Source organism: Ostrinia furnacalis, unplaced genomic scaffold, assembly GCF_004193835.3.
Source record: "Ostrinia furnacalis isolate ACB-3 unplaced genomic scaffold, ASM419383v2 OfSCF2709, whole genome shotgun sequence".
NCBI classification, from domain to species: Eukaryota; Metazoa; Arthropoda; class Insecta; order Lepidoptera; family Crambidae; genus Ostrinia; species Ostrinia furnacalis.
In genome coordinates, this window is record NW_021132948.1 from 163787 (window position 1) to 297600 (window position 133814).

General features: G+C 42.2%; 4 protein-coding genes across 8 annotated transcripts; 1 reads left to right on the forward strand and 3 right to left on the reverse strand.

Moving 5' to 3' along the window:
* Window positions 1-6870: 6870 nt before the first annotated feature.
* Window positions 6871-25370, reverse strand: PTP-ER (Protein tyrosine phosphatase-ERK/Enhancer of Ras1). 2 transcript variants are annotated; one of them, XM_028309372.1, is made up of 4 exons: window positions 25151-25370; window positions 14858-14987; window positions 9299-13186; window positions 6871-9090 (listed from the first exon to the last, which is right to left on the reverse strand). In XM_028309372.1, the coding sequence occupies exons 2-4, from the start codon at window positions 14969-14971 to the stop codon at window positions 8221-8223; spliced, it is 4872 nt and encodes a 1623-aa protein (XP_028165173.1). In that variant the 5' UTR covers window positions 14972-14987; window positions 25151-25370; the 3' UTR covers window positions 6871-8220. The 2 variants fall into 2 exon arrangements, with proteins under 2 accessions (XP_028165173.1, XP_028165172.1); XM_028309371.1 differs by lacking the exon at window positions 25151-25370 and having other exon boundaries at window positions 14858-15016.
* A 905-nt stretch (window positions 25371-26275) lies between these two features.
* Window positions 26276-56645, reverse strand: LOC114356281 (SID1 transmembrane family member 1-like). 4 transcript variants are annotated; one of them, XM_028309369.1, is made up of 20 exons: window positions 55478-56645; window positions 53645-53714; window positions 51841-51943; window positions 51028-51129; window positions 50191-50303; window positions 46056-46162; window positions 45444-45531; window positions 44669-44752; window positions 43710-43825; window positions 42768-42895; window positions 41441-41533; window positions 40178-40298; window positions 39493-39568; window positions 37997-38161; window positions 34487-34604; window positions 31578-31700; window positions 31068-31184; window positions 30143-30275; window positions 29038-29242; window positions 26276-28562 (listed from the first exon to the last, which is right to left on the reverse strand). In XM_028309369.1, exons 1-20 carry the CDS (start codon window positions 55585-55587, stop codon window positions 28386-28388), a joined length of 2349 nt encoding a protein of 782 aa, XP_028165170.1. In that variant the 5' UTR covers window positions 55588-56645; the 3' UTR covers window positions 26276-28385. The 4 variants fall into 4 exon arrangements, with proteins under 4 accessions (XP_028165170.1, XP_028165168.1, XP_028165169.1 ...); XM_028309367.1 differs by having other exon boundaries at window positions 41432-41533; XM_028309368.1 differs by having other exon boundaries at window positions 41441-41536.
* On the reverse strand, window positions 35558-37572 carry LOC114356283 (uncharacterized). Its single transcript, XM_028309370.1, has 2 exons — window positions 37099-37572; window positions 35558-36557 (listed from the first exon to the last, which is right to left on the reverse strand). Exons 1-2 carry the CDS (start codon window positions 37555-37557, stop codon window positions 36540-36542), a joined length of 477 nt encoding a protein of 158 aa, XP_028165171.1. The 5' UTR covers window positions 37558-37572; the 3' UTR covers window positions 35558-36539.
* Window positions 56646-58266: 1621 nt separating the features above from the next.
* Sos (Son of sevenless) lies at window positions 58267-117695 on the forward strand. The gene is made up of 33 exons (XM_028309365.1): window positions 58267-58614; window positions 60340-60459; window positions 61331-61465; window positions 64330-64506; window positions 65862-66092; window positions 68086-68215; window positions 69137-69240; window positions 69683-69850; window positions 70517-70581; window positions 71201-71331; window positions 71908-72008; window positions 73576-73690; window positions 76891-77032; window positions 78683-78818; window positions 79593-79773; window positions 83579-83690; window positions 84662-84818; window positions 85925-86119; window positions 90241-90336; window positions 90652-90834; window positions 94604-94766; window positions 96440-96561; window positions 97952-98071; window positions 104837-104939; window positions 106048-106128; window positions 107094-107205; window positions 107956-108015; window positions 109486-109585; window positions 110838-110946; window positions 112696-112759; window positions 115695-115766; window positions 116391-116467; window positions 117556-117695. The coding sequence occupies exons 1-33, from the start codon at window positions 58519-58521 to the stop codon at window positions 117693-117695; spliced, it is 4098 nt and encodes a 1365-aa protein (XP_028165166.1). The 5' UTR covers window positions 58267-58518.
* Window positions 117696-133814: the final 16119 nt, after the last annotated feature.

Genomic DNA, 133814 nt, shown 5'->3' on the forward strand with positions numbered 1-133814 from the left:
AAAAAGTCTGTAATCCAAAAATCCAAACTAATTCAGCATTTTTCTCTTTTTGTTTTGTACGATTTACTATGAAAATATTTTAAATTAATAATAAAAGCAGTCAGAGCTACAACCATCATTAATGTAAAATAATAACATCCAAGTCGTGTTACCTGTCTCATTTTAAGTGTTAGTACTCACACTGTTTCCCAGTGTGTTATTAAACTCACACTTTTTAAACAAAGATTTGGCGTCTATATGTAACTTGTCTGCAGGAAAAATCATCGGTTTTATGGCCCATCGGAAACGCCGAGGGTAATAGAGTCCCTAACTCCCTAATAGGTCCCAGGTTATAATTATTTTCGTCGGCTATATGGGTAAAAAGTAAATGTTCAGGACAGCACATAAGGCTATACATTTTTTGTGGAAAAATAACCCTTATTACGACTGAAAAAGAAGCCTCAATGTGTAGCCAACGTGCCTTTAATTTTACGGTCGTTTTTTTCGTAAACGGGAAAGTGTTATTGTTTTAGAAATCCGTGATATAACATGTTAATTATGTAGTATAACAGTCCTGTTTCTGTTAAATTATTATTACGCTTTTGCTTAATTTTTAATTTGCAAGTTTTTTTTTAACTGTAACTTAAGTGTAAGCCTCTTTTAACGTTTCTTTTCTCTCTTCGCTTTCTCTTCTTTATTTTAAGTCACGTAATTACTTCGCTACATGAAGAAACTTATCGTAATTAAGCACCAATTTCGTGAAAATGTAAGTTCCATTTTTATCCATTTTTCGGCTGAACAAAGGAAAAATGACGCAACAAGTAGAGTCCAGAACAATGATAGTACAGTGTACGCGCTATTTAACTTGAATGCAATTTTTATTGCTCCCTTTCTTACCTTCTAGAAGACAATAGCACGTGTACAGCCATCCGGTCGTCTAATTGCATATATTCGTCTCTTTCACACACCATAAATTGGAAAAGGATAAAAAATTCCCGATGGATATTGTAGCTTTTGTGTCTGCTGAAATATTATTTACTAACTTCGGATATCATAAAAAACCAAACTATAAAATAATACAGCTGCAATTTTAAAATATGAAAGCGCATTACAAAAATCGCCGGTAAGTTATGGAGGAAGCATTTTGTATAGTATGAAAAATTATTCCGCGAGCTAGGGTTGCTAAATATTCAGCGAGACTAAATTCGTTCAGTGTAGTCATATTTAATTACCTTCAAGTAAGTACATGATTTTATTTGCTGGGCGACTGATATCTTGAAATGTCCGCTCACTTTTCTTTTTATAATTCTTAGTGTCAACTACATTTCATTGTCAGTAGTTTTTGTGTCCTTTTTGAAGACGATAAGGTGACATTCAAGCCATTCTTTTGAAATGCGGCAATTCTGCGGTAATTTTTTGCTTTTCTCATCTATTCTCTACATATCAACTGTGTGGTTGTGTTCCCCAGTCGAAGCACATGATGTCGTGCTCTGCGTTCCCAAAAAACTGCACGCATGAAGATTTAACAAATGCTACTGACAACGCCACTCTTGTAGCAGAATTTTGGGGTGACACCGTGTAGGTTTGTTGTCAACACGAGAAGAAGAACTGTGTTCTTAGCTTGTGATGTTCATAAAACTTTTCAAATAAATAAATCGATGTGCGATGTAGAAGTCATTGGGGGAGGCCAATGTTCAGCAGTGGGCGTCCTGTGGCTTAAATGATGATGATGATGAAATAAATAAATGAAATAAGTTGCATGAGTTAATCTTTCAGTCCTAGCAGCCCTACACGAGAGCCTATTATGGCCGGCACAGAGTAGTAAAAACACAAAAGCGGCAAATAAGTTTAAAGCGACGTTTCCATTACGCGTCCGGTGTCTAAATTAAAAAATGTTTTCGGAATTCTTACGTTTCCAAAGTAGTAAGAGATTTTCAGGCTGCATGCGTTTTTTGGTCGAAAGTCGAAACTCGGAGGCTTTGTACACTGGTGTTCCTTTGTATTGATATACAGGGAGTTTTTGACATCGAAAGATGTCACTAAATAGAGCCAGGCTAGGTTCGTTCATATTAGATAACATTCTATTGAACCGAGTCACAACCAAATTAATCTGTATTTTGTACTGTACACACGGCCACACTGTTAACTATCCATTTCCGTTTTTGCTCTCGCTCTAATCAAATGGTGATTCTTTGCGATAGAACGAGATGACATGACTGGCAATGGGCAGTTAACACTGTTGCCGATAGTACCTACCTATTCCTTGTCATGATAACTTATTAATACACATAAATCGCTCAAATTACATTATGAAAAAACTACAAAAGAAAAAAAAACGAAAATACAAAATCTCTGGTTAAAAAATATCCAAAGAAATGACACTACGATTTTTTGCCAACTATTCATAGTTTATTACCTAATTAGATTCAATTGTTTTAACACAAAGTGTAAATAACATCATTTTACGATTCGTTTCTGCTAATAAAATTAACATAATAAAATACTTAACCCCGAATTACACTGTGCCTAACACTATGACAAAGTGGTCGAGTCGACCTAGAGATGTGCCGCTGAGAAAGTTCTCGTTCCCGGCAATATTCCCACTGAGAATATTCTCGAGAACCGAGAACGCTCCCGGGAATATTCTCAGTGTTCTCGACAGAATGCATTTAGTTTTAATTTTAATTTTGTTGTTTATTGTGATATTATCTGTAATGTTTCGATGTTTTATTAACTGGGCGTTAAGACTAGTCGTTATAAACAAGGCATGAAACGTGTGAGTGAGATATTGCTGTCTTGCTCACTCTTTTCGTGGCGAACGCGTACCGCGGCTTTAGGACTCGGCTACGGTATTTGAACATCAGTGTGCCTCTGAGTTTTAAGGCCCTTGCTACCCTGGCGGATTGCAAGCGGATTCAAAGCGGATTCAAAGTGGATTTAAAGCGGAGTGGCGACGCGACGGAGAAGCCGCGTGACAATATCGTAAAGCTTCCCAAAAGCTGCCCAGCCGAGCTGGATTCGATGATTGACTTTTTTTTTCGAAGTTGGACCTACCTAACTGGACTGTTTGTCCCAGGTATACATTATTGTCAACAACCTCGAGTGTAGAACCTCCAACTTAAAGAGGAGTGGGTGCAACACGGTCTTTAGACATGATTTTTAAATCTTGTCCATGTTCATTTTGAGACCCACTTGTTGAGAGACTAGAGATGTGCCGCTGAGAAAGTTCTCGTTCCCGGCAATATTCCCACTGAGAATATTCTCGAGAACCGAGAACGCTCCCGGGAATATTCTCAGTGTTCTCGACAGAATGCATTTAGTTTTAATTTTAATTTTGTTGTTTATTGTGATATTATCTGTAATGTTTCGATGTTTTATTAACTGGGCGTTAAGACTAGTCGTTATAAACAAGGCATGAAACGTGTGAGTGAGATATTGCTGTCTTGCTCACTCTTTTCGTGGCGAACGCGTACCGCGGCTTTAGGACTCGGCTACGGTATTTGAACATCAGTGTGCCTCTGAGTTTTAAGGCCCTTGCTACCCTGGCGGATTGCAAGCGGATTCAAAGCGGATTCAAAGTGGATTTAAAGCGGAGTGGCGACGCGACGGAGAAGCCGCGTGACAATATCGTAAAGCTTCCCAAAAGCTGCCCAGCCGAGCTGGATTCGATGATTGACTTTTTTTTTCGAAGTTGGACCTACCTAACTGGACTGTTTGTCCCAGGTATACATTATTGTCAACAACCTCGAGTGTAGAACCTCCAACTTAAAGAGGAGTGGGTGCAACACGGTCTTTAGACATGATTTTTAAATCTTGTCCATGTTCATTTTGAGACCCACTTGTTGAGAGACTCTGTTGTGGCCATCGAGCATTGTGCCTAGATCTTCCACAATCTCAGCCATGACTACGATATCGTCTGATGTCTGGGTGATGTACTCGCCGTTGATATTTAAGCTGAATCCTCTCCAGCCCAGAAGCTTGAAAACATCTTCCAGGGCGGTGGTGATGACGTCTCCCTGTCTCACCCCTCGCTGCAACTGGATAGGTTTCGAGTCTTGATCTTAAAACGGACTGTCACTGTGGCGTGTTTGCACAAGCCTTTCAACTCTTTAAGTATCAATAGTCAATATGGCACAATTGAAGAGACTGAAGCACCGCCCATGTTTCAAACGAATCGAAGGCTTTCTCATAGTTCACAAACGCAAAGTGGCTGATTGTACTCCTTGATCTTCCGTATAATCTGCCGTTGCGTATATTATTATAAGAATATTTTCGGAAACTGGCTTGTTCGGGGGGCTGAAAGTTGTCGAGCCTGCTAGCGTGACAATTCGTAATGACTATCGAAAACAGCTTGTAGACATGGCTCAGAAGCGAAATGGGTCTATAATTCTTCAACAAGGTTTTGTCACCTTTTTTGAAGAGGAGTATTACCGTTCTTCTAAGTATCGGATCAATCTAGCTAGCACTTATTTTCTATAAAAATGTGTCAAATGATCCGTCAGACAGGCTATCCACAACTTATCCAGAAGTGGCGAAACAGGCCCTTACTAAGCGATTGTGAAATATCCCCTAATGTCAAATAAGAATAGTTTAAAAAACTAATAACACGCTTTTAATTACTAACAGCACTAAAAAGCCAAAAATCATCAGGATCCTGGACATCATCTAGCATTAAAGTGCTCGAAAAGACAAATCCAAAGAACCCAAACTCGATGAGTCTCCGCCGTTTCGTTTAGGAGTTCCTATGGCTACCTCCATCATTAGGACCCTGAACATTATCTAGCACTTAAAGATCTCGAAAAGACATCCAATGAACCCAAACTCGATGTGATTCCGCCGTTTAGTTTAGGAGTTCTTTTGGCCACCTTCCAGTCCCATAGATTCTAAGATTCCATTACATAGTTAGTTACATACACGACGACCTAATAAGAGCGTGTTAAAAACGAAAAAATGGACAGTTACATTATTTAATTACGTGTAAAAAGAAATTTCTATCATCTTACATATCATTAAAACGACATTTCACGACGAAAAAAAATAAAATATTATAAAGGTGCAGTTGCCAAGAATATTGCCGAGAAAATTCCCGAGAATATTCTCGGGAACACTGAGAATATAGCCTTTCACTGCAAATAGAGTGTATTGTTTAATATACACTTATCTGTTGACTTAATTTAATACTATTTTACTTAAGAAAGTTTGTTTATTTCCATTTGATAAACATGTTTCTCAACCTTTCTCACTTAGGAGAACGCTCCCGGGAACGCTCCCGAGAATATTCTCAGCTGAGAGAGCGTTCTCGGGAACGGCACATCAATAAGTCGACCGACGCAAATAAACGCGTTGACGAATGCATGACATTTGTTTGGCCCTCGTTTGTTAACCCCTCGCGCGCGGAATTGCCCGCATTACCGCGCGCGATCGGCGCTGTCAAATTGGTCATTTTGGCCCGGCCCGTTTCGTATTTTGCGAATTTAAAAAGTTTATTCAATTCCAGTTGGTTTTTTATGACACTGAAATTCATTGGTACTGAAATGTAAGAACAATTCATTGCTGTTCAAAATCACGTTTTGTTTTATATGTTGTGTTTTCATGTGTGTAGTTCGTCAAAATCTCTTTAAGGCAAGGACCTGAGTACAAGTGGGTACAAGTACTTTACCGTTATTAATTAATTAATTAATGAACTTTCTGAATTCATTGAAATTATCTCGTTTTCCACTTTTTTATTTCAGACTAAATGAGTACCAACTACATACTTACCAAGTATATTAAAATATTATAACTGCACACACATTCACTTTGATCCAACCGTTTCAACAATGCTCGACTTTCTTCTTTAACACTAGCATCGCGCGTGATTTCAAGCCATAAAGCATTTGTTTGCAGTTTGCATATTATAAAAGAATATTCTAGAAACGGCACGCAGCAACCGCAAGCGCACGGCAGCTGCGCAATTTGCGCACGTAATCTCCGAGACAAATTGACGCTGCCTTTGAGGTGCAATACACCACGCGATGGTCTTATGCAGGGTTAGCTATTTTTATGCAATTTTGTGCTTTGTGAAAATGGCGGAGACGCTAATAGGATGGGAAAGCAGGTGTTCGGATATGCATTGATCATTTGGTTTGTTGTGGTTTTGATATGTGTTTACTACAGTGGCAGTATCTAGGATCCAAGAAGCAATATTTATAATAATAGGCTAGTTGCCTAAAAAAATTTTTTTAGTCCGTAATGTTTAATATCAAAAAATATTGGACACATATATTTTTATTTATCAATCTTACAAATAATTACATAGTTATGGTGCGTTGAAGTTGCGCACGACGTCACAACGTGCGGCATTTTTAAGCAAGCGTTGACGTCACGGGCCTCTTCTTATGAACTTTGGGGCGCTTTATCTCTTTAAATTTTCATTAGTTTGAAAAAGTGAAAAATACGTGTAGAGTATTTTTTGATAATTTAACTGACGGACTAATTAAAACTCTTGCTTTTTGACCCAGGCAACATCCCCATTATCCTGCTTTCGCCTCCGAGATTTATTTTACCATGTAGTACCCCTGTACGACAAGCCAATCCGCACACAATATTCAGCGCAGTAGTAGTAAAAAACAAAAGAGCGGGCAACCCCACCCCTACCACGCTGTGGGCTCGGTGTCCGAGCGGTCTCATTCCTTTGTGCGCACGCGCNCCGCAGTGGATAATGAGCACATGTTACCCGACTGCGCCAGAAGGAGGGTTATGTTTTCTAACTTTACTGAGTTTCGAATTCAGCGCATTAGTTGGCATCTCTCTATATGTCTATGACACAACCTGTTTCCTAATGTAAAAAAGACGTGTTGCGAACTTTTTGGCAACCTTGGGTGTCTCGAAGTATTTGATGCTGACTATTCAACAACTACAAGGTCTTTTCAAGACTGATACACATTGGTGTATTGGCTCCAAGAACTACCAAACCTTTGCAAACATAACCAATCTATGAATGCGGTAAATTGTTGAATATTATGACTATTTACTGTTTTTTTTTTTTGTATTCATGGAATTTTATTGTGTCACCGTAAAATTTTGAATTCCGTTAATTGATAACATAACAGACTTTTATGATTAACAATGAATTAAAGTCCCGCTTCAACACTCACTGTGGCCGCCGGTTGCTCAGTCGCGACAGGAATATAAACACGCGCGAGCGATAAGGATAGGTAGCTTGGGGTCATTGGACGAAATTCTACGTGCTCGGCGACCGAACTTTATTTGAAACATGCACACACTTTTAACGTCAACTGAATACAGTCAGCAACCAAACAAGTACCGAATTAAGTCGTAACAATATAAGTACAAAACATTTCATTAACAGTGCACATAAATAGTCTTTTCAAACGTCCCTATGAAACTATGTGGTTTGACAATGAATGAGTTCGTATTTGCATCTCGCTCACACAAAGCGAGATGGCGGCAAGTGCGACAAAGACAGATGTATTGGTTGGTGGTTCTATGGTACACTAACAGATTCAAAATTTTCACGTGGTTTAAGAAGGCGACTGAGTTTCTTCCACCACTTCTCAATACCAGCCCATATTTTGTCCCGAAGTGGTGGTAGGGCAAGCTATATTTGGGACGAGTATAAGTGCCCTGAAAATGGCCTACACTAATAAAGAATCTGATATATCTTTCTCCCTTCTTACAGTAATGTGCGAGCGATGTTTCGCCTTTTTAGAATCATTCATTCAAACCACATAGTTGTTTATTAAATCTAACAGCAAACATTGATTGCTGACCGTTAATCAAATACTGTTGCTGACATTTTAGTATAATTTTCATTTGCTGACATTTTGGTATCATTTTTATTTGCTGACATTTTGGTATAATTTTCATTTGCTGACATTTTAGTATATTTTCATTTAGCAAAAGATTGGTATTTTCAGGTAGAAAACTATGTTTAGTTTAATTTTGGTAGCATCATTATTTAAAAGAGTAAAATTTTAAAATCATTGGCATCACTAACACTGGAGGAATTTTCACTGACAACACATAGAAAGCACTTTTATTGCCATCCCAATAAAACAAGTTGCAGAGGCAAGGCTATCTATGAAGTTTTTGTCTTTGGAATTTATATTATAGAGACAATCTTTGTCTGAATATAAGTACATTTTTATCCCACACTGGATTTTTAATGAACTTCTGAGCAGTTTACCAAACAGCGATGTCATACAAAATGTCAGCACAGCAAGCCTACGTCTAACTTAGCTATAAGTCGGGCAAGCACGCCTGTTCGAACAGGCACAGCACTTTGTGTATCAACTCATACTGTTCCGAGTTCTGAACCATCCCGCCTCGATTCAAACGCATGTTGCACACTATACCGAGAACGTCAACCTTTTGTTCGTTCGTTAACTGTTTAATACCATTCAGGATCGCGATGAGGCATCCCGTACGGCCTATGCCAGCTGAGCAATGGATTATGGCAGGGGGAGATTGCTGTTCGACAGAAAAATCCAACGGAGTGTCCACACTCACTTTCACTTCACATGGTAAGGTTTGAGCTTCTAGCGGAGGAAATACAAACTTAGAGCTCGGCTTCGGACTATCGTTACACTTGCACAATTCGTCACTCTGATCGTCGTCCTGATCGAAATCGTACGTATTGTCTTTCAAAACGTCGAGACTTAAATTCAACAGCGCGTTCACGTCTTTCGGACACTTATGATCCGCCCAATTGTGGAACCAATAATGGTACACCGTCACACTTTCACTGTCACTTTTCGTTTTCACTTGGTACCGAACGTCTAACTTTCTAATAGTATACCCGGGTTTTTTTATCATCCCACAGTTTTTGATTAAGAAATTGTTTTTCAATGTGCACTCTTCGAAGTACGCGTTTTCGGAATATTCTGGTCCTTCGAACACGATTTCTTCGTTGAGCTCGAGAGGGAAGTATTTTTCGCACTTCTGTCGGTTGTTCTCGATGAAGTTGGTGAGCATGACTATTTTCTGGACGGAGGCGGCGGCGGAGGCGTGGTCGCAGCAGTTCTGGTGCACCATGAGCCAGAAGTCGTATATGGTATTCTGGAGCGGCCCCTGCGTGGCTATGTAGCTGTTTTTGGAGTACTCGTGGCCCTGGAATGTTAAAATAACCGTCGGTTAATAATATAATTACTTCAAAAGAGTTAGTTTATATCATCGAAATATACTTTGTAGGAAGCATAATATTATTAGTTATTTTTTCAAAGACATTATTTACAAATCTAGACCTCACAAGTTCTCAACACAAGTCAAAAACCATAATGCTAATTGTCAAAATAATGTAATTAATATTCCAACTAACCTTAATGAAATTGGCGTTGATATATCCCTCACAGGAACCCGCGTCGCCTCTCAAGATAAACCGCGAATGTTCGTTGGGCAGGATCGTCTTATATCTGTTCTTTGGATGAGACCCTGACACTATCGGCTTCTCCTGGAAATTCGTCGGCATATCCCAGAACTCCTGGTGCAAATTCCGCAGTAACATCTTTTGGTATTCCGAGCAAGGTTGCACCGGAAGGTCGGGTATCACCATTTGGGGGTTATCCTTGGCCATATCCTCAACCTTGTTGGTACAGCAATGCTGCCCTTCAGTGGAACTGTGGCATTTGACTTTGGAATACCCGTTTTGGAAGACGTCATTCAAATCTCTCAATTGCTGCCGAGAGAGGACACTTGACGCGTTTTGAATGTGCTGCATATTGGCTAAATACAGTCTGAAGTCTTCAGACGTGCTTTGTGGACTTAAAGGCTTAGTAGTTATGTTTCTAGTGAATCCAGCTTGACAATTCGGATCCTCCTGTCTTCCAAAAGCGTATATAATCTCATTCTCCTGATCTCCACAGACATACGTCAAGTTTTGAGGGTAGTCCGGTTCTGTATAAGACGTAGACCATAAGTTGTCGTGCGAACCGAATCCAACACATTTTTCTGAAGAGCGTAACCGCGTTCTGTTTTTGTATGACTTGGGAATTAAGTTTTCTGTGCTCAAAGATTTTCGGTGCTTATCTCTATGAGGCAGTTCTTTTAACGAACTGTCGATTAAAGTTTCATCAATTTCGAGGTCTCTTGGCTCTTGTTGTTCTTGCGGTTGGATGTTGAGCGTCAAAGATGTATTAGAGCTGCGTCTTTCTAAAATACCTTTCCGAGGTTCTGTTGGAGGGTTGTCTATACTGTAGTTGCTGTTATATCGACTCAAATTACAAGTGGATCCGTTGAGGTTATAGTTCGAAATGCTGAGTCCTTTATTTACTGATAGCTGAGGATTCGAATTGTTGATATTTAATGTTAGGGAGGTGTTTGAGCTTCGGCGTTCTAGAAGGCCTTTCTTTTGGCCGGATTTGGAGTCCTTATTCAGAGAAGTGTTACTAGAATGGCGGCTGAGCGTGTTTGAAGAGTGAATGTTCAATGTCAGGCTGTTATTCGACCCGCGACGCTGTAAAAGGCAGTTTTTAGAACCCTCACCAGACACATTTGTGTTTGAAGAACAAATCACTCTAGCGGCAGGCGCCAAATGTTCAGCATTTGCCAAAGACGCGTTCGAATCTCGTCTTTCCAAAGACAATTTCTTTTGGCGGTTGTCAGAATTGAGACTGAAGTTTGATATACTGGTTCGGACTGTAGCCAAATTGTGGCACGAAGCACCCGCACTGCTTAAAGAACAGTTAGACGATTGCAGACTGTGTGCGCTCAGCATAAGGCTCTGATTGGAATTCCGCCTGTGCAGCTTCTTTCCAAACTTCTCATCTTCCGCACTGGGTTCAAAATCATCTGAGGGCACACCCTCTGGTAACGTCTTCAAGTTTGTACTGGACACGCTCAAATTCTGTTTGTAATTCAACAAATTCGACCCTAACGTTTGTCCGGAATCCATATGGTATCGATTATCTGAGCCTGATATATTGATTTCTGGTCTTTCCATGTCCGAAACGTTTTCTTCAAACGAGCCCATAGTACGGGAACCCAATCGGGACGGACCAGGTTGATATAGCATTAATGTAGCGTGGTTCTCTCTTAGATATATCCCGCTGTCCTGACCCTTCATATAAAGACGCCTCTGCTCAGCTGAAGACTGGATGGAGTTATACCCCATCTTGCCACCAGAGAAGTCAGGCTTTACATTCTTCTGCGCTAAAATTCTTTTAAGTTGCCTTTTAGGCGTGTTAGGAACTGATACAGAATTCTGAGGAACATCCAATGTTTTCTTCTGAGGTAACGATAGGTTCACCGTCTCCGAGGAATCTAAAGACGTCGCTTTTACTTTCAACGTCGGAGTCTTAACTTTCTTCTCTTCCGCGTCTGTGTAAAGTTTCTCAAACTCCAACAACTCTTTCTCCAATTCACTGTCGCGTTTCGTCAAATCTATTGTTAGGTTTCGCAAGTTCTTCCCTTTGCGTTTCGTTTGCGTTTCAGCAGGAGTCGTTGCACCTTCTTCGGACGTTACGGTGATTTCAAATTCTTTAGGCGAGAATCTAGGCATGTCTATAAACGACTGCGTGTCTGAACTCTGTCTGAGACACTTCTTTTGTTTAAGATCAGGAGATTTAGGTTCTTCTTCTTCGGATGTTTTGTCTTTCGCTTCCTCCTCGAATTTGAACACTGGCCGATCTCTGGGAGGCGATCTAGGATACTCCTCGCCTCCTCTCCTCTCCATGCTCTCACACGATGTACTAATATCCTGATTTTTATACGCCTCGTTCATCTGATCTTTCATTTGCTTAGCTATAGGTAGACCTAGATTCTGTTCTATTATTTTAGCATTGTCAGAGTCGAGAGAAATAGATTTTAACCTCTGTCGTCTCATTTGCGCTGAATTCGAATGCGTTGGCGTCAACTCGTTTTTATCGACTTCGAGCTTTGTCTCCACTTGCAGAGTAGCTATTTTGGCACAGCAGTCGACCACATCTTTGTCGATCAGTTCTTTGTCTTCCATAGCTTTGTTGTCGTCGCATTTCGTAATATTTAGTTCGATATTCTTATAGTTCGTGTCGCAACTGTTATGTCTCCTGTATTTCTTGACTTCTTTGTCAGCTGGGGGTGTGAATCTTTCCCTTTCAATGGAATTCCTCCCTCCGTACTTCTTCGGTCTAGGGGAAGCTCTCGCTATGTCTTCGGAAAGTGCGATTTGTTCGAATGTGAAATAATTCTCCTTATTGCAAATATGTACTTTGGGACTGGGTTTGGCGCTTAGTAATATTCCGGGTGAACTGGGCTTCTCGAAGCCATTTCTGTTCAAATTACTACCTAAGGTTCTTGGCGATTGAGGAACTTCTGCATCTCTAGGCGTTTCGGGGAAGAATTTTGGAGATCTAACAGTGTCGTAGTAGACCGATTTAGGGGAAGGCTCAGCGAAGAACATTGGAGAAACTGTTTCGGGGGGAGTGAAGAATCGCGGGGAGCTGATACTGTCAGCGAATATCTTTGGCGAGAAGTCGAATTTGGGAGCCGAAGATTTCTCTTTAGCTGAGCTGCACTCTAGTATTCTCGGGCTATTCTGCATTTCCAATCTTTCCTGCTGACCTTCTAATAGAGGGTTTTCGTTCACACTGCACATGTTTAACCTGGTGCTGACCGATCGGAACCTCCTAAGGTTTCCTGGAGACTCCTGGCCTCTATCTCCTGGATCTTTGGGCGACGCCATATCGCCCGTCTCTTTCTTGGCTTCGTCCTCCAGTTTCTTAACTGCTTCCGGCTCGAAGCCGAACACCTCGTTATCAGACTTGGCGCTACTCGGGAAAGGGGATTTGTCGTCTTTCTCCAACGACGGGGATCGGGTCGCGCTGTACTTCTTCGCGCGGGATTCCTGCGTCAATTCCGCGCCCAATTCCGAGTTGACAATTTGGGCTAACGGTCTCGGGATTGTAGAGGAATACTTGCAGTCTAATGACCTTTTATGAAGCCACTGTTCTGGCAGCGGTAGTTTGGGGATTCCCTTGAATTCGGAAGAGGTCGAGGGTTGGTTTTGGGGAGGATTAGAGTTTGAAGAGGAAGTGGTAGGAGCAGCGTTGTCTCCTTGAGCGATTGTGGTTTGCGTGGAGTTGTTTACTATTATGATCTGGGGCGGGGTAGTGGGGCGGTCGTTAGGGGGCGCTCCGGTGAGGGCGAGGCGGACGAGGGGGGCGGCGCGCGGGCGCGGGACGCGGGCGAGGCGCGGCGCGCGCGCCAGCGGCTCCCAGCGGACTACGTGCACCTGGAATGGGAGAACAAAGCTGGTTCGTAATTATGTACAAACAACTGGTGAATTTGTCCAGCAGTGGACGTCATTTGGCTGAAACGAACGAACCAACGAATGGTGAATTTAACCCATATATGACCAGAGACACGAAAACGACCAAATGGTACAAGTTCTCTTGCGATGCCCATAAGAGAAACTGTAAATATGCCAAATTACATACAAATCTGGGATTTAAATAGTTTTGGGCATATAATGGGCTATAGTCGTCATAATGCACAAAAATGTATACTGTCGTCTATACGTATAGAGTTACAGAAATCCAATTATCAGAATGTGAACTTTTACTATGCGACCGGTCCGGTTGGATAGTGCATCTGGAATAAGACAGGTAAATATTGATCATGATTATGTACACACAATAGTGAATCAAACTAAACTGCAATCGGTTCCAGTTTGATCATAGAGGCCAAGTCTGAGCCGAATGTTCCTAATGTGTTGTTGTCGGCAAGTGCATTTTTACGAGGCATACCTGAGCGTGCTTGATGGTCCTTGACAGCATCGTGTACTTGAGTGTGCGATCAGTGTCTGTCAATGTCTGTAAATGGTCCTTCAAGCCGTATCGACTAGAGATACTGTCTTTGGCAACATGGCAACCTTACCTGAGCGTACTTGATGAATTGCCCGGCTAAATATGATCCTACAAGCCGGATCAGCGTAAGGGCTTCCGCTTAAACTCGCACGGACGATCGCACGCGGTTGTGTATCGAAAGTTAGTACAATGAACATTTCCATGTGCGCGAGTTTTAGGCCTAAATGATCCTTCGAGCCTTAACAACAGGACTGTGACTGAGATAAGTCCTTAACAGCTATCGTACTTGAGCGTGCTTGGGGGCTCGCATCAACAGCAGCGGCGGCGCCTGGTGTGTCGCTAGTACCTGAGCGTGCATAGAGGATCACGCGGCTAAATATGATTCTTCAAGCCGGATCAGTGTAAATGGTTCTTCTAACACCGGATTAGTGTTAATGGTCCTTCGAGCCGGATTAATCTAAGAGATTGTGTCTTTAGCAAACGTACCTATGCGTGCTTGGAGGGTCACGTAGCATCAATCCGAGGGTCCAGGTCCAAGCCTGAAGCAAGCATCTATCTTTACGAGACATTCCGGAGCGTGCTTGTCGCACGTCTAAATACGTCGCACGTCGAGCCCCAGATCAGTGTTAATGGTCCTAAGAGCCGGATCAATCCTAGAAACTAGATCCAACTAGAATCCAACAGTGCATAATGGGTTACCTAAGCGTGCTTGGGGCAGGGTGCACGGCAGGCGGCGCCTGGTGTGTCACTAGTACCTGAGCGTGCTTGGGGGGATGGTCCTTCGAGCCGGATTAATCTTAGAGACTATATCTTTAGCAACTGTACCTGAGCGTGCTTGGAGGGTCGCGCGCGGCAGGCGGCGCGCACGGCCGCGGCAAGCAGCAGCGGCGCCTGGTGTGTCACTAGTACCTGAGCGTGCTTGGGGGGATGGTCCTTCGAGCCGGATTAATCTTAGAGACTATATCTTTAGCAACTGTACCTGAGCGTGCTTGGAGGGACGCACGCCTAAACATGATCCTACGAGCCGCGTAAATGTTCAGGAGTAATGGTCCTTCGAGCCGGATTAATCTAAGACGCTGTGTGCCTGACAAACGTACCTGAGCGTGCTTGGGCGCCCTCTCGCGGCAGGCGGCGCGCACGGCCGCGGCAAGCAGCAGCAGCGCCGCGGCCGCCAGCGCGCCGCACCACCAGCCCGCCTCCGCGCCCCACATGCCCCGCGCCTCACATCTGTCGAGGGCCATACTGGGTCAGGTTTGCGTACACTTAGCTAGTCTGAAGGGAAGCAAAATTGCATAATGAACACGCGATCGTGCGTGAGGTACTAGACAGGATTGTTTTAAACTTTCATGGTCACCATGTACATGGTAGCAATCCCGTCAGTAATAATAATTATGAGGTACTAGATGTCGTAAAGGTTCATACATTCTGTCAACATGCAGTCGCGCGTTTTGAAAATACGTCATCTGGACCAGCTCTGTCTACAGTCGATTGTAAATCATCAATATGCTACAAAAATGACTAATTTTTTGGTCTTACGCGCCTCACATCTGTCGAGGGCCATACTGGGTCAGGGTCATTTGTTGTTCTATATTCGCGATAAGTTCGCTAATAGCTAAGCTGGGGGAAGCAAAAGATGCAAATCATCAATATGCTACAAAATGACGAATTTTCTCAATTGATCTCCGCGTCCCACATCACACGTCGGCGCCTGGAGACGCATGATATGGAGGACAGACCCCAATTAAAATGGGAATGGGACAGGGAGAGAAGATCTCCGCGTCCCACATCTGTCGAGGCCCATACTGTTGTCACGTTTGCGTACACTTAGCTAGTCTGAAGGGAAGCAAAATTGCATAATGAAGATGTTTGTCCAAGGGGAATCAAAAGATACTGGCCATGTAATTTCCTTGGAGCTTGTCCAGATGACACGTTTTTACTCGGGTGTTTCGAATCGCGCGATAGTGAGGTACTATAGTCCGGTCGCCGAGCACGTAGAATTTCGTCCAATGACCCCAAGCTACCCATCCTTATCATTTGCGCGTTAGGCTTTAGAGGTTTTTACATTCTGCCACTATTATGCAATCCCGCGTTTTGAAAACTCGAGTGAAAATTCGTCGTCTGGACCAGCTCTGTCTATAGTTGCTTGCAAATCATCAATCTGCTAAAAAAATACTAATTTTCTTATATCTGCGCCCCACATACACCGCGATTCACATCTATCGAGAGCCATACTGGGTCAGGGTCATTCGTTGTTCTATGTTCGCGAAATCTTTGCTAAGGGGAAGTAAAAGACACTATTTACTAATTTCCTTTGTCTACAATAGCTTGAACATCAATTGACGTAATCCGCTATAAAACGAAGAATTTTCTCAATTGATCTCCGTGCCCCAACATCTTTCGAGAGACATACTGTCACGTTTGCGTACACTTTGTTAAAGGTGCCATGTAATTTTCTTCACTTTAATATTTATCAATATGCTACTAAATGACAAATTTTCTCAATAGATCGCGCGCCTGGTACGTGTAAATCAGCCTTTAAGGGGCAGCAAAAACATCTATAGGTAAATAGGTCAGGTACGATTTCGACTGAAGTCGAACTGAAGAAAAAGAATGCAACAATCATCCATATTCGATCACGTAATCACGTACAGTAGAACGCCGATTATCCGAACGCCGATTAACTGAATCGCCAATTATCCGAATCGGTCCTAAGAGTAATATAAAAAATTAAAACCAAGTAATTTTTGATAATTTTATTGGAATTCGGATATATTTCAACTGAGCGTTATTGTAGCAGTTTTACAATAACGCCAAGTAGAAATATATCTGTTTGTTAAACTAATTAGAGTTTGTTCCATGTGTGACAGTTCGTTTTTCTCTATTACCTGTCTATGTCCGATTATCCGAATTTTCGATTATCCGAATCGACCCCGGTCCCAATTGATTCGGATAATCGGCGTTCTACTGTATACGCAATTTAAATTATTTAAAAATTAACACGCTCACAATAATACAATCACGTTCATTGCACTAGTTTGTGCTATTTCCAACGTCTTAGGCACAGATTACTAAATACATAGCCACTGTCTTAAGTCGTATGAATAATTTTTATTATATCGTGAATCCAGATAAGAATAAAATAATAACACGCGGATACATCTACAAAAGTGTCAACCCTTCACTATCACAATACACGAATGGATGAAACAAAAGGAGCTTTTTTCTAAATAATTTTCCATCTCTCATTGGCGCCTACTCAGTCATATCCCACGTGTTTTCATCCCCACGCTCTGCTCGGTCACGCAAAGGGCTTGAAGCCCCTGCTTATGAATCACCTTATTATGACTAGTTAAGAACCGCGGATTCGCCCACATAGGGTTCGCTCTGTCACAGTCACAGAAAGTCTTATGCCCGTTTTCACCATCAATCCCTAATTTTTTAGTGACCCCTATGGAACATAACAGGAATTTTGTTTTCAAAGGGATCACTTAAAAATTAAAATTTTAGGGATTGATGGTGAAAACGAGCTGTCTGCCTGTCTGTCTTGCTTTCACGCCTAAACCACTGAACCGATTTTTATAAAATTTGCCATAGAGATAGTTTGAGTCTCGGGATAGGACATAGGATAGTTTTTACCCCGGTTTTTGAAACAGGCACGCACGCGACAAAGTTTTCCCGTGACAGACAAAATTCCACACGGGCGAAGCCGCGGGCGGAAAAGCAAATAAACTACTTTTAGAGATATTTCTTCTTTCATGAGGGTTCCTTTAAAAATATGTGATTTGATTAGTGGTCTGTGCCAATTTCTTAATTCTAGTTTCTACAGAAGACTTCTTTTAAGATGTTAAGCCATAACTGTATTAATCATATCTTTTGTCCATCAAGCATGTCATCAATGACTCCATTGCAACTTTCAGCTTTCGTGATTCACTTTCAAGGTTTTTCAAAGTTGGTCCAATGATATTTATTTATTTTTTTAGTTTCTTTGTTGTTCACTACGAAATTATGACGAAGCAAGACAATGTCGACATACTAGATGTGACAGCTCATCCAAAAATAACTGGGGGAATAAAAGAGGGGCTTAAGTATGAGCAACCCCATACCTATTAAGGTTAGGTATATGAAAATTCTCATAACGCAATGCAAAAGGTATTTAGCTATGAAATAGTAAAGTTACCGTGCGATGAGGAAGTCATTGGGGGAGGCCTATGTTCAGCAGTGGACGTCCTGTGGCTGAAATGATGATGATGATAAATAAAGTAACATACATTTAGGGCTTTAAATTCTATGATGAATGATAAATTAATTAATAATTTCAAAAACCCTTACACAAAAAGCTTAAGTGAAATCTTGGGTGGCATTTTCTCCCACACAGTTTTGACCTAAAATTTTACTGTAACGGTTCTTACTCTTTGTTTAATCAATTATTAATTTAATTAATTACTTGCGACAGCAATACACATGGAGTCATGGAGTCACAACTGCTTATACAAATACCTATGTGGGAGGGAGCTAGAAAACACTTTATACTAAACGCATCATCATGACAGTGACGATGCACGCGCGATGACGGTGCCGTATGATACGTCACCGTGACGTCACGATGACGTCACGGAGTCAACGGCCTTTGCGAGCTCAAGGGTCTTATCTCAGCCTCAAGCGATATTCAAGCGATTGCGTTCGCTCGATAAATCGAAAGTTTCGACAGCTTGTGATATTTTTCATAAATTAGGCAACAAGTGCTTATCTAGATGTAGATAATCAAACACAATGTATGAAATAAAGGTGAATAAAATAGAAAAAGCAGAGGTATTAACAAATTTTTTCTTTTTTTTTCTTCTCATTGTATAGATCGTGATTCGTGTCATCCCCGAAGACGCGCCCCACCATTCTTCCGCTAACGTTTGAGTGTTATCGGTACACGCTAAATTATCCATGAGTGCACAATGCACACGCACACTACAATAAAATGACGCTCGGATTGATCGGATCTCCCCGCACCCCGCGTTTCCCTCAACTAAAAATTGCTGGGGCGCGTCTTCGGATGGCCCGATCTATTGTAAATAAAATTTAACAGGCCGAAAATAATGGTTTGCAGCTTCCATCGCGAATTCGCAAGTAAAACTGTAGGGTGATGTCATATAATTTTATGGAGGTTAGGGTGAGAAAGAGAAAAGTAAATTAATTTTACGAATGTTAAATTCAATGTCAGTGTTGACAAACTAGCAAATGCCTCTGAGCATTTTTTATCCCTAAAAAAATCTATTTTAACCCTACTCTTAGGTTAATTTCTAAACCTTGGACCTACGTAGTCCGAAATAAAAAAATAAAAATAATTTGATTGGATATAACGCGGCTGACGTCATGACCCGATCGGCCGGTGCACTCGTGACCCAGTATTGGAGCCTCGGAGCCTGGCTCTCTAAGTAGGTCACGGGGTATCATACACCGCCCTACCTGTTGCGCCTTGGGCGGTGTACAAAAATATTTTTATGTATTTTCATGGTAAATAAATATACAACTGCACGCAGGAAGATTTAATGAAAACGCCTTTACGAAGTCGAATCAGAAATTAAGAGATCCGTAAACGAATTAAAGTCGCTGACATAGCCCGACGGATTAGCAAGCTGAAGTGGCAGTGCACATAGTACGCAGAACTGACGGCCGATGGGGCAGCAAGGTTCTGGAGTGGAGGCCACGTACCGGAAAGCGCAGCGTAGGGCGTCCATCCACAAGGTGGACTGACGACCTCATATTGGTAGCGGGAAGGCGCTGGATGCAGGCCGCCACCAACTGGCCATTGTGGAAATCATTGGTTCAGCATTGGACGTCCTATGGCTGAAATGATGATGATGCCTGAAAACGCCACTCTTGTGGCGGAGTTTTGGGCTGAGACTGTATAGGTTTGTTGTCGACACGATAAGAAGATTAAACAAAAAAATCCTGAATGCTTGGACGTATTTTGGAGGCGTACGAATATAAATTAATTAATTTTATGACTTTCTAATTTCGAGTGTTTTAAAAATAAACCCCCTACTTTTTTCGATGGGCTAATTGAGTAATTTTAAATGTCTCTTGACAGGTAATTAAGTCTGACACCGAATGATGGTCTGAAGAATTGACCAGTTGATGCCACCAATCAATTGACACACTTTTTATTAGCTGTCCAAACGCGGAACTTATGACGTCACTGTTCGTCATCTCAATTTAACTGTTTATTGATTTTAAACTCAATTCACTACTCATTGGTTTTAAAGTAGGTACCTTATTTGATATAATAATTAAGTGTAGGTATATTTTAACACGTTGTTGACAAGGGACTTGTGGACGATAAACCCGACACCACCCTGGGACTGCTGGTCGCCCTCCCGGAAATAGAGCAGGTTTCCGGATTTAAGAATTAAGGTGTCCTCCCCCTCTCTTCGGACTTCACATAATCCTACGATATCCCACCGTAACCTGCTCAACTCTTCCTCGAGTTCCATTAGCTTCACGTCCGTACGCAGTGTGCGAGCGTTATAGGTTGCCAGGGCCAGAGGTCGTCGGTGTTGGTAGCCTGGCATCCCCCGGGGATTCTTCGCACCCCTTGCCCCACCGTTACCGTGACCGCTACCGTGGTCCGGGATAGTGGGGCCGCCGGGGACTAGGGGCCGTTTTTTTGTTTTAGCCACCATTTGGAGGGTTTTGCCCTAATCGCCTCGCTTGGCAGGCGGGTTGGCGATCGCAGTTTTTTTGCTTGGTTTCACACGCAGACGCTGCTGCCCGTCCGGTGCTACAGGAGTTTGTCGCCTCTTACGACACGCCTCCTGTTGGCGGTGGGGAAAAGTATTCTTTTACGGCCGTCCCCACACAGCACCAGTCCAGATCGAGAGTGTTTCGGCGAGGGTAGTGTACCTGATACTCAGAATCACCAAACGGTATTCGCTGAAGGTCATACAGGTATACGCACCGACCACGGAACACCCCGACGACGAAGTGGAGACCATGTATGAGGATATTTCCAGAGCCATACATGGCTCCCGGTCCCATTTTACCGTTGTGATGGGGGACTTCAACGCGAAGCTAGGTAAACGAAGCGATAATGAGCCGAAAGTGGGGCAATTTGGGTACGGAGAGAGGAACGCACGTGGCCAACTGCTGGCTGGCTTTATGGAGAGGGAGGGCCTCTTTATGATGAACTCCTTCTTCAGAAAGCCAAAACAGCGAAAGTGGACATGGCTGCATCCCAATGGCGCTACAAAAAATGAGATAGACTTCATCTTGTCGACGAAGAAGCATATATTCAATGATGTCTCTGTGATCAATTCGGTCAAAACAGGAAGCGATCACCGAATGGTAAGAGGCACATTGAATATCAGACCCAAGCTCGAGAGATGTCGACTGATGAAGTCTACGCTCCGCCCAGCGCCCATCCAACTCCAAAACCCCGAAAGCTTTCAGCTCGAGTTGCAAAATCGTTTCGAATGCCTAGGAGACTGCGAAAATGTGGACAAATACAATGACAGGTTCGTGGAAATTGTCCAAACGACTGGGTCTAAGTTCTTTAAAACCCGTCGTTCAAAAGGAACCAAAAAGATCTCTGACCTCACCAATCAACTCATGGAAGAGAGACGGAACTTGGTTCTGCAGTCCTCTGAAGATGCTGCTCAGTATCGGCNCCAAAGTAACCGACATAGCTCGCAGAATTGCTAAAATCAAGTGGCAGTGGGCGGGGCACAGAGCTCGTAGAGACGATGGCCGTTGGGGCAGGAAAGTGCTCGAGTGGCGACCACGGGCTGGAAAACGTAGCGTGGGCAGGCCTCCTACTAGGTGGACCGACGATCTGGTAAAGGTCGCGGGAAGAGCCTGGATGCGGGCAGCGCAGGACCGTTCATTGTGGAAAACCTTGGGGGAGGCCTTTGTCCAGCAGTGGACGTCATTTGGCTGAAACGAACGATATTTTAACGTTCCATATTCAATAGGTTATCATCATCATCATTTCAGCCATAGAACGTCCACTGCTGAACATAGGCCTCCCCCAATGATTTCCATGTTGATCGATTGGTAGCGGCCTGCGTCCAGCGCCTTCCTGATACCTTTATGACGTCGTCGGTCCACCTTGTGGGTGGACGTCCAATAGGTGATCTTGTACAATACTTAGTACCTAATGAATGAACCGTTCACTTTAAAGTTCGCTCTTGGCCGATTTTACTGACCTTGCATTCTGAAGAAGAATCAGTACTAGATTAGCCTTTAGGCTAATTTAGCAATTAAATTAAGCAATTGCCCCCAAAAAAATTGCTAAACAAAAACTATTTAGTATTTACGCGCCAATTTAGGACCCATAAGTCTCATTTTAATCTATACTAATAAATATAAATAGTAACTCTGTCTGTCTGTGTCGCTTTCACGTCTAAACCACTGAACCGCTTTTGATGAAATTTGGCATAGAGATAGTTTGAGTCCCAGGAAAGGACAGGACAGTTTTTAACCCGGTTTTTGAAACAGGGACGCGCGCGATATAGTTTTTCTGTCACAGATAAAATTCCACGCGGGCGAAGCCGCGGGCGGAAAGCTAGTTTGTAATAAATACGTTAATTATTTTGGGCAGGTGTCGATTACTTAGGGCTTCAGGTAATCTTAATCCGGTACTGCGTCCAATCATAGGCTACAGACAGATGTCAGATACATGAAAATAATTGATGTGCAAAAGATAAAGGAAAAATATCCAAGGCGACTTTTTATTTCGCAAATAAATAATATTATTGTGGATTAGCGGCCTTAACTAAACGAAAAGTATTTGTAAACTAACCTTCTATTAATAGCGGCAATCGCCTGAACATTTCAAACTTAATCTCGACTATTTTAAAGTCTATAATCGAGTGGCAATGAGTCAGCCATCGGATTTGATATGCCGGTGCCAAAAATTTTGCATGAATGAAGTTGATGCCTTTAGTGTTGGTTAGTTCGATCTATTGAGAAAAAAGCGGTAAAAATAGATAGAAAAATACTGAAGTCTGCGTAAACAACAGTGGCAATGGCCAATACAAATTAATTTAAGCACTACAAGTCATGTGAGTGAATCCTCTACGTGGGAAATGATGTTTTAGGCCCAGAACAGACGGCGCAACGCGACTGCAACGAAACTGTTGACCAACCAGTTTGAAACTGGTTTGAAATGGTCGCGTCATGTGTGGTCTCTCAACGGAATCTATGGCAGAAACTTAGATGCAACTCAACAGTAACTAGAAGTTGCAGTTTCGTTGCAATTGTGTTTCACCGTGTGTTCTGGGCCTTAGTAAACACTAGTTTCTTCCCACGGCATCTATTTCGATCATCATCATCATTTCAGCCACAGGACGTCCACTGCTGAACGTAGGCCTTCCCCAATGATTTCCACAATGGCCGGTTGGTGGCGGCCTGTATCCAGTGCCTTCTTGCTACCTTTATGAGGTCGTCAGTCCACCTTGTGGGTGGACGTCCTACGTTGCTCTCTGAACATAGGCCTCCTCCAATGATTTCCACAATGGCCAGTTGGTGGCGGCTTGCATCCAGCGCCTTCCTGCAACCTTTATGAGGTCGTCAGTCCACCTTGTGGGTGGACGTCCTACGTTGCTCTCTGAACATAGGCCTCCACCAATGATTTCCACAATGGCCAGTTGGTGGCGGCCTGCATCCAGCGCCTTCCTGCTACCTTTATGAACTAGTCCGTTGCACTTTCCGGTACGTTAAATATTTATATTTTGTTCAATCAAGAATTTTGTTCACATCTTTATGCTTTTTAGATCAGGAACATGTAAAACCGCTCTTTAAAAATTAAACTTCAAAAACATCTTGAAGGGATGTCAGTTTGTAGGTGTGTGGATCTCATTATTTTACGTACACTCGGTAAGAACTGGGGACGATGAGCTGTCATGGGGGACTGACATGACTCATAAGGAAGGGTTTCCCTTAACATGCAGGTGAATCATCATTAATAGAATACGTAGGTTACTAGAATATAGTAAACAAAACAAAAAAATAATAATTATCACACTAATTAATATTGACACAGGGTCACACAAACCAATCACAGAGCTCTATTCAACATTTGCTGCTTCACTTAAGCAAGCATCGTTTGTGAATAGGGTGTTATTCACAAATATTTTAATTTAATATTCAGTCAGTGCACTAAGAAAGAAAGTGGAGACACTTTTTATCATACTTTTTATTTATTTTTCCATATCTTTTTCTCATGGAGTTTTACTGACACATCTAGGTATTTACACACCTCAGTCATTGTTATTTACACCCTCACACTTCCTGTTTATCAACATTCTTTGTTTATTAACAATAGTCAATAATAGAAATAAATAATTTGAAATATTCTAATATATTATTTTTCAAAGATATTCACAATAACAGTTGACCTTGAATGCGAGATTAAAACCCATTGTGTATTAGAGTCATAGCTTTACAAAAGTAAGTAGATACAAATATTGTCTTAATATTTCGTTTTGTAATACGGTTTAGAACCTAGAGGACATATAGTAAGGTTTCAGTAGATAGGATAAAAATAAACAATGTTTTCTTTACATGAAGATTATGTTAAGACATCAACAAATTACACAAGATTGAATTAAATGAATGATAACTGAGTCATTAAAAGATTCCGAGCAATTCAAATGTAGTTGATTTGTCAATAATGGTACCTAAAGGTCAATTTTATAGCTTTTTTCAGATTAACTTGATGAAAAACTTATCTTAGGACAATGTTACAGTAAAGCAGAAATATTATTTTTAGTGAAAACTCGATATCATAATAATTGGTTTGTTTATAAATCGAGTTACCAATGTTTTGAATTACACTGATCGAGATGACAACCCAGAGCCAACTTCTACTCACGTTTACTTGTACTACAGAAATCATTCATTGAGAAATTAGTAAATAAATACTATAATGGACTTTAGATCAAGTAGTGATGTCATGATTATAATTTAGCACATCACACAAATGTTATCCATTTCCTACACCTTTGTTGTTCAATTATATACTCAGCAACGGCCGATTTTAACGAGGTAATCGCAAATTCGGGCAGAAATGAAGACATCAGGTATTCTATTTATGGAAGGTGACATACTAGCATCACTAGCGAGGTGAATTTCGACGTTATATCACGATATCGAGCTTTATATGGCCAAGAATACGTTTGGGATGACTAAATAATGCACATATCCTTCGACCGCAGGAAAACAACAAGGTTTGTACAAGGTTTTGCCTCAAAAACAGAGCTATCTCCTGCAAGGCCGAGTGTTTATTTTATCGAAATCTGCTAGCAATTGCTGCGTCAGCGTGATTAGTAGAAGATTCGATGAGTTTGCAAGGGTTTTTAGCGTGAGAGAACCTCGTAAAATCCATGGGAAATACGTACCGTGCATTTATCCACTGTTATGAAAATCGGGATCGCTCTTGCGGTCACCATCAAACTTGTGTCGTAGAATGATCAACGCCACTTTAGCACAACCACTAATACACGTCACTGGCACTAAAAAATCACTTGTCGTTAAATTTTCTACGAATTATCGCACGTTTTCTGAGTAAGCTGTCGTCTCTAAAGTTTTGACGTTATGTGAGTCGGCCATATTTCTTTTGAGACAACAAAAGCAGGGAGTGTTGCCACCACAAAATTTTTACTCCCCATTATTTCTAGAGTGATAATAAAATATTTTTCGTAAACCTGAACAGTTTTAAAATATTTTTAAAAATATCTATATCTTTTAAAAACCAAAAATGAATTTTTTTCAGTATCACTATGTATTTTATTAATGTAAATTTTACAACAAAAAATCTAAAGCAGAATATCGATGCTATCACATTAATATTAGATAACTAATCTATTTTCATTACTATCGAACTGTTATCACGATAAGGAGGTACTGAATGGTTGAAAACTCCTACAAACGTTGCAAGACGGTTGCATCGCCCTGGGGAGGTGTGCCCGTGCAGTGTATAGTTTAATCCATTGAGAGGTGTACCGCACATGCGCAGTCCCTGCCTTCAACTAGGCCACTGGGGCATCGACTGCCCCGATGCTAGGTCACAATGCACACAGCTATAATGGGTCGGTTATCTAGGACGTTGTTTTGGTCTACAATAAAGTGGGTGGAGCTCAGGTAGATCAACAGTAGACGCATAGCCGTAGGTCAATATTGGTTCGCGAAGCTTCTGCGTTGTTTGCGTACTTGAAAATAATTTCCTGCATTCGACTAATGACTATCCATTTCACAATAGTGACTGAGTTTCTTGCACTGTTTCTTCTCAGCACTGCTGGCCCATTTATTGTCCCGAAGCAGTGATAGGGTTAATACCTACTGAGACGTGTAAAGAGTGCTTTTAAAAAGCCACTTTGCAAAAATAAATAAGATTTTTTTCACAACTCAAACCCAAGTGGAATATTTCTCTCTCTGATTCACTTTATAAGGTCTGAACTACTGAAGTATTCACTGATAGGGTGTAGAATGAAACACATTTTACTATAAATGATTTTATTGTACTATGTTTTTGGTAAAAATGATACACTCTTATCTTACATTACGTCTAGGTCTAATACAGGAATCTAACTTAATACACGACTGTCTTTAAGTCTAAAAGTTAATGTAGCATTATAATTATTCAATTACATTTGTCTTACAAAATAGTTACACAACAAGCTTAAATAAACTTTTTAACATATTAAAATAATAACTTTTAAATAAAATACTCTGCAACTTAAATACTAAATAATCGCGATTTTGATTACCAATACTAACTAGCCAACTTGGTTTTGACCGTTCGATCGTTCATCGTATTCAGCTAGTCACGCAATATGGGTATTTCCCTGGCCTTGTAAACACGGTGAATGAAAAGTGGAAAAGTTTCAAGGCATAGACAATTTTGACAGAAAATCATACTGATATTTTGTCCTTACAACTTTGTAAGATATATTTACTATGACCTGGGATCGTCCGTACTATAACTACGTACGGAAGTACGTAACGTAAGAAATAGCTGTAATTGTTATTGTTTAGTGGGAAAAGTCGTTGTCATAAAAGTGAAGATAATATTAGCAAGAGTAAGAGAATATAAAAAATTGTAGGGGATGAGGAGTGAGGCTACGGAACCCTAATTTCGCGAGTCGGACTTACATATGAATTGAGTTGCAGCGGCAACTGAATAATTCGTACCGTGTCACGCACACGTTTTATCATCAAGCATGCCATTGACCAAATGACCAATTTGAAGTTGGGTTAATATTGGTAATCTTTAAGGACTCTGCCCACTACCCACACATCGTTACGTTTAACACACGTTGTTGTGGACATAGTCCTTTCAATTCAACGTACAAACATTGGTCGATGCATTTGAAATAAACTTTTAAATTCAAATAAACTTCTGAGCAAACCTATAAAATAAATAATCTTACCACTGAAGACCAAAACTACGTTTTCAAGGCACCAATGCTTACATTTCAAAAATACGCTTAACGGAAAACATGAAAGGTGTCAATAGATTAACCAAATTAATACTTTAATTTTACAACTTTTGCTTTAACTCGCACTAAACCCAGTCATAACCTGCGTTGGGTTTGACGGGTAAACATTTTGGCACCAAAACTTTACGCAAGCACCAAGACATGTCAATCTTCTTTTATAGCGTACCTTTTTCTAAAATCCAATCAAAACACAAGGCACGGCTTACACAGTTACGTCCTATTTTTATTGTTGAGAAACCGGTTTTTGTAAAACCAGTTTTTGAGAAACCGGTTTCACAAAGTAAGGTTTCACAGAATCAGATGGTGCCAATCTGAGCCATTGATAAGTCAAATCTATTAATTAATGAACGAAAGAATCAAACATTTGTAACTGAAAAAAAAAACAAATACACGAAGACGATACAGTTTGTTTAAAATTCTACACATTTATTATCACATTAGTTGATATTGTTTGTTATCATTAAAAGCGAACTAAAAATAAACAGCCATTATGTAGGAATTACTTAAAATAACTCTGTTACAATGAGTACCTATCTACAATATTAAACACATTACAATACAAATACGTTAAATCTAGTGAGAAGTCTACACACACAATACAAAATTCATACAAGATTAATGTTGCCAGCACAAAAAAACTAGCTTAGTTGATAGTATAAAATAGAGGAATATAATCTTAGGTTTAAAAAATAGTTTGATTAAGTTTTTCATACTTTGAACGTCCATAGCGCTTTGTCAGAAATGGGCGTTAGTCAATACATACATCTACAAAAAAAAAATGTGCAAGTTAAAAAAATATTTCCCAATAATTGATAGTCAGACACCATACATTTTGTCAAATAGTTTTAAGTTTCAACCCCTTTTAACATCTTCTTTTTTTTGCAGACCTAAATGAGCCTTTAAACGATGCTCAAGTTACATCCACTGAGCAAAATATTGTATTCTAATACTTTTGCAGACTCAAAAGCAATATTGAGCATGAGATCTCAGATTATGAGGTTGTTTAAAACACCGATACTTTGTCTTGCATCTGCTGAAAGGGATCTTATTTTGTGTTAAAAAATTTTTGCAGACTCAAAACAAACTCAAAAGCAATATTGAGTATGAGATCTCCGATTTTGAGGTTGCTTAGAAGTTAAAACACTGGAATCTCGGTCCTCGGGGTGTCCCGCAAGGCGTCGTCGACCGTCAACAGCATGTTAAAGTATAAGAACATAGCCGCGGCGGATGCGAAGTGCCACACGTCGTGGGAATCGTAGAACTGTAACGCGGAGCACACTGCGTTGTGGCGACGAGACATGGCTGGTGTTTGCTGTAGGGAGAAACGAATCGGTAGAGGAACATGGTCTGACCACAATTTAAAAAATATGGAAGGCTATAAATACGGGCAGCTTGCAAGCTTTATTTTCCTTTAAGCCTAGCATAAATATTATTCTATTTAAATTCATACATAATAATAACTGCTCATGAGTCATGTAGTCGTTAAGTTCATTTTTATTATTAGTTGTAGCTTGAAGCAGTTGAAACTAAATTTTTCAGACTGCCTGTGTATAGTAGCTAAAAAAACACAGATAAGAAAAACAAAAATTTAACTGTTAGGTCTAAGTCCTAGGTCCATTCATAATCACCATTCGTAAACTGAACATAAAATTCACGAAAGATCAGCGTTCCCTAATTCAGCCACTACCGTTTTATCTTACTTCTTTCTTGCTCCTTCGAGTAAGCTCTATAAAATTCTAACTATTAAAAAAAAACTAATTAAATTTATCAAAGTCCCAGACACTTACCGACCACTTAGTCCTCGAATCCAAGAAGAACACGACCGCCAGAGCCCAGCAAGCGAAAGTAGCTACCAGGTACGCCCACGTGTGGGCATACAGCTTCTCGCGGTGGACCAGCTTCATGCACACGTAGAATATCGTGTAAAGGAACGTGTTGCCCATTAAGATGGCTAGTACGTGACGCGCGAAGTCTTTGTTGTGCTCGTAGAGACTGGGAAAGATTTATAAGAATGTTGACGCATGTAAAGTCATGTGTTGCACAGTAAAGACAGTTTTAAAAAAACCTAAAATAATGTTTTATGAACTTCATTACTTAATATTTAACAATCAAAATGGATATTGACACAAATTCATGAAAGTTATGCTTTACATCAGTGTTAGCATACAGGGTGTTAGGTAAATGGGTATATGAGCCGACACTAGCCCATGCTAACATGGGCAATGGTATGGTGAAGTTAGAAATTTGATATCAACATTTTATTCTTTTTAATTTTCATACAAAATAAATTTTATAAAATCCGATTTGTATGAAAATTAAAATATTACGGATTTTAAAATATTATATGACCATGTTAACATGGGCTAGTGTCGGCTCATATACCCATTTACCTAACACCCTGTATAAATGGGGGTCCGCAGCCTTATCTATGGATCATTTAACAACCAAAAGTTTCATGCTGCTTTTTTAAGGGGGTCCTTAAAATAGTGCATTTTCTAAGGGGTAACTATCATTTACACAGTAAAGACAGGTGTAAAAATAATGTTTTAAGAATTTAATTATTCGTTCTAAATGAAATTATTTTTAATTGCGTTATTTAATACACTTATTTATTATCACATGAGTGCAAGAGCGATGACGTCACTGACCGATAATTAAGTAAAAGTATCTGTCATAATCAAGTAACTGTGTCAATTTTGACAGAACACGAGCGTGAAAACTGTGAGGTAGATCATAGTCACGTGACACTTTAGAGCGTTTACTTTTGAAATCTAATTTTAAGTATGGCTCAAACATGTAGTAGAAACCACTGTATAAAAGCTGCGCACGTGACGTTGGCTGCTACAACTCTCCTCGGTCTCCCCTACTACCATAAGAACGGTGTAAACTCACCCATAAACAGCCAGAGCCCAGTTGGCGACATTGGCCAGTGCCAGCAAGACAGCCCGCGCGGTGTAGTTCGGCTTCAGAGCGTATCTACCGTGCTCGCGCAGCAGTCCCCAGCCGCGCGGGAATACGCGTAATTCTAGAGGAATAAGGTCGAAAATCCTTTATTTTTATCGACGGAAAACGCGTGAAGCTCTAGAGGAAAAAAGTCGAAAAAGCTTCGTTTGTGCTGCGGGGAAACAACCCTAATTCTAGAGTAATAAGATCGAAAATGTTGTATGCAAAAATCACAATTCTAAAAAAAAAACTGCCTTAAGGAGCTTTTTTACAAGTCTCATATTTTTTTAAATAATTTAAATCAATTAAAATTATTTTTAATTTATTTAAACTGCATAACTGGTTAAAAAATACTGTGTTGCCATTTTGAAAAAATCTCCCTTGATTTAGGGTGATAATATGTTATGTTTTAGCGCCACAATATTTCCGCCTACTGGCTCGAATTCACAAACTAAACCAAAGTTAGCAACTTTGGTCAGAAATAGGCAGTAATGGGCAACTACTGGTTATTTAAACAAATAAAACATACAAAAAAATAACCTTCACTGGTTGGGTTTTCATTGGTGGTCAAGTTGTAGATCCTGGCTATACAGTTTGCAGACCCGTGTACAAAAAATAAATAAAATTGAATAACCTTACTATAGTCTGGTCTGTAAGCACGTAGAATTTTGTCCAATGACCCCAAGCTACCCATCCTTATCGCTCGCGCGTAATTATGTTGCTGTCGCGACTGTGCGACGGGCGCCCGCAGTGAGTGTGCGAGCGCGACAGTAACATAATTACGCGCGAGCGATAAGGATGGGTAGCTTGGGGTCATTGGACAAAATTGTGCTCACAGACCGGGCTTTAGAAGTCGGGATACAACTTAACTTACCGAGTTTAAACTGCCCCACGTAGTATATTTTGAGCGTGAGCACGAGGCAAGTGGTCAAATGTAGAATGGTGAAGAAAGTCCAGAAATACACGCTGGGGTACATGATGCCGAAGAGTCCTGCAGACAACAGTATCGGTTAAACATTTACCTGGTAGTGGTACGGATTCATGCCAAAATATTTTGAATTTTAGTGTCCAAAACATAAGGATCAAAAATATTTTTCACTATACAAGTTAAAGGGTAAATACATTGTGGACTGTTTGAAAGAAACGCTAATATCGGAACTATAATTCACAATGATAAAGTGGGCAAAGCCTATAAAAATACAAAGGAATCCGTAGTGAATTGCCAAACTCAAGTGAGCACATAGCTCGTTGATTTGATTACAGTTCAACTTTCCCCCGGGACAAACTTGACCCTGTCTGTTTTTATTGGCTGTCAAGCTGTAGATCCTGGCTACACGGAGTTGCAGCGGTGGGAACGAGAGGTGGGAATATAATGAACACTCACCGAGCGCCATGACAAGTGCGAGCAGCATAAAGGTTGCATGAGCGCGCGCGTTGACGTCAGGATGCCGCGACTGGTAGATCTTCACCATGCAGAGCACCGCTATCACGTACATGAACGAAGAGTCTGCGGGAACACAATATGCACCATTAATAAAGCCTTTTTTATTTTTAGTAAAAAAAAAAACATATCAACAGCCCCCTCCCGGCTGACCAGCTTCATCATTTCAGCCACAGGACGTCCACTGCTGAACATAGGCCTCCCCCAATGACTTCCACATCGCACGGTTGGTAGCGGCCTGCATCCAGCGCCTTCCCGCTTCCTTTATCAGGTCGTCGGTCCACCTTGTGGGTGGACGTCCCACGCTTCGTTTTCCGGTACGCGGCCTCCACTCCAAAACCTTGCTGCCCCATCGGCCGTCAGTTCTGCGTACTATGTGCCCTGCCCATTGCCACTTCAGCTTGCTAATCCGTCGGGCTATGTCAGCGACTTTAGTTCGTTTACGGATCTGGGCTAGAAGGGGAAGGGGCGGTCTGGCTCAGGTAGGACAATCTAGCGGAGGGGGAGCAGTTCGCTCAAGGGAGGGGCTTTATGGCCCTGGGGGGAGGAAGGGGAAATTTAGAGCAGTCTCAGATTTGGGAGGGGCAGTCTGTCAGGAAAGAATGGACTGGTCTGGGGAGGGGCTGACTATCTTAGAGGCAGGGGTTTAGTCCGGCTCAGTTGAGGGAGGAGAATCAGTCTAGCTCAGGAGGGGGAAGTCTGGCTAAGAGGGGGAGCAGTCTGGCTCTTAGAGCTAGGAAAGCAGTCTTGGCTCAAAGGAGGAGCAGTCTATCGCTGGAGGAGCAGTCCAGACGAGGGGGTGTAGTCTAGCGCAGGGAGAGCATTCTAGGCAGGAGTCGGCGAGCAGTCTGGCTTAGGTTTGAGGAACAGTCTGGCTCAGAAGACAGAGCAATCTGGCTTAAGGGTCAGGGAGCAGTTTGGCTCAGGCGTCGGGGAGCAGTCTGGCTCATGGGAAGCTGGCTCAAAGGTCTGCCCTAAGGCAGTCTGCCCTAATATAGAGGGGCATGTCCTATACTCACCGAACTGGAAATTCATCTTGTTAGGGCAGAGGTGGTAGCAAGCAGACAGCAGTCCTTCCATCGCCAGCGCTAAAGCCATCGAGTACAGCAGGCCGGGATGCTGCGGGATGCCCAGGGCTCTCCCTGGACTACTGTCCGGCCCAGATCGTGTCCCAGGGAGTAGACCAGCCCAGGAGGAGAACAAACTGGCTCAGAGGAGGGGCATTCTGACCCAGGGGAAGCAGTCTGGTTTAAAGGAGCTTTATGGCCTAGGGGAAGTAGTCTGGTTTAGAGGAGGAGCATTTTAGCCTAGGGGGAGCAGTCAGGCAGTCTAGCTCAGAAGGGGGAGAGGCAGTCTGTAGCAAGGGGCGAGCTAGTCAGGCCTGGGAGGAAGCAGTCTAACTACTTACAGGGGTAAGTCCGGCTCAGATGGGGGGCATTCTGGCTCGGGGATTGGGGAGCAGTCTGGCTCAAAATAGGGGCAGTCTATCGCAGGGGGAGCAGTCTAGCGCAAGAAGAGCATTATAGCCGTGGGTCGGGGAGTAGATTGGCTTAGGGGCCGAGGAGCAGTCTGGCTCAGGGGTCGGGGAGCAGTCTGGCTTAACGGTCGGGGAACAGTTTGGCTCAGGGGTCGGCGAGCAGTCTGCCTCATGAGGAGCACTCTGGCCCTGTGGCAGTCTGTTCTAAGATAGGGGCGTGTCCTATACTCACCGAATTGGAAGTTCATCTTGTTGGGGCAGAGGTGGTAGCAAGCAGACAGCAGTCCTTCCATCGCCAGCGCTAGAGCCATCGAGTACAGCAGGCCGGGGTGCTGTGGTGATATCCCAGGGAATAGTCCGGCCCAAGAGGGAAGCAGTCTGGCTTAGAGCTAGGAAAACAGTCTTGGCTCAAAGGAGGGGCAGTCTATCGCAGGGGGAGCAGTCTAGTGCAGGGAGAGCATTCTAGCCATGGTTCGGGGAGTAGTCTGGCTCAGGGGCCGAGGAGCAGTCTGGCTCAGGAGGGCGCAGTCTGACTCAGGGAGGAGCAGACTGGTCTGGGAAGGGGCTGACTATCTCAAAGGCAGGGGTTCAGTAGGGGGAGAAGAAGTTGTCTAGTTCAGGAGGGGGAAGTTTGACTAATCTCATCAGGGGGCAATCTGGCCCAAAGGGGGAGCAGTCTATCTTAGAAGGGGGCGTGTCCTATACTCACCGAACTGGAAGTTCATCTTATTAGGGCAGAGGTGGTAGCAAGCAGACAGTAGTCCCTCCATCGCCAGCGCTAGAGCCATCGAGTACAGCAGGCCGGGGTGCTGCGGGATGCCCAGGGCTCTCCCTGGACTACTGTCCGGCCCAGGTCGTGTCTCAGGGAGTAGACCAACCCAGGAGGAGAGCAAACTGGCTCAGAGGAGGGGCATTCTGACCCAGGGGAAGCAGTCTGGTTTAAAGGAGCTTTATGGCCTAGGGGAAGCAGTCTGGCTTTGACGAGGAGCATTGTAGCCTAGGGGGAGCAGTCAGGCAGTCTAGCTCAGAAGGGAGAGAGGCAGTCTGTAGCAAGGGGCGAGCTAGTCAGGCCTGGGAGGAAGCAGTCTAACTACTTACAGGGGTAAGTCCGGCTCAGATGGGGGGCATTCTGGCTCGGGGATTGGGGAGCAGTCTGGCTCAAAAGAGGGGCAGTCTATCGCAGGGGGAGCAGTCTAGCGCAAGGAGAGCATTCTAGCCGTGGGTCGGGGAGTAGATTGGCTCAAGGGCCGAGGAGCAGTTAGGCTCAGGGGTCGGGGAGCAGTTTGGCTCAGGGGTTGGCGAGCAGTCTGCCTCATGAGGAGCACTCTGACTCTGTGGCAGTCTCCTTTAAGATAGGGGTGTGTCCTATACTCACCAAACTGGAAGTTCATCTTGTTGGGGCAGAGGTGGTAGCAAGCAGACAGCAGTCCCTCCATCGCCAGCGCTAGAGCCATCGAGTACAGCAGGCCGGGGTGCTGCGGGATGCCCAGGTGCTGGGAAATAATACATTTAATGATATTTCACTGTGATAATGTTTTTGATACCTTTGAATATGACACTTCAGTACTTGTAACACTGTTCTGTCGCTTTTAATGTGGTACTGACAACGTCGAACCACTTGTTATACCAGTCCTGACACTTTTAATATGGTTTCTGACATCCTTGAACTACTTGTAACACAATTCTGACAGCACTAAAATGCTTTTGACACCATTTACTACTTGTATGTTGTAACAGTTCTGACACTTCCAATATGGTTTCTAAATTCTGACACTTCTAAGATGCTTTCGACACCATTTACTACTTGTATGTTGTATTTAACAGTTCTGACACTTCCAATATGGTTTCTGACGTATTGCATGGCACTTTTACTACATGTAATACACTTATGATACTTCAAATATGGTTTCTGACGCCTTTGATTATGATACTTTTACTACTTATAACAGAGTTTTGACTAAAGCCCGGTCGCCAAGCAGGGGTCATTGACTGACTGAATGACGAAATTCTACGTGCTCGGCGACCGGACTTTACCTTTGACACTTTCCGGATACTCTTTGACAACTTATAACATACAATTTTCGCCACTTATAACATAGTTCTGGCACTTCTTAAATATTTTTGACATGCCAACTTATGACATGTTTGAAGATGTTTTTTGTCATCTTAACCCTTTAAACTCACCTGTGGCAGCCCGCGCCGCCTGTGCACCTGCGCCATGAATACCAGCCCGAGCACAACATAACCCACGTTGGAGTACACGTGGTTGAAGTCCGACAGCGAGCCCACGGGGTGCGCACAGAAAGTTGTAGTATAGGCACACTGACTGACTGACACTTGTGATGCTCTTCGACACACTTTCGCCTTTCTATGACATTTCTGACACTTCTAAGATGTTTCTGACTCTTTTCTATATGACACTTATCTTTTTAGTGACAGTTATGACACTTATCTTTTTAGTGACAGTTATGACACTTATCTTTTTAGTGACAGTTATGACACTTATCTTTTTAGTGACAGTTATGACACTTATCTTTTTAGTGACAGTTATGACACTTATCTTTTTAGTGACAGTTATGACACTTATCTTTTTAGTGACAGTTATGACACTTATCTTTTTAGTGACAGTTATGACACTTATCTTTTTAGTGACAGTTATGACACTTATCTTTTTAGTGACAGTTATGACACTTATCTTTTTAGTGACAGTTATGACACTTATCTTTTTAGTGACAGTTATGACACTTATCTTTTTAGTGACAGTTATGACACTTATCTTTTTAGTGACAGTTATGACACTTATCTTTTTAGTGACAGTTATGACACTTATCTTTTTAGTGACAGTTATGACACTTATCTTTTTAGTGACAGTTATGACACTTATCTTTTTAGTGACAGTTATGACACTTATCTTTTTAGTGACAGTTATGACACTTATCTTTTTAGTGACAGTTATGACACTTATCTTTTTAGTGACAGTTATGACACTTATCTTTTTAGTGACAGTTATGACACTTATCTTTTTAGTGACAGTTATGACACTTATCTTTTTAGTGACAGTTATGACACTTATCTTTTTAGTGACAGTTATGACACTTATCATTTTAGTGACAGTTACGACACTTATCTTTTTAGTGACAGTTATGACACTTATCTTTTTAGTGACAGTTATGACACTTATCTTTTAGTGACAGTTATGACACTTATCTTTTTAGTGACAGTTATGATACTTATAGTGCTGTTTGAGACCTTTTAAGATGACACTAGTCATTTTTAGACAGTTTTGACACTCCTATGCTACTTTTTGTCACCGTAGTACCTCTTATACCAACTTTTGTCATCTTTTAACCCTTCTAAATAAGTTTTGTTTTTAACCTTCCATACCGACTTTTGACGTGTCATAATAAAATGTTAGTTTTTGTCCCCTCTTAACCCATGTATCTCACCTGTGGCAGCCCGCGCCGCCTGTGCACCTGCGCCATGAATACCAGCCCGAGCACAACATAACCCACGTTGGAGTACACGTGGTTGAAGTCGGACAGCGATCCCGATATTTCTAAGATGTTTCTGACTCCTTTCAATATGACGCTTATCTTTTTAGTGACAGTTATGACACTTATCTTTTTAGTGACAGTTATGACACTAATTTTTTTAGTGACAGTTACGACACTTATCTTTTAGTGACAGTTACGACACTTATCTTTTTAGTGACAGTTATGATACTTATAGTGCTGTTTGAGACCTTTTAAGATGACACTAGTCATTTTTAGACAGTTTTGACACTTCTAGGTTGCTTTTCCTCACCTTAGTACCTTTTATACCAACTTTTGTCACCTTTTAACCCTTCTAAATAAGTTTTTTTTAACATTCCATACCGACTTTTGACGTGTCATAAAATGTTTGTTTGTTCTTAACCCATGTAACTCACCAGCCGCCCTTAGTACCTTTTGCACCAACTTTTGTCCCCTCTTAACCCATGTACCTCACCTGTGGCAGCCCGCGCCGCCTGTGCACCTGCGCCATGAATACCAGCCCGAGCACAACATAACCCACGTTGGAGGACACGTGGTTGAAGTCCGACAGCGAGCCCACGGGGTGCGCACAGCAACTTGTAGTAGAGGCACACTGACTGACACTTAAGTAAGATACTATGTCAGTTGCGATGTTCTGACACTTGCGATGCTGTGATACTTGGGGTGCTGTGACACTTGCGATGCTGTGACACTTGCGACACTGTGACATTTGCGACGTTGTGACACTTGCGACGCTGTGACACTTGCGATGCTGTGACACTTGCGATGCTCTGACACTTGCGATGCTGTGACACTTGCGATGCTCTGACACTTGCGACGCTGTGACACTTGCGATGCTGTGACACTTGCGATGCTGTGACACTTGCGACGCTGTGACACTTGCGACGCTGTGACACTTGCGATGCTGTGACATTTTCGATGCTCTGACACTTGCGATGCTGTGACACTTACGATGCTGTGACANCTGTGACACTTGCGATGCTGTGACAGTTGCGATGCTGTGACACTTACGATGCTGTGACACTTGCGACGCTGTCACACTTGCGACGCTGTCACACTTGCGACGCTGTGACACTTGCGATGTTGTGACACTTGCGATGCTGTGACACTTACGATGCTCTGACACTTGCGATGCTGTGACACTTGCGATGCTGTGACACTTGCGATGCTCTGACACTTGCGATGCTATGACACTTGCGATGCTGTGACACTTGCAATGCTATGACACATACGATGGTCCGACGATGCTCTTCAACACCTTTTAATATTAGACTCGTCTTTTTTGTGACATTTCTGACATTTTTGTCGTTTTTTGTACCAACTTTTGTCCCTTGTTAACCCATGTATCTCACCTGTGGCAGCCCGCGCCGCCTGTGCACCTGCGCCATGAATATCAGCCCGAGCACAACATAACCCACGTTGGAGTAGACGTGGTTGAAGTCCGACAGCGAGCCCACGGGGTGCGCGCACAGAAAGTTGTAGTAGCACAGGTCTTGGTCGCCCGTTTGGAATACCATCTGTGGAGAAATGGAAGGTGAGGGGTTAAATAACACAATCAAAAAACTGGGATTCCAAAAAAACTTAATTTCGCTGAGTCTCAAACTATAGCTATCACCACCATCATTTCAGCCACAGGACGTCCACTGCTGAACATAGGCCTCCCCCAATGTTTTCCAGTTGAAAAACATTTTTTTTTTAAATATAGAAAACTAGCTTTCCGCCCGCGGCTTCGCTCGCGTGGAATTTTGTCTGTCACAGAAAAACTTTATCGCGCGCGTCCAAAAACCGGGATAAAAACTATTCTATGTCATTTCCCGGGACTCAATCTATCTCTATGCCAAATTTCATTAAATACGGTTCAGCGGTTTAGACGTGAAAGCAAGACAGACAGACAAAGTTACTTTTGCATTTATAATATTAGTATATATTAGTATAGATTGTCTGCTTGAACTCTACTCTTGAAGTGTAGTGTGACACATCCAACTAAAGAACGATTCCGACTCACTCATACTGATCAGAGAGCTTAGTGCGAGTTTACATCAAACGTCGTCACTAGTGAGCACTTAAAAAAAATTATAAAAATTTTAGTTCTTGAAAGTTTCCGCTAGGGGCGCTGTACAATATGTCATACATTTAATGTCACTTTCTTACGCAGTCACTCGTGACGACGTTTGATTTAAACTCATACTAAGCTCACAGGGCTGTTTTTCAGGTGTTTTGAGGAGGAGTGACAACCCGAAAAAGTGCATAATTATTTATGTTTTTTTTTTTTCAAAAAACAAGATGGCGGCCCTTTTGAGGAATAAACTAAGTTCAAGATGGCGCGGCGAGCTCTTGACAGTCAGTTAGTGTTGACAAGTTATATGCCTTGTGTGTTATCCAATCAATACCCTTACAATAATTGTATCCCATCAAAAACAATACTTGTCAAAAAAACCAAGTCTCGCAACTCAGTTGTTCTACGGTAAAAAGTTGTGAGATCCATGTAATACCAAGTCCAGGCCAGGAAATCTTTAACGTTTTACATAAATATATTGACTTGGCCATCGCACTAAATAATTTAATTTACACGTGTTTTCATGCGATGGCCAGGTCAATATATTTATGTAAAACGTTAAAGATTTCCTGGCCTGGACTTGGTATTACATGGATCTCACAACTTTTTACCGTAGAACAACTGAGTTGCGAGACTTGGTTTAGCTAATGAAAATTCAGCCTTCTAGTTTTATCCACAACGAAGTTACAGGCGGTCGAAAATGGCCTGAATTGCTTCGAGAAAAGGATGGTACGGCCGTGCCGCTTTTTTGCTCGACTTGGTGGGGGCACTGCCGTGCCCCCAGATACTCACATGTTGGTACGTGAAGAGCAGTTGCACAACCGGCAATGCATATACCACAGCCACCGTCAGAGAGCTCCAGAAATACCTGTGGATAAATGGAAACAAACATTTTTTCGTTCGAATAGCAATTGGCGCCTTATGACAAAGGGCACCAACTTACAAAGGGCGCCAAGGCGTCAAGTAGTAAAGTGAGGCAATTGCTATTAACGAAAAGGCCGCCAAAGCCATATGATAAACGGCGCTAAATTGTAAAGTGCACAGATTGACAAAGGGCGCCAAATGGCGCAAAGTGGGAAAGGGCGCCAAATGACGCAAAGTGGCTAAGGCGCCAAATCACAAACGACGTCAAATAGCTCGAAATGGTAAAGGGTGCCAATTAGCAAAGGGCACAAAATGGGACAAGTTGCAAAATTAGTTTTGTGTTAAGACAAATAAATATCTATCTACCTGTTAAACCTAGCAGAGTTAACGTGTCAATTAGTGAGGGCGCCAGTTGATAAAAGGTGGCAATTGGAATCGTATCAAAAGGCGCCAAGTGGCAAGGGGCGCCAACTGGTTAAAGGCGCCAAGAGGCAATGGGCGCCAAGTGGCATCATGGCAAAGGGCGCCAAGTGGCAACATGGCAAAGGTCGCCAAGTGGCAACATGGCAATGGGCGCCAAGTGACAAAGGGCGCCAATCTTAATAAGTCTTACCTGTTGGACCGAGCGGAGTGAGCGCTCGGCGTAGAGCGTGAAAGCCCGGCGAGTGTTAGCGGTTGTCTCAACGCCGCCCATACTGGGAGTTCCGGGATCGAGTCCGTGATGGAGTCTGAAACTATAGCGCCAACATAGTGTAAGGGCGTGTTAACAAGCCAGTCCAGTTTGGCGCCGGCTTAGCGCCGGAAATGTGCCGCCGACGAGCCTATTTCCACCTGATCCGGCGACGAATCGGTTCGACGCCGAACCGGACAGAAACCGGATCGTCAGCAGACGTTACACTGCGCCATTTAGTTAAAATTTATAAGCAAAACTTGTATTAACCTACGGACTCCAAACAACTGAAATGCTTGTTGCTTTAATACATATTATTCATGCAAAACACTATTAGGTACATGCATATTTGAATTCTGTGGGAATCGAACTATGACCAGTATGAGTCATGCAGTTTCACAATTTGTCAACTTTCGTCACTGAAAAAAGCACGTGTCAAACTTTGTATTTCTGTAACATTGTCGCCCGTATTCACAAAGATTACTATGAGGTCTTACAGTGCGCGTGGACGCACAGGGTGACACACGAACCAATCACAGAGCTCTATTCAACGCTGTGCGTTCGATTTGCTGCTTCACTTAGCAAACATCGTATGTGAATACGAACGTGTCTCGATTCGCGGGTACTAGAAGTGCTATGGGAGGTTTAACATGGTCCTTCGAGCCGGATTCAAAGCTTTGCATCTACAGTGACGTGCCGCTATACTACATCACACGTTAGTATCGGACGGGTGCGTACGATAGATACCGTCGTCCATCATCGTCTTGTACCGGCGGCGATCACGAGACGCGGATGGACTAGGGTCGTCAATAGTCTGATCCGTGAGCACGTAGAATTTTGTCCAATGACCCCTACTTACCCATCCTTATAGCTCGCGCGTAATTATGTCGCTGTCGCGCTCGCACACTCACTGCGGGCGCGCGTCGCACAGTCGCGACAGCAATATAATGACGCGCGAGCGATAAGGATGGGTAGCTAGGGGCCATTGGACAAAATTCTACGTGCTCACGGACCGGGCTTTAGCACTACCACGATTGAGTCGCTTTTCGGAAGCTCCACACAGCAACAGCAATCGTTTAAACACTTTATGGGAAGGTTTACATGGTCCTTCGAGCCGGATTTGAAGCGACCTAGTGACGTGTATTTGTTGGTACATTATTAAGCTACATCACACGTTAGTATAGGGCGGGTGCGTACGATAGATACCGTCGTCCTGGTCATCGTCTTGTATCGGCGCCGGCGCGGCCACGGGCGGGTCACGAGACGTCGACGGTCCGGGGTCGTTTAGTACTACCACTTCTTCTGGAAAAAAATAAAGTTAATTGAATTACGATTAATTGAACAGAAAAGTTTTTTATGTTCACTCCGAATGTTAAATGGTAGAAAATGCTAGACGGCCTTAAATTCGTCACGTGTCAAATTTGGCACTAAATTAACAAAAGACTCCAACAGAAATGCACTAAAAATAGAAAATATTTTCGTTACACTCGTACATATTTTTTTATTAAAAAACGTGCGTAATGTATCGTAAATCCGATACGTGATACGCGCGAAAATAATGCGTTACATTGAAATTATTGATACTGTAGTTAAATTTAGAGAAAACAGAATGTTACATTGATATCAATGTTGCAATTTTTAATTTATTTTTGAAAAACATATAGTTACAATATAATTTAACTTAGGTGCAGTAAGACAACACATAAACCAATTAAGTTTCATTAAATTTCACACATAAAGTTAGGCAAACCATTATTTTGTTGTGAAAAATATAAATTTACATAAAAAAAGTAAACAGTGACAAAATTAATTTAATCTAAGAAAAACTAAATGTGCCATTAAAATTTTACAATCTGTTGTGAATTTGGTAATTGGAATATATGATGATTACGATTTTTTCTTTTGGAGCTGGTTTGCATTGTATGTACCTTTTTATTTCTGCCTGAATAAATAATTTTGGCACGCTGTTTTTTGTACCATTTTAAATGCCAAATAAACAATTCCTATTATTTATTTATTTTAATTACACAGGTTTTATACCTTATCACGTAACTAGCTTTACGCCCGCGGCTTCGCTCGCGTGGAATTTTGTCTGTCACAGAAAATCTTTATCGCGCGCGTTCCTGTTTCAAAAACCGAGATAAAAACTATCCTATGTCCTTTATTTATTTATTTTAACTTTAATGCCAAAATAAATTTGTACATAAGGCGAACTTAATGCACTAAAGCATTCTCGACCAGTTTACCTTATCCTTTATCCTTTCCCGGGACTCAAACTATCTCTATGCCAGATTTTATCAAAATCGGTTCAGTGGTTTAGGCGTGAAAGCGAGACAGACAGAGTTACTTTCGCATTAAAATTCATAAAAATATCATAAAATTCATTTATTTTTGCAAATAGGCTTTTAAAAAGCACTTTTACACGTCCCAATATTAACCCTACCACTGCTTCAGGACAATAAATGGGCCAGTGCTGAGAAGAAGCAGCGCATTTATAATATTAGTATAGATTCCTATTATATTCTTTACTGACCAGTAGCGCGGCAGTTGCACGTCAACGGCAGCAGCGCCACTAGCGCCGCCACCAGTAGCGTCAGAGCGAACGTGGCGGCGGCGCCGATCACGTACTCCTTGTACGATATGGTCGCTATCACGCGGAATCTGCAACGAGGGATAAAAATTAAAATATTTTTCACTTAACACCGCGCCTTTTTGACACAAAAATATGCGTGTATAGTTTTAAGTCCCTTTGTTCTATTTTTTATTTTTTCTTTTTGTGTCAAATAAAGTTTTTCTTATCTTATCTTATCTTACTTAGACACATTCGTATTTTAATTGTTTATTTTTGCTGCTTATATTAATACACTCTCCTCTCTTTATCTGGGGTGGCAACAACTGACAGAAATCACGACATACCAACTTAAGTAACCATAGCAACTATCATTGTAATGAGTTCTATCATTTTTACGCTCACCAGTTGGCACCACTGTAGAGAAGGTCAATGTAACTTGCTAGAAAACAGTGACACTAATAGTCCGGTCACCGACCACGTAGAATTTCGTCCAGTGACCCCAAGCTACCCATCCTTATCGCTCGGGTTTAATTATATTGCTGTCGCGACTGTGCGACGGGCGCCCGCAGTAAGTGTGAACGCGACAGCAATATAATTACGCGCGAGCGATAAGGATGGGTAGCTTGGGGTCATTGGACGAAATTCTACGTGCTCGGCGACCGGGCTTTACTAGGCTGAAGAGGTAGAAGGACTATCGCATTTGCACTCACCAGGATGGCGCCACTGTAGGGTAAGGTATATTAGTACCAACTGTTAACTCATTCACTCATTGCAAACACCTCATTCGTTAGCTTTAACCAAAAGGCCTCTCACAGATTTCCAAAAAGACCAGTCCTGCACTGCCTGCATCCAGGCGCTTCCCGCGTTCTTCACCAGATCGTCGGTCCACCGAGCGATATTTACCTAAAGTTCTTGGTCCTGTTCTCGAGATAGTTCTGAGCGACGGCGTCTCCCGTGCACGCCTCGTCGTTTTCGCGCACTATGAACACGATGTAGAAGCCTTGCGGGAACATCGATTGCTGGAACAAGGTGAGACAAAATAGGGTATTTGCCACCACCAATCAATGAGGGCTATCGTTTTTTTACTTAACAGTTGGCACCCCTGGCGATTGACAGGACCTTACTCTACAGTGGCGCCATCTTGATGAGTGCAAATGCGATAGTCCTCCTACCACTTTAGCGCTCACCAGTTGGTGCCACTGTCTTCGCTACTAGCAAGTGACAGGACCTTACTCTACAGTGGCGCCATCTTGATGAGTGCAAATGCGATAGTCCTCCTACCACTTTAGCGCTCACCAGTTGGTGCCACTGTCTTCGCTACTAGCAAGTGACAGGAGCTTATTCTACAATGGTGCTAACTGGTGAGCGCTAAAACGATAGCCCTCATTGGCGTACCCGAATTAGTTTAATTCGACCCGGTCGAAACGTCAGGAAAATACAGGAAATATTTCAATATTACCTATCCGCGTATCGCGTTAAAACCAGTTAAAATTAATTCAATTATGCAACGCGAAAGTTTGAAATTAATAAATGGCGTACTTTTTAAAACAGACTGTTAAAACGATACTCTCCCAAAGATTTTGTATGGCAATACTAGCCAGTGATGTCACTATTTTGTCAACTCAATTAAACTACTTTTTTCAATTACAATGCAACCAAAAATTATAATGTACAGGTAATTTAAAATTAATTAAGTTCCAAAGATAGTTATAGTTCTTGCAACTCACGAAGGCGACTGAGCTTTACTTGTGTGTGTACGTGTACATGCACATAACGATAGTGTAATGTCTATCAACACTTGAACAACGAACAGTAGCGAGGGTTTGGGTTTTTAATTTTTATGGTTGTGAAGGTGAACTCACGGTAAGTGTGATCCCTCCTTTAGTGGTCATTGTGAGGTGGTACCCTTGGTATAGCACGTCTCGCTCGTTGTCAAACACCGGGCACTAAAAGGAATCGAAAACATTTTATTTATAAATAACTTGAAAAAATCGAACTGCCTAAGGCGGGAATCGAATCCACGTCCTTCCGCTTGATGAACCCGTGATGAGACACTGGATGAACCCGTCGAAATTTTCAAGTGTAACACGCTGTTACGGCCAGCGTTTGTTTCGACAATGTCATGGGTTTGATTCCAGCCTTACAGTTCGATTTTTTCAAGTTATTTATAATTTTCAATTTACTTTGAGATGCAACTCTTAACGCTAAAAATTACATAACAACATAAAATGCAGCTTGATATGCCTTAGGACTGTAGGACGTCCACCCACAAGATGCACCGACGATCTTAATCATAAAAGACGCTGAATGCAGGCCGCTGTCAACCGGTTATTACGAAAATCATGTGGCCTATGTTCAGCAGTGGACGTCCTGTGGCTGAAATGATGATATGATGGTGATTCGACTTTAAACTAAGAGTAGGTGCACACCGTTGATTTTTAGTTGGCCGATAGTTGTGAACGATTTTAATTTGTATGAAGAATCGGCCCAATCGAATCGGCGTAGTGTGCGCACTCCCATACATGCCCATACTGATCAACTGCCCGACTAAACTATCGGCCGACGAAAAATCAATGGTATGTGCCTACCCTTTATGTTCAAAATACGGTAGCATTATAAAGGGTACAAAAGACATACCGAGTTGTTCTGTATAGAGATTGTCGCGCAGATCTCGTCATCCGACTCTATGATAAGTATCACGCTCTTCGGAATTGTGTAGTTGAACCTGTTGAAAACAACGCGTTACATTAACAATCTTGGGAAACGAAACGTTACATTGAAATCTATGTTGATGTTTATGAATTTAGAGAAACAAAATGTAACCATAACGTTAATCAATATTGTATCTAGTAGTGTAATACCAGAATGTTACATTAAAATCGATTTTTGAACTTGTTGATACCAAGAAAACCAAATGGTACATTAAAATAGATTTAATTTTTTTTTATTCCAGGGTAACCCAAATGTTATATTGAAATACTAGCTTTTGCCCGCGGCTTCACCCGCGTGAAATTTAGTTTGTCACAGAACGTCATAAATTATAGGCTATTATGTTATTCTGGGTTATAAACAATAATACTGTAGTTTCATAAAAATACGTTCAGTAGTTTTTGCATGAAGAAAGAGTTACAAACATCCAGATATCCAAACTTTCGCATTTAAAATATTAGTAAGATGTGTTGATGTTTGTTGAACCTATAGAAAACAAAATGTTACATTCGAGGAATTTGAAAACTAAACTATACCTACCTCGGCAGCATCTCCTTCCTGCCCCCAACCGAGACATTCTGTGGCGACGAGTCAAATGAGAAGTAGTAGTATTTGGGTGTGCTTGGTTTGACTAGCAACTCCACGTCCTGTAGAGCAATATTAGACCTTGTGTGTATTAGCCATAAAACTCATTTTACATACTAGCTCTTGTCTGTTACAATACAATTTAAATCTAACACTAGTTTGGGACAACAATGTGTATCAGAGCTGAAAAGTAGCGTAAGAAACAAAATCAATATTTATACGGTTTACAAAAGTATTTCATGCGAGTTAGCCATTTATAAAATTCATAGTCAAAGTCAAAGTCAAAGTCAAAATTTCTTTATTTGTTTAGACTAATAAATAGTTCTTACAAATCGTCATTTTGCTCTTAAGGAGCCTCTACATGTCTCATAATCTTTTTACCCTACCAGCGCTTCGAGACTAACATTTGGCAAGTGCTGAGAAGAAGCGCCGCAACAAACTCAGTCACCACTGTCTGCCGGTTAATATAAATAAATATAAATAGTAGTAGTAGGTACATTCGATTCAGGAGCAGTTCACTGAATTTACCATGCATTCTTGTATGGTGTATCTTATAAGAATGGGTATACAAGATTGCGTAGTATATTAAACAAGGTAGTGACGTGCTAATATCTAGACTTACATATTAAGATACTAGTAGAAATGACTCGCATACATAAATTTGAATAACTTGGATTGACCAGTCCCCGAAAGCAGCGCCTGTTCACAGACATGACGAGTGAACCAGCCATCGCTTCACTCGACCATATTAGAGGGAATGTAACGACATAATTAAGAATTATCAATTTTGTCTACCTATTGAAATTTAAATCGTTTGCATCCTTTTAAACGAAGACTCTACTCATGATACATAGTACATTAGTCAAATATGAGACAAAACCAATGAGTTAAAATTACATTTTAATAGTACCTACATACAATCGTCTTACACTCTTTAGAAGAGCACACTGATACAAAAAATAATAAAAAATTAGGTCAGTGGGTCAAATATGGGGGCAGCTGCACGTCACTGAAAGAAGATTCTGTTTACTCGGCATCTGGACTGGAGAACATGAACCCTTGTTTACAGATGCAGATGTAAATGGAGTTATAACTGGACAAATTTTACATGAAATGTTTAACAGAAATCAGTTAAAAGACACATACATGGAATACCAATAAGGTTGCGGAGGGAAAGCTACCTATTATAAACTAGCGGCCGCCCGCGACTTCGTTCGCGTGGACCTCGTTTTACCCCCGTTAGATATCATGTTGATAGATGGCGTTTCACGGCTTTCCCCGAATGAATATTTAATGGCGCTTTTTAGACACGTCTTATTTATTTATTGAAATTTATTTGTCACATATCGTCATAAGTTAGCCTATATGTTAATCTGGGTTATAAACAATAATACTCTAAAGTTTCAACAAAATCCGTTCAGTAGTTTTTGCGTGCAAGAGTAACAAACATCCAGACATCCAGACATCAAGAACATCCAAACATACAAACTTTCGCCTTTATAATATTAGTAGGATAGGATATTTCACAATCTAAACTATTATTTACTGTAAGTAAATGCTAAATAGTAAATATTAGTTTGGATTGTGAAATATTTCAAATAAAAAAAAGAACAAAACAAAATAGGGTTTCAAATTACCTATCTTAATCTAATTTATAAAGAGGTAAAGTTTGTGTGTTTGTGTATTTGTTAAATTGTAAGGAGTAATCTCCGGATCTGCAGAACCGATTTTAAAAATCTTTCACCAATAGAAAGCCACATTATATCTGAGTGTAAAAGGTAGATATTAAAACCGAAAAATTACACGCGGGCGAAGCGGCGGGCGAAAAGCTAGTTTATTTATAATTATGTAAGAGCATAATTATTAAAGTCGAAGTCTAACATTCTTTATTTGTGTGTACCTATATTAACGAGAGATTACAAGGCGTCAAATATTTCAAAAAAAAAATTAAAAACTATTATAAAGCTAAATTTTGCTCTCATGGAGCCTTTACCTACTCTGACAAATTAAGACTTAGAGAAGAATTTCATAATAAAACTATTTAACTGTCCTGCATTGAAAAGCTTGATCGGGTACAACACCTCAAGTTATTTCAGAACTTGATTTCATTAAAAGACTCCGAATGTCAAATCGCTTAGGTATCTAAAGTCAAATTCTGAAATGTCAAGTGGCATAAAGTTGGGACTAATGAATAACCCATTAAGATAGTAGCGCCCTCCTGTCAATGACATACCTGGAACGATAGAGTATGGGACAACTAATAAAAATGCTTTGTCCTAAATGACTGACGGATATCGTAGAGACCTAAATGATGGAAGGTGTGTTCTTTGTATGACGTAGGCATCTCATAAGAAAATATTTTCCGTAATGGGGTCATGAAATGAAGGGGGTGAAAAAAGGGGGCAAAGTTTGTATGGGACAAAGTGATTCCTTGGTTCAATCTACTTGAAATTTAGTTTAACAATTCCTTAATATAATTCATGAAAGACGTGTGGAACGGGTAGAAAGTAATTTTGGCAGTCATTTTCTTCGAAGTTGATATCAATACTACTTAGTGCCTTTGATTTAATTACTTTTTATTTTTACAAGTGTTTGAAAACTCCATGTCAGATTGTGTTCAATGTCAAGTGAAATCTCAAATTGAAATGTCTCAATCTCAACGAGGAGACTGTATTTATTCCTAGAATTCCCCTAACACCGTCAAATTTCCCTTTCGAATTCAAGACAGTGCAGTTTCCCATCAGTCTGCTTCGTAATGACTATAAACAAAGCTCAAAGTCAAACTCTAGGGACCTCTGCTTGAACTCCCATGAGTGCACAGAGGTATGCAGGTAACCGCGTGTGATGCTCATAGTAATTTTCGATACAGAACCCCGTACATACGTCATACATATTATAGATAGAAAACACCCAGACCAATACAAACAAATATGTTTCTGCAATTTTACTATGATATTTTTATTTATTAATAAACAAAGAGACTGAACAAAATTCATGCGTTTACTGATTAATGTTATTAACCACATGCAAAGCTTCGTGAATTGCAACAACTATAATTTATTATCCAAGCTCTAAATAATCGCTCCTAAGAATAACTTATCATAAAATGTTTTTCCAATCGCTCAAGCTCCCAAGGGCCTATGGATAGGTCGGGTGACGTAATCTTGAAATTCTTTAAGCCGGCGCAGAACTTCTAGAAGATTGGGCGACGCCACGGCCACTTTGAACCGTGCTTAGTTCTGCAGTTATATTTTATATTTATTCGATTTTAGAATATATTCCCAAAAAGTCTGAAAGGTGTTTTAATTTGTATCACTTGGATATGATTTGTATTAGAAAGTGTTGTGAGTGTGACGCTTGAAGGGAAGGAAGTCAACCTAACCTAACCAACTGCGTATTTTTCTATACTGTGTAGCTGGAAATTGTGGCGGGAGCTCTTTGGCGCGCTGTCTTCGGCGAAGAATTGCGCGCGCAGATTTTGACAGCGCGAAATACCTACTTTAGCAGAAATACCAAGCCTTAAGAAAATCTCGAGTTGTATAATAGGCTTTTTTAAGCATGTGATCTTTAACTATACCTTTAAATTTATTATACGGTAGCTCTTTATATTTATCAGGGACTTTGTTATAAAAATGGATACCTTGTCCCATAAAAGTGGCAGACACTTTATTAAGTCTAAAAGCGGGTATAGCCAATTTTTTTTATTTCTAGTGTTAATTTGGTGAATATCACTTTTCTTTTTGAATTCATTAATATTTTGTTGAATAAATAGAATACATAATTTTCTTTTAGATAAACATTTACTTTTGTCTACAAAATAATGAAAAGTTAATATTAATCCAAAGCTTAATATTAGCCCGCAGAATCGCTAAAATCAAGTGGCAGTCACATAGCTCGTAGAGCTGATGGCCACTGGGGCAGAAAAGTTCTCGAGTGGCGACTACGAGCCGGAAGACGTAGCATGGGCAGGCCTCCCACTAGGTGGACCGACGATCTGGTGAAGGTTCTTTGTGGAAAACCTTGGGGGAGGCCTTTGTCCAGCAGTGGGCGTCTTTCAGCTGAAACGAATTAATCCAAAGAATCACCTTACCTTCCCAACCTCGACGTAGAAATCTCTCACTCGCCGAACCTTGATGGTAGCGGATACATTTTGAGGACTCGAAGTGGTTATCTGGAGGAACGGCCGGTTTACTGATGTTATATCTGAAATCGTAGTTTAATGTTTAAAGCCATTAAATTTTATTTTTACTTGGCAGGCCGGCACCGACTCCGAGAATATAAATCATCATCAGCATTTCATTTCAGTCACAGGACGTCCACCGCTGAACATAGGCCGCCCCCAATCATTTCCACGTCGCCCGGTTGGTAGCGGCCTGCATCCAGGATGTCAAGGTGGACCGACGACCTCATAAAGGTGAGAATATCAATCTTGGTATTATATTTCGTATTAATTAATTCTTGTTAATTAAATAAATTAATAAAGCATTTGGGAGTTGGTTTTAATATCTTCGTTAAAATTAATTTTCGAAGTAAAGAGAAACAGTCTGATACCAAAAAATTTTTTGAAAACGAAACGGATTACCGTCTGTTAGCAACGAAAGGATTAACGCTGATTTCGCTATCAAATTACACCTGAGAAACGCGGGGAGTCGTACGGCATAACAAAAATATATTCCTATGAGGCATTCGAACGTTGGCCGCGAGATAGAACGCCATGAGCCGAGAGCCTCCTAAAGTATCAGTGTGTTGTGTACCTATGATTGATGGCTTGATTTGACAAATTATGGTATTGGGGAATAAGTTGGTTTCAGTCTATTTGTATTTAATACCCAATTTGTGAGTGAGTATGTGTATGAATTTAACATAGTATTGGTAAAATTTTCGAATGTGGTGAACTATTTGCTGGACCTAGTATAAGCGAACTTACTGGGCCCCGCGTCGTGCGGGCACAGAGTGCGTGAGACGTCGTTGAATTGCAGCCGAGCCGTCTTCGTGGCAACTACCAAAGGCAGTTCCCATGATGATACTCCTGAAAACAATAATGACGTCACCACAGGGAACATATACAGGGTGGAAACGATAAGTGATCTCACTCGATTATTTCTAAACTATTTAAGACTAGCGGCCGCCCGCGACTTCGTACGCGTGGATCCTGTTTTACCCCCTTTTCCCGAATTTTCTTTGCTATAAACCTCACGGAGCCCGAGACCTTTCCAACGAATGCAAAACCGTGGAAATCGGTTCGTGCGTTCTGGAGTTATAGCGTCAGGGAGGAAACCCCGACTTATTTTTATTTAGTAGATATCAAACAACTGGTTAGGGGGCGTCCATTAATTACGTGAGACAATTTGGGCTATTTTTCAACCCCCGCTTCCCCCTTGGTGAGATTTCATGATATTTTTCTCAACCCCCTCCCTCTAATCTCACGTGAGATTTTTCAAAATGCGTAATTACAATGGAAATAAGTTAAACTTGTAAAATTTCTATTTTAATTTTACAGTTTCTTGCTAAAAAAATATTACGTGATATTTGTCGAGACCCCCCCCTCTCCCCCACGTGAGATTTAGAGAGGGGTTTCTTGACCCCCCCCCCCCTAAACGTCTCACGTAATTAATGGACGCCCCCTTACTGGTCCTAAAAGTGCTTCACGAGCTCTTTCAAACGGTATCAGTAATAGGTTACAGAATTAATTGGATCTATCAGAAAATTCAATGTTTTCAGCCTTTCTTAGTTTTTGTACCTTTCTGCTGCGTGGCGGTGATAAAGAGCGGGTACTCGCCGCTGATGGTATCATTGCTGGAGACGTGCACGCGCGTCGGATATCCATGCCACGTGTCGGAGTCCTGCCAACAATGGCACGTTATCAAGATATAGATATAGATAGCCTTAGGCAGTTCGATTTTTTCAAGTTTCTTTCCCGAAAACTATAATCCGAGCCTTTTTAAGGCGAGAGTGAATAGGCACTTACAGGGCAGATATGTACCATCCTAGACTGCATCCCACTTAACATCAGGTGCGATTGTGGTCAAATACCTGCCTTGTTTTGTATAAAAAAAAAGTTATTTATAATTTTCAAGATATAGATCGTTTCATTCACGAAGACTCGCCCCACCACTCTTTGGTCGAGGGAAGTGCGGGGTGCAGGGAGTTAGACAAAGACTAAGGGCAAAGGCCTCCCCCAAAGATTTCCACAACGCCGGTCCTGCGCTGCCCGCATTCAGGTTCTTCCAGCGACGTTCACCAGATCGTCGGTCCACCTAGTGAGGGGCCTGCCCATGCCGCAAGTCGTTTGCTATTGTGTAAATAGCTGTGGCAAGCCAAACTCCGCAAGATATACACATCGGTGACAGCTTGCGGAAGTCAACTTCTGCAAGTGTTATAGCTAAATTGCCTTCGGGACTGTTGCCACCGCTGCAACTCCTGTGTAGCCAGGATCTACAGTTTGACCGCCAATAACCCAACCAGTGAAGGTCAAGTTTGTCCCGGGGGAAAGTTAAACTTTTTTTATTTTTTTATGTGACAGGAGGCAAACGAGCAGACGAATCACCTGATGGTAAGTGATTACCGTCGCCCATAGACACCTGCAAACCCAGGGGCGTTACAGGTGCGTTGCCGGCCTTTAAGGTGAAAACACGCTCTCTTCTTGAAGGCTTGCAGGTCGTATCCGTCCGGAAACTGTCATTGAGCCCGCAACGAAATGAATCAGAAGAACATAGGAGTTCCAAGTGAAGGTTCGACTTCCTTGCAGTGCATAGCGGACGACAAGTGACAAACAAAGGATTAGTAATCTTTCGTTGCGGGACACGTGCACGCGTGTCGTCCTGCCAACACTATTGATAATATCAGTAGGCCTAAGATGCGCGCCGTGATAACTTTTATCGACGTCAAAATGTATGATGGGCAAAATCGATAAAATGGTGTGATAACCGCTTATCGCGGCGCGCATCTTAGGCCTACAGGCTGGCTGTTATCAGAGAGAGTTGAACTACTGATTGTGATACTATGATTGTTAAGAATCGGAAAGCGGAATGGTAGCTAAGCGGAGAAGCGGAATGGTAGCTAAGCGGAAAAGCGGATCGGTAGCGGAGCGGAGAATCGTAATAGTAGCGGAGAGAAGCGGAACGGGGAGGAGAAACGAGCGTGGGACAACGAATCGGCAACCTATTAGACTAAAACTTTTTTTGAAGATTTGAACTTCCTTCTCATGGGGAAAGTAAAAAATTGTTGCATTTGAGCCTTAGAATCAATCCTTTTTTTATTGATCCATACATACTCGTACAAGCAAAATATACACCCTGTATATGAACTTTTTGGAAGTTTAATAGGAACTACCATTTTTACTTGTTTTACATTGACACTACTCACATAGGCAATGTATGTGAATAAGTAGTGTCGTATTGGGAAGTAATTCTTAACCTGTACTGTCTACCAATTTGTTAAATTACTTCTGAAATTTGGCTTTTTGTTATTCTACTAATGTCAACAATTACTACATTATACCGTTAAGCCAATTTGTAGAATAGTTCATTAGAAACATTACTCACCTCATAGAAGTCTAAGAACTGTTCGGTTGTGTCGTTCACGACAATGTGGATCGTCGAGTTATACTTATATCTGAAAAAGATACAAACATTAATTTTAGAGGTAGAACGATTAATAAATTATCCAGCAATGATGTTTTATAAGCCTACATGCATAAATAAATAAGTTTTATGAGTTTATGGGTAAGTATGAGAGTTCATTGATAATAATGTATATTATGATTAATAATTTATGTATTAGGGCCTTACTTAAATTATAATTTTAACCCAATCCAATCCATCATATTTTTCTTTGATTATCAATTTGTAAGTACGAAGTACTAAGTTAAGATAGACATAAATTGATAGATAACACTGCACAACAGCATTTCTGATGATTGGGTTATGTTACATGATATTAGTCCAATTTTTAATGACGATTTCAAATCTGTGATTGAAATATCTGTATCAGCTCTGGTTAAAAAAATATGACACTTGGGTCTTTTTGTAAAAAAACACTCTTTTTTAGAGATGATCCTATTTTATGAAGTTGTTAAGTTGAAAAAACTTTCTTTTATTTGACTTCCTTGCTGATGGTGAAGGCAGACAGCTCTTCTGAATGATTCAACAGCAGTCAGCCATCATGTGTGCATTCCAGTGGCCCTGATAGCGTCCCTCTATCGTACGAAGGCCCTGGTGGATTTGCTCGCCATGTTCTTCACTTAGATCCTTAAGAGTTGTGATAAAATTGTTCAGGTGATTGCGAAGAGAGTGTAATTCGATGTTTATATTACATCCAACAAAAAAAACATGTTTGTAAGTGACTCATACGTTGTTCGATGTGTAAGAATAGCAAGATTTTTTCGGATTTTCCAAAAAAAAAATTAAAATGCCAAAATAACTCATTCCATGTCTTTTCAGAAGACTTGAAGATCCTAAATCTCTAAAACGATCGTTTAAACCATCTTGGCTACATGGTTTTGAAAATTTCGGGTCACATTCAAAGTCTCTACCACACTGACAGTTTTCGCCTCAAAATCCTCATGTGAAGTATCAACATGAGGTTCAGGTGACTTCTTAGGCTTGAAAATACGTGTACATGCCAAACGTATGCAAGGAATTACTATTTAGTTCAAAATTTTTTGGTTAATACCATTTTTGTTCAAAAATAAAAATAACAGTCGTCGCGATGGTTCAAGGGTTCCTTTCAGATCATAGCGGTTTCGTCCCTAAATCTACACATATTCTTATTTGTTTATAAACGTAAAAACTCAACGCATCTTTTCCACGCCTTTTGCGGAATTCAAGGCTTATCTTTCATTTCCACTGGGTCCCCAAACTAATTTTTTTAAGCCAATTTTACGAACTTTGTCACATTTAAACGGATTATTAAAACATATCCTCTCCGCAAATGAAACAAAATTGATTTAGATAATTCACACAAACACTTCTTAATGCTACCATATTAAATTATACAAAGAAAACATAGTATTTTTTGAACTGTCGGCGAATTAAGACTGAAATTTAGCAATTTTTGAGTGAAAGCTATAACACGTAAACAAGAGCTGCTACGAAAAAATGGACGGCAGATTCAGAATCAGCGACGTCAAATTAGTAAACATCATGTAATGAAAGTCAATCATCAGCCAAAAGTTGCAATTTTGTTGTGCAGTGTAATGAGTGAGTCATGCATGTTTTACATGCTGGGGATTCCCCTTTCTCTCCTATTTTGAATTAAAATAACTTGATATAATTACTTGCTAAGTGTTGATATAGTTGCTTAAATTAATTAAGCTACCTTTAGGACGTAAGAACATGATATTGAGAAGATAACAAGCGATAAAAACAACAACTTACGTATTATAAACAAATATCCTCTTCGTCTCATTATTAGCAGATACAATGCCCGTGTCTGAGCATTGCGCTAGACTTGATAGCGCCGCCAAGAAAATTAAGACACAGTACATTATTTCCTAAGATAAATTTAATTTTATTTAAATTTTAAAATGCACAAAATTGCAAGCAAAGCTGCATTTTTAAATGACATTTGCTGTCAATGCTGTCATTGTCAAATAGGAAATGTTAAAAAAACTTCAAATGAGCGCCATCTGTTATTTAAAACCATAATCGTAATTAGATCAACATATTATTATTAATTGTTTTTAATTTATTTCTCAAAATATTGAGTGAATTTAGTTTTAATTACTTTTAGATTTTTAATTAACATTCGTACAATATCAACTTTATGAAAACTTAATAATTTTTAAACGAACTTTTGAGAATGAAGTAAAACGATTTCGTTTTTAATGTTTCTGCATAATCTATAACACTATTTTTGAGTTATTTTCATAGTCTGCACGCATAAAATAACTTATCTCGTGGGATAGAAAATTTTCTAACGTGAAATAACATTAAATAAAAAATTACACAATAAAAAAATTCAATGAACGCGATGAAAGACAGTTCGCGGGACAGGTTAACCAGGAACGCACCCGTAATAATAAATAGATTGAAAATGGCGTCGTTAAATTTGGGAATTTTCTATTCAGAAATAATTTAAAAAATATTTTGGATGATGGCATTAAACGAATAGGGCGAAATCGATTGGCAGTGACATTCAAAACACCTGGTGCAGCAAACTCATTTTTGTGTAATCCAATTATATTACATGATTATGTTTTATCTATCCCAACATACAATATCACCAAAATGGGCATTGTCAAAGGCATTCCCTGCGAATGGTCGCATGAAGAGATTGTAGGAAATTTAAGAGTTCCTGAAGGCTTTGGTCCAATCATTCGGTCTCGCCGGCTTAGCCGCAAAGTTACATCACTTGAAGGCCCTAAATGGTTGCCTACTCAGACGGTAGTCCTTACATTCGATGGTCAAGCTCTTCCTCCCCGAATTTATTCCTTTTTTTCCTCACTGCCTGTTGACCAGTACATATTCCCAACAATTCAGTGTTTTAACTGTTGTCGTTTTGGACATACCAGGGTTCAATGCAGAAGCAAACCCAGGTGCTTTAAATGCATCAAAGATAGGAAGTTGATTATTTTTTTCAAAAATCTGCAATTAATAGGGAATCTGTAAAAAAAAAGAAATCTGAGAAAAGTCGACCCAAAAAAAAGATAAAAATTTTTAAAGCCTACTGGGTCATACAATTTGGAAAAATCACAAAATTGACGATAACTTCTAAACTATGAAAAATCGTAGAACATACATGGGGGTGAAATCGATAGGTCTAGTCCTCACCTATCACCTGCCTTCGGCTTGACACCTTACAAGAAACACCCTGTATAAAAAATAAAAACTTCAAAAATCTGACATTTGACGGCTCAAGTCAAACTGAGAGTGTTCCATTTCAACATTTTTTTACATCGCTCACAAAACGCTCACAGATTAAAGAAATATCACAGATAACGCTAAATTTACCACCGTTGATGTCAAAAATAGCAAATCTCCATACATGTAAAGGAACACGCCCAAATTGACAAAGAAACACAGACAAAAAATCTTGGTGAAATCTTGGTGACAAAACTCCCCAGCGGTCATCTACTACCAAAAATTTCTGGGAACTTTTGTCACCACCGGTATGGAACGTGACAGGAAATTAGAACTTTTCATTTTTAATAAATATTTGGACTCTATTTTAAATTTTCTCTTGTGAGAATGAATCTTAAATGGATGTTTGGTATGTTTTAATAATTAGAAAGAATGAAAGAAAGAAAGAAAAAAATATATTTGGCAACAAATTGAATCATCACTATGTTCATGTTTCATACATTCATTGATATGAATTTTTCTATTTTTTACACATAAAAGTAAATTCAGAACAATTTTTTGTTGTTATTCTTAATTCTAGGTCATAAAGCAATAAAAATAAGCTATGCATAACCCGTGCGCAAAAATGCTGTAGACAGTTGTAATGTACATAAAAAGCAATAACAACACTGTTCGAAAGCTACATTCATCTGCTATCATAAAAACGGCACTCCATTCATAACCTTTCTAAGAAGCGGTCATAAACATTAGTTTTTACGACTAGGGTCCCACGCGCGGCGGGTGACGTCATGGGGTCGGTATTCAAGGACGTTTTTTTGTTTATGCGTCAGGTGTGCTAGCGGCTACAAATTTACGTAATTTTTAACTTAACAAAAATGTAATTTCATCACTTTAGTACAGGCAAGTCTATCAACGAATGAGATTGTAAAAGCGGCGGCAAAAATACTTTGATTAATCTTTGTTAACTAAAGATCCGTCCTAGCATACTTAATAATAATAATGCTTTATTCAAGCTTCCAAAATACTCAAATTTAAATGAATTGTAGATGCGCAATCGTTATTAATAAAACAATAAGAATATCAATACATTTTGATAGTTATTCCGTGTAATAAAGTTACGTTCATTTAAAATAATCACGAACAAGACGATGAATCGTTTTATGTTGAAGAATGAAAGTAATTGGTATGAAAGAAGNTTCGAGCGGTTATTTATACGACCTCAACCGCACCTAATATCCCAAGCCCAAGCCCAAGTCCCATCCCACTTGGTCCCTCTTCTTAACTCGTCCCACACTCACATGAAAATGGCACAAATCAAGTCGGCCTCGACGAGTATTGCCAAGAACAAAAAAGAAGAAGAAGAATGGCGTCGTTTTGCCGATCAAAAGAATCAAAGATTTTACATTTCAATTAATTTATTCTTACATTTCCAAACTATCGTGTTTCTATTTCAATAATTATCTTTTTATCTAATTATTTTGTGATTTTGTTTAGTGTAGTGTCGTAGAAAGTTGCCAAAGTCGCTGAACTGGCGATATGGCCTGTAATGTTGTATTGGTTTGATATCGGGACTCGTTGAGAGTTTACATGATTTCCTTGTGGGGGTATCGTTTAGGATGTTGCCGACAGTGGAGGAGAGCCGCGGGTACGATTTCCAGGACCCGGAGAATGCCGAAAAATGGAAAGGTCTCTTCGTCAACGCACTTCGAAAGGTTTGTATACAAAACTTTTTCTCTCAATTTTGTCTTATTGGTATCCGAAATCTTGGAACTTTTGAACCAAACCTGTCCTAAAAGTGTTCAGAATCATTCTCAATTCGATTTAGTTAGTAAATTGAGTGGTTTTCATTAAAAAAATAAAACCCAGATGCCAGTCACTGAAATTGAAGGTTGTTTTAACTCTAGTACAACTTTTTTCACTATTACTCAACCTAGGTAGGTAAAACATGATTTTAAAAAGGTTTATGAAGCTTTGTTTACAAAACCCCTGTTAACAATTGCTTGACCTTACTTCATAAAACTGTAGAACAGTGTTTTATTACTACTTAATAAATGCTGTCACTATCTCTTAATGTTGATCTGATTCAAATTAATAAAAGACAGCCAATTTAGGAAGGGTCAGTCAATAATAGCTATCTTGTTTCTGTGATAATTCAAAGCTTGTCACCCTTTTCATTTTGATGACCACATTAATCAATGCGTTAGTCATTTATTGCTTCTAGTTCTAGAACTACAGAATTTTAGGGCTGTGGCACGATTGGTTGTATGCCGAGATTCCATACAATGCAAATCAGTGTCTCGAACTGATCAGTGCTCACATAAATGATAGGGGTGGACTATTTTGAATTTGCGGAAAGACTTAATTAGAATAAATATAATTTAGGTACTGACCTGTTGTGATGGTCAACAAAACAACATGTGTATTGGTTTTTTAGTTGCCTACTAAGTATTTTGGATTAATTTTAAAGAATGTTGAGTCTTAGGCTGAGTAGCACCACCTAACTTAGTAAATTGTAAGTGACTCATTACTGCAATACATAAATCTGAATTGGGCAAACTTCTTCAATTCATTAGTTACTTTTTTAGCTGAGAGAGCATACTGCTCCATTGATGAATTGCTCTATAAACAATTTTATAAGTAGGTGATTAGTAATATGATCTAATAACATAGAATTATAAACTTTATTTAGGTAACTTATGCCCATTTTCACCGTCAATCCCTAATTTTTAAGTGACCCCTATGGTAGGTAACTCTTAGCAGGCATTTTGTATGAATAGGGGTCACTTAAAAATTAAGGATTGACGGAGAAAATGGACATTAGTCTCTCTTCAAACATACTTTTTGTCAGCTGATAGTTGGTTCAGTTGTTAACCAGTACATGAATATGTATGGAAGTACTCACATTAAACAGATTTAGGGCTGATTTTTCAATCGTCAGATATCTTTTATACCTAGACTGAAGACTTTATTTTACACGGTAACTGAAGAATAAACCTGTCATTTTGTTATTATGTTGTAATTTGTCATCTTTACTAATACTAGCTGTAGGTAAAAACTAAAAAGACATTATGTTGCCTGCTGAAAATCACTGTCTTACTCTACTCGGTTTATCTAAATGCCAGTGGCAGTACAATTGATATGACACTGTCCATATTTAGGCAGTTAAAAGAGCCCATGCACAACGCGTTTTTTTCGTCTGTGAACTGGATGCGACTTCGTGTGAATCGCTACAAACGCTTGTTGACTGCAGCACGGCGCGCTTAAAAATTATTGTGTGCGACCTGGCCGCCTAATGTGCTGGAGCCCTAAGTGAATAAAGAAATTTCGTGGACAGCGGTGCGGCAACGGGGCTGGTCTGCGAAATTTGAGGTCTTAGGTCATTTTATCCAGTCGCCTTCATGATGATGATGATCAATGTCTTCTCTTCCACCTTCCAGGTCCTGGAGCAGGTGCACCCGACACTAAGCGCCGAGCACAGCGCGCTGGAGTATGTGGAGTCTCTCTGCCTGCGGCTACTGGCGATGCTGTGCAGTGTGCCCACGCCGCTGACTGTGCAGGTGCGTGCCTCCTCCGACGCACAGCGCGGCGCATAGCTCTGCAGTATGTGGAGTTCTCTGCCTGCGGCTACTGGCGATGCTATGCGTGCCAGCTGGTCCCGGTCAGTTGCTGACGCTGGCGAAACTACGACGAATATATCCGGCTCGAAGGACTAAAATTTTAGTGAACGAAGGTTTTTTTTAAATCAGTGATTTCGTATGCAGATCTTTTTGAAATGTCCAATCAATGCACGCATTGCTCAAACACGTCCGGCTCGAAGGACCAGAATGTTTATTGAAAGAATATTTACTTGCTTTTGTAAGTGTGTGTTTTCGTCGCGCGACAAGATGTTGTATATGAAAACTACATGTATTGTGATTGACAGATCAAGAATTTAGCGACAAATACATCCGGCTCGAAGGACTTCTGGTCTAGTGAACGAAAGACTGCATACTTGCTTTTACGATTAAACGATACGAATTCGTAGCGTGATAATATTCTAAAACGTGACTGGAAAATTGTGATACAAGTTTTTAATAAAGCTTGTTATCCATCGCGCGAGGAGCGCAGTAATAATAATTATCTATTGATGAAATATCATTGCCTATTCCCGCAACCATCTATACTATACTTACACTAATATTATAAATGTAAAAGTAACTCTGTCTGTCTGTCTCTTTTTCACGTCTAAACCACTGAACCGATTTTGATGAAACTTGGCATAGAGATAGTTTGAGTCCCGGGAAAGGACATAGGATAGTTTTTATCCCGGTTTTTGAAACGAACGCGCGTGTTAAAGTATTTCTGTGACGAACAAAATTCCACGCGGGCGGAAAGCTAGTCTGTCCATCCGGACAAGAACGTTTAACTAACATTCACACCTTATTACAGGACGTTGAGGAACGCGTAGCCCGCTCGTTCCCGACTCCCTTAGACAAGTGGGCGCTTGCCGACGCGAGGGACGCGGCGCAGAAGCGGCGCCGCGCCAGCCTGCCCGCGGACAAGCTGCACCAGATGCTGCAGAAGGTAAGCCCGGACACCCGGACAGCGCCGGACATGTATCCGGACGCTGCGCAATTGCTGCTGAAGATAAGTTGCTTGATACCCGGACACCACCGGACAACTCCGTCCACCAGGATTAATCAGGACACCTGGGCATATCCGGACAATTGACTCGGACGCGCGCCAGCCTACCCGCGGATAAGCTGCACCAGATGCTGCAGAAAGTAAGCATGTGAAACAAATAAGTTGCTCACCGCCGGACACCCGGACAAATCCGGACATGTGGCCCGGACGCGGCGCAAATGCTGCTGAAGATAAGTCGCCTGATACCTGGACACTTGGGCATATCCGGACACGTGACTCGGACGCGGCGGCTTACCCGCGGATAAGCTACACCAGATTCTGCAGAAAGTAAGCCGGAAATATTAAGTTGCTCATCCGGACAAATACAAACAGCGCCGCAAATGTGGCCCGGACGCTGCACAAATGCTGCTGAAGATAAGTTGCCTGACACCCAGACACCGCCGGACAACCGGATAAGTCCGGACACCAGGCATATCCGGACACGTGACTCGGACGCGGCGCAGAGCCAGCTTGCCCGCCTATAAGTTCACCAAATGAAACAGGTAAATTTTCGGACTCCCGGACACCAGGACATCGCCGGACACAGTGCCGCACTAGCCTGCCTGTCAACCAGTTGCATCAAATATTACAGAAGATACTCACACCCGGTTTTATTCGGACAGCGCCGGACATATTGTGATCTGGATGCGGTGCCGTTTGACATCGTACCCTCAACATTTGACAAATTGAGTCACTAATGCCCATTTTCACCATCAATCCCAATTTTTAAATGATTTTATTTTCATAGGGGTCACTCAAAAATTACGAAAGACTAAAGCCTGGTCGCCGAGCACGTAGAATTTCGTTCAATGACCCCAAGCTACGCATCCTTATCGCTCGCGCGTAATTATATTGCTGTCGCGCTCTCACTCACTGCGGCCACCCGTCGCACAGTTGCGACAGCAATATTATTACGCGTGAGCGATAAGGATGGGTAGCTTGGGGTCATCGGACGAAATTTTAAAATAAAAATGTATAACAATTGAATTATTGAAAATTTTAAAGACTTGTAATATTGTCTCCTTCCATCTCACTTCTGAGCCATGTCTACAAGCTGTTTTCAAGAGTCATTACGAATCGTCTCGCTCGCAGGCTCGACGACTTCCAGCCTCCCGAACAAGCCGGTTTCCGAAAAGGCTTTAGTACCATAGACCACATACATACGCTAAGGCAGATTATACAGAAGACCGAGGAGTATAATCAACCACTTTGCCTGGCGTTTGTGGATTATGAGAAAGCCTTCGATTCGGTCGAGACCTGGGCAGTGCTACAGTCTCTCCAAAGGTGCCAAATTGACTATCGATATATCGAAGTGTTAAGGGATTTGTACAAAAACGCCACAATGTCGGTCCGCCTCCAGGATCGGGATTCGAAACCTATCCAGTTGCAGCGAGGGGTAAGACAGGGAGACGTCATATCTCCAAAACTGTTTACCACCGCCCTGGAAGATGTCTTCAAGCTTCTGGACTGGAACGGATTTGGCATAAATATCAACGGCGAGTACATCACCCACCTTCGATTCGCGGACGATATCGTAGTCATGGCTGAGACCTTGGAGGATCTAGGCACAATGCTCGATGGCCTCAGTAGAGCCTCTCAACAAGTGGGCCTCAGAATGAACATGGACAAGACAAAAATCATGTCTAATGTCCGTGTTGCACCCACTCCTCTGAAGGTTGGAGACTCTACACTCGAAGTTGTCGACAATTATGTATACCTGGGACAAACAGTCCAGTTAGGTAGGTCCAACTTCGAGAAAGAGGTCAATCGTCGAATCCAACTCGGATGGGCAGCGTTCGGGAAGCTTCGCCATATACTCATGTCCGAAATACCGCAGTGTCTCAAGACGAAAGTCTTCGAGCAGTGTGTGTTGCCAGTGTTGACATATGGATCCGAAACGTGGTCGCTTACTATGGGCCTCATAAGAAGGCTCAAGGTCACCCAAAGGGCGATGGAGCGGGCTATGCTCGGAGTTTCCCTGCGTGATCGAATCAGAAATGAGGAGATCCGTAGGAGAACCAAAGTAACCGACATAGCTCGCAGAATTGCTAAAATCAAGTGGCAGTGGGCGGGGCACATAGCTCGTAGAGACGATGGCCGTTGGGGCAGGAAAGTTCTCGAGTGGCGACCACGGGCTGGAAAACGTAGCGTGGGCAGGCCTCCTACTAGGTGGACCGACGATCTGGTAAAGGTCGCGGGAAGAGCCTGGATGCGGGCAGCGCAGGACCGTTCATTGTGGAAAACCTTGGGGGAGGCCTTTGTCCAGCAGTGGACGTCATTTGGCATTTGGCTGAAACGAATATTGTCTAAAGCAGTCCGCTTGTCCCTAGGAGGTGCTCATGTACAAAATCGACTACTCAGTATCGGTGTTTATGACAGCCGTGCTTGAATACGTGAGCGCCGACATTCTCAATTAATACCCATTTTCACCATCAATCCCTAATTTTGAAATGATTTTATTTTCATTGGGGTCACTCAAAAATTACAAAAGACTAAAGCCTGGTCGCCGAGCACGTAGAATTTCGTTCAATGACCCTAAGCTACCCATCCTTATCGCTCGCGCGTAATTATGTTGCTGTCGCGCTCGCACACTCACTGCGGGCGCCCGTCGCACAGTCGCGACAGCAATGTTATTACGCGTGAGCGATAAGGATGGGTAGCTTGGGGTCGTCGGACGAAATTTTAAAATAAAAATGTATAACAATTGAATTATTGAAAATTTTAAAGACTTGTAATATTGTCTAAAGCAGTCCGCTTGTCCCTAGGAGGTGCTCATGTACAAAATCGACTACTCAGTATCGGTGTTTATGACAGCCGTGCTTGAATACGTGAGCGCGGACATTCTCAAGCTGGCCGGCAACTTCGTCAAGAAGATATCGCAGAAGTCCGGCTACCAGACCATCACGTGCGGAGACGTTAAGACTGCTATGTGCGCTGATAAGGTTAGTCTTTGGTTTTGGTAAGGAATTTCAAGTTTTTACAGATTCTGGGCCTCAAAAAAAGAATGAAATCGACCACTTATACGAATACTTTGTTTTCCATCTCACTGCTTGTTAGGGTTCTGTATTTTTAACCCCCGACGAAAAATCGACGGGGTGTTATAGACAATGCCGGAAATTGGCGTCTTTTTTTTTTTCGCGCGGCCATCGACCAAACCTTGATTTTTGATTACAAAATAGTGTAATAAACCATGTGTGAAATTGCAAAAAAAATTCTTTTTGTTGCAATTTCTTACAAAACTTGCGCGCAAAAAGCAAATCTAGTATGTAAATCATCAAACTTCTAACGCTCGTAACTCAGTTCAGACTGAGTTTAGAGGTATACATGTCATAGTAAGTTTGGTTTATTACACTATTTTGTAATCATAAAACAAAGTTTGGTCGATGGCCGTGCGAAAAAAAAAAGACGCCGCCTTCCATACAAAATCTGGCATTGCCATTTGACGTGTCTGTGTATCTGTATGTCTGTGTGTGTGTCTGTCTGTGGCTTCGTAGCTCCCGAACGGGTGAACCGATTATGATTTACTTTTTTTTTTTTTGAAAGGTTTATTAGTCGGGAGTGTTCTTAGCTATGATTGATGAAAATCTGTCCAAGATGCCCATTTATTGTCAAAGCAGTGGTAGGGTTAAAGTAATAATGGAATGTGTAAACATGCGTTTTAAAAATTATAAAAAAATATATATATTTCAGATAACTGAGATCCATAAATGTTAGTTAAAACTTAGGCTAATGTTGTATCTTATTTCTAAAACAGACCTCGCCTGCTGAGCATGTGGCCGATCAGTGGACAATCCCCACTATCGGCTATCTCCTTCAGTCTGTGACTTACTTGACTTATGGTCCTATGTCCCCTAGATGGGGCAGAGGGCGTCCACAACATCGCTTTCGTTCTTGAGCTATGTGTTTGATCTCGCTCCAAGTCTTGCCGATCTTCTTCGCCTCGTCTGCCACAGTGCGCCGCCAAGTTTGCTTGGGGCGACCACGTTTGCGTTTTCCTTGGGGGTTCCAATCCAGAGCCTGCTTGGGGATGTGATCGGGGTCCCTTCGGAGTGTGTGGCCAATCCAGTTCCACTTGCGGCGCTTGATCTGCTGGTCGATCGGAATTTCGTGGCAGCGTTCCAATAGCTCGACGTTGGAGATTTTCTCAGGCCAGTATATGCCGAGAATTCGGCGAAGGCAGCGGTTGACGAAGACCTGCAGCTGGTGCGAGATGACCTTGGTGACCTTCCACGTTTCACACCCATAGAGCAGCCTTCAGTCTGTGGCAATAATTAAATTACTTTTTCTGTATCTGCAGGTGCTAATGGACATGTTCTACCAAGAATCGTCCGCGCTCGCGGCGTGCGGCGCGCCTGGTTGCAGTGTCGCCGCCGCCGCGCCCACCGGCTCCACCAGACGCGGCTCGCTGACATACGGGGAACTGGTCAGGGACTTGCTGACGGACGAGAAAAACTTTTTGAGAGATCTCCATTTGATTATACGGGTGTTCAAAGATGAATTGGAGAAGATTCTGGATCGAGACGCTAGGGTAAGTGATTTTTTTCTAAAATACTTAATGTAGATGATGCGGCGTGGGTAGCTGACCTATGGGGAACTGGTCAGAGACTTGCTGACGGACGAGAAAAACTTTTTGAGAGACCTCCATTTGATTATAAGGGTGTTTAAGGATGAATTGGAGAAGATTTTGGATCGAGATGCTAGGGTAAGTGATTTTCTCTAAAATACTTAACGTAGATGATGCTACGCGGGTCGCTGATCTATGAGGAGTTGGTCAGGGACTTGTTGACCGACGAGAAAAACTTTTTGAGAGATCTCCATTTGATTATACGGGTGTTTAAGGACGAATTGGAGAAGATTTTGGACCGAGACGCTAGGGTAAGTGATTTTTCTCTAAAATACTTATGTAGATAATGAGGCGTGGCTCGCTGACCTATGGAGAGTTGGTCAGGGACTTGCTGACCGACGAGAAAAACTTTTTGAGAGACCTCCATTTGATTATACGGGTGTTTAAAGATGAATTGGAGAAGATTTTGGACCGAGACGCTAGGGTAAGTGATTTTTCTCTAAAATACTTATGTAGATAATGAGGCGTGGCTCGCTGACCTATGGAGAGTTGGTCAGGGACTTGCTGACCAACGAGAAAAACTTTTTGAGAGACCTCCATTTGATAATAAGGGTGTTTAAAGATTAATTGGAGAAGATTTTGGATAGAGACGTTAGGGTAAGTTATTTTTTGTCTCTAATACGTGCAAAAAGACGCTTATAATAGAGCGATGTGGGTCGCTGACCTACAGGGAGCTGGTCAGGGACTTGCTGACGGACGAGAAAAACTTTTTGAGAGACCTCCATTTGATAATACGGGTGTTTAAGGATGAATTGGAGAAGATTTTGGATCGAGACGCTAGGGTAAGTGATTTCTGTCTCTAATACGTGCAAAAAGACGCTTATTAATAGAGCGACGTGGGTCGCTGACCTATGGGGAACTAGTCAGAGACTTGCTGACGGACGAGAAAAACTTTTTGAGAGACCTCCATTTGATTATAAGGGTGTTTAAAGACGAATTGGAGAAAATACTGGATCGGGACGCTAGGGTAAGTGATTTTTTGTCTCTAAATACGTCCAAAAAGATGCTCATAACTCTTAATAGCGCCACGCGGCTCGCTGATGTATGGGGGAACTGGTCAGAGACTTGCTGACGGACGAGAAAAACTTTTTGAGAGACGCACCTTATAAGGATGTTAAATGCGTGTTGCAAACCAAAAATTCACACATCTGACGCAGTTTTCCATAGTTTTGTGAAGGCTGCAAACTATAAAAACTGTTAGCTATGCGAGTTAAGCTAAATTATAGTTCAAGCGCTTAATTCAGTCAGTACCTGAGGTATGGGAAGCGTGATATTGACATATTATGACGTGACAGAGCATGCAAATCTGAAGCATATTCTGAAGTCTCACTGACGTTTCATGTCTCAAAAACACCTTCCCGTGCCGTTCCCACAACTCAGGCACTGACTAAGTTAAACACTAGACTTAGGCAGGGTTGCATTATCTTACTTTGAAAATGAAAATACTAACCTGTGTAACGAAAGTCAGGCTCCTCCTAAAAAAAACATAGACTAAATAATTAGTGTTTAGATTAAATTTTATCTTTTAATTGACTGTAACAAACTTCAAAAATCTGTCAAACTCCATACAAAAATTATCGGTTATCGTTATACACTCGCGAGCAAAAATATGGAATCACCCTATATATTCCGAGCGATCATAAGAACTAAATGACTAATAGAAGATCAATAAAAATGGTACCATTTTAAAGGTGATATTATAAACTTTAAATTGATACCATAGATACATACAAAACATAGTCATTCAGTTCTTAAGACCGCTCGGAACACAAAGGGTTGATTCCATACTTTTGCTCGTAAGGTATAGTTACGGTCAAAGTTTGGTGGTGCAACTCAGCCTTATAATTTTACACATAATGTTCTTCTGTCTGCGTAACTACTTCTTCCTTTGTTGCAGTCAATCTCCCTGATATTCGGCAACATAGTAGACATATACGAGCTGACGGTGACGCTGCTGGGCAACCTTGAAGACGCCATAGAAATGTCGCAGGACTCGCCCACGCCGTACATCGGGTCCTGTTTTGAAGGTAACATTCATATTTAGTACGCACGTAGTTCACATAGTACGTAGAACTGACGGCCGATGGGGCAGCAAGGTTCTGGAGTGGAGACCGAAAAACGCAGCGTGGGACGTCCACCCACAAGGTGGACCGACGACCTCATAAAGGTAGCAGGAAGGCGCTGGATGCAGGCCGCTACCAACCGGCCATTGTGAAAATTATTGGCCGAGGCCTATGTTCAGCAGTGGACGTCCTATGGCTGAAATGATGGTGATGGTGACTTAAATGTACTCGCTTGGGCCCCCAGCCATACATAGCACGTACTACTCGTTCGGACCTTCAACTCGCGATCGCCATTTTATATCACTACGTCGTAGTTTAATACTTAAACCTAATTGTAAACGGCTATTAAATCAGCCCTATCGAAATACAGTCCACTCTTTCATTTAAGTTCCCAGTAGGACCCTTTTCATTGAAAATGACCAATGAAAAGGGTACTACTATCCTACTGGGAGGCGAGTGCCGCCAAGACAGAAGTCGAAGTGGTCGCTATGTCTGAAATGGTCGAATGAATCATCATTTAAGCTCTGTTCATTCGATGTTTAGGTTCAACACACTTATGCTAGGTTACCTACGGCAAGTTCATTAGAAATCATCTGCTAATCAATGAAAATAACTTCCAAGGATCTGTATTTATTCTAAGGAGTTCTCCGAGAAAATTGCGTAGTAATAAATTATTTAGTAACTGATATCTCGACAAAGAGCGGTTTTGCACTACCTACATTCGACCTTAGTAGTCGTAAAACTACATATTATCATAGTTTACGCACTAGCTCATTTCCATCATCCAATATTAACTTTTCGACATACGAATCCGTCCGTGAAACCACTATGTATAGAAATAATGAAGGTTGTTAAAATATAACATGTTTATTCGTCTCGTTCCAGAATTGGCAGAAGTGGAAGAATTCCGAGCGTACGTCCGGTACGCTAACATAGTCACGCGCAAGGAGTCCAGGGACGCTCTGCAGAATATTGTAGACGACCCCGCGGTGAGTGCAGTATATTTGTCACTATTTTAGAATAGTTTCCACCCTATTTTAAATAAACAACTTGAAAAAATCGAACTGCCTAAGGCGGGAATCGAACCCATGACCTTTCGCTTCTATCTCTCGCCCTAGGGCAGGGCCAGGGTGGAAACTGTTGTGAACTGTAAAACTGTGTTATGACTAGTTATAACATATCAGTTTTGATCGACATAACTGTTTAGCTTGAAAATCAAAAATACAGGATGTCCCAATGTCATATTAGCACGTCACACTGACACTGGAGATAGCTGGGCCTAAGCGCATCAAACAACTGCCGTCAGACGACCCAGACGACCTATTACTTAGAAAAATATTTCTTTTTTCACAAAGCGCCCCTTAGTTTCTATTTGGCCCTTAGGGGCAGGCACCATACAAAACCATTTATAAACATTTACTTCTTCCGCAGTTATCGGAGCGCCTAGACACCGCCGGCCAAGGCTTCAGATTAGCAGTGAAATACTACCTCCCAAAATTGGTGCTAGCGCCGGTGGCCCACGTGTTATTATACCATAAATACGTGTTGGCGTTGCTACAAGTGGCGCCGCATACGGACGATAGAGAAAGCTTCAAGCAGGTACGTCACGTGATATTTACTAGTTACAACAATGTGGTATTTACTAGCTCCGGTCACGATATTTACCATGTGATTTAGACGACAGAGAGTGCTTCAAGCAGGTACGTCATTTGATACTGTCACGTGATATTTATACTAGCTCCGGTCATGTGATATTTACTAGCTCCAGTGGCGCCGCATACGGACGATAGAGAAAGCTTTAAGCAGGTACGTCACGTGATACTGTCACGTGATATTTATTATTTACTAGCTCCAGTGGCCCACGTGCTGTTATAACATTACTTCGTGTACTTGTAGTAAGTAATGGTCAGTCATATGATACCTTCCAAAACTGGTGCTAGCGCCGGTGGCCCACGTATTATTATACCATAAGTACGTGCTGGCGTTGTTACAAGTGGCGCCGCATACGGACGACAGAGAAAGCTTCAAGCAGGTACGTCATGTGATATTTATACTAGCTTCGGTCACGTGATATTTACTAGCTCCGGTGACGCCACACACGGATTACAGAGAGAGCTTCAAACAGGTACGTTACGTGATACTGTCACTTGATATTTACTAGCTCCTGCGACGTACTGTCACCTACGTCACGTGATAATTATGCTATTTGTGATCTGGGTTAATAATGTTAAAATATTATTAAATAATTGTTTTTATCTTTTTCAGGTGGAATGCAACTTACATCCAATAAAGAAATTACTACTAAAAGCATTAGAAAATGGACCAAAATTGTAAGTAAATTGAAACTAAAACCCATTGATAACTGTATAATAAGGATTTAAAAATGCTACTATAGATTTTGAACTCAAGTCCTGTGCGTAAAGTTAGTCGTTTGTCTGTCAATTTTGTAAATAGACTGTCAAGTATAATGAACTACAACGAACTGTCCCACCCGTGACATTGACATTGGGGCGCCACCGTCAATACCGGAATGCTGGTTCCGATTTTTGCCATGTTGGAAACAAGATAGTTGAAAGATGGTGGCGCCTCCCTGTCAATGAGTTTGGTGGGACAGTTCAGTGTAGTTCATCTATAGTTCTTATAAGATCAGTATAAGATTCAAAGTCGTGTGCACGAACTCATGCGCACTATCTTATTTTACAGAGACACGACATTTGTCCAGTAGTCTATTTTCGTTTTTATGTCTCAAGTGTAAAGTCTAAATTCGTGTGCTAACAAATTTCTGTTCTAGGGACGGTTTTTCAGTATACACACGATTTTGAACCATATTGCGCTCGAAATTAGGTTCAAAGTTGTGTACAAATGTTGGCAGAGACACGATATTTATTCAGTAGTCTATTTTCGTTTTTAAGTCTTTAGTATAAAGTCTAAAGTCGCATACTTTCGCAGAGACACAACGCTTCGTATGGCAACGCGGGCGCGACGACAACTAGCCATAGAGAAATGCAACGAACTCGCGCGAATTGTGGATAACTGGGACGCGCGGGACATTGGACAGTGCTGCAACGAGTTTATTAGAGGTACGTGCTTGATGGACGGACGACCTTGATGTAATATAGCGAGGGTCGCTTCGGATGGGACAACTGGGACGCGAGAGACATCGGACAGTGCTGCAACGAGTTTATTAGAGGTACGTGCTTGATGGACGGACGACCTCGATGTAATATAGCGAGGGTCGCTTCGGATGGGACAACTGGGACGCGAGAGACATCGGACAGTGCTGCAACGAGTTTATCAGAGGTACGTGCTTGATGGACGGACGAAATCGATGTAATATAGCGAGGGTCGCTTCGGATGGGACAACTGGGACGCGAGAGACATTGGACAGTGCTGCAACGAGTTTATCAGAGGTACGTGCTTGATGGACGGACGACCGCTGCCATAGAGAAGTGCAACGAACTCGCGCGAATTGTGGACAACTGGGACGCGAGAGACATCGGACAGTGCTGCAACGAGTTTATTAGAGGTACGTGCTTGATGGACGGACGACCTTGATGTAATACAGCGAGCGATGCTTCACTTTTAACCAAATCAAAATTCAAATTATAAGTAATTGTAAATAAAAAATAGCAAAATGTATTATTATTTTTCCACAGAGGACACGTTATCAAAAATCGGTCCGGGCAAGCGGATAGCGGAGCGGAGAGCGTACCTCTTCGACGGACTACTACTACTGTGCAAACCCGTCACGAGTTTGGTAAGTGAATAGACTATACATTTTAAGTAAGATGCCACATTGGTTATAGACCCAATACACTGTACTGTCCCACCCGTGAGACATTGACAGGGGGCGTCTTCAATACCGGATCTCTGGTTCCGATTTTCACCATGTTGGAAACTATATGTATAGCTGAACGAGAAATAGTGTAGGTCATCTATACTTTGATGTGCTGTCATTTGTACGATAATTATGTAAAAATGACAATCCACCGCGATTTTCATCATAAGGCCAGATAATGAGATCAAACGCGCGTTTACAACTATGTACATGTATTTTATTCACGGAATACGGTATCCTTCCGTTTGGCCAAATTACTTTTCGCCAAATTTCACTTCGCAAACAACTTATCGCCAAAGTTTCATTTCCCAAATGAACTTTTAGCAACTGTACTTTTCGCAACTAATTCATTTGGTCAAATTATCATTTGGCAAAATTTTACTTGGCAAATGTTTATATAGCAAATGTTTTATTTTGCCAAATATTATATCCCAAATAATTTGTTTGGTCAAATTGACACTTCACATACTTACCCACCGTTACCCACAAATCAAAGCATAAGGCAGATGATCAAGGTTATTACAAGAATTTTATGTAAAACAAAGAGATTGCAGAAAATAGTATGCTTGCAGAAAGTAGGTATCGCAGAAAATAGTAGGTTAGGTTAGGTTAGAACAGTGACCCTTAACGCGCGAAGGCGAGCGAAGCGTGCCGCGGCAGCGGCCGCCGAGCGCTAGAATCACCTCTATTGTTTAATGAATCATTTGGGAATTTCGATAAAAAGAATGAAATATGAAAATTAATTTAGAACAAATTTTATATTATCTACCCACTAAACAAAATAATAACCACAAGCTAATTTGTAGTCCATTCTATGCGACAATCATATTATTTTGTAAATAGTTTATCGTGAAATATTTTTGCCAAATGACACATTTGGCAAAACAAACTTTGCCAAACAATAATTTGCTAAACAATAATATGCCAAAAACGACATTTGCGAATTAAAAGTTTGCAATAAGTTGGTTTTGCCAAATGAGAATTTGCCAAATGAAAATTTGCGAAACGTTGTTTGCGATGTGATAATTTGGGAAACGTTTTTTGGCCAAACATTAGTAATCCACGGAATACACATGCTAACGCGCGTTAATCATCTAAACCTGAGGTGCAATTGAGTAAAGCGATCGTATTCATTTGACAGTTCAAAACGTACAAACACGTATAACAAAGCGTTTGACAGAATATACCGTACGTTTTGAACTGTCAAATAAATACGATTGCTTTACACAATTGCACCTCTGGCCTGTCTTACTTATCTCACAGTCACAGTACACGTTTATACCGTAGAATCCGTTTAGTACGACGTCGCTTATAACGACCGACCGCTTGTAGCGACGCATATTTTTGATTTAGTTGGTTGATTTTTTGAGAAATAACGTAAAAAAATACTTTAGTGTGAAGTAATATCATCGGTCCCTTGAGCATCGTTATAATCGGATTCTACTGTACTATCTTATCTTCCATACAATAAGGTCTATTCTTACAGGTGAGCGTCAACAGCGGAGGCATTTCGACGGGCGCGGGAGGCTCGCAGCAGTTAAAATTGAAGGAGAAACTGCACATACGGAAACTGGAGCTACACGACAGGCCGGACACTGAAGGTAGGTGGACTTTTTAACACCGAGATACTGAAACTATTCGTTCGTTTCAGCCAAATGACGTCAACTGCTGTACAAAGGCCTCCCCCAAGGTTTTCCACAATGAACGGTCCTGCGCTGCCCGCATCCAGGCTCTTCCCGCGACCTTTACCAGATCGTCGGTCCACCTAGTAGGAGGCCTGCCCACGCTACGTCTTCCAGCCCAGTGAAACTACACTCGACGTCAAATTAATCGCACCTCCCGCGACAAGCACTTTCAAACGTATGCATCCCCACTTCCCACCAATATTGGCACCATTTAAAAGCCTAGTTCTAAACTTCATTTCATTAACCCTTCATTTGGCAGTGATGCTTTTAAGCAACAACCACTTTGAATATTTCTACAGCACCAAATAATAAGTTTTGTGCAAATCATTCGATTTTGTTACAAAGCTTAGTTCAGCAAAACAATAGTAAGTCGGTCGTCGAATGAGTTTTGAGAGATTTCATATCCATATTTCTGTCAGACGCCAAGATGACGCGCAATGAGAATAACAAAGACGGAAGTTTTATGATTTTGTACTATTTTATCATCTCTAATTATTTTTGTTTTGTCTAAATTTAATTCATAATAAATCAAACTAATCATATAAAGCAATATTTGGCGTAGAAATTGTGTTTTCTAATACATGACATGCTTCCGAACCTCGATGTTGCCTAGAAGCAACAGTGCCAAACATCTAACAAAATAGGTTTAGCTTTTTGTTAATACAAAAGAGTGTCAATACACAATAAATCAATCATGTATTACATGAATAATGTTATAGAGATGGTATAGTAATTACTTTTGATGCAATTACGGATCCTGTCGGGCACAGCATTTTAGGAGAGAGGAAGAATTTGCTGTCTGTCTCTGTGTTGTTTGTCTTCACACTTATACCGCTGAACTGATTTAAATGATAAACACATTTTTCTTGCGTTGAAGTCAACAACTATAGCAGATAACGGTAACATACCAGTTTCAGAAGCTAAAGAGAAAATAAAAAGCCAACCTTGGCTCGGCATATTGATCGTGAAGTATGATGACATACGTCATCTATCAAATGTTGGAGAAAAAGGTCATTAATCGACTTTGCGAAAATGGCCAAAAAAAAGTTTAATGCATAAAATGTGAAATACGATTGGTTTTTTTAAGATTTTCATGTAAAAAAATTAATTCTATAATATATCTCAATGTTTTATTTAAGTACCCCTATTTGGCAATGTGGTAAATAAGCAACAATCGTTTTTCGCGAAAATACCAACCAAATATTTTTTTTACTATTTTTCTTAACTTAATTTGATAGTAACAATTAGGTCTAAATAGATTTTATTGAAAAAATAAAACAATTTGTGTCTTGCCAAATGAAGGGTTAAAGGAAAGGTTTTTACACCAAAAATGTGTCTTTAGAAGGATCCAGAGTCACTTCTTCAAAAAATAGGTAGTTACGTTTAAGCCAACTTTTATGGCTATAAAATTGTTAAGTTGGAATTAATCGCTATCCATCTGTTAAAGAGGATACGTGAGTAGGGATGTTCCGATACCACCTAAGTATCGATACCTACTCATTTCGATAATACTCAAATCTTTTTTCGATACTACTTAAATAAGTACTCCTAAAGTATCGATACTTACTGATATCGATACTTTTTAGAACTTTTATTTTTGTTTTATTATTTTGAGGGTGCTATCAATGAACGCTGAAGGACAATAATTTAAACAAAATTGAGAAGCAAACAACTATTTATTTATCGGTTTATGCCATGATAACATTGGAATAAACCGATGAATTTGATGATTACAATTAATAAAATTACTTGTAAATAATCAATCACTTAACACTTTCACAATGGCGGAATGGCGAGATGATTTGCGGGCGGGTGCGGGTGTCTCCTTCTCTCGCTTTCGGCTCAGGCTCGGCTGAAGTCGGACGAATTCGGCTGGCCCAGCGCGAGACAACGCGTCACTCTCGCCGCCACGCGACGAATACCGGTAACTCGGTAACCGATTAAAGCTAATTATCTGACTGTTTTTACTCTCTCAGTTCTGTATGATGCGTTCTCGGTTTTTTTTATTGTTTTCGGTTGTTTTGCTGATTCGATTCGATACCAAGTATTTTTGTTTCGATACCGATTATGTATCGCAAAATTGATTCGATACAATAAATACTTGGTATCGAATCAAAAGTATCGAGTACCTACTCGTATTTACTAGTATCGGAATATCCCTATACGTGAGACCATTATTTGGTTTTATAACCATAAAAATTGGTCTAATTGATCCCAGAGGTGAGCCCAAAGTGAGGTCTCTTTTCAAGTCACATTTATGGTATATGTCAGTCATTTATTAAGAAATTAAATGTGTTTCTCTTTAAGGATATTTATGGGGCTTTCAAATAACACCAATATTGTTGAGGCATCATGATTGTGTCAAAAGAAAATCTTTAAAGTTCGCGTCGCGGAAGGTGCGATTTATTTGATGTTGAGTATATTATTATTTGAATAACTGAAATTAACTATGAAAGTTTCTTTACGAGATCGAATCAGAAATGAGAAGATCCGTAAACGAACTAAAGTCGCTGCATAGCCCGACGGATTACCAAGCTAAAGTGGCACATAGTACGCAGAACTGACGGCCGATGTGGCAGCAAGGTTCTGGAGTGGAGGCCGCGTACCGGAAAGCACAGCGTCGGCCCACAAGGTAGACCGACGACCTCATAAAGGTAGCATAAAGGCGCTGGATACAGGCCGCTACTAACCGGCCATTATGGAAATCATTGGACTCACAGTGAAATGGTGATGATTTCTTTAGTAAATTAGAGCCCTCAATTTTTTGCAATGTAAGACTAAAAATGAACCTGATGATGGAATGTAAAGCCCGGTCCGTGAGCACATAGAATTTTGTCCAATGACCCCAAGCTACCCATTCTTATCGCTCGCGCGTAATTATATTGCTGTCGCGACTGTGCGACGGGCGCCCGCAGTGAGTGTGCGAGCGCGACAGCAACATAATTACGCGCGAGCGATAAGGATGGGTAGCTTGAGGTCATTGGACAAAATTCTACGTGCTCACGGACCAGACTATAGAAAGTATAATATTATGTGTTAAATTCCCATCTCAACATTTTTTTATGTTTGAAATAATTTATTTGATCCTTTGTACTTACCTTTGCAAACATCCACAGACAACCGCCACCTCATCGAGCTATGTCCTCGCGCCGGCGCCGCCGTGTTACTATCGTGCGGCTCCTGTGCAGAGAAGCGACACTGGATGTGTGACCTGGTTATGCTGAATACTAAACCCATGCTGGACCGGAGTCTTGACAGGTACGATATCCGGCTCAAAGGACCATGTTGCACACAATAGAACTAGAAACTAATGTAGGAATAAGTCGGTATAGGCAGGCTTCCCACCCGATGGACCGACGATTTGGTGAAGGTCGCTAAGAAGCAACACTGGATGTGCGACCTCGTCATGCTGGATCGGAGTCTTGACAGGTAGGATATCCGGCTCGCAGGACCAACATGGTCCTTCGAACACACTTTAGAAACGAATGCCGCCTCAACGGCAAAAGTGACCGGAAAACGTAGTGTAAGCAGGCCTTCCACCCGATCGACCGACGATTAAGTCGCTAAGAAGCGACACTGGATGTGCGACCTCGTCATGCTGAATATCAAGCCCATGCTGGATCGAAGTTTTGACAGGTACGATATCCGGCTCGAAGGACCAACAGAGAATCTAATTGCCACAATGGCAAAAATGAGTAGCTACAGAGTACAGACCGGAAAACGTAGCCTAGACAGTCCTCCCACAAGGATTTCAACAATAAACGGTTCGTGGTATCCGGCTCGAAGGACCATGTTGCACACTGTAGAAACTGATGTAGGAAAAGTAAGTTTAGACAAGCCTCCCACTCGATGGACCGATGTTTTAGGGAAGTATCTGAAGGGAGTCATGCTAAATGACTTAAGTGTAAGTTATACAACACTAGATAATTATAAGAATGATAGGCGCCGTGTTACTATCGTGTGACTTCTGCACAGAGAAGCGACACTGGATGTGTGACCTCGTCATGCTGCTAAGCCCATGCTAGACCGAAGTCTTGACAGGTACGATATCCGGCTCGAAGGACCATGTTGCACACAATAGACCTAGAAACTAATGTAAGAATAAGTAAGTATAGGCAGGCCTCCCACTCAGTGGACTGACGATTTAGTGAAAGTTGCAAAAAGTGACACTGGATGTGCGACCTCGTCATGCTGAATACCAAGCCCATGCTGGATCGAAGTCTTGACAGGTAGGACTAGTGCGATATCCAACTAACAAGGTTCCGCAAGTCTATGCTCGCTGGAAGCCTCGACAAGTAACTCGCAGTATCCGGCTCGAAGGACCATGATCCATTAGCTGAAAAACTTATAGGTTATGCTCGACCAAAGCCTTGAAAGGTACTAGTGTAATATCCGGCTCGAAGGACCAACACGTTTCTTACAAACCCGAAAATTATGTCATGTTTACACATTGACGTTTTCTATTTCTGTTACCCATATTTCGATTAGTTTTTCGCAATACATATTCGCAAGTAGAGCTAATTATGCGACCACTTAGGTTCCACGATTTTTGTTGTTGATGGTCAGGCTATAAATTAGTAGAGCTAATAGTGGGCAGGCCTCCTACTAGGTGGACCGACGATCTGGTGAAGAGCCTAGATGCGGGCAGTGCAGGACCGGTTGTTATGAAAAGCCTTGGGGGAGGCCTTTGTCCAGCAGTGGACGTCATTTGGCTGAAACGAAGTATAGTTTATTGTTCACTGTTTGTGTACTTTAATAAATAAACACTTATTTTGTAAGGACGGGACGAGGCTAATTAAAGATGTTACTCGTATTGAATATGATTTATTACTGATCTCTCAAATATTAGATACATTGCTTTATATATTGTCTTACTACTACGTCACAATTTACTACCTTCTCTTCCAGCATCCTCCTAGACCTAGAGAAGCGGCATCCGCTGCAACTGCCGCCGGTGTCGTTGTACCGGTTTGCGGTACCGGACTCGCCAGACAATATAATGTTGGAAGAACCGCAGAGGAACAACGCGCCGCCGCTTATTAAGGTGAGATTTTGTTTAGAATTTAATAAAAGCGCCTTCCTGCCACCTTTATTTTTTACATAATTATATTTAACCGTTACATCTTTGATTAAATAGTGTCTGAAATCCTCTTGTCCAGACCAGTGATGTTATGGATATCCGTAACCATAATCGAAACTTTCGAATATCCGAAATAAAAAAATATCCGTAACCGTATCCCTTACTATGGGCCTCATAAGAAGGCTCAAGGTCACCCAAAGGGCGATGGAGCGGGCTATGCTCGGAGTTTCCCTGCGTGATCGAATCAGAAATGAGGAGATCCGTAGGAGAACCAAAGTAACCGACATAGCTCGCAGAATTGCTAAAATCAAGTGGCAGTGGGCGGGGCACATAGCTCGTAGAGACGATGGCCGTTGGGGCAGAAAAGTTCTCGAGTGATGACCACGGGCTGGAAGACGTAGCGTGGGCAGGCCTCCTACTAGGTGGACCGACGATCTGGTGAAGGTCGCGGGAAGAGCCTGGATGCGGGCAGCGCAGGACCGTTCATTGTGGAAAACCTTGAGGGAGGCCTTTGTCCAGCAGTCGACGTCATTTGGCTGAAAACGACGAACGAACCGTATCCATAACCGAAACTACATATCCATAACATCCCTAGTCTAGACACTGTTGTTTTTTCTCTATACAAATAAAATAAACGTTTTAGTTTATACTAGCTACTATTATAAGCATCCACAACTTATGAAGTGGTCGGTTCACTTTGTGGATTTAACTGCTATAACTTTATTGGGTGTTCCTCAGGGAGCAACACTCCTGAAGTTGGTTGAGCGTCTAACCTACCACATCTACGCGGATCTCAACCTGGTCCGAACCTTCCTCACCACCTACCGCTCGTTCTGCTCGCCGGCCGAGCTGCTCGAGCTGCTCATCGAGCGCTTCCACATACCCGAGCCCAGCGACGTGTACGACGCGCCGCGGCCCGGTGAGTAGCGGAGAGCGGAGCGGAGAGATGTGACGGTATGATGGTTGCAGCAATAGGAGGGTGGACAACAAGGCTACTTGTCTAGCAAAGCGAGTGGGGTAGCGGAGCGGAGATAAGTAGCGGAGCGGAGCGGAGACTGTAGCGGAGCGGAGCGGAGACTGTAGCGGAGTGGAGAGGAGACGTAGCGGAGCGGAGACGTAGCGGTATGATGCCTGCAGAAATGAGGGTGTAGACGCCCTTAGCTGCTTGTTTAGCGGAGTGGGATAGCGGAGCGAGGGAGTGAAGCGGAGTAGTGAGGCAGAGTGAGTTAACGGAGTGTTGTAGCGGAGCGACGAAAGGTAGTGAAGTGGGTTAGCGGAGCGGAGCGAGAAAGTGTGAGGAGCAGAGTGGCAGACAGTGTTTTCCATAGTCTGTCAGTCATAATATAATAATAATAAATACACTTTATTGCACACCAAAGATAAGAACAGAAAGAAAAGGAACACACAAGGTACAACTAGGCTATAATAATACAGGTATAATATGTTGCTCCGTTCTACATGATAAGACCTGAACCTGATAAGGACGTTCCTCACCACCTACCGCTCCTTCTGCTCGCCGGCCGAGCTGCTCGAGCTGCTCATCGAGCGCTTCCACATACCGGAGCCCAGCGAGGTCTACGACGCGCCGCGGCCCGGTGAGTAGCGGAGCGGAGCGGAGACTGTAGCGGAGCGGAGCCGGCCGAGCTGCTCGAGCTGCTCATCGAGCGCTTCCACATACCCGAGCCCAGCGAGGTCTACGACGCGCCGCGGCCCGGTGAGTAGCGGAGCGGAGCGGAGACTGTAGCGGAGACGAAGCGGAGCGGAGTGGAGACTAGCGGAGCGGAGACTGGAGCGGAGCCGAGCGACGTGTACGACGCGCCCCGGCCCGGTGAGTAGCGGAGCGGAGCGGAGACTGTAGCGGAGCGGAGTGGAGACACATCCCGAGCCCAGCGACGTGTACGACGCGCCCCGGCCCGGTGAGTAGCTGAGCGGAGCGGAGAGGAAGCGGAGACTAGCGGAGCGGAGACTGGAGCGGAGCCGAGCGACGTGTACGACGCGCCCCGGCCCGGTGAGTAGCGGAGCGGAGCGGAGACTGTAGCGGAGCGGAGCGGAGACTGGAGCGGAGCGGAGACTGTAGCGGAGCCGAGTGGAGACACATCCCGAGCCCAGCGACGTGTACGACGCGCCCCGGCCCGGTGAGTAGCTGAGCGGAGCGGAGATGAAGCGGAGACTAGCGGAGCGGAGACTGGAGCGGAGCCGAGCGACGTGTACGACGCGCCCCGGCCCGGTGAGTAGCGGAGCGGAGCGGAGACTGTAGCGGAGCGGAGCGGAGACTGGAGCGGAGCGGAGACTGTAGCGGAGCCGAGCGACGTGTACGACGCGCCCCGGCCCGGTGAGTAGCGGAGCGGAGCGGAGACTGTAGCGGAGCGGAGACTGGAGCGGAGCGGAGACTGTAGCGGAGCCGAGCGACGTGTACGACGCGCCCCGGCCCGGTGAGTAGCGGAGCGGAGCGGAGACATGTAGTGGAATGGAGAGGAGACAAGTAGCGGAGTGAAGAGGAGATAAATAGTGGAGCGGAGAGATGTAGCGGTTTGATGGCTGCAGAAATAAGGGGGGTAGAAGCTATAGCTACTTGTTTAGCGGAGCAGAGTGGAAAAAGGTAGCGGAGCGGAGAGATGTAACGGAGTGTGTTTATCCATACGCGGAAAATAGGTTGCGAACTTCCTCTCTTTAACTTTCCGCTCCGCTTCACGTGATTCTGAACCTCGTCAGAATGTTCTGCTTGCCCCCGATCTACTCAAGCAATTACTTAGTTGATTTTTTTAAAAATGAATGAATATTGCAAATGTAATATGATGAATTTTGATACATATCTGTCTACATTTATTGGTCAACTTCTCATCTATGTATAAATTGTTTTTAACGCTAAATAACAATAATTTTCACCTAACTAACATAGTGGTAACCATAACAATGTTTGTGCACGCAAGCCCCCCGGACCAAGACGCCGAAAAAGGACATCAGTCCGAACTCGTCCATCCTGGACATTGATCTAGACTTGCAATTAGGTAAAGTATAATAGGTTAATGTGTGTTGTGTATTATGTAGGCGATGATGAAGATATTCTATAGACATAGTTAAGAATTGACATTTGATTACCCGCTTCTGTGGTCTAGTGGTAAGACCACCTGCTTCAGACGCAGAGGTCCCGGGTTCGATTCCCAGTGGGGGCAGATTTTTCTGTTCGGTTAGGTTGGTGGTAGGGCTTGTTTAGAGTCCGCCTAGCTAGCTACCAAAATCTTATCTAATTCTGTCGCCATAACAACAATGTTAACAGCATTGTTGTGTTCCGGCAGTTAGAATTAAGATAGCCAGTTCCTCCGTGGTTGAGGATTCCGGGTGAAGCTCGCTTCCACCTTCGGCCTGATCATCACTTACCATCAGATGACGTACAGGCTCACAGCACAGCTTCCTCGTTGTGGATAAGAAAAAATTCTCAGCAAATAATACTTCATTCACTCCTTGGATTCACTCTCGCACACTCAATGCGGGCGCCCGTCGCACAGTCGCGACAGCAATATAATTACGCGCGAGCGATAAGGATGGGTAGCTTGGGGTCATTGGACGAAATTCTATCTGCTCGGCGACCGGACTTTAGCAACGTTAATTTGATATTCATTAAAATTCGATTCATTTTAAGTCGTAGATCAAAAACCACAATCTGGATGTGTGATATTAAATCGAGTTTTCTTAGTTATGTAATTGAAAGGACGCCCAGAACTTGATTCAAACCCAAGCACAAAATTCCATATTGTAATAAGTCGAAAACCAGTAATAGAAATATGCATGTCGCAGATTCAAAGGGATTTCAATCCACATTTTCGTCGTTAATGTCCGCCATGTCACGGTAATACTATCTATACAGTATTCCAACTCGGCCATATTTTTGAAATAAATGTCAACAGTCGCGCGGTAGGTACGTCACAGTATGACAACATGCGATAGGGCTGCCCACCTACATTACCCATTAATTACATCTGCCTACTTAGAATTTCTATCTAGTTTTGTGATTGTATTTTTTTATTTAGTTAGACAAACAAAAAACTTTGTGAATAGAATAGGTTAAAAATGTGTGTTGTTTTGTGATTAGTAGATTTAATTTAATAAAAACTACTTAAATAATTTTGAAACTTTAATAATCATAATGATCTGTTACTTTAATTTCGGGCGGGCAAAGTCGTGGGCAAAAGGTGGTTTAATACAATATAATTTTCATTTCAAATCAAACTGACTGAAAATGACAATTTGACTAGTTTTTGACCAATTTGACCGTAAATGAAGGTCAGTCAAATTCAATCAGTTTTGTCATTTTTAACACTGCCACCGACGTCCATTCGGCACATTCGCGACACCCCCGACTTTTGCATACCGAGCGCATACTGAGATTTGAATTTCGAAAGAAAGTTCTCGTTTCGTCTGTTTATATGAAGTTACAATACTGTATGATATTATTACCGTGGCCATGTTGACCACCACTGACAGATACAACAGACAACTCCAAGGATTATTGAAACAAATAATACCGTTGCTGTTAAATAAAATAACGAGTATCGTTATCGAATACCACCATTTTATTTTACATAATCCGACATGCATATCCAATATCCATTAGATATAATGTATTTTGTAAGTAGTAGACTAGATTTTTGTATTAATAATTGTAAACCTAGTTTTCTCAATACAAATAAACATAAATGCTAACTATGACCCTTGTCTATTCCCAGCGGAGAGCATAGAGTCGGCGGCGAGCAGCGATGCGGAGAAACTGAGCAAAAACACCGCGAGGGAAGACTGGAAGAGGTACCGGAAAGAATTCCAGCAACCGGTCAAGTTTAGGTGAGTCATAGAACCGGTATTAGGTAGAATTGTTGTTTCTCTTTCTGTTCTTGTTTTTAAAAGTATTATTGGCAGGTAGCTAATAGCTCATAAGATAGGCCCCCTTAATTTCAAAATCAAAATCAAAATTATCTTTATTTGTTTAGACTAATTAAATTAGTTCTTGCAAAACGTCAAATGCTCTTAAGGAGCCTATACATGTCTCATTCTTTTTTTGCCCTACCAGCGCTTCGAGACAAACATTTGGCAAGTGCTGAGAAGAAGCGCCGCAACAAACTCAGTCACCACTGTCTGCCGGTTTAAAAGTAAAAAAGTAGGAAGTTACATACATTCAGAAGCAAGTTACTTACCACGCGCTCCCGTTGATAGAAGGTGGCCTTTAAGACGCCCATCTAGCACGAGACCGCGTGGCAGTTTTGAATATATTTCTTTAGTGCCGTGCTAATTTCTAGGTTAATTGTTACGTTTTGATACAATTGATGTTTATTGTCCGTGGTGCATATCTTTTCATAAAGGTTACTAAACCTTTGTCACCTGTCATCCGCTTTGCAACGGAGAGAAGTCGATCCTCAATTTCGAACTCCTCCTATGTTCTTCTGATTAATTTGACAGTTTAACTTTCCCCCGGGACAAACTTGACCTTCATTGGTTGGGTTTTTATGGTGGTCAAGCTGTAGAACCTGGCTACACAGGTGAAGCGGTGGGAATAGTCCCGTTTGTAGAAAAGTGCGCATTTTGCGAAGTGCACATTCTACGTCAAAACCCCTGCTTAGGCGGTGCTTTTCTCCCCTACCCTAACATTCCCCCTTTTAGGATAATAAACATCGATATTCACCCATTTTTAAGATAATAAGAAAATGATAAGTTTATTTTTCAGTTAAAAGTTATCCGACGATGGTAAAATAAGAAAAAAACAGCCCTTAGGGTAATAAAAGTCCTCCCTACCCTAACATTGATCTCCCACATTCCAGGGTAATCAACGTGCTCCGCCACTGGGTGGACCAGCACTTCTACGACTTCGAGCGCGAGCCGGCGCTCCTGGAGCGTTTACGAGGCTTCCTGGAGTGCGTCGACGGCAAACCCATGCGGAAGTGGGTGCAGAGCGTGCTGAAGACGTTGCAGAGGAAGGTAAGAAGGGAAGGGAGGGGATGTCAGGACTTTAGGGGACTCCCAGGGTGAATGGAGGGGAAGGGAGGACCTCAGGGGGCTCCTAAGGCGACTACAGAAGACGTTAGGACCTCAGGGAGCTCCCAGGGCGACTGCAAGGGAAGGGAGGGGCTCCCGGGGCGACTGCAGGCTTCCTGGAGTGCGTGGACGGCAAGCCCATGAGGAAGTGGGTGCAGAGCGTGCTGAAGACGCTGCAGAGGAAGGTAAGTCTTTACGAGGGGTGTTCAGAAAGTAATGAGAATGAGATATTTCCAGCCATCACAAAAATCTGTAAATTCTTCATAAGAAACTGGTAGAAAATTCATTTAAGTTCACCATTGCATTTAACAAGTTCATTCATCTGAACGCGACCAGTCGGAAATACCCTAAAGTTGCGGTGGAAGCCATAAGTTTATAAAGCAGTTCAGGAACCTGTTATTTGAGGAATTGTCGAGGCAGTGTCTTTTTAGGCCTTTTTGGTCAAAATATGGTCCTGACCCGAGATATATTCCCAGACAACAACAACATACTGTGGATTCTGACATATCCTCCCCGTTGGCTTTTGCCAAAGCGTGTATCGACTGGCTTTCTTTTTGATAATAGACGTCTAACAGTGTTCAAGTTAAAAGCAATATTTCCATTTACATCCATTGATTTTTATTCTGCTGGGCTAGGAAGCGCACCATAACTGGTCCAATCGTGAAAAATTTACAATTCGCGGAAATTTGGAGGCGCTTGTAGCCTGGTAAGATTAGCTTTTAGCGAATGTTAAAGTTGTAGGAATGTACTTTATCTTTGTTATTCACTTGCTATCATGTATTTGTGTCAATAAAGAAATTTTAAAACTACAAATTCGCGATTAGTCCAATTCGCGATTGGTTCAATTCGTAATTAGTCCAACATAAAAGGTTATCCAAAATGAAAAAAATAAAGAGGTTATTCAAAGATAATTCGACTAATCGCGAATTTGTAATTTTTTCACTATTGGACTATTTGCGAATTGGACTAATCGCGCCTAAACGATCTTACCCTAAAATAGTTTTAATATCTATCAACATTTGTGGGTTAATCAACAACTGTTTTTCCAGAGCGGCCAGAACATGGAATGGGAGACGGGTTCCATCGTCTCAGTCTCCAGCGTTTCGTGGGTGTTTGACCGCGCGCCGCCGCGGACCCTGCGCCACCCCGCTGAGCCGACCAAACACAACTGGCACCCGCTCACGCTACATCCGTTGGAGTTGGCCAGGCAACTCACGCTGCTCGAGTTTACCCTGTATAGACAGGTAATCCGGCTCGAAGGACCATGTGGATTTCCCTTAGCATCCATCATTAGAACAACAAATCTGATAGCAGCGAATCAATTACTAGAAGACGGGAATGGGTCTGGGACTTTGCGCTCGGTAGGGAGTTAGTTTCTGTCCCGACCTGATCCGGCTCGGAGGACCAAAAATGTATGTAGCTGTTAACCACCACAAATCAAGGATTCGCTAAAGGATGCTTAAAATTGATCTAGCGCTGTACAGACAGGTAATCCAGCTCGAAGGACCAACAATACAGGTGCCCGCACTCCCCACACCGCCGAGCCGACCAAACACAACTGGCACCCGCTCACGCTACACCCGCTCGAGTTAGCGAGACAATTGACGCTGCTCGAGTTCACTCTATACCGACAGGTAAGCTACTGACAACGCCATTCTTGTGGCGGAGTTTTGGGCTGACGCTGTGTAGGTTTGCTGTCGACACGACAAGAAGACAGGTATCCGGCTCGAAGGACCAACGACACAGGTGCCCGCACGCTGCGACACCCCGCCGAGCCGACCAAACACAACTGGCACCCGCTCACGCTACATCCGTTGGAATTGGCGAGACAATTGACGCTGCTCGAGTTTACGCTCTACAGACAGGTAATCCGGCTCGAAGGACCAAAAACCTAAAAAAGTTCCTATAGTATCCATCACGACTCACACTGCACCCGCTCGAGTTCACTCTATACCGCCAGGAAATCTGGCTCGAAGGACCAGAAACTAATAGAGACACCCCGCCGAGCCGACCAAACACAACTGACACCCGCTCACGCTACACCCGCTCGAGTTAGCGAGACAATTGACGCTGCTCGAATTAACGCTGTATAGACAGGTAATCCGGCTCGAAGGACCAACGATACAGGTGCCGTGCACCCTACGCCACCCCGCCGAGCCGACCAAACACAACTGGCACCCGCTCACGCTACATCCGTTAGAATTGGCGAGACAATTGACGCTGCTCGAGTTCACGCTCTATAGACAGGTAATCCGGCTCGAAGGACCAACGATACAGGTGCCCGCACCCTGCGACACCCCGCCGAGCCGACCAGACACAACTGGCACCCGCTCACGCTACATCCGTTGGAGTTAGCGAGACAATTGACGCTGCTCGAGTTCACGCTGTATAGGCAAGTGCGTATCCGGCTCGGAAGACCAAAACTGCACTCGCAAGTTGACAGGTAATCCGGCTCGAAGGACCAAAACTGCACTCCAAATTGCCAGGTAATCCGGCTAGAAGGACCAGAAACTAATACAGGCACCCCGCCGAGCCAACCAGACACAACTGGCACCCGCTCACGCTACATCCGTTGGAATTGGCGAGACAATTGACGCTGCTCGAGTTCACTATACCGACAGGTAAGCTACTGACAACGCCATTCTTGTGGCGGAGTTTTGGGCCGACGCTGTGTAGGAAAAAGACAGGTATCCGGCTCGAAGGACCAGAAAGTAATACAGCCACCCCGCCAAGCCGACCAAACACAACTGGCACCCGCTCACGCTACATCCGTTGGAATTGGCGAGACAATTGACGCTGCTCGAGTTCACTCTATACCGACAGGTAAGCTACTGACAACGCCATTCTTGTGGCGGAGTTTTGGGCCGACGCTGTGTAGGAAGAAGACAGGTATCCGGCTCGAAGGACCAGAAAGTAATACAGCCACCCCGCCAAGCCGACCAAACACAACTGGCACCCGCTCACGATCCGTTGGAATTGGCGAGACAATTGACGCTGCTCGAGTTCACGCTGTACAGACAGGTAATCCGGCTCGAAGGACCATGTGGATTTCCCTTAGCATCCATCATTAGAACAACAAATCTGATAGCAGCGGATGAATTACTAGAAGACGGGAATGGGTCTGGGACTTTGCGCTCGGTAGGTAGTTAGTTTCTGTCCCGACCTGATCCGGCTCGGAGGACCAAAAATGTATGTAGCTGTTAACCACCACAAATCAAGGATTCGCTAAAGGATGGTGAGATATAGGTCTAGCTAGCGCGTATCCTGGGTGTTTGACCGCGCTCCCCCGCGGACCCTGCGCCACCCCGCCGAGCCGACCAAACACAACTGGCACCCGCTCACGCTACACCCTCTTGAATTGGCGAGACAATTAACGCTGCTCGAGTTCACGCTCTACAGACAGGTAATCCGGCTCGAAGGACCAACAATAATACAGGCACAACTGGCACCCGCTCACGCTACATCCGTTGGAATTGGCGAGACAATTGACGCTGCTCGAGTTCACTCTATACCGACAGGTAAGCTACTGACAACGCCATTCTTGTGGCGGAGTTTTGGGCCGACGCTGTGTAGGAAGAAGACAGATATCCGGCTCGAAGGACCAACAACCCAAAAAAGTTCCTATAGTATCCATCACACCGCTCACGCTGCACCCGTTCTAGTTAGCGAGACAATTGACGCTGCTCGAGTTCACGCTCTACAGACAGGTAATCCGGCTCGAAGGACCAACGACACAGGTGCCCGCACGCTGCGACACCCCGCCGAGCCGACCAAACACAACTGGCACCCGCTCACGCTACATCCGTTGGAGTTGGCGAGACAATTGACGCTGCTCGAGTTTACGCTCTATAGACAGGTAATCCGGCTCGAAGGACCAAAACTGCACTCCAAATTGCCAGGTAATCCGGCTCGAAGGACCAAAACTGCACTCGCAAGTTGACAGGTAATCCGGCTCGAAGGACCAAAACTGCACTCTAAATTGCCAGGTAATCCGGCTCGAAGGACCAAAACTGCACTCTAAATTGCCAGGTAATCCGGCTCGAAGGACCAGAAACTAATACAGCCACCCCGCCGAGCCGACCAAACACAACTGGCACCCGCTCACGCTACATCCGTTGGAATTGGCGAGACAATTGACGCTGCTCGAGTTCACTCTATACCGACAGGTAAGCTACTGACAACGCCATTCTTGTGGCGGAGTTTTGGACCGACGCTGTGTAGGAAGAAGACAGGTATCCGGCTTGAAGGACCAAAAACCTAAAAATAGTTCCTATAGTATCCATCACGACTCACACTGCACCCGCTCGAGTTCACTCTATACCTACAGGTAATCCGGCTCGAAGGACCAGAAACTAATACAGACACCCCGCCGAGCCGACCAAACACAACTGGCACCCGCTCACGCTACATCCGTTGGAGTTGGCGAGACAATTGACGCTGCTCGAGTTCACGCTGTACAGACAGGTAATCCGGCTCGAAGGACCAGAAACTAATACAGAGAGCCGACCTGGCACAGCTGGCACCCGCTCACGCTACATCCGTTGGAATTGGCGAGACAATTGACGCTGCTCGAGTTCACTCTATACAGACAGGTGCGTATCCGGCTCGGAAGACCAAAACTGCACTCGCAAGTTGACAGGTAATCCGGCTCGAAGGACCAAAACTGCACTCTAAATTGCCAGGTAATCCGGCTAGAAGGACCAGAAACTAATAGAGACACCCCGCCGAGCCGACCAAACACAACTGGCACCCGCTCACGCTACACCCTCTTGAGTTAGCGAGACAACTCACGCTGCTCGAGTTCACTCTATACAGACAGGTAATCCGGCTCGAAGGACCAACAATACAGGTGCCCGCACGCTGCGACACCCCGCCGAGCCGACAACTGGCACCCGCTCACGCTACACCCTCTTGAGTTGGCGAGACAATTGACGCTGCTCGAGTTTACACTATACCGACAGGTAACCAAAAACTTTAAAAAAAGTTCCTATAGTATCCATCACCGCTTATGCTGCATCCGCTTGAGCTGGCCAGGCAACTCACGCTGTACAGACAGGTGCGTGTCTGGCTCGAAGGACCAAAAGTAATACAGAGAGCCGACCCGGCACAGCTGGCACCCGCTCACGCTGCACCCGCTTGAGTTGACCAGGCAACTCACGCTGCTCGAGTTCACACTGTACCGACAGGTAATCCGGCTCGAAGGACCAAAAACCTAAAAAGTTCCTATAGTATCCATCATCATAGAATAAATCTGACAGCATCGGATTGATTACAGCTCCTCGCCCATACAGTGTCAACTGCCTACCCTATTGGTTAGATTTTAGATTTTAAAAAGATATTTAAATTGTGTTTTCTTACAAACCAGGTGCGACCATCAGAGCTGGTGGGCGCGGTGTGGACGAAGAAAGACAAGGAGAAGTCCAGTCCAAACCTGTTGAAAATCATCAAACATACCACCAATGTGAGTACATAGAACCTAAACTGAACTGTCCCACCAAACTTATTGACAGGGGGACGCCACCATCGTTCAACTATATAGTTTCCAACATGGCAAAAAACGGAACCAGCGACCCGGTATTGACGGTGGCGCCCCCTGTCAATGTCACGGGTGGGACAGTTCAGTGTATTATGTCTATCTTCATGTGTCAAAGAGTACACAATGGGTACACTAGGGTACTTTTTTGGGCCCACTACTAAATCTATTGTCAATCTAACGCCAGTATAATAAATCTGTGATTAGAATCCCCATAAATAATATGAGTGTATTTATTCCCAGTTCACGAGATGGATGGAAAAATGGATAGTGGAGAGCGAAAACTTAGAGGAACGGGTGGGCGTGGTCTGCCGGTTCCTAGAAGTGTGCGTGGCTCTGCGAGACCTCAACAACTTCAACGGAGTCCTAGCAGTGGTAGCGGCTTGTGGGAGCGCCTCTGTACATAGACTGAAAGCCACTTTCCAGGTGAGAATAACATAAAACAGCGTAGCATAGACGGGAGAGTAACTTAGAAGAGCAAGCGAGCGAGCGAGGTGTATAACCTACAGCAAGGAGTGGTGAGAGATGCTGGCGCAATCATACTGAGATTAGACACTTTGTAACAATATAGACCTCTAGAGCCTCGTGCTTAGGACCAAAGATCCTGGACTATACCCATTATAAGCTGCCTTCCAGGTGAGAACAGCATAGAAATAGGACAGTTACTTATAGGAACGAATGGGCTAGGTGTAGCCTTACAGGAGCGAGCGTGCTTGGAGAGGCGAGACCCCAATAAGTAAAATTTTATAAAAAAAAATAAAACCGACTCCAAAAAACCTACACTAAAAAGTAGAAAAATAATTACTAATTACCTACTTATTTATTAGGACGAATTATTAATATTTATGTAGGTATACCATGATTGATACTTCTGGAGTCGGTGCCAAGATTATGAAAATGTAAAGTTTGCCTGCACCGACTCCAAAAGTATCAATCATGGTATACCTACATAAATATTAATAATTCGTCCTAATAAATAAGTAGGTAATTAGTAATTATTTTTCTACTTTTTAGTGTAGGTTTTTTGGAGTCGGTTTTATTTTTTTTTATAAAATTTTACTTATTTCTTGCTTTTTAGTTAACTAATTATTACCTTGATGTTACCACTGAAGGTAGGCAGTACATTGAGACCATATTCTTCATGTCTAGTGTAAAATAATATTCCCTACAAAATAAATTGGTTCATAATCGGCGGAGATATTGCGTATAAAAAAGTTCATCCCCAATTTTCCACCCTTGGGGGTGAAATATTTTCTTCAAATTCGCATGAAACCACCCTTTTGATAATACCTATTCAACAAAAAAATTATCGTTCAAATTGGTTTATAATCGGCGGAGATATTGCGTATAAAAAAGTTCATCCCCGATTTTCCACCCTTGGGGGTTGTTTTTTTTATTATTAAATTTAAATGGGACCACCCTTGAGGTATTACCTATACGCCGAAAAAAGATTTGTTCAAATCGGTTCATAATTGGCGGAGTTATCGCGTAACAAACATAAAAAAAAAAAAAAAAAAAAACATACGGGTCGAATTGAGAACCTCCTCCTTTTTGAAGTCGGTTGAAAAGACACCTTTCACACCGAAAACCAACTCTCTTTCCCTCTATCTCCTCTCCCTCTCCTCTTTCTGTCCTTTTCTCTCATCTCTTTCTCCCTCTCTTCTCTCTCTCGCTCCCTACATCTCTCTCCCTCTCTCTCTCATCTCGCTCTCTCTCTCCCCCTCTCCCTCCCTCTCTCTCTCCTCTCACTCACCCCCTCGCTCTCTCCTCTCTCTCTGCTCTCTCACCCTCTACGGGTGGGAGTGCTCTGCCGGTTCCTAGAGGTGAGCGTCATGCTATTCCCTCTCTCTCTCTCCCTTTCTCTCTCTCAACAAAGTAGTTGCCTAGAAGAACGGGTGGGCGTGGTCTGCCGGTTCCTAGAAGTGTGCGTGGCTCTGCGAGACCTCAACAACTTCAACGGAGTGCTAGCAGTGGTAGCGGCTTGTGGGAGCGCCTCTGTACATAGACTGAAAGCCACTTTCCAGGTGAGAACAGAATAGAAATAGCCAAGTAACTTATAGGAGCGAGTGTGCATTGCTCTGCGAGACCTCAACAACTTCAACGGAGTGCTAGCAGTGGTAGCGGCTTGTGGGAGCGCTTCTGTACATAGACTGAAGGCAACTTTCCAGGTAAGACGCTCCATACTTATGTGCTTAAGATAGAAATAGGTGAGTTGAACGAGCGAGTGGGCTATGTGTGGCCAAGATAACCTGAAACAACTTTCTCCTATCTCCCCCTCTCTTCTATCTTCATCCTCTCTCTCCTTTCTCTCCCTCTCTCCCTCCCTCTCTCCTTCTCTTTCTCCTCTCTCCCTCACTCTCCTTTCTCTCTACCTCTTCCTCCTTCTCTCTCCCTCTCTCCCTACCTCTCTCTCACTCCACCTCGCTCCCTCTCTCTCTCCCCTCTCTCCTCTCTCTTTTTCCCTCTCCCTCCCTCTCTCAAGAACGGGTGGGCGTGGTCTGTCGGTTCCTAGAAGTGTGCGTCGCTCTACGAGACCTCAACAACTTCAACGGAGTGCTAGCAGTGGTAGCGGCTTGCGGGAGCGCCTCTGTACATAGACTGAAAGCCACTTTCCAGGTGAGAACAGAATAGAAATAGCCAAGTAACTTATAGGAGATAGCTTTTATTCAGTACCAACTTAGGCCCTTTCCAGGGCTCTTGTACACGTCCCAAATGAAGCGTGAAGGTGCGAGTATGCATTGTTCTGCGGGACCTCAAAATCCACCTTTCTCAGCTGAAAGCAACTCTTTCTCTCCTCCCTCTCTTTCTCTCGCCTCTCTCTTTCTCTCTCCCTCCCTCTCCTCCCTCTCTCACAATCTCGCTCTGCCTCTCCCTTTCTCTCCCTCCCTCTTTCCCTCTTTCTTCCTCTTCTAAAAGCCACCTCTCTCCCTCTTTCTCCCTCCCTGTCCCTCTCTCCCCTCTTTCCCCCTCTCCCTCTTCCTCCCTCTCGCTCCCTCTCTGCCTCTCACTGCCTCTCCCTCACCCTCCCCTCTCACTGCCTCTCCCTCACCCTCCCCTCTCACTCCCTCTCTCTCCCTCTCTCTCCCTCTCTCTCCCTCCCTGTCCCTCTCTCCCCTCTCCCCCCTCTCCCCCCTCTCCCTTTTCCTCCCTCTCGCTACCTCTCTGCCTCTCATTGCCTCTCCCTCACCCTCCCCTCTCACTCCCTCTCTCTCCCTCTCTCTCCCTCCCTGTCCCTCTCTCCCCTCTTTCCCCCCTCTCCCTCTTCCTCCCTCTCGCTCCATCTGCCTCTCACTGCCTCTCCTTCATCCTCCCTCTCTCCCTATCTCTTCCTCTCTTTCCCTCTATCACTCTCCCTTTCTCTCCCTCTCTCTCTCCCCTCTCCTCTCTCTATCTCTCTCTCATGTGGGCGTAGCTAGTCTTTCAGTTCCTAGAAGTGTGCGTCGCTCTACGAGACCTCTACAACTTAAAAGAGTACTATGCCCGTTTTCACCATCAATGCCTAATTTTTAAGTGACCCCTGTGGTAACACATAACAGGAGTTCTGTTTTCAAAAGGGTCACTTAAAAATTAGGGATTGATGGTGAAAACTGGCACTAGGCTACTTTCCAGGTAAGTGGTTCCACGAAACCTGAAAGAATTCTGCTGTTGCCAAAACTCAAGGTGTACAGGTTCTTAGACAGATTTCTGCCTCATACATCACGATACAACATGCTAGATAAATTTAAATCCGCTTTAAGTTCACTACTAAACGTATTTTTTATTTTTGGCGTTATAGTTTTTTTTTTAATTACCCGTTCGAATTAGGCTGAAAATGCATGTGTTTAGAATGGGTCCACTACAATAGTCCAGCGGCCAATGAGGGCTATCGTTTTTATACTTAACAGTTGGCACCCCTGGCGATTGACAGGACCTTACTCTACAGTGGCGCCATCTTGATGAGTGCAAATGCGATAGTCCTCCTACCACTTTAGCGCTCACCAGTTGGTGCCACTGTCTTCGCTACTAGCAAGTGACAGGACCTTACTCTACAGTGGCGCTAACTGGTGAGCGCTAAAACGATAGCCCTCATTGAATTGAATTATTCGCAGCTGTTCCCGTCCCGTTTCATCCGCAAGCTAAAGGCCCTCAGGAACTGAACTTGAAACTTGTGCTTTATAAAGCTGTAATAAGTATTAAAATTGATTCTCATTAACAGCTGGTCCCGCCACGTCTAATCCGCGAGCTCGAAGGCTTCCGGGAGCTGAATTCGGACCATTTCCGGCGCTACCAGGAGAGGCTACGCAGCATCAACCCGCCGTGCGTGCCTTTTCTCGGAATGTACCTGACCAATATCCTGCACATAGAAGAAGGCAACCTGGGTAAGGAAATGGGACCTCTTGAAATGGGATATCTTGCTCTCTTTTCTCTCTTTCCCCCTCTCTTTCCCTCTCTCTTCCCATCCCCCATCTTTCCCTTTTTCTTTCCCTCGTCTCCCTTTCCCTCTCTTTTCCTCCATATCTACCTCTATCTCTTTCCCTCCCTCTCTCTACTCTCTCTTCTCTCTTTCTCCTCCCTCTCTCTTTCCTCACCCTATCTCTTTCTCTCTTCTCTTTTCCCCTCTCTTTCCACTCTTTCCCTCTCTCTCTCCTTCCTCTACCTATCTCTTTTTCACTTTCTCACTTCCCTCTTTCCCTCTCTCTCTCTCTTTTATCTCCCTATCTCTTTTTCCCTTTCTCTCTTTCTTTCCCAGTTGTATGCAAACCCGAGTGACTTCTGTACACCGTTCTCACACATTTCGTCTATAGATCTACAGGGTGTTAGGTAAATGGGTATATGAGACGACACTAGCCCATGTTAACATGGTTTTTATGAAATGACATTTATATGAAATGGTATGGTGAAGTCAGAAAATTGATATCTTCATTTTAATTATTTTATTTTTCATACAAATCGGATTTTATAAAATTTACTTTGTATGAAAATTTAAAAAATTAAAATGATGATATCAATTTTCTGACTTCACCATACCATTTATATGCCCATGTTAACATGGGCTAGTGTCAGCTCATATACCTATTTACCTAACACCCTGTATACCGTTCTCACACATGCGCCCCGCGACGCATCGACAGCAGCGACAGCACCGAGCGCAGAGATTTTGACAACCCTACGGCTGCGCGGCCGCACGCCGCACGGACCGAGCTAATATAAGAGACGGCGGCGACCGCGGGCGCCTAGCATTCGCTCGGGAGCCATCGTAACAGCCAGACGATCGCGCGCGCGTCTATTGTTCCCTCGGTTGCATTGCACAGAGTCCCTAGCGAATTGCTACCCACACTGTTCCCACTAACTTGGCTTGACTCGATACCTCGTTTACCTCCGCGGAGCCATAAAGCTTCGTGTTGCTGTTGAAACGTTCTATCGTTGATAGCTGCCTATTCTCGTCCTTACCGAGTAGTGCATGTGATACTCATCCCGAACCCGCGGTAGCAATCCTGCTGCCACCCTTCCTGAACTTCACACCCCCTCGCCCCGTAGGTCCAACGCCTTTCCCCTGTGGTCGCGCTCACTATTGAGGCTTCGGTCCCTGGCTCGAGCTAATTGGACCACGTCCTACCCCCCTAGTTATAAGTATCCAAACTAACACTCGCTAAACCTCGCACAGGGCGCCGCCCCTCTCGCGGATACGTAAACTAGTTTCGGGACGCGAACCGGGCGCGTCGTCATTCCTCTCGTTGTAATTAGTAAATTGTGATATAACTTGTAAAGTACTTGTAAACTTGCTCATTATTAAATAATAGTAATTTAGAGTCAGTGAAACTAGAATAAGTAAACTATTGTGGAACTTGAATTATAAGTGCCATTGTGTTATTGATTGTGCGTTTCCTTGGTCGAATATCCCTGTAGGCATCCTGGATAGGTACACATCCCTCATCGCAGAAGGCGAACTGGGACTTAGTACTGAACAGCGGGGTGTCAGACTGAGCTAGCTAAGACGCCCCGTTGCAGATAAGACAAAAAATCATTGTAACAACGCTAACTTTGCCCTCAGACTACCTGCCCAACTCGGAGTTAATAAACTTCTCGAAGCGGAGAAAAGTAGCGGAGATTACCGGAGAGATCCAGCAGTACCAGAACCAGCCCTACTGCCTCACCATCGAGCCGAAGACAAGGGTGAGTCGTGTTACATTCTTAAGTCTTTGTGTTACATTCTTAAGGTTTTGCTTGGAAACTATAGGGATGTTTCCTGGGTCAAAAAGCAAGAGTTTTAATTAGTCCGTCAGTTAACTTATCAAAAAATACTCTACACGTATTTTTCACTTTTTCGAACTAATGAAAATTAAAAGAGATAAAGCGCGCCAAAGTTTATAAGAAGAGGCCCGTGACGTCAATGCGTGCATAAAAGTGCCGCACGTTGTGACGTCGTGCGAAACTTCAACGCACCATAACTATGTAATTATTTGTTAGATTGACATATAAAAATATATGTGTCCAATATTTTTTGATATTAAACATAACGGACTAAAAAAATAAACTATTGGCACTAGAGAGCTGTAATTTTGTGTTGATATGTATATTAATCACGCCGACAAACTTGTAGGGTATCCTGGATAGTGTTGAAAATTACTAAAACGGCTGAACTTTACTGACCGTCATTCACGGTCAAATTGGTCAAAAACTGGTCATAAACGGTCAATTTGTTTTCAGTAATCGTTTTTCTGTTTACATTTTGAAGTTTTTTCTTAGATTTTGTGATTGATAAAAGTCTACAACATCTTATTTGAAATAAAAAAGTGTTTTGTAATGATTTATTATAGTTAATGTCGCATCGCCGCGCACGTTAACTTTGATGACATCTTATTCTCTCTTAATATAATAAAAAATGAAGTTCCTTCATTGAAAATTGCATATAAATTGGGTACCTAAAAGGTAGTCCGGTAATATTTGAGTCAAATTGACTGAATTTGCCAGTAAATGACTCATCATTTATGGTTTTGACTTTTGACCATCGCGACCGGTCAGATTCGGTCAATTAACATTTCTAGTTACACAATAGACAGTTTGACACCATACCCCAATAATTCAAAACCACAACTGTTTTAAAAAGACCCTTCATTCTGGTCTTAAAAACTTAATTAATTTGAAATTACCTGTAAATTACGATTTTTGTTCGCATTGTAATTGAAAAAAGTAGTTTAATTGAGTTGACAAAATAGTGACGTCACTTGCTTGTAGTGCCATACAAAATCTATGGGAGAGAGAGAGGCGCCATCTTGATGAGTGCAAATGCGATAGTCCTCCTACCACTTTAGCGCTCACCAGCCGGCGCCACTGTCTTCGCTACTAGCAAGTGACAGGACCTCACTCTACAGTGGCGCTAATTAGTGAGCGCTAAAACGATAGCCCTCATTGACTGAATTTGCCAGTAAATGACTTATCATTTATGGTTTTGACCATCGCGACCAGTCTAATTCGGTCAATTTACATCTCTAGTTACAACACCTCGGTTTCCCCTACCGCTGCAATAAAAACCAACGATAATTAATTCTATTTCTATTTTCAGCAATTCCTGGAGTCGCTGGATCCGTTCCCGGGTATGGACGACAATGAGATCACAAACTACCTGTACGCCAGGAGCCTGGAAATAGAGCCGCGCCCGCCCGTCAAGCAGATGCCCAAGTTTGTGAGTGCCATGTTCATTAATATTCCCACCAGTTGTTCCCGGAGTCGCTGAATCCATTCCCGGGCCGCCCGTCAAGCAGATGCCCAAGTTTGTGAGTGGTTAACGATTGGCTATTTAACAGTTTACAGAGAAATGTTATTTTATAATAATTTTTTTTTTATATCTTTAGACAATCTCACACAGCGCCATCTAGCCCCAAAGTAAGCAATTAATATGCTTGTGTTATGGGTGCTAGCTAATATAATTTATTTATTTACAATCTTTATTGCACACATAAAAAACAGTGGTACAACAGGCGAGCTTAATGCCACGTGGCATTCTCTTCCAGCTAACCAGAAAATTAGACAAAACAGAGAATTTAAGTAGGCGGTGCAAAATAGTACAAATACAAAAAAAAAAGTCTAATATAATACATAAAATATTATAATATATATTAATACAAAATATATACATAAATACATTCATATACAGGGTGTCCCGTAATGTAACGTCAAGCCGGAACTGGGTGTTGAGGCAAGTTGTGCTGGTTACCAGAAAAATATAAAAAAAAATCTATGTGGCATATTTTAAAAATAATAGGCATTTAAAAAAAATCAAAAAATTCTACTCCAGGGGACGGTCCTTTTGCTCGGGTTGCCACAAATCTTCACTTTTTCCAAATTTTTTTTTTGTTATGTAACCCTGAATAATGCTTCTCTAAATTGTTATCAAAATTACAAAACCAGCTGCTCCAGCTTGGATAAAAAAAATACATTATTCCCAAAAAAAATTTCAAAATAAAATTTTTGTCTAGTTTAAACTGACTGTACTGAAAAAAAAAATTACTACGTAAGTGTGGCATGTGACGTCATAATTTGGCGCATTTAGTAAGGATTCCAAAATGGTATAACACTTGGTAAATTCTTGCTGTAATTGTCGACAATTTTTGGTTTTTTGGAAATAATCCCGTTTTTAACTTTATCTACCTTGGTTAAAAATTATTATTCTAATATGCCCAAAATTCAAGTTTCTGTGACTGACTACCGTACAGTCAGTCACAGAAACTTTTGTCACCATGACAGTAATTAGTAGTTGACATACTGTGACAAAAGTCACCCGTGCGCGCGCGCCTTTACTACCTGCTCTGCCTGCACTTGTACTTGGTAACAGGGATAATAAGGATATGAAGTTTCGGTTATGGATACGGTTACGGATATTAGAATAATATTATACCGGTTTCGGTTACGGTCACGGATATGAAATCATTTCAGATTATCCGAAAGTTTCGGATAATTTCGGTTACGGAATTATTAGAATTTCAAAAATGTAGGTATAATTCAAATAGCAAGATGCTGCGTGACCCACATAGCTACTTTATGTACCAACTAAGACGACACCTATGTATGATAAAGGTTAAACAGGCTGGCATATTAGATGGTGCCAGGGAATGCCAGACAAGTTGGTAACAAATATTAAGATTTAAGGTACAATTCCAAGACGGGCCGCAGACCGCAAACTGCAAAACTCTATGAAATCGGCAGCGCGGCATTGCTGCTGCGGCGTGTATACTGCAGATTTCATAGAGTTTTGCAGTTTGGAATAATTGTACCCTTAGACTCCGCCTTTATCCGAAACTATCCGTAACTTTTGAATCAGTTTCGGTTACGGTTATGGATATTTTTTTATTTCGGATATCCGATAGTTTCGGTTACGGTTACGGATATCCATAACATCCCTGCTTGGTAAGATGGCCCTCTCCGTCCCGCTCATACCTTTTAAAATGGCTTCTCCACCTCATTTAAGCCAGAAACTTGAATTTTGGGCACATTAGAATAATAATTTTTAACCAAGGTAGATAAAGTTAAAAACGGGATTATTTCCAAAAAACCAAAAATTGTCGACAATTACAGCAAGAATTTACCAAGTGTTATACCATTTTGGAATCCTTACTAAATGCGCCAAATTATGACGTCACATGCCACACTTGCGTAGTAATTTTTTTTTTCAGTACAGTCAGTTTAAACTAGACAAAATTTTTATTTTGAAATTTTTTTTGGGAATAATGTATTTTTTTTTATCCAAGCTGGAGCAGCTGGTTTTGTAATTTTTATAACAATTTAGAGAAGCATTATTCAGGGTTACATAACAAAAAAAAAATTTGGAAAAAGTGAAGATTTGTGGCAACACGAGTAAAAAGACCGTCACCTGGAGTAGAAATTTTTGAATTTTTTTAAATGCCCATTATTTTGAAAATATGCCACATAGATTTTTTTTTACATTTTTCTGATAACCAGCATAACTTGCCTCAACACCCAGTTCCGGCTTGACGTTACATTACGGGACACCCTGTATATTAATACAAAATATACAGGGTGTTAGGTAAATGGGTATATGAGCCGAGACTAGCCCATGTTAACATACTCATATAAATACTATAGTGGTGTCAGAAAGTGGATATCGTAATATTTAATCTTCTAAATATATAAAAGGAGAAACTGACTGACTGACTGACAGATCAACGCACAGCCTAAACGGCTAAACGTAGGCACTTGAAATTTGGAAGGGACGTAGCTTAGGTACCGTAGAGGTGCACTAAGAAAGGAATTCCCAAAATTCCCACGGGAACGGGAATTAGCGCGAAAAACGGGATTCACGCGTACGAAGTCGCGGGCGGCCGCTAGTAAATAATATTTTCCCATACAAAACTAAATAAATAATTATTATTTTAATTTTTGGACAGCCCTACGATCGCGCAACTCCCTCCTAGGTCAAACGTGGTCAAACGGTATTTCATTCACAAATTTTGACGCGAGTCGGCACCGCCCACTTTTATTATTACTTTTGAACCAATTCTTCACTTACCTCTTTTTATTGACTCTGCAAGCAATCCAAGATATTCAGGGGGTAACACTTCACTCTAATTCACAAAACGAATCGCAACACATTATCACATCCATCCACTCACTTATTTACCTTCCCACGCTTTCAAGTGACCGGGTAGGTACTTGTAGTGAAATCCTATTTTCAAGAACGGGATCTCCGGGTCTCCCTTCGGTGTTATGGTGGTGTCGATTCACCCACCCGCGAAAACATTATGCCACAAGGTATCGTGGAACGGAAGGTCTCCCGGACATAAATCGTTCATCACACTAAAGAAAACACAAAGTCCTATTGCACCAACACCACTCAACACCATAATGTCATTGTATTACTTAGCTATTTGAATATCTAATTATCCAGAACGTCGAACAACAAAACATCGCAACAAACTGATCAAATATTAATGTAAACAAATAAACATGGCCGCATGGCGCATGCGCGGTGCAACTAGTGCGAGGTCATTATTTTTTCCATAAATTCGGTAATCGATATTGATATTACAAAAAATCGATTAAAATATCAAGTTGTTTGAAACCCATCTCTGACTAATCAATAGGAATGTCTTAAAATCAATTATCGAATAATTGATAGATCCTACCTTCCTGAAATCGCTTATACTATCGATGGGTCTAAATCAGATATTGAAAAAAAAAACTAACAACACAGTTTTATTTGGTAAATTAAGAAAACCGTAATCTGCCATGCTTTTGGAAATGTTTTAGCTAAATTTAATTCGAGACGACTCGACCTTCATTAGTCAATCATGAAATGAAAACTTAACCCCAACCACATGTCGTCTCCATTAATGATTGGAAATTAATTAATGGCACATGAATTTATTATTTGTAGAAAAAATAAATCCTTCATCGAATTATTATTGAACAGGAGAAAAATCTTAATCGATTTTTTGCCTTCAATGTCACTTCCCTACTCCTGCGCCGCGATGATCTTCCGACTCTTTCTTGCAAGTGAAAGCCGCCGTGCGATACGTCTTGCGTCTCACTCTCGCTACACGTGCCGTCCCATTGTTCGAGAACAAAGGACCTTTCGTTGTCCTTCAAAGATTAAACAGTGCGTTGGACACGTTTCTTTAATGCCTAAGGTTTTTTTTCAATGGTGTCTTATTTTAAGTTAAGGTATTTTTAGTTTTTTAGTTATCAACATCGTACACAATATCGTGATTTACGATGATAAAATTTAGATGATTACCTACAATGTCTCATTTTCCTTAATCAATTATCAAGTTTAATGATTATTCAATTAATTTTAATAAGTAAGTTACAGGCAATGAAGTAAAATTAATTCTTGACTAGGTACTTTGTTTACTTTTACTTATCCAAATCGAATCAAATAAGGTAAGGGAGTATTTGACTTATGCTAAATCTTTTTAGATGGACTGATTTTCCTGGGGAACTGCTTAAGGTTTTTGCCTCTCAGAGAAAAATTTTTAGGCAGAAAATAATAATGAATTCTGTTATTTGTTTTATCTACGCAAGTTTGTCGTACTATTAATTTTCAGGGGTATCACGACGCAATCTGGCGACAAAAACTGAATCAGCTGATTACTCAATAATGGTACCTTTCCCAGACTTTCTGACACCACTATAGTATTTATATGAGTATGTTAACATGGGCTGGTCTCGGCTCATATACCCATTTACCTAACACCCTGTATATGTTACGGCTAAAGATAGTTGTGAACATAAACTTAAGATTAGCCGGCTAAACTTAAGTTTATCTTCGAGAAGCAGCTAAAGTTCGATAACATGTTAGTTTGCGTCGTGATATTCCATCTTTAGCCGGCTAATGTGCACATTAGCCAAAACGAAATGGCTAAAAATGTATTCGATGGGCGCGCCAGGCCGGCGGAGGGCTTGAGGGGACGGGCGGGGGGAGACAACGCGCGCGCAGTTTTATTTTGTAATTTTAAATACCTACCTACAGAAGATTCTGTAATGAACAAATGGTTCCTTATTACTTTATTGTAATGATTAGGTAGATATTGTTTTAGTACCTAATTAATATTTTGTTATTGTAATAATTGTAATTTTGAATACCTACATAGGTACATAAAAGTATGTGTAATGAAAGTGATTATTTTTTAATGAAGGTTTCGTGTCAAAATAGTAAACATTATTTTAGTGTTTCCTTTTCCATTTCCTTCTACATTTTTAGCCAAGGTCCTGCGGTTACACTTAAGTTTAGCCGGCTAAAGATAGAAGAAACTAACATTAACACCTCGCCGAAGATAAACTTAAGTTTAGCCGGCTAATCTTAAGTTTATGTTCACAACTATCTTTAGCCGTAACATATACATAAATACATGCATATACCTACATAATATAAGGTGGATAACGAGAAGGTTCAAGAGAGATCAAGACGACGAGATACGTTCAAGGAAATGCTTGCGCACAGAGTATTTGAACAACAACAGTGAATTTACAACAGTTTTATTTGTCTGGTAATTGTATAAAAAAAGCTAACAACTTTAAATTCGCGGCAAGGCTCGAAACCGGTTTAATAAATACCGTTATTAGGTTCTTTAACGGTTTTTCCATAAAAAGGGAGCGCGAGACACACGCACACAATGAAGCAGCAACATCGCCTGTGCCCCGATATTAATTGTGATAAACTATTGTGATAAATCCGTCTGCTCGTTTGCCTCCTGTCACATAAAAAAAAAATAAACAACGAAAACGTAACCGAAAACTTGGTTCTGAAAAATAACGTTATTGATACCGGTTTCGAGCAACGCAAACGAAATTATTTCGTTCTCATGTACAGTCGCAGAATGAAAAGGTTCGTCACATTAGTGTCGGTTTTCGCTTGCACTAGGTACCAAACCTGCCAACATAACGTGCAAGAAACAGTGCTGCTAACATTTAAATAAATATGACGTTTGCTAACAAATAAGGTTTTGCTTGTTTATTTTTCTATCCCATCAGTGCAATGCAATGATGACATTGACCAATTGACAATAGTTTTTTTTATTTAATAGAAATAATAATGGCAGGTTGAACCAACAAGAAGGTTTTAGTTTATCAATCATAATAATCTTCTTGCTAAACTGCGATCTCCAACCCGCCTGCCAAGCGTGGGGATTATGGCAAAACCCTCCACTATAGTGGAGGAGGCTCATAGTCCTGTAGTGGACTGTAAAGAGCTGTTGATGATGAATAATCTTCTTGATAAGATAAATCGTCAAACAACTTTGATCTGAATAATTTTGAACTTTACTGACGAACAGTTAAAGATTATTTTCTCTAACTCGAGATTATTCTGTAACATAGTTTCAAAAGGTAATATGTGCTCGCGATTCGTTGAAGGAATCAATTTGAAAACTGACGAACCTTTTCATTCTGTGACTGTACTTAGAGCTATAACGATTTGAAAAATTAACCGGTATCCGAGCCTTGACTAGATCTATAAATGGCATGATTGTAGTGTTTGTATCTACGTACTAGATAGATACAATACGCTGTCTCACGTACACAAGTGATGGGCAGTCACGTGACGTCGTTACGAGTAGGACGAGTCAGTCGTACGGCAGACGCCGGCGAGTACGGACGTGCCGCAGTGAGACGCTTGGTGTGACGGTGCGCCAGTGTGCACATTTAGGTACACTACGGGACTATTCCCACCTCTCGTTCCCACGACTGCAACTCCCGTGTAGCCAGGATCTACAGCTTGACCGCCACAAAAACCCAACCAATGAAGGTCAAGTTTGTCCCGGGGGAAAGTTAAACTGTCATTGGACCCGCAACGAAATTAATCAGATGAACATAGGAGGAGTTCGAAATTAAGGTTCGACTTCCCTCCATTGCAAAGCGGATGACAGGTGACAAACAAAGGTTTAAAACCTATAAGAAATTTAGGTACACTACAATGATGATTGTTTGTTTCCAGCCTCGCAAGTACCCGGAGTTATCGTTGAAGCAAGTCAAGGTGTCGCGGCGAGCGCACGACACCGCCGCCGCTGCGCCCGCCGCCAACAACTCAGACACGCTCAGTGAGTAGCCACGACGCTACACTACACTACACGACATGACACAGTATGAACGCTACACTACACTACACGACATGACAGGCCTCCATATGACTTATGACACGCCACTGCGCGACACATTGCTACACGATATAACACTACTACATTACACGAATGACACGCCGCTACACGACATGATGCGACGCAGGATAACACTATACGATGCTACGACGAAGCAAGTAAAGGTGTCGCGCCGTGTGAAATTGAATTTCTATTTAATCTGTCAGACAGATAAAAAAAAATTGGACGCGTATTTTTATTTTTCATAATCGAATAATCACAGTATTATACAGGGTGTTAGGTAAATGGGTATATGAGCCGACACTAGCCCATGTTAACATGGTCATATAAATGGTATGGTGAAGTCAGAGAATTGATATCTTCATTTTAACTATTTTAATTTTCATACAAATCGGATTTTGTAAAAATTATTTTGTATGAAAATTAAAAAAAATAAAATCATGATATCAAATTTCTGACTTCACCATACCATTTATATGCCTATGTTAACATGGGCTAGTGTCGGCTCATATACCCATTTACCTAACACCCTGTATAGAGTTGAAATGTCGCATGACGTCACTTTTGAGTAAAAAATATACAAATCTACATAAGCGTGTCGCAACGCGCCATTTCAACTCGATGTAGCACTGTTATTATTTATGAAAGAAAATAAAAAATACGAGTCTATTATTTTCTAAGTATCTCTCTGACGGACAAATAATTGCAATTTTGCTATTACGCAACGGTGCTATTATTTTGATATGCCATGCCATAATACAATACTACACTACAATACAACAGGTCACGATACTACAAATGACACGACATGGACATTGGAAAATCGTACAGCATATAAAAATTCCTTTTCTATTGAAAAGTGGGTGATGTAGGACTTGAAAGGCTTAGATTAGATATTTATACACCATATTCGTCGTTCTTCGTCATTCACAAAATAAAACAACTTTTCTCCTATCCTATGTCCATCTCACTTATTCAATCACTTACAACTCAAAAGCCATTCAATTCTGTGCGCTAATGCCTATGTATTAAAGTGGAGGTTCCCTTGCAGGCGTGTCCCAGCTGTCCCCGACGAGTATGAGCGGCTGGGACGGCGCGTCCGTGTCCTCGCTGGCCTTCTCAGACTCCAGGAGTAAGTATACTCATAGTAACAATATAGGGATTCAAGTCCACCTACAAGGTGGACCGACGACATCGTAAAGGCAGCAGGGAAGCGCTGGACGCAGGCCGCTACCAATCGATCAAACATGGAAAGCATTGGGGGAGGCCTATGTTCAGCAGTGGACGTCCTATGGCTGAAATAATGATGATGATGATGAATAATATAGGGTGTCTGTTGCCAGAATAGGCTAGATTCCTAAAAAATAAGAATGTGAAATCGAAATTCTATTTAATCCGTCAGATAGATAATTGTTGGTAAATGAGAACGCAATCGATTAGTTTCTTAAGTTTGGCTTTATTGTTTAGTTTAAACGTTTCATGTTGGCAGCACTTTTTTCTCTCTCTCGCCATCTTTCTTCCTGTAAACGTGTGAAGTCTCGAATATAATACGTTTGTTAATATTTCCGTGTTTCAATGGTTTTCCTCGAAATATCAACAATAATAAAAAAAATTTAGACACATATTTTTTTTTTGTTTAATTGAAATGTCGCGTGACGTCACTTTTGAGTAAAAAATCTACTCAAGCGTGACGTAACGCGCCATTTCAACTCGATGTAGCACCTTCGTTTCAGCCAAATGACGTCCACTGCTGGACAAAGGCCTCCCCCAAGGTTTTCCACAATGAACGGTCCGATGTAGCACCGTTATTATTTAATTATGAAAGAAATATGAGTCTAATATTTTCTAATTATCTATCTGACGGACAAATAATTGAAATTTTGCCATCTAGCCTATTGGACACGTACATTTGTATTTGTCAATCAAACAAGTAATTACGAGGTTATGATGGTGCGTTGAAGTTCCACGTGACGTCAAAGTGCTACGCTTTTGAAAAATACGTGTCGAGTATTTTTTTATAAGTTAAGTTACTGATTCTAAGTCACTCCTTAAGATACTGATTTCAAAGTCACCCTGTAACGATGTCATAATTTGCAGGTATACACCGGTCGGAGGGCAGTGGCTTGATCAGCCCGCGGCTGTCAGGCTCGCTGGCTCACCTGTCCTTCTTGGACAAGCTGGACAAAGCTAGCAGCGTGTCCACCACCAAGTCAGTATTGTTCCCGGATCATTTATAGCCTATCCCTACCCTATATTAATATTATCTTCTCAGGAAGCTGTTTGAACGCCAGGGTCCTGATAAATAGAACGCTAGCCTCGACTTAAATACTGTTTCTTGCTCTCTCCTGGAAGCTTTTTGGTCGCTTGCTGGCTCACATGTCGTACCTGGACAAGCTGGACAAAGCCAGCAGCGTGTCCACCACCAAGTTAGTATTGTTCCTGGATTTTTTAGCCTTTGCCTTATAATAATAATAATAACACGTAACTCACTTGGCATGAGCCCGTGAGTTAACGTTATACCGAAGAACTTATGGACTTCGAGTAAAAAAAAAGCCTAAGAAATAATAATAATAATAAATCATTTATTTGCCAGAATACGGTTACAAATGGTTATAAAAAGAGAAGTTTCCAACATATTCTATCGTACATACGATGTGCAAATATTACAAAAAATATGGTTATGTTTTTAATATTAAAAAGTAGTATCATTATTAATTGAATGTCATGCAAATGTCATAAAATGATTATGAATTATTGAAATAGCACAAACATATTATTGTCAGTGTCTCCTCAAGCAGCAGCGTCTTAGCTGATTGGTTCAACTTTTGTTCCTCGACAAACTAGCCTCACCAGCAAGTCATTACCATACCTATCGTATCTTTATACAAACATGTATTTGGGGAAAAATCGTTGACAAGATGATGAATTTCTAATAAATGTATTTTTATTATTATTGCAGGCTGTCTTCAAGGGACGAACCACCATCACCGAGGGACAGGCATTCTCCGAGACACGACAGGTTAGTGAAAAATTGCCGTGAAATATCTTGTGATTAAACATAATATAAGAACTTTTTCCACTAAGACATTTCGTTTTATATCGTTCGATTGTATAATGATGTGTTTTAATCACACGAACATCCCATTTTTAGGGACTTTTAGGAATTGCTAATTGTCATTAAACTGGACCTGTAAAAAAAGCAGAATCCAGTTTCATTACAAATATTGTTTAATAGAAGTCTACTAGCAGCTTCCTGCATTAATTTTTGCAAACACCCGTACGTCATGAAAACGAGATTCTGCCATTTGAGTGAATACACAAGTTTTCCAGGATCCAGTAATCCAACAAAACTGGATTGTCGTGGAAACGAACCCTTTAGGCTGTTAATCAGTATGAAATCTGCATACAAATTAGAATCGGGGAGTCTACCATGGCTACATAACTTTTCTACATAACAATTCTCGTTTTTATGACTATAATTTTTCGATAGCGGAACGAAAGATTAAACGTTTTTACCTAAATAACATAGCCACCCTGTATTAGATATAGGGTGTCTTACAGACACATTAGTGCTTATCAATCAAGTGCCGAGTGCGCCTGAAGCCTGAAGGGACGCCCCGACACTTATTACGCACCCTGTATAATGTTTGGATACTATCTATCCCTGTAATTATACAGGGTGGAATTTTGTAATGCCACCTGGAGGGAAAGTACCCTTAATACTGTAGATAGAAAATTTTACTCAAAGAAAACATTCCTTTATTTTTGAAAAGAAAGAGAACTACATTCAAAGATTTTCGATTTTTTTCGAAAATTTACCACCATACATACAATTTTCTGTAAATAATTACAATAATTTAAGATTTAATGGTTTTCCTTTCATTTGATTTAGCAAGTTTGTTTGAGAGATTTCATCCCTATACTTAACCTTAACGATCAATGTAATAAAAATACAGGGTGTAATTTTTAAAAGATTTTAGTTGGTTCGATTCCCGGGTGTGGTAAGCAATTTTTTCGAAATCTTTGAATGCAGTTCTATTTCTTTTCAAAAATAAAGGAATGTTTTCTTTGAGAAAAATTTTCTATCTACAATATTAAGAGTACATTCCCTTCAGGTGGCATAACAAAATTCCATCCTGTATAGCAATTTAATATAAAAGATTACGAATATATTGGCATATTTAAGACTGCTTAACTTAGTACTCGAACGTATTTATTACAATGTAAAGCCTGGTCCGTGAGCACGTAGAATCCCGTCCAATGACCCCAAGCTATCCATCCTTATCGCTCGCGCGTAATTATATTGCTGTCGCGACTGTGCGACGGGCGCCCGCAGTGAGTGTGCGAGCGCGACAGCAACATAATTACGCGCGAGCGACAAGGATGGGCAGCTTGGGGTCTTTAGACGGGATTCTACGTGCTCACGGACCAGGCTTTAGAGCTTATCATAATTTAACAATACAAGTTTTAACAATACCCGTGTATGCAGGGCGTCGCTGTGCGGCGAGCGCAAGCCGGCGCTGTCTCCGCGCGGCGCCATCGTCGACGCCGACTGTTTCTACAGCCGCAGCAGCCGCCCAACCGACACGGTAACCTTGTTTATAAATAACTAGCTGACCCGGCGAACTTTGTTCCGCCTTAATGGCAATAAATAAGCAGACTTTTTATTTCGAACGGGATAAAAAGTATCCTATCTCCTTCTCCTGGCTCTAAACTACCTCCCTGACAATTTTCAGCTAAATCGGTTCAGCCGTTCTTGAGTTATAAGTGGAGTAACTAACACGACTTTCTTTTATATATATAGATAATAAATAAATTAATAAATAAAAATCATTTATTGTTTCCCACAGCCAAAATTTAAATGTTACAATTAAAATTAAAACTAGAGTAAATTAAATACAGGAAACAAATTTCAAATTCAAATTTATTTATTGTGAAACATAGGTGTTTACAGATAAAAATAATACATTGTGATAGTCTCACTATGTTTCGCCTGGTTGGCATACAATAATATTAGTGATTAATAAATCAATTAATAAATTAATAATTCACATGCATTAATGACACAAAACACTTGATTGCTTATTAAGTAGTCAAAACTATAAGTCACTAGTCGTCGTAATATTACAATGTCAAAGTAGTCAAAACTATAAGTCACTAGTCGTCGTAATATTACAATGTCAAAGTAGTCAAAACTATAAGTCACTAGTCGTCGTAATATTAAAAGGCCATGAGGTTCAACTCAAGCTGCCTCGAGAGCAAGTCCCGGGCTGCGCTGTTCTTCAACCTTGCCCAGCTCTCTGAAGGTGACAGTTGGAGCAATTCTAAATGGTGCTAGCTGACATAAAAACTATGCATCACTGTTACCGTGTTTGCCTGTTTATTTATTTACTAGCTTTTGCCTACGTCAAATTTAATATGTCACAGATCGTCATAAATTATATCATATTATGTTATTCTGGGTTATAAATAATAACACTGTAGAGGTTTATCAAAATCCGTTCAGTAAATTTTGCGTGAAAGAGTAACAAACAGACATAGTTACTTTCTCAATCAAATTATTAGTAGGGATTAACTACCTTTAGCCCGGGACTGCACCCGCTTAAATACAATCTGTCACAGAACGACTATCCGGGATAAAAAATATTCTAAGAAGAAAACTCATTGACAAATTATAATATAACCTCAACCTTTTTCCTGAATTATTATTTATTGGTGAAAACAGCAGAACCAAAAAACTAAATAAATATGCATCTACACTCAAAAATCTACCTCATATTTATTTAAATATTAGTTAATAACATAAACAACTGTGTGATAATTAACTTATGTTCAATACAGGAGCGGGTCCCACCTCTGCTTCCCCGGTCGAGTGGCAGCAGCGCGACCAGAGACAACGGGGACAAACCACCGTTATTACCGCCGCGACCTAGTTCACCACACCACCCAGGTATGTTATTGTAGCTTGACTGTGACGTGATTGCAACGTAATAGTGACTCCATTGTTGCGTGACGTAACACCGTTACTGTCGCTGTGGCCTGGCTCACCTCACCACCCGGGTAAGTGACGTGATTGTAACGTGACGATGACCAGAGACAACGGGGACAAACCACCGTTATTACCGCCGCGACCTAGTTCACCACACCACCCAGGTATGTTATTGTAGCTTGACTGTGACGTGATTGCAACGTAATAGTGACTCCATTGTTGCGTGACGTAACACCGTTACTGTCGCTGTGGCCTGGCTCACCTCACCACCCGGGTAAGTGACGTGATTGTAACGTGACGATGACCAGAGACAACGGAAACAAATCGCCTTTATTACCACCACGGCCCGGCTCACCGCACCATCCGGGTAAGTGAAGAAAGAAAAAAAACTAATATGTGGCGCAACTGTCACGCGACGGTAAGACGACTGCAGCGTGACTGTGATGGGATGGTAACGCAACTGCAGCGTGACTGTGACGCGATGGTGACGTGACTGCAGCGTGACTGTGATGGGATATCAGAGCAATAGTGGCGTGATTGTTGCGTGACTGTAACGTGACGATGATGCGGCAGAAACGCGACCAGAGACAACGGAGACAAGCCACCGTTATTACCGCCACGGCCCGGCTCACCTCACCATCCGGGTAAGTGAAGAAAGCGAGAAAAAAACTAATACGGGGCGCAACTGTGACGCGATCGTGACTCAATTGTAGCGTGACTGCGACGCGTTTGCAGCGTGACTATAACGCAACTGCAGCGCAATAGTGACGCGATTGTTGCGAGACGATGATGCGACTGCGACAACGGAGACAAACCACCGTTATTACCGCCACGGCCCGGCTCACCGCACCATCCGGGTAAGTGAAGAAAGCGAGAAAAAAACTAATACGTGGCGCAACTGTGACGCGATAGTGACGCATTTGCAGCGTGACTATGACGCAACTGCAGCGCAATAGTGACGCGATTGTTGCGAGACGATGATGCGACTGCGACAACGGAGACAAACCACCGTTATTACCGCCACGGCCCGGCTCACCGCACCATCCGGGTAAGTGAAGAAAGCGAGAAAAAAACTAATACGTGGCGCAACTGTGACGCGATAGTGACGCATTTGCAACGTGACTATGACGCAACTGCAGCGCAATAGTGACGCGATTGTTGCGCGACTTTAACGTGACGATGACGTGACTGCAGCGCGAGCAAAGACAACGGAGACAAACCACCTTTATTACCGCCACGGCCCGGCTCACCGCACCATCCGGGTAAGTGAAAAAAGCGAGAAAAAAACTAACACAACCCTGACGCAATAGTGACGTGTTTGCTACGCAATAGTGACGCGTTTGTAGCGTAATAGTGACCCGATTGTTGCGTGACGATGACGCGACTGCAGTGCGAGCAAAGACAACGGAGAGTTACGTTATTACCACCGCGACCTGGCTCACTTCACCATCCGGTTAAGTGACGTGATTGTAGGGTGACTGACGTGTTTGTCGTTGCAAACGCTGTTCATCTGAGTCACATATACGACAAAACGATGAAGCGATTGCAACACAACTATGTTGTGATAGCGACGCGACTGAAGCTCGATTAAAGCCAGCGTGACAGTGGTAAGCGGCGTGATGACAACGCGATTGCAGCGCGACTGTGACATGTTTTAAACTAGAAGTAAATGGGAGATTAATTGTTAACATTTTTACAATTTTGTTTCAGCCAATGCGACGTGGTCACCACCAGGCGACCCGCTACCGAGTCCGAAACTACAAGAGCTGGCCAGGTAACAATATACTTAGTTCAAATCTTAGAATAGTTATCAAACAAGTAACTCGCCATAACTCGAAAAATCCGCCAGATGGCAATACGTAGACGCGAGGTCCAAATGCTGCATGATTGGTTATGTTTGACGTGACATTGACAGATATGTCAAAATCCACCAATCACGCAGCAGTCAGACCCCACATCGACGTCCCGCCATCTAGCGGATCTTTCATTCGCGAAAACCCTCATTGAGACCAAAAGTAAACCAAAATATGTCATCCAATGACAACTCATTTCATGTTTGCAAGTAGGGTTTAAAAAGCACTTTTACACGTCCCAGTATTAACCCTACCACTGCTTCGGGACAACAAATGGGCCAGTGCTGAGAAGAAGCAGCGCAAGAAACTCAGTTACTGTTTTTAGAAATAATGTCACCTAGCATTAGGTTTTCTTCACTAATATTTGATTTGTCAACTGTCAAAAAGTATGTATGGGAAAAAGTAAGCCAGTGGTCTAGTTTGAAGTGCCTCACTTTTCTTGCGCTTACTCGGTTCTTATGAATTACTAGCGACCGCCCGCGACTTCGTACGTGTGGATCCTGTTTTAACCCCTTAGGGGTGGAGTTTCGTAAAATCCTTCTTAGCGGATGCCTACGTCATAACATCTACCTGCATGCCAAATTTCAGCCCGATTCGTCCAGCGGTTTGGGCTGTGCGTTGATAAATCACTATGTCAGTCAGTCACCTTTGAGTTTTAAATTATGAAAGTTAATTTTGATTTCTGTGTGGCATCCCTAGTCCCAAATAAAGCTAAATATCAAAGGTGTCAGATAACAATGTTGTTATGTAACAGAATATAGTTTATCTGCGAGTGTGTGGTCTTTCCTTATCACCACACTAACATGGTGATACCCAAAGTAATTTAAAAACCGTAAAGGTAAATAAAAATTCATAAAAAATATTTATTTTCTGTGAGTAGCCTGTTAAAGAACACTTTTACACGTCCCAATATATTTTTGTATTAACCCTGCCACTGGTTCGGGATAATGATATGAAACAGTGCTGAAAAGATTGGTCAAATTTACCTAACACGGTACATGATTTTCTAAAGTCCGGTCGCCGAGCACTTAGAATTTCGTCCAATGACCCCAAGCTACCCATCCTTATCGCTCGCGCGTAATTATATTGCTGTCGCGACTGTGCAACGTGCGCCCGCAGTGAGTGTGCGAGCGCGACAGCAACATTATTACGCGCGAGCGATAAGGATTGATAGCTTGGGGTCATTGGACATAATTATACGTGCTCGGCGACAGGACTTTAACAAAAGATCTCAAAATTCATAATTTATTGGCTGTGACCCCTTGGATGCAAGAATATTTATTTTATGAATGAGATAGCTCACGTGGTCCCACGTAGCATCTCAAGGACCCCCATTGAACATATGGACCCCTGTTGCATCTCACAGACCCCCCATTCAATTTTTCCCTTTAAAAATCGCTCCGTGAGTCCGATACCGACAAGAAAATTGTGTAAAGCAATCGTAATCATTTGACAGTTCATAACGTACGATAAAGTTAAACAAAGCGTTTGACAGAATAATCGTACGTTATGAACTGTCAAATGATAACGATTGCTTTATGTGCCGGTATGCACAATACTAAATCTCTTCATATCTTATCTTGATCACGTTCACAGTGTCAGCACATTTATCACGTATAGTGCTGATGCTGTGACGTCATTCACCTTTGATCTATATCGTATAAATAGTCACGCAGTTCACATTAATAAACAGACTTAAAGCAGACACTAACAACCACTCTTGTATCATTCATACGGTCTCCCAACATGGCACACTTTACACAATTCCACCTCAGTTTGAGTACCACTGGCCCATCATATCGGGTGTAATATGACCGTGAACAGATGTCTCTCACAACAATGTCTTTTTGTGCTCGTAAATTGAAGCGACTGGTGGAGTATCGGGTTGAATCAACAATAAAATGTATTCACACACTACATTATAATTGTGGCGGAAGGTAACTCAGTTTTTATTAAAATTAATTATTTTATTTATTTGTTAACTAGCGGCCGCCCGCGACTTCGTACGCGTGGAACCCGTAATCCCGTTTTACCCCTAAGGGGTGGAGTTTCATAAAATCCGTTCTTAGTGAGCACCTACGTTCTAAAAGGAACCCCCATGTAAAATTTGAGACTCCTAGTACTTGTAGTTTCTGAGATTTCGTGATTTATTTATTTATTTAACAGTTCTTTGAATATTTTTATTCAATTTAGACCACTAGTGGCACTTATGTACGTCTAAATACAGTAGATAAAAAAGGTAGCCCTTATGGGGCATGTTACATGTCTCCTTATCTTTTGAGCCCTACCAGCGCTTCGCGACAAACACATGGCAAGTCCTGTGAAGAAACGCTGGAACCACTAGTTGCCTTTTGCACTTTACACGTCCCAATATAGCTTGACCCACCACTTAAGAATAAGAATAAGAACACTTAATTCGGACTAGCTTTCTGCCCGCGGCTTCGCCCGCGCGGAATTTAGTCTGTCACAAAAAAACACTATCGCGTGCGTTCCTGTTCAAAAACCGGGATAAAAACTATCCTATGTCCTTTCCCGGGACTCGAACTATCTCTATGCCAAATTTCATCAAAATCGGTTCAGTGGTTTGGGCGTGAAAGCGTGACAGACAGACGGACAGACAGAGTTACTTTCGCATTTATAATATTAGTATAGATAGAAAAAAAATGAAATAAAAATACAGTACATAACATTAAACTATAAACTATGCTGAAGTAGCGTCCGCTCAGCTATATTCGCGACATAGAAAGCGCCATTTCAGGACAACGTATCGGTTGTATCGTAATCTTCAAACTACTGTTTGAAGATTCTCAGCACCGCACAGTAGTGTAATTGTAACATTTGAATGCTTGTTCCCAGGATGCCTGCGATGTCTCCTAAAAGGTCTCCCGCGCCGCAGCCGCCCGTCAGTCCGCTCGTTCAGAACGACAGGTCAGTAAAGGAAAGAATATGCTTGCAATTAGGCGTTTGAAAAGCACTTTTACACGTCTGAGTATTACTTGAACCCTATCACTGCTTAGGGACAATAAATGGGTCAGTGCTGAGAATAAGTAGCGTTAAGAAAGTTGGATTTGTCAGAGAATCCGACACTATTCACGAATAATTCCTTAGATTGAGTTGCACCACCTTATTTTAAATGCGACTATAACCAGAACCGGTGTTTTTAGTACGGAGTTTGACAGACTTGAGAGTTAGTCCCAGAACAGACGGTGAAACTCAACTGCAATGAAACTGCAACTTTCTGATAATTCTGATGAATAAAACTGAAAGTTTCATACTGGTCGCGTCATGTGTGGTCTCTCAACGGACGCTATGGCAGAAACTTCGATGCAACTCAAAAGTAACTAGCAGTTGCAGTTACGTTGCAGTCGCGTTTCACCGTCTGTTCTGGGCCTTAAAGAAGAGATTTTATGGTCTAAAAGAATAGATCACCGACTGAAGTAAAGTCCCAGTAGTTGCTTTAAAAGAACTATTGGGACTAAACGGGAACCATTTCGACACACATTTATGTCTAAATACTTCTTACTTTATATTAAAATCAAACTCTTTTTACAGAGGCAGCGCGTTCAGTTTTCCGGCGAGAGGCGCTCCCACGCCGTCGCCGCCTGCGCCGCCGTTAACGCCACATCACCGTAAGTTATACATGTCATCATCATCAACAGCCCTTTACAGTCCACTGCTGGACTATGAGCCTCCTCTACTATAGTGGAGGGTTTTGCCATAATCCCCACGCTTGGCAGGCGGGTTGGAGATCGCAGTTTCAAAGATAGATGTTTTTCAGAGAGCGCTGCTGCCCGTTCTTTGTTTGATGTGTAGTCCCTAAGTCGCCTCTTACGACCCTCGGGACGAGTAGGGGTTGGTGCCAAATGTATCCTACTCTGCCGTAACCACACGGCTTATTATTCTATTTCTTTATGTAATAACTGTTATACAGGTCATCCTGTATAACAGTTATATAACTGTATAACAGCCGGGTACCTGGGTCATCCCAGGTACCCGGTGATCAAACAAAGAACTGATTCTACTGATCAAGTGCAACAACTTTTTTTTTTATTCACAACTTTTAATCAAGACCAATATTCAAATTCTCAAAAAAAAACCCTCTCTTTAGCCTCAAAAAGTTGTGATTGGATAAATTCAAAAAAGGTTCTTACATAATAGACATAGGCCTATAACATAAACCCTGCTAGGGTATTGCAACATGAGATTATTTTTATTATATACAATACTAGCGGCCGCCCGCGACTTCGTACGCGTGGATCCCGTTTTACCCCCTACATCTATCTTACGCGGTTTAGATTTTTTCATACAAATGTTTTTTCCCGCTAACTCCCGTTCCCGTGGGAATTTTGCAATATCCTGTTGTAACTAAGCTTTAGGTTTACTAAGGTATCTGCATGCGAAATTTCAAGCGTCTAACTTAAGCGGTTTAGATTTTTCATACAAAAGGATTTTCCCGTTAATTCCCGTTCCCGTGGAAATTTCGGGAATTCCTTTCTTAGTGCACCTACGTCTCTTCCAAATTTCAAATGCCTACGTTTAGCCATTTAGGCTGTGCGTTGATATGTCAGTCAGTCAATTTCTCCTTTTATATATTTAGATTTTTATATGCAGGACGTCCGGCGCCGTGCCGCGACCGCACCGCACCGTGTGGCTTCTCCCTTATAGTTTCGTCATATCTGTCTGTCCTTTACACATATTAACACCTGACCGTTCACAGCAGTATCGTGCGGCACGCCGCCGCCGCTGCCGCCGCGCCGCCGCCGGGACTCGGCGGCGCCGCCCACGCCGCTGCCGCCGCCGCCGCAACCCGCGGTAAGTGTTACCTACGTGAATACAACACTACGTCCATATCCATAACTTACGACGTCCATAACACACGACGTCCATGTCCATAAAATTCGTCTGAGGGGTCTATGAGATGCATTGGGGTTCGTGAGATGCAGTGAGAGATCTTGAGATGTAATATGGGACCGTGAAATGCATAGGGGGGTCTGTGAGATGCAGTGAGAGATCCTTAAGATACGATTGAGATGTCTAAGGGGTCTGTGTGATGCTATGGGAGTCCGTGAGATAGAATGGGGGGTCCTTAAATGGGATGATGGGGTCACTTTGAATTGAGGGTCTGCGAGATGCATTGGAGGTGCTTGAGATGCATTGGAGATGCTATAGAGTTCTTGAGATGCAATGAGAGGTCCATGAGATGCAATTATGTTGGACCGCTCATAGCAGCGCCGCCCACGCCGCCGCCGATGCAACCCGCGGTGAGTGTTACATACGATTGCGATGTCTGAGGGGTCTGTGAGATGCATTGGGAGTGTGTAAGATGCATTGGGGGGGTCCATGAGATGCAATGAGAGTCCTTGAGATGTAATATGGGACCGTAAGATGCGTTGGGGGTCTGTGAGATGCATTAGGGGGATCCATGAGATGCAGTGAGAGTCCTTAAGATGTAATATGGGACCGTGAGATGCATTGGGGGGTCTGTGAGATGCAATGAGAGGTCCTTCAGATGCAATTGGGGTCCGTGAAATGCCATGGGGGTCGTTGAGATGTATTAGGAGTGTGTAAGATGCATTGGGAGATCCATGAGATGCAATGAGAGTCCTTGAGATGTAATATGGAACCGTGAGATGCATTGGGGGGTCTGTGAGATGCATTAGGAGTGTGTAAGATGCATTGGGAGATCCATGAGATGCAATGGGAGTCCTTGAGATGTAATATGGGACCGTGAGATGCATTGGGGGGTCTGTGAGATGCATTAGGAGTGTGTAAGATGCACTAAGGGGGTCCATGAGATGCAGTTGAGAGTCCTTGAGATGTAATATGGGACCGTGAGATGCATTGGGGGGTCTGTGAGATGCATTAGGAGTGTGTAAGATGCATTGGGAGATCCATGAGATGCAATGGGAGTCCTTGAGATGTAATATGGAACCGTGAGATGCATTGGGGGGTCTGTGAGATGCAATGAGAGGTCCTTGAGATGCAATTGGGGTCCGTGAAATGCCATGGGGGTCGTTGAGATGCATTAGGAGTGTGTAAGATGCATTGGAGGGTCCATGAAATGCAATTTGAGTCCTTAAGATGTAATATGGGACCATGAGATGCGTTGGGGGGTCTGTGAGATACATTAGCGAGTGTGTAAGATGCATTGGGGTGTCTGTGAGATGCAATGAGAGTTCTTGAGATGTAATATGGTACCATGAGATGCATTGGGGGGTCTGTGAGATTCTACGAGAGGTCCATGAGATGCAAAGGGGGGGAGGGGATGGACCGCTCATAGCAGTGTCGTGCGGCACCGTGTCGCCGGGACTCGGCGCAACCCGCGGTAAGTGTAACCCATAGAGATATACAGTGATGCCAACTAATGCGCTGAGTTCGAAACTCAGTGTCGCATCACAAATTCTCACACACAAAGTAATCAAAATATGTGCTCATTAACCACTGCGGTATCAGTACTCAACGTTTGTATAATAAAAATAATAATCTTTAGTTTACATCATGACGTCTGCAGCAATCTGTTGTGTTTTTGGGCATATTGATGCGACACCGGCCCCGCCCACTTGGCACATCTCTCTTTAGTTTCTATGATCTGTGCACACGACTGAGATGTCCATAACATGCGTCTGAAGGGGTCTGTGAGATGCAATGGAAATCCTAGGAATTCAATGGGGTCCGTGAGATGCAATGAGAGAGCACAACGTTGCACCATTGCGGCCCTGACGATGCAACAGGAGTTCTTAAGAGTTGAGATCCAAAAGGGGTGCTTGAGATGTAATGAGGTCATTTAGATGCAATAGTGGTTCTATGAAATGTTATGGGGTCATTGAGATGCCATAGAGGGTCCATGAGATGCTATAGATGCAATTGAAGACTGAGTCCGCTGCTTCTTTTCAGCACTGGCCCATTTATTGTCCTGAAACAGTGGTAGGGTTAATACTGGGACGTGTAAAAGTGCTTTTTAAAAGCCTACTTGATAAATAAATGAGTTTGAATGTCCGCAGGCATCGTCAAGTCCCGCGCCGCCGCCGCTGCCGCCGCGGCCCGCGCCCGCGCCTGAATTATTACGACCGGCGCATTCCACCATCTTACAGCGGAGACACCATAACACCAAGTGAGTACACGCTGACGTCACTACCTATAGATCGTTTCATTCCCCACCATTCTCCCGCTATTGTTTGAGTGTTATCGGTACACACCAAATGCTGCAAATGAGTGCACACGCACACTACAGTAATGCCTTACGGATTGCTCGGACCACACTCCCCGCACCCCGCGCGACCGGGACCACACATTGCTGGGGCGCGGCCGAGTGGATGAAACGAACTATAGTTGACGATCTACTACTGATTTAGTACACTGCACTAGCCAGCTGTCCGTTTGTCGATTCACGCAAATACTCGTACATGAGATTGAGGCGGGAGACCACGACCGTTACTTGACTTAAGTATAAGCATCAATTCTCGAGCGAGAAGGAGACAGGGAGAGCCGCGGTCTCAGTCTCTTGTCTCTGTCGCGACCTGCGCCCGCGCCCGAGTTGTTACGGCCGGCGCATTCTACCATCTTACAGCGGAGACACCATAACACCAAGTGAGTACCCGGTGACGTCACAAGTATGCCGTGACAGAGACAAGAGACTAGTCAGTTTGCGACCATGACAGAGACAGAGGGAGTCGCGGTCTCATGCCCGTTTTCATCATCAATCCCTAATTTTTAAGTGACACATGTGAAGTGAAGCACATAACAGGACTTTTATTTTCATAGGGGTCACTTAAATATTAGGGATTGATGGTGAAAACGGGCATTAGACTCTTGTCTCTGCCGCGACAGGCGTCCGAGCTATTACGGCCGGCACATTCTACCATCTTACAGCGGAGACACCATAACACCAAGTAAGTTACATGATGACGTCACAAGTCTGCCGTGACAGACAAGCGATCAATCAGTTGGCGACCATGACAGAGACAGGGGAGTTCCGCGCTCGAGTTACTACGACCCGCGCACTCAAAATCAAAAAATCAAAAATATTTATTCAGTTTAGACCACAAGTGGCACTTATGAACGTCAATAGAAAATAATAAAAAAAGAAAAGGTAGCCCTTATGGGGCACTTTACATGTCTCCTTATCTTTTGGGCCCTACCAGCACTCCACTATCTTACAGCGGAGACACCATAACACCAAGTGAGTTACCAACCATAATCTAGGCCCCTTCAAGTCGAGAGCGAAAGATACCATCATCCATCACCATGACTTTAGGATGGCGAGAGGTACCATCCTAAAGTCCGGTCGCGCTCGCACACTCACTGCGGGCGCGCGTCGCACAGTCGCGACAGCAATATAATTACGCGCGAGCGATAAGGATGGGTAGCTTGGGGTCATTGGACGAAATTCTATTTGCTCGGCGACCGGACTTTAGACTAGAAGGAGATAGAGAGAGTCGCGGTCTTAGTCTTTTGTCTCTTCCGCGCCCGCGCCCGAGTTGTTACGGCCGGCGCATTCTACCATATTACAGCGGAGACACCATAACACCAAGTGGGTACACGATGACGTCACAAGTCTGCCGTGACAGAGACAATAGACGAGCGACAAAGAGTCAAGAGACAGAGAGTCGCAAGTCTCATTGTCCCTGTCGTGACCGGCGCCCGAGTTGTTACGGCCGGCGCATTCTACCATATTACAGCGGAGACACCATAACACCAAGTGGGTACACGATGACGTCACAAGTCTGCCGTGACAGAGACAATAGACGAGCGACAAAGAGTCAAGAGACAGAGTCGCGGTTTCAGTCTCCACCCCACTATATTACACCGAATACATCATAACACCAAGTGAGTCATCATCATCATTTCAGCCATAGGACGTTCACTGCTGAACATAGGCCTCCCCCAATGATTTCCACAATGCTGCAATGCACAAAGATCCGTAAAAGAACTAAGGTCGCTTGCATAGCCCGACGGATTAGCAAGCTGAAGTGGCAATGGGCAGGGCACACAGTACGCAGACTGACGGCCGATGGGGCAGCAAGGCTCTGGAGTGGAGGCCGCGTACCGGAAAGCGCAGCGTAGGACGTCCACCTACAAGGTGGACCGACGACCTTATAAGCTTCGTAACTTGAAGACTTGTGTCATGTCACGATTTTCGCTGAGCGGGCGCTTTTTCAGCATGGCACAGTAATTTAACCTCTGTACATGTATGCATATAAATGCTGAATAAAGGTATTCTATTCTATAAACGTAGCGGGAAAGCGCTGGGTGCAGGCCGCTACCAACCGGGCGTGGGTATTATGGGACGTGTATAAAGTGCCCTACAAAGGGTCTATGTACTGAATAAACTACACTGGTCATCACAAAAATCGACCCTTCCGCGACAAGCACTTTCAAACGTATGCATCCCCACTTCCCACCAATATTGGCACCATTTAAAAACCTAGTTCTAAACTTCATTTCACTAAAGGAAAGGTTTTTACCCCAAAGTGTCTGTAGAAGAATCTAGAGTCACTTCTTCAAAAAATAGGTAATTACGCTTGAGCCAACTTTCATGGCTATAAAACTGTTAAGTTGGGATTAATCGTTATCCATCTGTTAAAGAGGACACGTGAGATCATTATTTGGTTTTATAACCATAAAAATTGGTCTAATTGATCCCAGAGGTGAGCCCAAAGTGAGGTCTTTTTTCGAGTCACATTTATTGCATATCGCGTTTATGTTAATCGTTTATTAAGAATTTCTTTCTAGCTTTCAAATAACACCAATATTGTTGGGGCACCATGATTGTGTCAGTGGAAACGAGTTTTCCTGTAAAACGTAGGTGGGCCGATTTTTGTGATGACCAGTATATTTAAAAGACAATGCCGGAAATTGGCGTCTTTTTTTTTTCGCGCGGCCATCGACCAAACCTATCCTCTAAACTCAGTTCAGACTGAGTTTAGAGGTATACATGTCATAGTAAGTTTGGTTTAGTACACTATTTTGTAATCAAACAACAAAGTTTGGTCGACGGCCGCGCGAAAAAAAAAAGACGCCACCTTCCATACAAAATCTGGCATTGCCATTTGAGCACTCGCTCTGAAGCAGTCTTAACTTTGCAGCAACATCGCGCCCCGACTGCCGCCCAAGCCGCCGCCGGCCGCGGTCGCGCCGCGAACCTAGCGCCCGCCGCCGCGCTGCACGCTGCGAGCGCACCAAGGCCGGTTGTACTACACTAGTGACACGCTGTGACGCGGTGGGGACACTGAGATACACATGGGGGTTAGTGAGATACACAGTGATTGCCAGGTAGGGGTCAGTGAGATATACAGTCAAGGGTAGCGAGGTGCACCTGCAGGGCCGCCTGTATTACACCTGTGACGCGCTGGGGTCAGTGAGATACACAGTGATTGCCAGGTAGGGGTCAGTGAGATACACAGTCGAGGGTAGCGAGGTGCACAGTCAGAGGATACTAAGCTATACCGCCACAAGCTGCTGCCGTAGCGAGCGCACCAGGGCCGACTGTACTACACTAGCGACACGCTGTGACGCGGTGGGGACACTGAGATACCAGTTGGGGTTAGTGAGATGTACGGTATACTATACAGCCAAGGGTAGCGAGGTGCAAAGTCAGGGTACAGTGAGATGCAGCCGGGGTTAGTGAGGTGCACAGTCAGGGAAGAGTGAGCCAAACAGGAAAGGGAGCTAGAGGCTGGGGGTCACTGAACTATACAGCAGGAAATACTAACACTAGATGGACAGCTTGCTAGACAGCAAGAGGGTGATTACCGAGGGTCATAAACCACAGCCGTTCAGCTAGCGCCCGCCACCGCGCTGCACGCTGCGAGCGCATCAGGGTTGACTGTATTATACTAATGACACGCTGTGACGCGGTGGGGACAGTGAGCTTTATAGTGACGTGCCAGCTGGGGGTTAGTGAAGCGGAGATGCCAACCAGGGGTTTGTGATACAGTACAGTATACTATACAGCCAAGGGTAGCGAGGTGCACCTGCAGGGCCGCCTGTACTACACCAGCGACACGCTGTGACGCGGTGGGGACACTGATATACAGATGGGGTTAGTAAGATACACAGTCGAGGGTAGCGAGTTGTACGGCTGGGGACAGTGAGCTAGACAGCCTAGGATAGTGAGGTGTACGGCTGGGGATCGCTGAGCTATAATGCCGAGGATCACAAGCCGCGAGCAGGGCCGTCTCTACTACACCAGCGACACGCTGTGACGCGCTGGGGACAGTGAGATACACAGTGATATGCCAGCTGGGGGTTAGTAAGCTATACAGTCAAGGGTAGCAAGTTGCACAGTCAGGGAAGATTGAGCCAGATAGCGAGGAAAGAGTGAGGTATACAGTCAGAGGATATTGAGCCACAAGCTGCTATACGCTGCGAGCGCATCAAGGCAGACTGTACAACACTAGTGACACGCTGTGACGCGGTGGGGACACTGAGATGCAGATGGGGTTAGTGAGATACACAGTCAAGGGTAGTGAGTTGTACGGCTGGGGACAGTGAGCTAGACAGCTGAGGGTCACAAGTCCCCGCCTCTGCTACACCAGCGACACGCTGTGACGCGCTGGGGACAGTAAGATGCCAGTGATATGCCAGCTGGGGGCTAGTGAGATGCACAGTGATATATGCCAGGTGAAACACAGTCGAGGGTAGTGAGGGTTACAGCTGGGGGTCGCTGAGCTATACCGCCACAAGCTGCTGCCGTGGTACACTAGTGACGGGCTGGGGACAGTGAGGCACACAGTGATATGCCAGATGGGGGCTAGTGAGATACACAGTCAAGGGTAGTGAGCTATACACCCAAGGGTAGTAAGGTGCACAATCAGGGAAGAGTGAGCCAGACAGTTAGGAAAGGGAGCTAGAAACTGGGGGTCACTGAGCTATACAGCAGGAAAGACTGAGCTAGACAACAATGGGGAGAGTGAGCTATACAGCAAGGAAAGAGTGAGCTCCTATACTACACTAGTGACACGCTGTGAGACGCAGTCAGGGGGCATTGAGATGCACGCTGGGGGTTAGTGAGCTATACATTCGAGCGTAGTGAGTTCTAAACCCGAGGTTTGCCGAGTTATACAGTCGGGCAGCGAGTCGACACGCTGTGAGATGAAGTCGGAGGTAGTGAGACGAATGGTTGGGGGTCGCTGAGCTATACAGCAGGAAAGACTGACCTAGACAGTAAAGGGAGAGTGAGCTATACAGGCAGAGGATACTGGGCCGTTCAGTAGGAGATACTGAGCTATATGAGCTATACAGTTGAAGGGTCTTCGACTACCGAGGCACACTGATCTATATTGCAGAGGGATACCCAGCGCAAAGGCAACTGCGCTGGTAAAAATAAAGTGCACTGAATGATGACACTGAGCTACTTTGACTAGTGATACTGGGTTACCCTGGCTGTTGGCATTGAGCTACAATATCTAATGTTACTGAACTTCCCTATCTGGTGGCACTGAGATACCCTAGCTTGAGATATTGAGCTACCCTGGTTGAGGAAACTGAACTACGCTGACATGATAACACTATGCTATCCTGACTCGGAGCACTGAGCTGTTCTGGCTTGGAATATGAGCTACCCTGGCTATTGGCACTGAGCTACGATATCAAATGTTACTGAGTTTCCCTGACTGGTGGCACTAGCTTGAGATATTGAGCTACCCCTCCTTGAGACATTGAGCTACCCTTGGTATATTGAACCACCCCGGTCGAGGAAACTGAGCTACCCTGGCTTGAGACACCGAGCTAACCTGGCTGGGAACATTAAGCTACCCTGGCTCGGGATATTGAGCACCCTGGCTGGAGATAGTGAGCTACCCTGGCTTGAGACACTGAGCTACCCTGTCTCGGGACATTGAGCTACCCTGGCTTGAGATACTGAGCTACCCTAGGAAAGGACCCTGAGCTACACAGCAGGTGAGGTGCGGTCAAAAGTGACTTTTTCAATTGGATTGAAAAAAAGTGAGGGGAAATTGATACAGTGCAGTGTGAAATTGAAACGTAGTGTCAAGAAAAAACCCAGTCTGTATTGGAATTTAGATTCACGACTCTTGCATCAGGCACATGTGTCGAAACAGTGTTGCAATGTGTTGCGGAGTAAAACTACAATTTTGAGGTACACTGTGGTGTGATTTTTTTATATTGGGCTTCTATTGCTGCCATTATAATTATTTAGATTAAAAGAAGTGCAAAATTCGCATAAAACTACGCGAGCGATACGCTGTGATACACTGTGGGTATGCTGATACGGAAAGGGGTTTGAGATACGCTGAGGTGTTATTGGAAGTGTTTGAATCTGTTTTAGACTGGTATGTGTAATTTTTTTATGTAGCCAGTAGAGTACATAATACACAAGCTATGCCCTGTGATACATTGTAAGATGCGACGCTGATATTTGTATTACAAATGAGTTTTAGGTACATTGATACATAAAATTCGGGGGACATTGATACAGAAAATTCGGGGGGCATTGATACATAAAAGTAAATAGTGAGGAATGTTTGCTTAGTCAACTGCATGTTTAAAATTAAGCCTTACGCGCTTTGATTAAAGTACAAAATTCGTCAAGGGGTACATTTATGTATCTATCAGTTTTATAAGTTGACACAAACAAATATTATAAACAGTTAATGTAATTGTTACAAAACAAAATTAAAGGCATATAAAACACTGTGACATCTTATGTACAGTCAGCATCAAAAGTTCGCAACACGTCTTTGTTACTTGGAATATGGTTGTGTTTTCAACTTTTTGGCCACTTTGGGTGTCAACTATTTGACGGTGACTGTTCTTCTAATGCTGTTTAGCAACAATAATGTGTAGTAAATAAACTCAAAAATTCACTTTAACTCAAGCTTAACTTCATGACTATGAATCTAATTCTAAATATAAATTAACCTAGTATTCTGTTTACAAAATGAATTACCAATTTTATTTTTACAAATCTTTTTACAATAGTACTCTATTTTTATTTCAATTTGACCTTTAAATTACTCCATCCTCGCGCAGAGTGAGAGCTGTGACGTCATAATATCACAATTCAGAAACTATTTTACTTGTGTATTTTTCAAATATTATCTTCTCTTCAACATAATTATGTCACTGACAAAATCAATAAGCTAATGTTGTCAAATGACACTATACATATAAGTATTAATGACGTCATATCCCCACTTTATCTGTCACTCGTGTAATGCCAGTCTCAGAGATGTGTCAAGATTCTAAAATCATAAGAAAAACGATTGCCCCAGGTGGGAATCGAATCCACGACCTTTTGCTCGAAAAATCGGTTAGAGCAGTCAACCCGGCAAGCAAAAGGACGTGGGTTCGATTCCCACCTTTGACAATCGTTTTTCTCAAGTTTTTTAGAATCTTGAAACGTCTGTGGCCGGCATAAGCGTGCGTTCACACTAACGGAACACAAATGTGGATACACCTTTTGTGTTCGAACGCTTGACAGTCTTCAAAGCAATCGCAACCTGAATGCCTTATACACTACTTGGAGTTACAACGGCAATTTAAACGAAAAAATAATAATATTGTTTTGTTGCCAAATCCCGTCATAAGTGAGAATTTAGAAAAAATTTTGCATGTTGCATTTTAATTTTAAGAAATTAAAATGCAACATGAGTTTAAAATATTCAAACCTTTTTTTTATTGCTAACAAATGGGACACCCTGTATAAATGCAGTTTGTAACTCCGTCAGTGATGCTCCGAAATGCCTCATAAGAAGTCTTAATGGAAAAAGCACAAACAAACGAATAACCTCATGTATTTTGTAAGTCATACGGTCTATTTTCGCACGAATTGCTGTTAAAGTGTAGTTGGATCGAGCGATCTTGATACTTGACGAAAAATATATTGATCCTATTCCAAAAATATCATCTTATTGCAACTTATAGGTACTTTCTTATCCCTTGATTAATGTTACTTTCATTGTCTTAAAATGAACCTTAATTTTTATTTATTTTGATAAGTCACTAATGTCTAAAAGCGCGCGTAATCTCTCTCACGCGTCATCCTAATCTGACGTTTACCTCCAAACTGTCATAGTCTTTCGCATGACATACTAACACTGCATACCTATTTATCAATTAGTAATTTCTTTCAAGTATCAAGACGGTTCGGTCGCGTATTTTATATGTTAGCGCGCTAAGTAACTTGAGTAATAGAAGCAGGATTACTAAAGGGGGTTGTATCAGAAACGCTATTAGCAAATAGCTCCGTCTCGCTCACTCGCGTTGGGATTGCGTTGTGTGTGAGTGAGACGACACTGTTTGCAGTAGACCCGTGGGACGAGCTTCATCGAACTAGAAATGTCTTTTTATTTTCCTTTTTTTATGTGCTTCTATTCGTTTCGAACCTTATTACAATGTGGTTAAGACTAGGCGCGGACCACCGATTTTTAGTTGGCCGATAGTTGTGCCCGATTTCACATTGTATGAAGAATCGGCCAAATCGAATCGGCGTAGTGTGCGCACTCCCATACATGCCCATACTGATCAACTGCCCGACTAAACTATCGGCCGACGAAAAATCAATGGTCTGCGCCTAGGTTAAGTTTAGAATGCAATGGCATCAATTCAGTATTTTCAATAATTTCATTATTTATCGACCCTATAATAAGTTAATATTATTCACAATTATTGTCATTTTCTTTTAATTATAAAATCAAAATTATCTTAAATTGGTATAGACTAATTAAATTAGTACTTACAAATTGTCAAATGCTCTTAAGGAGCCTATACATGTCTCATTCTTTTTTTGCCCTACCAGCGCTTCGAGACAAACATTTGGCAAGTGCTGAGAAGAAGCGCCGCAACAAACTCAGTCACAGTATAAATTTAGATATCTCTAATTCGATGAAGCCATTAGGGTAAACACACTTTTCTCAAAACTAAACGTTTTAGTTTATCCTTTGGAATATTAAATGGTAGAGAATGCCTTATGGCATTAAGTTACCGCTGCCTATTCAACATAAATTCTTACACATTGTAGTGGAAATATAAACCCCAACATATTTTCAACCTTCCTGCCTTGTGATAGAGTTCAATTTCTTTCAAAGTGTGTTTTACCCCGGTAATAGGAAGGTATGAATCGACACCAATTCTGAAGTACCGTGTATATTGATAAGAGATGCGTTATTATTTTTGTATTGAAACACAGATGGCAGCACATGAGTTGAACGAAATTGCACCTTATGACCTATACAGTAGGTACTATTTTTCAACAAATGCAAAATGTGCTGCCATCTGTTGAAAGATTTATTAAACATTCCAATGATTCGGTGTGTAGTGTAGGTAGGTGTTATCAGGTTATTAATAGTTAAAATTGAACCTTCTTCGAGGGGAATAAGACTCATATTGGTGCGAGACATTCCAGCTCCGCGAAATATATCTGGCGTGTTCTAAGTCCGCCTGACTAAAGTCCGGTCGCCGAGCACATAGAATTTCGTCCAATGACCCCAAGCTACCCATCCCTATCGCTCGCGCGTAATTATGTTGCTGTCGCGACTGTACGACGGGCGCCCGCAGTGAGCTTGGGTCATTGGACGGGATTCTAAGTGACGTAATTCTATTCTACCACCATCTTACCCATAAAGTTAATATACCTAGCGGAATAGAGCAACAAAAACTGAGATGTCACTAGCAGCAACACTGTGTTATAAAAAGAGATGCGTGATGCCGTCGCTGTCACGTCAAACATAACCATTTTTTGCAATTATTTGACAGTTCAAAGGCACGCAGAAGCACGCTGATTTGAACTGTGATAATTTTCAGATTTTACGTGAGTAAAATCGTGGATGTTTATGAGAAAAGTGCTACAGAAACTTGGTGACTGGTTCAGTAATTGATTTATTATACAAAACAGTGAAATAATTCTGACACTAACAATTTCCTGAAACTGTCAATGTGCTAAACTTATTCTTCAGTTATCTAAAAGTTATCTAAGGATTGAAAAATCAGCCCTTAAAATATATACGCTTGTGTGGGTTCACCTATAATCCAGCGGACGATGGGATGTATGGAATGTAACTCGCACTGATATTCAGCCACACAAAACTATTTATCGTACCGTTAATGAAAGTAAATAAAAATATATATTACGTTAATTCCTGTGCAGTGCCAATAAAATAGTTAAATATCATGCTGAAATTATTATATTATTCACTATGCGGCGTTGTTCATCCAAGATTGTTATTAATAATTATTAAAATAAAAACAGATATAGCGCGCTTTTCTGAGTGAGTTCCGGTGCTATTGGAGTAGTGAGAGGTTTTTTGTTAAGTCAAACATCAGCGAGGCCTTTTAAAAAGAATTTCATTAACTAGCGGCCGCCCGCGACTTCGTACGCGTGGATCCCGTTTCACCCCCTTAGGGGTTTAATTTTGCAAAATCCCGTCTTAGTGAGCACCTACGTTCTAAAAGGAACCCCCATGCAAAATTTGAGACTCCTAGCACTTGTAGTTTCTGAGATTTCGTGATGAGTGAGTGAGCGAGTCAGAGTAGCCCATCGAATCACGTGCCTATTTGCTTAAAATATCTGCACGCGTCACTATTTGGATGAATAACGTCGCCTAACACATAGTATATTATATAAAATAGTTGTACGGCAATGTTTCCACATGACGCTAAAAATATAGGCATTTATGTGAATATATAAATATTATATATTATTGTGTTGCGGTTATATAGCATAGTCTGGGGGCCAGTGAAGTTATATATCAATATTTACTTCAGTATCTCTTCGATTGTTTTATGCAAACTTATAAAATGTATACATTTTTATTCTATTTGTTGATGAAGATCAAACTTTTGTTTTTGTTATTTGTATCGTAATGATTTGGCATATAATCGACTATGTATTTCCATTTTTGGGCGTCATCAAAATTATCTCTATTCCACAATCAATGAAAAAAACAAAATGTTATGTAATCATTTTTAAATTATGCAAAATTAAATTAAGTATTCGGTGATGTAGGTTATATTAATATTAATACGAAAAACCCCTATAGTTCACATAACTAATTCTACCAAAAATAAGTGCAAATTTAGTGATAATATGCGCGTGTATATAAAATAAAGTGTTATTATTAGATTTATATAGGCTAGTGCAATCGTATATTGCTTCCGGTAGATGCGGTTATAGTGGACTAAGTTTAATGTTTAGTGTAACAGCAATAAATGAATTGTAACAATATTTATGAACACTAGCCCTTGGACTATACCTAAGTAAGTGTCAACCAAAAATACCACAGTAACTATTTAGGGACCATGAAGTTTTTCAAATTTGAAATTGATTTCTCCTTTTCATACTCAATCCCTAATACTAACGAATTATGTAGTTTTTTTAGATATTATTTTTACTTAAACATTTATTTTATTTCTACCCTCTGCTTCTGTTTGTATTTATTTATGTATATCTTCTCTTATATATTTCAAAGTGCAATAATCGTGATAGTGCTGTGGTTACAGATTGTTATATTGTAAATATATTATACAAACGTTGTATATTGGAGATTATATTGACACCAAACTGTCGGCTTTTATAATTTTAGATGGTAATTATAAAAAATGTTAAAACAATTCTGTAAATTTGAGTGCCCTGTCAGAACAATCTGCATTGACTATAGAATATTATACTTTAATAATTTAGGCAGTTCTGAGGGCTGAGTGTGAGTTTACAATAAATGTCGTCACTAGTGAGCACGTTTAAAAAACCTATGAAGATTTTAGATCTTGAAAGTGTCTGCTAGGGGCGCTGTACAATCCGTCATACATTTAATGTCACTTTTTTACGCAGTCATTAGTGACGACTTTTAATGTAAACTCACACTAAGCCCTCTGTACGTCTGTACTACAACAGTTTTTTCATTCGAGACAGCAACATGCCATTTCAAATGTCAGAAATTACACTTGACATTTCCTAAGAATTCAATGTCAATTTACTGACACCAACATTTCAATGACAAAAGCATAAACGTACAAAGTTTTCTTCCAAATGTCTTTATTATGTATTTTAATTGTACCGTATCGGCCTAAGAATGGTCGACTTTTTATTAGGACAGAATGTTATTGAATCTAATATGTATGTATTTATTGTTTACAAATTAATGTATTAAGTAAGTCTACCAGTAAGAGCGCTTTCACATTTAGGGAATTTAGTAGCGCGACCAACGCGCGACAGTCGCTGCCGAAAATTTCCAATTTCGGCTTATTCCACTATTCCCCGTAGACAATCGTCCGTCAACGGGGATTAATGATTAGAACTTTTTGTTCACTATTCCCCGTTAACGCCAATTGGATCTTATAATGGGGAATAATGAACTAAAAAGTTCATTCATCCCCATTACGTTCAAAATAAAATCCTAATTTAATAAGCTCCAATTGGCGTTAACGGGGAATAGTGAACAAATAGTGGAATAAGCCAAAATGTCGTACTATGTGACAGCGGATGCATGCTTCACATTATAAAAACGCCGCTGCCGCGCTGCAGTCGCGCTACTAACGCCCTGATGTGAAAGCGCTCTAAATGGACGCTACAATGGTTCAATGAGGGCTATCGTTTTAACGCTCACCAGTTAGCGCCACTGTAGAGTGAGGTCCTGTCACTTGCTAGTAGCGAAGACAGTGGCACCAACTGGTGAGCGCTAAAGTGGTAGGAGGACTATCGCATTTGCACTCATCAAGATGGCGCCACTGTAGAGTAAGGTCCTGTCAATCGCCAGGGGTGCCAACTGTTAAGTATAAAAACGATAGCCCTCATTGATCACGCTCACTAGTAGCGGTAGGCTTTTGCAAACCTAACGTGCTAGGATGCGCGCCTTGATAAAATGTTATCGTTGATTTTGGACGACAATATACAGGGTGGAAACGATAAGTGATCTCACTCGATTATTTCTAAACTATACAAGATATCGCAAAACTGGTTACTGATTCTGATCACGAGATCTTTCAAACGGTACAGAATAAACTGGAACTATCCGAATATTCAAACTAGTTTTTTGATATCTTGTATAGTTTAGAAATAATCGAGTGAGATCACTTATCGTTTAAACCCTATATTTATGTTTTTTCGTTGTTCGGTGTCTTAAGAAACATTTTTATGTATAGTATAGACGACTCACGCACACAGACTTTAAAAAATAATACTTTAAAAATGTATAAATGAATTATGACAATTATTTTGACAAAATGTATCAAATTAAATGAATTTATTGAATTATTTTGTTAAACAAAATAAGAGATTAAACTTATTTTATAATAGTAGATTTCAAATGTTCAATTTTAATGCATTTATTGACATTAATATGGCAACACACATCAGTCTTGCCATGGTGTTTAAGACAAAAAACTAATTGACACTTGAAGCGTCATATTTAATGGAGCGTTTGAAGTAGTTTTTGCTTTGGACGCAGTCCGTCGCTTCGAACAGATATTTAGTGGTCATAGACAAAGTTTTTAGCTTACTTTTGTACGTGTTTGTCTGTGGCGACTAAACATTAAGTATGCATAATGTAACTGATTTAACAATTGTATAAATAATGATAGTTGTAAATATGTAGAAATTTGTCTGTGCACGCTCCCGGCCCGGCCATTTTGTCTCTGTCCATAGACAAGAGGATTGTAAATAATGTACAAAGCGATGTAGTGTGATCTCGAGCGAGGAGCGACGCAGACGTAGTGTTAAGAAAAGACCACCCTGTATAAAGTAAGTGTAAATATGTGTAAGAAAATACATAGCGACATTAATATTATATACAGTTATATTGTGTTTTATTTTACACCGTTTCGTTAGATTCTGAAAGAAGATTAAGCGAGTTTTGAAGAAAATAATGAGCACCTACGTTCTAAAAGGAACCCCCATGCAAAATTTGAGACTCCTAGCACTTGTAGTTTCTGAGATTTCGTGATGAGTGAGTGAGTCAGTCAGTCAATGACCTTTGTCTTTTATAAACATAGAATTCAGGGAGAAGAAGAACAACAAAAATT

Excerpts from the sequence above, each read along its gene's own strand:
- Sos (XM_028309365.1), top strand. The coding sequence starts at position 58,519 with ATGTTGCCGACAGTGGAGGAGAGCCGCGGGTACGATTTCCAGGACCCG. Across the intron at positions 104,940-106,047 it reads CAACAACTCAGACACGCTCA|GCGTGTCCCAGCTGTCCCCG; the intron begins GTGAGTAGCCAC and ends GTTCCCTTGCAG. Across the intron at positions 106,129-107,093 it reads GGCCTTCTCAGACTCCAGGA|GTATACACCGGTCGGAGGGC; the intron begins GTAAGTATACTC and ends CATAATTTGCAG.
- PTP-ER (XM_028309371.1), bottom strand. The coding sequence starts at position 15,001 with ATGGCCCTCGACAGATGTGAGGCGCGGGGCATGTGGGGCGCGGAGGCG. Across the intron at positions 13,187-14,857 it reads GGGCGCCCAAGCACGCTCAG|GTGCACGTAGTCCGCTGGGA; the intron begins GTACGTTTGTCA and ends CTCCCATTCCAG. Across the intron at positions 9,091-9,298 it reads TCAACGCCAATTTCATTAAG|GGCCACGAGTACTCCAAAAA; the intron begins GTTAGTTGGAAT and ends TTAACATTCCAG.
- LOC114356281 (XM_028309366.1), bottom strand. The coding sequence starts at position 55,587 with ATGTACTGTGTCTTAATTTTCTTGGCGGCGCTATCAAGTCTAGCGCAA. Across the intron at positions 51,944-53,644 it reads AGTTCTTAGACTTCTATGAG|GACTCCGACACGTGGCATGG; the intron begins GTGAGTAATGTT and ends CATTGTTGGCAG. Across the intron at positions 38,162-39,492 it reads TGCTCTTCACGTACCAACAT|ATGGTATTCCAAACGGGCGA; the intron begins GTGAGTATCTGG and ends ATTTCTCCACAG.
- LOC114356283 (XM_028309370.1), bottom strand. The coding sequence starts at position 37,557 with ATGTCACAGCATCGCAAGTGTCACAGCGTCGCAAGTGTCACAGCGTCG.